General features: G+C 33.3%; 6 protein-coding genes across 10 annotated transcripts; 1 reads left to right on the forward strand and 5 right to left on the reverse strand.

Annotated features, from left to right (window-relative positions):
• Window positions 1–5,279: 5,279 nt before the first annotated feature.
• Window positions 5,280–12,283, reverse strand: LOC140445990 (uncharacterized). Its single transcript, XM_072538467.1, has 3 exons — window positions 12,140–12,283; window positions 7,720–8,015; window positions 5,280–5,791 (listed from the first exon to the last, which is right to left on the reverse strand). Exons 1-3 carry the CDS (start codon window positions 12,152–12,154, stop codon window positions 5,335–5,337), a joined length of 768 nt encoding a protein of 255 aa, XP_072394568.1. The 5' UTR covers window positions 12,155–12,283; the 3' UTR covers window positions 5,280–5,334.
• A 13,040-nt stretch (window positions 12,284–25,323) lies between these two features.
• LOC140445992 (uncharacterized) lies at window positions 25,324–36,630 on the reverse strand. Its single transcript, XM_072538468.1, has 3 exons — window positions 36,506–36,630; window positions 34,625–34,917; window positions 25,324–29,776 (listed from the first exon to the last, which is right to left on the reverse strand). The coding sequence occupies exons 1-3, from the start codon at window positions 36,518–36,520 to the stop codon at window positions 25,453–25,455; spliced, it is 4,632 nt and encodes a 1,543-aa protein (XP_072394569.1). The 5' UTR covers window positions 36,521–36,630; the 3' UTR covers window positions 25,324–25,452.
• Window positions 36,631–50,716: 14,086 nt separating this feature from the next.
• Window positions 50,717–71,136, reverse strand: LOC140445993 (uncharacterized). Of its 5 annotated transcripts, none has more exons than XM_072538470.1 (4): window positions 70,997–71,136; window positions 59,313–59,605; window positions 53,876–56,052; window positions 50,717–53,809 (listed from the first exon to the last, which is right to left on the reverse strand). In XM_072538470.1, exons 1-4 carry the CDS (start codon window positions 71,012–71,014, stop codon window positions 50,850–50,852), a joined length of 5,448 nt encoding a protein of 1,815 aa, XP_072394571.1. In that variant the 5' UTR covers window positions 71,015–71,136; the 3' UTR covers window positions 50,717–50,849. The 5 variants fall into 5 exon arrangements, with proteins under 5 accessions (XP_072394571.1, XP_072394575.1, XP_072394573.1 ...); XM_072538474.1 differs by having other exon boundaries at window positions 50,717–53,428; window positions 53,516–56,052; XM_072538472.1 differs by having other exon boundaries at window positions 50,717–53,251; window positions 53,318–56,052.
• Window positions 71,137–81,963: 10,827 nt separating this feature from the next.
• On the reverse strand, window positions 81,964–96,557 carry LOC140445995 (uncharacterized). Its single transcript, XM_072538475.1, has 4 exons — window positions 96,405–96,557; window positions 94,096–94,391; window positions 82,358–82,746; window positions 81,964–82,175 (listed from the first exon to the last, which is right to left on the reverse strand). The coding sequence occupies exons 1-4, from the start codon at window positions 96,420–96,422 to the stop codon at window positions 82,057–82,059; spliced, it is 822 nt and encodes a 273-aa protein (XP_072394576.1). The 5' UTR covers window positions 96,423–96,557; the 3' UTR covers window positions 81,964–82,056.
• Window positions 96,558–102,357: 5,800 nt separating this feature from the next.
• On the forward strand, window positions 102,358–102,834 carry LOC140446658 (uncharacterized). The gene has a single exon (XM_072539248.1). The coding sequence runs from the start codon at window positions 102,358–102,360 to the stop codon at window positions 102,832–102,834; it is 477 nt and encodes a 158-aa protein (XP_072395349.1).
• An 815-nt stretch (window positions 102,835–103,649) lies between these two features.
• Window positions 103,650–115,345, reverse strand: LOC140445996 (uncharacterized). Its single transcript, XM_072538476.1, has 4 exons — window positions 115,209–115,345; window positions 111,192–111,487; window positions 104,649–105,079; window positions 103,650–103,794 (listed from the first exon to the last, which is right to left on the reverse strand). Exons 1-4 carry the CDS (start codon window positions 115,224–115,226, stop codon window positions 103,787–103,789), a joined length of 753 nt encoding a protein of 250 aa, XP_072394577.1. The 5' UTR covers window positions 115,227–115,345; the 3' UTR covers window positions 103,650–103,786.
• Between the last annotated feature and the right edge of the window lie 2,456 nt (window positions 115,346–117,801).

The following is a 117,801-nucleotide window of genomic DNA, read 5'->3' on the forward strand; positions in this document are numbered from 1 at the left end:
GATTTGGCGATACCCAACACCAATAATGTACGTGTTAAGTACAACGAAAAGATCGCCAAGTATAGAGATCTAGAAATACAAATCAGGAGACAATAGAAAATGGAAAGTACTCAGACAGTACCTATTATTCTGTCTACTACTGGTGTTATTCCCAAAAACCTCCTAGCGAACATAAAACAGCTGGGTCTAAATGAACATCTTTATAAGGCCATGCAGAAAGCTCTACTCCTGGCGACGTACAGATGTGTACGAACATTTTTGGGAGATACTCCAGCAAACCAAGTCACCTAGAGCTCGATAACACGGAAAGAGTCCCATTACAGCTCAATCCTTTTGATACCGTAGGTATCTGGGATAAGTGAATTTTTCCCTTAGAGGTAGTGTGAACTGTATGGCTAAATCTGTCATAAATTCGTTATAAACGTTGTCAACTCCTGCAACTATCTGAGATTTAATTAATTTTAGACCATCTGCATCTTCTTTAGGCTGAAAGAGGTATTGTTGTGTAGTTTTGGATTCTTTTAACTGATATCGAACTTCTCTTTTATGATTTTTTCTATGACTGGTTGAGATTGTATCAAGGATATTAAAATTTATAAAAAATTTGAACGAATACTGTACCGTAACAACAGTACTTATTATAAATTCCAATTCGTCATAGGTGAAAATGTTATAAATATAGTAAACATTCAAACAACGAGAGTTCAGTTGTTCAGCCAGTCATAATGATAGTATTTCATTTGTAGTCGGTATTGATAATTTAAGATGTAAACACGTAATTAGTTAATCATTTAAATAAGTAATGTCATCTAGAAGTTATCCGTGTGTAAATAATAATCAATAAATACGGTAAATCACAATTTAATATATTTACCAATTTTCTTCCAAGATAAAGTTGCGTAAGAAATACCGCCAATCCATTTACATATTATCACACATTACATATTATTATTATTATAATTATTATTAGAAATATCCCTACCTTTTCATAATTTAAAGGAGCTGACTATACGTTTCGGAATATCTTCAGGTTTTGTTGCTGTAGAGTTTACTGTGGGGTTATTTGAACCAGAATTTAGTTTAATAAGAAGGTTCCATTCGGTACGGCTACTGTGTGTGAACATGAAATTTTCTCTGCTCCTTGGGGTTCTCGTGAAATTTACGGTTTCTAAGAGTTGTTTACCAAGGTAAACATTTCCGGATCTCTCATACTGATTACCTACTTCACATTCGACATTCCAGCATGTATTGTAGCATTTGGTAACTCTACGTGTAGTGTGCTTTTTCGCGCAGCTAATCACTAGTGATGTAAATGTTTAATAATGTTGTACCTTTAATATAATATCGCACCCTCAGTGCAAGACTGCAGTAACTCAAAATTTTATGAAAATGAAGTAATCATGGAATTCGATTGTAAACATGCATATCTATCCCCTGTAAAACTTTAGTAACTTTCAAATGCTTAACCGGCTAAATATTACAACAACAACAGTTTAACTATTTTGCGTTTTTGTACATAAGTTCCGTGCAAAACTGTTGTAACTCTAATGTAACAGAGTTATAACAGTTTTGCACGGAACATTGCAATGGTTTCAATAACAAGCAATGAAAAGCACGAAAAAAGTGAGATATTTGTCATATTTGTTATTTTAATATGTATATCTGTGGTGTTTAATATTAATATACAGTATGTCTACGTAATCCATTAACGGTCGAGACAATAAACAAAGATTAACGAGACCAATCTATTCATGTAAGTTTTATGTCCTTTGTGTGTCATTATATTTTCCATAAAATGTTTGCGATGTCGTTTGACCATTTATTTATTAGATTGGATTAAAAACACATAAATTAAGACTAATTATTTACAGCCAAAAAGTATTTTTTTTATGAAAGGAAAAACAAATATCTTAAAACTTGTGTATTAACAATACTGACAGGTTAAAAATATCTATTCTCAGAAAACTTGTTCTATAAAAACTAAATCCCAAACTATATTAAATCTTCACGTAACCTTCCGGGGCGATTGTCATCATATTATTGTCCCCACGTAATTCCCAACTTTTACTAAGGTAGTGAATTCCAATCCTTTTGTTAATCACTTTACTCAAGGTAGCCTGATTTGCATATTTTTATTATAGTCCTTTTGTTTTGAATTTTAATAAAAATATTCAAAGTTTTACAAATAATGTTTCTACCTTGTTATGGCATTGTCATTACAAAACGAAAGATTTGTGGCTATCAGAACCATGTGCAGAAATAAAAATATTAAATTGCCGCTAACAATAAGCCGTTTTTTTAGGTATAATACCTATTTATTCTAGGTAGCTATCTGATTTCTTGGACTCTATTAAATGTAAAGTTTATTACCATACTAAACCACGATTGCTGTTGGGGATTATTTTTTCTTTACTTACCCGATGATTTATTGGAATTTATTAAACGTATATACTAAACCCCGGGAATTACTTTCCCTTTATCTACCAGGTGATTTCTGTGAATACTTTAAATGTAATGTTTAGTACTATTCCTATCGTTGTTGGAGATTACTTTCTCTTTACCTACCCTATTAACTCATTAGAAACGAGATCTCAGGGAAGAAGTACTAGTAGGTACATTTTAGTAGTGTAGTTTTTAATATAATCTGTTATTAGCCCTTGTAAGTGATAGATGCAGAATTAACGATTTCGAAAATGTCAAAATTTAATAGTTCCAGAACATTAAGGATTTTATCCCTGTGTGCGCAGACAAGTGAGGCTAGCAACGACATGCAGAGTAAGTTGCATTTAAATTAATCGTTGTATTATAATCTATTTATCTACTCTTGTTTTCAAATTCAATGGTGAGAATTTCTACGACTAGTGTAAACTGAACGAAATAGGGGCGTTCAAAAAAATACTTCTGATTTAAGCGAAATGATTAAAAGTACATAGACACAATGTATTAGAGAAACAATAATACTAAAGTTTATTTATCAAAATAATTTTATATTCGAAACCGCACGATAACAATATTACTACTTATTTACAGAGATTGTTTCAACTTCTTCTTTTTCTTCTTCTTTCGGTGTAGCCATGTCTACCTGTTTTTTCAATGCGTGGTCATTATATTCTATTCTTCTGTTTCTTACTCAATTATTGTTTGTTTTAACTTTAAAATCATTATTATTTTTCACAGGTATGATATAAAGGACCCATAATAAAAATTCTGCAATGTAGAAAAGATAGTCCGCACATAATTTTCTTTAAGTACAACTATGATGACGAACTATGGAATTCTTTTAATCTAAAAAAATCATCGCGGACTACACATAATATACAAGAAGTGCTACTTAAACCTGCATACAAAGAACAGCCAAAAATTCAAATGGCCAAAAAGAAAGATTTGGTATACTTATGCCATTCGAGTATGATACCAGAAGCTTACCATAGTTTTTATGAAAATATTCTGGCCCAAGATGATCAAGAAGAGGACAACAACTAACAGAAAGTGTGTCTACACTTTTTACAATTTTTTCCGTGCAAAAGTGTTGTAACTTTAAAATTCCAATACTAAATGTGTAGTGATTAACAATTTTCTCCGTGCAAAAGTGTTGTAACTTTGAAATTCCCAATTTTTTTAACATTAATATTATTTTATTTAAATTTTTATTTTTCGATAATGTAATATAGGCTAAAAAGCATGCAAAATAATAATTAAATGTTAATTTTTCTTCAAACTTGTGTCTTATTTCACCGATATTAGCACGAAAATAAACAAAATCGTCTTTATCTCGAAACTTACTTATTCTGACTTACTGCAGTCTTGCACTGAGGGTGCGATATGTCTAATTTCATTTTCTAATTGAGATTCCTTCTAAAATTTCCATCTTGGCAGCGGGATTAAGTTTATAATGGGAATAGTGGTGTTTGTAGTTGTAATTATTAGTCTATGTTGAAATTTAGGAAAGTTATCAAGATCTTTCCGCTCGAGAACGATGAAGTGCGACAGCTCAAAAAGAGAGGAAGGTAAGGATGTATACAAGGAAACAAAGAGGAAAGGACAGCCCGCTGTAGCTACTACTAAGAAAAAATCATGTGCACAGCTAAATGAAAAATTGGAAACACTTGAGTGGGTATAGAAAATGTTATATAGCATTGCTGAAGAAAGAGAAAAGTTATAAAAGGACTTGACCCACGTGGGGGACAGAAATGAGAGAAGAAGATCGAGAACTTCACTTGTTGCGTTCTTAAACCTGTTCGTAAAGCTGTTCTTAAAGCCCGTTTTTTCGGTAGATTTAAATAAGGTAAGAATTTCGGTAAGATAGGGATTGTATCCTCTTTGCTATTTTGCAGAGTAAAAGGTGTGTTTTTGCTTTACATCATGCAAAAACCTAAGATGGTGAAACTCAGTCCATTCGGCAATTTGTTCTCCTTGTTGGTTGATTATATCTCCATGCATAATGGTGGCTTTTAAAGTCTCAGAGTATATTGTCAGGTGACAAAATATAGGGAGCACGTTTTGTGGCCATCCAGAATTATTTTGTATATATTAACAATACTTATTTTGTCTACTTTCACTGCCAAAATAAAAACCATTTCTGTCGAGTAAGACTGACATGTGCTGAAACATTTGATATCTGCTCTACAAGAAATCACGATACCGCACTGAGCATGGTTTATTCAAGCTATTATTTAATATCCAGGTATTTGGCTACGGCTTTTTAAATGGAGATTATCTTGAGTATGTATTAATTGAACTCTCACAATGTCAATTTTTTTTTGCCAGGAGCTTGCTAAGATATTCACTCTTGCTTTGGCTGATGCTTTCAACATCTGTTTGGGAAGTATCAACTATGAGCAAGTATCAAGATTATTACTAAAATGAGAGAACATATCTGCACATTATTTCTATTTTGCTCTTAGTATATCTTCTTTTTCATCCTTTAACATTCATCACAAAGAGTTAATTCGTCTAATTGGTAGCGTCTTATCGATAATCTAATTATGAATAAAGTTTCACCACGTACAATTCCATCTTGGTGTTTAGTATTATCGGAAATTTGCAACTGTTTCTATGCATTTTTCTATGCACTATGGAAATTTATTTTCCATATGTATAAATCCTTAATCAAATGCAAAAAGTTGCATACCGATTCATCCTGATGCGGAAAATTGGTAAGTTTACTGCTTTTTAGTGCTTCATTTCCTCGCCTAATAGTAATACCTACAATTTTATTAATATTTACTTCTCTAAATGTCTAGATTTTTAAATGAAAGCGGGGAATAGTAAACAACAACTATTTTAACAAAACATTTTATTATAATTTTCCTTACTTCTAACACATTAAAGTAATTACTGTAGACGTATTGTTCTGTACTCAGGCTGTACTCTCTCAAGACGAATTGGATCAACCTGTAAGGTTGGTGGCCTTACCACTGTGTAACGAATGGGATCGACTTGTACATCTGGGGTTTCTATTCTAACAATTCTGTATCCAGTTTCGACGGTTGGGTCAACAATGCGAATATAGCCAGGTGGTAAATTTGGCTCCTCGATGCGGACGTAAGTAGGACGGAGAGTACCATCTGGGTAACGGATCTGAACGATCTTGTAACCAGGACGGTCAACATTAACGTTTACATTAGGATATCTTACATCAACGGTGGTGTCTGGATAACGGCCGTTGATGTCCAGTGGTTGGTTAGTACCGTCAATGACCAGTTTGCCTGAGATCAAATATTTTCTTACCAAGAGGGACTTAGTACCGACATATTGGCGGACCAAGACGTATTGGAGACCATTTTCGTCACTAGAAATAAAATCAATTTATTTTTGCAACAACATTCTTTAGAAAATAATAAATATAATATAATTCTACAGGTATGACTAGCACATATCATGTATTACACCATTATATATTAGAAAGGTTTAAGGTTTTTTATTATGTAAATATATATATATATATATATATATATATATATATATATATATATATATATGTATAAAAATGTGCACTCGTAAGTGAATGGGATGTTATCGGTCTGGAGATAAAAAAGACAAGAGTTGTGCTACTCTATCTATTTATTGAAGACGTTTCGCCTATTGTTCAATAAGCATCATCAGTTCATCTAAAAGAGTGTTATTAGCGATACATCTAATATGAAAAAACAATTAAGTAAATGATCTTACCTTTAAAAGATCTGTAGCATTACAATGTTGTTATTGCAAAGAAACATCAAAAAATTTAATATAATAAATATAACAGCAAAAAATATAGAAACACAGAACGCTGGAAGATTCGAGCTTTCAAATACTTCATTTTCATGATATATGATCATAACAGTCAAGAACCCTAGCCGTGCCGTTGTTTATATAACAATTCCAAATTGACAATTATATTTTTTGATAGATTTAATCAATCAATGTTTTCAAAAGTGAAATTTAAAACAAATTAGTTAAATTGGGAATCTTCCAGCGTTCTGTGTTTCTATATTTTTGCTGTTATATTTATTATATTAAATTTTTTGATGTTTCTTTGCAATAACAACATTGTAATGCTACAGATCTTTTAAAGGTAAGATCATTTACTTAATTGTTTTTTCATATTAGATGTATCGCTAATAACACTCTTTTAGATGAACTGATGATGCTTATTGACAATAGGCGAAACGTCTTCAATAAATAGATAGAGTAGCACAACTCTTGTCTTTTTATCTCCAGACCGATAACATCCCATTCACTTACGAGTGCACATTTTTTTATATTAAATTAAACGGTCATATACCTTAAAGATATATATACATATATATATATATATATATATATATATATATATATATATATATATATATATATATATATATATATATATATATATAGGTATATATAAACAGTGTAGTAATGTCTGGGGGCTCGGGAGAGTGAGACCTAGGAAGTTCTGAAAAAGACATCAAAGATGATGTCGAAAACTCAGCGAAATGATAATCAACAACCTTTCTACCATATAATGGTGCAATGCTTAATTTACTTCTTGACAAATGTTTTTCGTTCTTTGCGGTTTCGTGTTAACTTCTTTGCGTCTGTTCATGTCACTTCTCTTCTCTTTGTTACTCCTCTTCTCTTTAATATCTTTCCGATACTTTATCCCATGTCTTAGTCTTCTTTTTTAATTTTTTTTATTTTACTTCCCACACTCCTCTCCCTCTGGTATGGTATCTTTTATCATATTTGAATGACCCCACCAACTTGGTTGTCTTTGTTCTACAAACTTCAATATAGATTGTATTTTCAGTTCGTTTCTTATATCTGTGTTCCTTATTCTATCCATTTTGGTAGCACTTATCTTAAATCTTCATTCCTATAGTAACCATGAAATTTAATTTCTGCATATAAATTTTTTATTCATTGCATGATACAGTTGTATCGTTTTCTTTACTCTGCTATTGATTTCTGCTTCTAGAGATTCTGTTTCTTCTATTAACTTGTTCTACCTTTGTTTCTTTAAATACTCTATAAGCCTCTTTTCTAGTTTTTACTGTCTGCATAACTTTTCGTATTTCCAAATTATTCTGTTGTTCTTCATTAGCAAATACTTTTTTTTAATAATAATTAAAAAATAGAAATAGGTATGTTAGTTTGTGTGAAGTGGAGTGTATGTCCAACCTAGTGCACCTCAATATTAAGAACTAAAAATACAAACACAAATAGATATATTTAAATACAGATGCAATATCTTACGTGTATACTTGATGATTTTTGGCATCTACTTTGTCGCCGTCGTATATGTCTCCATGCACATTGACTTTTTGTCCCAACACATTACCATCAACTTTGGCGTGGTATCCAACGACATCTCCCCCAATACCGCCAGCAAGATCAACTCCGATTTCGTTGTTGCCCAGCTTGGCCCGTGCATCTCCGTCGACACTGATGATATTGCCTAGACCAAGTTCTTTAGCTACCTTGTGAATTACCAGTGAGTCGAGAAGAAGGGTCGGTTTGGCTGCGCATAGCGTGGCCAAAGCTGCTAGTATCTTAGAAAAAGATAAACGTATTAGGTAGGAATTAAGTATTTTTGCTCTGGAAAAAGTAATTCAAGAATCACAGATTAACATAAATCGCACTATCTTTAACAAATCTGTACAAGTTACTGGATATATGGACGACATCGACATCATAGCTGGGTCCAAAGAATCTCTGATTTAGGCATTCCGTTCGTTAAGAGCATCTGCACAGAAAATGGGACTAAATAAATGATCAAAAGACCAAATATGTGTTATACTAGGTCAAGCAACCATACACCTAGAAGAATATTAACTGACAATTTAGAAGTGGAAGATGTGGACATCATATACCTAGGTTCGCTGTTGGCTAAAGATAATGTCAACAGAAAATTAAAAGAAGAATAGTGCTTGCCAATAATAGTTACTATAATTTAAAAAAACAGGTAACCTCTAAATTACCCACAAAAATTAAGGCCAGATTCTTCCAAACAATTTTCAAAAAATCGATTTTTTTTTTAAATTGCTAGAAAATACGCTTAGGAATAGTATAGAATTAGTCAACAAACAAAATTATTCACTGTTTTTAAATACAAAAGTTGGATGAGTTTGGGCAGCCATTTTTAGAGCCTATATTTTGAAAAAAAGAAAAAAAAATATACTTTTTGTGAGTAATTTAATGATTGTACTTTCACCTGTAAAAGTTTTGATTTTCAAATATCTTTTGTACTCTAAATAAAATTTATTAAAAAAAAAACGGTTTTTGGAGGAACCTAACCTTAAAGTGAACTTCTATAACACATAATAAGACCCGTGTTAATACATGGAGCAAAAACGTGGTCACTTACACAAAAGGACCAAGAACTGCTTAAACGTTTTGAGCAAAAATTCCTAAGAGGAATATATGGAGGAATAAAGGAGCAAGGTTTTTGGCACAGGCATCAGCTTTGACTTGAATATATATACGTTTTGAAGAGCATGACCTTGTAAAATCCATTAGGATAGCACGCGTTAAATGGACAGGGCATCAGGAAAGAGGAAGATGCAAAAGCCAGAAAAGTTTTTGACCGAAGAGGGCCGATGGGACAATGAGTCAGCGGAAGACCGAGACTTAGGTTTCAAGGCAACTTAGAGGATGATTTAAAATATATGGGAGTTCGAGCATAGAAAAGAGTGGCCAGAGACAGTAGTAAATAGAAGATTATTGAAGGATAATGCATTGGCTCCTAAAAAGCTTGTAATACTATTGATGATGATTATGACGTATAAAAATCAAACAGACTGAGGCGTGAACCAATATAATTAAATTAGTGTTGTTATGTCGCAAATTTTACGACTCTACGAATTCAAGTGCTCCTTTATCTGTTGATTTTGTATTACACCATAGAAGCAATGAACCGATTGATCAAATATCAGCAATGTAAGATCGAAGGGAAAATGTGCTAAATCGAAGTAGATATGGATAAATTAAATACACAAGGAAGACATACGAATGTTTCTAAAGCTACAAGGTGGGCAAAAAGACAGAGAGAGAGAGGGGGGAAAATCAAAAGTTAATATAATCTATACAAAAAAAAATTAGAAAAAATAAATGGTAAAACACAGAGATTCAGGAAAAACCGAGCAACAAGATTTGCATAAATATACCAACACTATTCAAGATATTCAAGAACACATTCAAGAACAGTTCATAAAATTCTGAAGTATATACTGTGAAACAGAAAATAAAGCAAAAAAGTTTGGAAAGAATTAGGGAATAAAATAGATAATTAGTAAGAGACAATTCTGGTGTGATACAAGATATGTAAATGAAGCTAGGATAGAAATATAGAACTGAAAAAAATAACAAAAATATATGTTATCTTTAATACGCACTTTAATTGAACAGATGAAATTTTGAAAAATAAATAATATAAGGGAATAACAATATACTCGACAAGAGGATGAAAACATACATATATTTAACAGTATTTTAAAAAGAGATTAAAAAAAGGAAGAAAAGAGGAAAACGTTTTTATTTACCATGGGATTACTAACCAAATAATTTTATTTTTATAATTGGGCGTGGTTGTCTTTTTAACCACAAATCACATGCTATAATTTTTTTTTTTTAAGTATTTTTTTAACGTTCCCAAGTTAAAGTTAATTTTGTGTAATTTAATAAACTATCTTCGAATAAAGTCGTTGGAAGTATCAACTTAAAAAATATTGACAATATCATTTTAAGAAGATGGATAAGCCTCAATGACAAGCGTGCTTAGACATAACAAGAGCGATGTCGACTACCTCGACCGCCTTTATGGTGACAAGTTGATGTCCCTCCGTTACATATATAAATAGAGAAGAAGAATAAGACGTCAGCAAACAGAACGAAAGGATACCGGTATCAAATCTGGAGAGATAATAAAAAATCAACCTAAAAAAGCCGTCGTCTTTATAGGAAAAGATGACTGGAAGTTGAATGAAACGAATCCCATAATGGCAGATCAATGCCGGTATACAGACAGCTCTAAATCCGACGAAAAAGTTGAAGCTGGAGTATACGGAGAGAAACCAAGGCTAAGCATTGACAAAAGTCTCGGCAATCACTTCACTATCTTTCAAATAAAAACTTTATGCTATACATATATGCCGGCAGGAACTAATAAAGGGGTACCATAGAAACAGATATATAAAAACTATATCTGATAGGATGAACAGGAGGCATTAAAGGCATTGGAGTCGAATTGAATTGACTCCAAGTTAGTTTAGAAGAGTCTACAAAATCTGATTAGAATTGAAAAAAGTAACAAAGTAAGATCATTGTGGGTGCCTGGATATAAGAGAATGAAAAATAGAGTTTACTTATTGGTCAAGGGAGAACAAAAAAAAACATTTATAGGGTAGAACATTTCATTGGCATAACAATAGGTAGAGCCAAAAGAACGATATAGGACTAAAATGAAAAAGGATGAAACGTAACCCCTTGTACCAAGAAATAGGTATCAACCATTTAAAGGATTTGATCCATGAACCTTCAAAGAAAAAAGATCCAACGATCTAGTAGATATACATAGAAATGATCTGCGTATTATACTAGGTCTGTTAACAGGACACTGTTGACTTCAGAAGCACATTAACACAATGAAAGGACAACTTTAACCTAGGGATGAGTCATAATTGATCTCTTAGGCTGAGTGGAATAGTGGTTAAGCGGATATTTAAATTGAACGTAACCTAATCATAAAATGAATAATATTTATCTGAACTGTCAATAAAAATGAGGCAGATTAAATTATATTTTTTAAAGAATTTTTTGTACTTATATCTAATTAACAACAAAATATTTTGTTTAAAAGTTGTGGTTCACTCACATTAAGGACGAAAGCAAATTCAATAAAAATGCCAAAAAGACTTGTAAGAAGAACAGCTTTATTTAAATTTAAAAGGATTTGAAAATATAGAACAAAAAATATAACTACTTGGAAGAAAAAGTGCTAAGAGATTAATATAATCCAAAACTATGTGTCAACTGTAAATGCTCATAGTTGATATTGCACAAGGAAAGATAACTAAGAAGATTAAGACAAGTACATCAGAATCAAAAAATATTCATCGGTTAATCAGCAATTAATATATTTTCTTGAAAAACTTGAAACCATAAAGAAAGAACCACAAAAAGGTTGCAAACATTTAAAAGTAGATCACTAACAAAATTCATAAAAATGTAAAGCCCTGAAACATATTGAATTTAAAACTGTGGGAAAAAGGGGCAGAAAAAGAGGAAGAACGGTTAGTAGATATTATAAAAATCATAACAAGAGAACGCGAAATCATGTACTGGATTCCAAGTAAGTCTAGCGAAGAACGAAAAATAAACAAACTGATACAGAAGATTTTAATGATGACCTTCCATTATTGGGTAATGATTTGTCCAAATATTTTGTTTAAATATTTTAATAACCTGGTTGACAGGTCGTCCACCTTTGTGACTCTTTAAAACAGATAAAATTATCATTGCCAGAATAATTGCAAAGGCACCAGATAAAGAAAAATGCCTATATTATAATCAGCAAGATTAATAATCCGTCAAAATAACAAAAAAAATATGTAAAATACCTAATAATTTATCAACAAATACACCACGATTCTCTAAACCAGCAATTATCTTTACTTACCACGAAAACCTTCATATTGCGACAATTTAATTAAACAACGTGTACTAAGAAAACAAATATATATGTGGCTATCTTACAAAAATATCAGTTGTTATTTTAGACATAATTAATTTTTTTTAATTCCGGTTTTAAAATTGATAAGAAATTGGTTTATTTTGCTGATTTGATACAGAGTTAAAGTTTGCGATATTATGTAATAGATTATTAAGGTTTTTATCTTGCATTGGGAATAGTTTAGCGTAAACAAATATTCCTATGGAACTGTTATTGCTCTTCTTCTTCTTCTTTTTAGTTCAGACAAGACATTTTAATCTCTGGTACTTGGTCATAGGACCTTTATACCATATCTTGTTGTAGTGTGATGAGTGTATAAACTCAAATCAGTCCTGTGGTCTCAACAAAGACCAGCAACTTCCTCATTGATAGTTTAAGGATCCCTTTTGGTTCAATCCTCGGTTGACCAGTTCATTCCTATCTCGTATTGCTTAGCACATTGCAATGGCATATGATGTGTAAGGCAGTATCTTCTTCCAGTTCGCTCATTACCTATTTTATATGGGTATTTTCTTAAGCGACAATCTCCAGTCACCATTTTGTTAACCGTTTTAAGCTATCGTTTATTAAGTTTGATCAAATTTTCCGAGAGTTAATTATCATTATTCTTGATTATTTTTTTAGTCTGGATTTGCTCGTTAGTGATTTTCACTTGTTCTGGGCCTACCAGAATTTTTCTGAGCCTATTAGAATTTTTCTGAGCCTACCAGAATTGTTTTGGGCCAAACAAGATTTATTACTATTGCTGTTTTTTGTGACGGAGTTCTTTACGGCCAGATTAAGTCACTTGACTATCAGTATAACTATTGATTCTCTTTGCCTTAAGTCTCTATTGATGATTTTAATATTGCAGGCTACCAAAGCAAAAACTGCCGTCCGAAACACATTTGTAAACTAAACTAGATAGGGAAATGAGAACGGCCATAAAAGCAATCAAAAATAAGAAAGCACCGGGACCTAGAGGCATCTCACCTGAGCTTATAAAATACGGATCAAAAAAATTACACCGGATGATACAATGGATATTTCAGCAAGCCATAAATGGAGAACAGCTCACAAGGGAATGGACGAAGGCATATATGACATCTATATTTAAGAAAGGAGATAAAAAACGATGCGAAAACTAGAGAGGATCATCGGGGAGGACCAGGCAGGAAGATCATGCGTAGTCCGCAAATACACAATGGAATAACTGTTGGAAAAGAAAAAAGCAAAAAATAGAGATATAAATTTGACATTTGTGGACCTGAGAAAGGCGTATGACTCTGTACCAAGGTCAGAACTATGAGAGGTAATCTACAAATTAGAAATACAGACGGAACTCATAGAAGCTACAAAAGCTCTGTATAAGGAAAATAAATAAAGTCTCCATTAAAATGGGAAATATTCAAAATATACTTAGAAAAAGCCTTGACTACATGGAAAAGAAAATGCGAAGGCATGGGGGTACCGGTACGGAACGAATACCTATATACGTTAAGCTTTGCAGACGATCAAGTAGTGATTGCACAAGACCAAGACGACCTCAGCTACATGATGAAGAAACTACAAGAAGAATATACCAAGGCTGGCCTAGATATTAACCTCGCGAAAACAGAGTACCTATCTACAAGTGAAGAAGACATAGAAGATCTACAGATTGATGACAACGTAACAATCAAAGCAAAGTATAAATTTAAATACTTGGGGTTTATAATCACGAAAAAGGTAACAACAAAGGAAGTCATTATACAAAGATTAGGAGAAATAAGAACAGCAATCCGACAACCTAACTTAGTATGGTGGGATAGACACCTAAATATAAAGACAAAAACACAGATTTATAAAACATTAGTGCAAAGTATTATGACATATGGGGCTGAAAATTGGATCATAAACAAGAAAAACAGCATTAAGATAGTAGCAACAGAGATGGAATGCCTGCGAAGACACTGCAGAGTAACAAGAATGGATAGGAGAAGTAATGATGAAATAAAGCAAAGAACATCAATAGAAACAGACATACTAACATATATAGAACAAAAAAGATCAAAGTAGTATGAACATGTAAGAAGAACTAGCGACAGCAGATGGATAAAGAGAATAATTGAATGGAGCCCCATAGGAAGGAGGAAAAGAGGACGACTTCGAAAATCCTGGAGGAACGAAGTAGATGGCGCCATGACTAAGAGATGCCTAAACGATGGAGAATGGCACAATAGAGAGAAATACAAACGGTTGAGCGAGGGAAGGCAGTGAATACTGTAGAATCCCTGAATATATGTATATATATATATATATATATATATATATATACGAAGTAACAAGAAGTCCAGAGACCTCTCTGATAGTAAATTAGGTGAACCGCAAATTCAAAGCCTCTTACTAGAGACTTTTAACGACGCTAGAAGTATATTTTTACTTCAACATGCATCTACGATTCACCTTTAAAAATTACTATCTGTTTCGCTCTTTACGTAGAGAAAGACGTTTAAATGAAAGTAAAAGATTGCATTTCATTTCAATCGGAACTCCACCATTGCTCTACACGTGTTTCGAGTTATTCAACTCATCATCAGGAGCACTTGTGGAAGTTCAACTGAAATGAAATGCAGTCTAGTATTTGGTTATTATAACCAAAATAACAGCAAGGTACGCTAGCAGCGACATCTATACGAAGTAACAAGAAGTCCAGAGACCTCTCTGATAGTAAATTAGGTGAACCGCAAATTCAAAGCCTCTTACTAGAGACTTTTAACGACGCTAGAAGTATATTTTTACTTCAACATGCATCTACGATTCACCTTTAAAAATTACTATCTGTTTCGCTCTTTACGTAGAGAAAGACGTTTAAATGAAAGTAAAAGATTGCATTTCATTTCAATCGGAACTCCACCATTGCTCTACACGTGTTTCGAGTTATTCAACTCATCATCAGGAGCACTTGTGGAAGTTCAACTGAAATGAAATGCAGTCTAGTATTTGGTTATTATAACCAAAATAACAGCAAGGTACGCTAGCAGCGACATCTATACGAAGTAACAAGAAGTCCAGAGACCTCTCTGATAGTAAATTAGGTGAACCGCAAATTCAAAGCCTCTTACTAGAGACTTTTAACGACGCTAGAAGTATATTTTTACTTCAACATGCATCTACGATTCACCTTTAAAAATTACTATCTGTTTCGCTCTTTACGTAGAGAAAGACGTTTAAATGAAAGTAAAAGATTGCATTTCATTTCAATCGGAACTCCACCATTGCTCTACACGTGTTTCGAGTTATTCAACTCATCATCAGGAGCACTTGTGGAAGTTCAACTGAAATGAAATGCAGTCTAGTATTTGGTTATTATAACCAAAATAACAGCAAGGTACGCTAGCAGCGACATCTATACGAAGTAACAAGAAGTCCAGAGACCTCTCTGATAGTAAATTAGGTGAACCGCAAATTCAAAGCCTCTTACTAGAGACTTTTAACGACGCTAGAAGTATATTTTTACTTCAACATGCATCTACGATTCACCTTTAAAAATTACTATCTGTTTCGCTCTTTACGTAGAGAAAGACGTTTAAATGAAAGTAAAAGATTGCATTTCATTTCAATCGGAACTCCACCATTGCTCTACACGTGTTTCGAGTTATTCAACTCATCATCAGGAGCACTTGTGGAAGTTCAACTGAAATGAAATGCAGTCTAGTATTTGGTTATTATAACCAAAATAACAGCAAGGTACGCTAGCAGCGACATCTATACGAAGTAACAAGAAGTCCAGAGACCTCTCTGATAGTAAATTAGGTGAACCGCAAATTCAAAGCCTCTTACTAGAGACTTTTTTCAGTTGAACTTCCACAAGTGCTCCTGATGATGAGTTGAATAACTCGAAACACGTGTAGAGCAATGGTGGAGTTCCGATTGAAATGAAATGCAATCTTTTACTTTCATTTAAACGTCTTTCTCTACGTAAAGAGCGAAACAGATAGTAATTTTTAAAGGTGAATCGTAGATGCATGTTGAAGTAAAAATATACTTCTAGCGTCGTTAAAAGTCTCTAGTAAGAGGCTTTGAATTTGCGGTTCACCTAATTTACTATCAGAGAGGCCTCTGGACTTCTTGTTACTTCGTATAGATGTCGCTGCTAGCGTACCTTGCTGTTATTTTGGTTATAATAACCAAATACTAGACTGCATTTCATTTCAGTTGAACTTCCACAAGTGCTCCTGATGATGAGTTGAATAACTCGAAACACGTGTAGAGCAATGGTGGAGTTCCGATTGAAATGAAATGCAATCTTTTACTTTCATTTAAACGTCTTTCTCTACGTAAAGAGCGAAACAGATAGTAATTTTTAAAGGTGAATCGTAGATGCATGTTGAAGTAAAAATATACTTCTAGCGTCGTTAAAAGTCTCTAGTAAGAGGCTTTGAATTTGCGGTTCACCTAATTTACTATCAGAGAGGTCTCTGGACTTCTTGTTACTTCGTATAGATGTCGCTGCTAGCGTACCTTGCTGTTATTTTGGTTATAATAACCAAATACTAGACTGCATTTCATTTCAGTTGAACTTCCACAAGTGCTCCTGATGATGAGTTGAATAACTCGAAACACGTGTAGAGCAATGGTGGAGTTCCGATTGAAATGAAATGCAATCTTTTACTTTCATTTAAACGTCTTTCTCTACGTAAAGAGCGAAACAGATAGTAATTTTTAAAGGTGAATCGTAGATGCATGTTGAAGTAAAAATATACTTCTAGCGTCGTTAAAAGTCTCTAGTAAGAGGCTTTGAATTTGCGGTTCACCTAATTTACTATCAGAGAGGTCTCTGGACTTCTTGTTACTTCGTATAGATGTCGCTGCTAGCGTACCTTGCTGTTATTTTGGTTATAATAACCAAATACTAGACTGCATTTCATTTCAGTTGAACTTCCACAAGTGCTCCTGATGATGAGTTGAATAACTCGAAACACGTGTAGAGCAATGGTGGAGTTCCGATTGAAATGAAATGCAATCTTTTACTTTCATTTAAACGTCTTTCTCTACGTAAAGAGCGAAACAGATAGTAATTTTTAAAGGTGAATCGTAGATGCATGTTGAAGTAAAAATATACTTCTAGCGTCGTTAAAAGTCTCTAGTAAGAGGCTTTGAATTTGCGGTTCACCTAATTTACTATCAGAGAGGTCTCTGGACTTCTTGTTACTTCGTATAGATGTCGCTGCTAGCGTACCTTGCTGTTATTTTGGTTATAATAACCAAATACTAGACTGCATTTCATTTCAGTTGAACTTCCACAAGTGCTCCTGATGATGAGTTGAATAACTCGAAACACGTGTAGAGCAATGGTGGAGTTCCGATTGAAATGAAATGCAATCTTTTACTTTCATATATATATATATATATATATATATATATATATATATATATATATATATATATATATATATACATCCCACTATCGTTTTAAGCTCTTTTCACGTTGCAGTCATTTAGCATCACCAAGAAATGCTATCATTTTCTATTTATAAGTCGTGTATGTTCGTTTAGTGCACCTTTGTAGGCTTGGCACCGTTGTCGGTTTTTCAATAATCCGATTTTTTTATAAATTAAATTTTTTACATCAAACCATCATTTTAACATTGGGAGGTAAAATTACTGTATTTGGTATCATTTTAAAGCCAATAGATGTTGCCAGTGTTAATACTTAAATAATATTTGAAAACATAAAAATATCGATCGGTTTTGGGTCAAGTTCAAATGCAGACATTGAAACTACCTGCCGACCGGCTGGGGTCAACCAACTAGTTTTTTTATATCAATGTTCAGTTGTTATATTTATTCAATTTAGATATTTTTTCCCGGAGAGTTGTGTAGAGGAATATTTTACATATTTCCAAGCTGTTTAATCGAAGCTATCAGTGAATAGTTTAAGATAAATATTAGATTTTTATGGGATTAGGTCAAAAATATTGGTTGTGATTGGGATGAGAATCACATTTTTAATTATTTAATGTTTAACATTTTGATTTGAATTCAGGAAATCGTTCTCAAAAAACGTTTTTTGTACAAAATGTGTATACACATTTTTACATAATTTGTACAATAAACAAGGTTAAATATTGGAAATCGTATCGTTAAATATTAGTTAATTAAAAATGTAATTTTGAAAAAGACGTACAGTTGATTTTGCTTTGTTTTCTTAAACAATCTTAAAAGGCAAAATAAAAAATTTTGCTTATAAAACGTGTTGTATACATTCTAAAGAAAAATAATTTAAATAAAAGTTGTAGACCATAAAAAGTTTTCTATGTAAAGAAATACCAAATTTAAATACATAAATAATTGAGATAATTCCAAAAAACCATAAACTCTAAGATATTATATGTTTGTAGTAATTTATAAATGTTAATAACTTTGTTTTGTGACTAACGACAGATAATATAGCTACTTGAAATCATGGCAATTGATGAGTTATTAAAGTGTGCTAAATATCAAGCAGATCAAAAAATATTTTACAATTTATTCAATTTGTTTATCACAGAAAGCAATTATTTAAACAACTGTACTTGTCCAAACTCGTATGACTATAAGTATTTTGTAACTTGCAATCGATTATTTGCGCTTTCAGTTTTAGGGTATATTAAAAAAACTTTTAACATATTATTAAATTTTTTATTAAAAACCAGTTTGAATAGGGGACTTTTTAGTTTTTAGACCACTTAACCTTTTTTTAGTTTCTTTGACAAGTGAGGATTAGGTTATTTCTTCATATGGGCTATGAACAATTGTCTAGTCAAGTCAACACTATTATAGTTACCTATACTTTTCCAGTAGTCATGCAGACGGTTCATTTTAATTGTCCCCATATGGAACTTAAGCTCGAGAAAAGTCTTAAATTCTGTTTGTGTTGTCTCTTTCCAAAACGCAATCCTCGATTTTTCTGAACGACTTTGTGCAAGTATTTTGTCAGTCACTTCCACCATTCATTTAATCCACATCGTCCTCGCCCGATGCTTCTAACAATGATTGTAATTCAGCAGTGGTCAATCTACGTTTATGTTCACATCTACCTTTTTTAGATGTCGAAGGCATATTATTTACATCCATTTCTTTATAAATACTATAACTCACTTTTACGGAGGTAATTAACAATAAAAACGTTCTACTGGAAACTATCAACTTACGACTTCCAATACTATAAGGCCACTTGAGCCACAATACGTTTTTACTCAATAATAGTTCCTGTATAAGTAAAATTGTTTTTTAATGTGCTTCATTGAAGCACACTAGATATATTTCAGTTTTGCCATCACATTCTTCAGAGTATGTTTTAACTTTTTTAACTTTTCTATCGGCCTTTCTACTAGTCATGCTTCTTCTTAAAACTTTGTAACATCTTGTACACTTTCTTCTCTTTGTATTATCTACATCGCTTTGCCTTAGATGGTATTTTTGGGTGTAACTGGTCATGAGGGTTACAACATTTCTTTATTTGTAAACGCCTTCGCGAACTCCAGTCTGAACTCAAGGATAGGTTGTCGCTTTTTTTACGTTTTCTATTATTTAGCAACTAAGCATTGACTACTGCGGTATTAAATATTAATTCCATTGCCACTTTCCGGTACCACTTCAGAATTTTGCGTATTGGGCTTTGGTAAGAAGCCACTTGATCACTAAAATCAACACTCTTTTTCACCAAGTTATAATCGAGAATAATTTGTGGTTTTAGTACTTGTGTATAATTTTTCTTTTTATTTGATTAAACCAAGATACAACTATTATGTTTAAATGTTGCAAGGATTAAAACTGGTCTTTTGTCGACCCATTTTATCACTCGTAAAATCAATAATGGGGTTAAATTTCATCGAGAGTAACTGGTTGCAACTTTTTTAATCGAGATTTTATTTTTACATGTTTTTAGAGTAAAACATCTGTACATGAATAATTCGTTTCTTGAACAATAATTTCAATTCATCGACCAATATTCTAAAATAAGGTGTTATTACGTCGTCCAGAATATTATAAACTGGTTCTCTTTCATAAAGCATTGGAAATATGGTTTACACTCTATATTTAGAAAAATCTTTTACTGCAACTCTTGTTCGACCTAAACTAAATTAATACACAAAACAAATTAATCTATTTTTTTTTATAGAAATGCAGATTCCTGTCGGATTTTTATCAGTGCGGCATGAGTCACTGGTGTCTCGTATATCCGGACCTCTTATCGCATTACAAACATAATTCGTAATTAGCAGTGCGGTACAAGATACATTTATGTCGTATAATCTGAAAGCCGTAATAAGACCATAAGACCGTATGTTATAAATTAATATATTCCTAAAAGAATTATCTTGAAACATGAAATAAATACACTAAAAAAGTGCAATATTAAGTGTTATTTAAAAAATGGTATGTCATTCACGATGGGCGTACAGTTAAAAACAAAAGTTTTCAGTGTTCTATTGCTTGATTATTATCATCTGGTATTCTGAAAATGTTGACATTTTTTCCTGGTCTGATCTTCCTCAACTAACGTCATCTTTCTTAATTTGTGGGTTGTGTTGTTCAGGTCTCTTTAAGTGTTTTTGTTGGTATCCATACTGAATGATCTTCTTTAGACAATGTACTAATGTAGTGTTCAAATGTGGCATTGCGTGCGTCATGTAGCGCTGATCTTAATTGTCTGATTAGTCGATTATATTTGTGTTCGTCATTAAGATTTCGGCTTCTTGGTCATCTAACTCTTGCTCTTCATTTTTCGACTATTAGTTGTATAATATAATTCGGAGTGTTACTTGTGTTTTCTTGATTTGGAATTGTTAATCGTGTAGCTCCATATGAAATAGTAAAAGATGAAAACGGCAGCATATTCATGCATAAAAAAAGGTAACGCGATAAAGATATCTGAAACAACTGTTTTATGTTATAAGAGATGAAATAGTCCGAAATTGCCAGGTGAACAGGGTACTATAAAGAGGAAGTAGAATTAGCTATAAAACAGCTTAAATGGGAAAAAGAAGTAAGCTTAGACCAAATACCAGCAGGAATTATTCAACTGGGGAAAAAATTAAACGGATAACAATATTCACTCCATTTACAGAAAAGGGGGTGACCCGCAAAAATTTTAAAAACTTCTTTAATAGCCTCCAGTCAACAGTTTCCTAATCATGTTTAAAAAACGTACGGAATGCACTGTATATACTAACCCAAACCGTCAACATACTTGTTGTTGCAGTTATGTATTACGATCAACTTAAAGGTTATGCACGACTCCCCTTGCATAGGTACACAGGCATGCACCCGTGCGGGAGAAAAAAGATTTGTCATAACGTTACATTATGTCACATTTTAACGTTGAATATTTTACGGTCCCCTTTGGATTATAAAACGAATGATCGACTTTTTCTCGCACAGATCCCGCCTATGTAACTTTACAAAGCGAGTCGTTTGCTGGGTATTAAAGAAACGTCTATGGCCATCATATAATTTGACGCTATTTCACGTTCTACGACGCATTCCACGTTTGACACACTGTCTTGTTTAGTTTTCTGTCATTTTATTTGTTAAATCCTATCTCATTTTCGTCACAGCGTCAAGGAGCAGTAAATGTGTGCAGTGAACGGGAGGAATATGTTTAACAGTGAACGTTGGAGATTTTTCGAGTCTTTCATATTTTCTTCTTTGAGTGCCTCTCCTATCGGAGATTGGATATCATTAGGGCGATTTTAATTTTATTTACTGCTGTTTTGAATAATTCACTCATCACTAACTCATCAGGTGGCCAAAGTGTTTAAGTTTTCTCTTTTTTATATTCAGTATAACTTCTGGATCGTTATGTATTCTACGTATTACCCCTTCATTTGTAATTTTATCCACTCAACTTATTTTTAGTATACGGCAGTAGCACCACATCTCAAAGCTTTCAAGATTTGTAACATTCTTCTGTTTAAGAGTCCATGCCTCAACACCGTAAAGCTAAGTACTGAATACATACTAAGTAGTTAACTAAAAGTGGACGTATGCAAAGAGATGTATGACGTAATCGTACGGTATTTGATAAATTCTGTCACGTAATATGCCACATACCTCTGTGCGTAAATTCGTTTTATTGCTGCCAGTTTAAGGTGTTATTAGATGCAGCCATGTTGAATTTCTCTCCACTATCGTATTATCTTCGTTAAATCCTATCATTTTAGGCTCCATATATCCTGATTAGACCTATAGGACCTGAGATACGCAACTAAGGCTCTTTTGACATAACATATATAGGAGCAAAGATATATACCTAAGGTCCTTTTGACGTGTTGATGTATTTGATTTCTACGTCGTAGTATTCTATTGGTTAAATGTTACCATTTGAGGTACTGTACGTCACGATTGGACTAATAGGACCGCAGATACATAACTAAGGCCCTTTTGATAAACTGATGTATTTTATTTTTCTATCTTATTGTATTCGATTGGTTAAATCCTATCATTTGAGGTACTGTACGTCACGATTGGGCTAATAAAAACGAAGATACGTAACTAAGGCCCTTTTAATATTTTGCTGTATTTGATTTCTATCTCATTGTATTCTATTAGTTAAATTCTATCATTTGAGGTATCGTACGTCACGATTGGACTAATAGGACCGAAGATACATAACTAAGGCCATTTTGACATGCTACTTTATTTAATTTTTATACCTCATTGTATTTTATTTGTTAAATCCTTTCATTTGAGGTACTGTACGTCATGATTGGACTAATAGAACTAAAGATACACAACTAAGGCACTTTTGACATTGTTCTGTATTTGATTTTTGTATCCCATTGTATTCTCTATGTTAAATCCTATCATTAGAGGTACTATACGTCACGATTGGACTAATAGGACCGAAGATACGTGACTACGGCCCTTTTGACATGTTGCTGTATTTAATTTTTTTATTTCATTGTTTTCAATTCGTTAAATCCTGTCATTTGAGATACTGTACGTCACGATTGGACTTATAGAAACGAAGATATATAATTAAGGCCTTTTTGACATGCTGCTATATTTGATTTTTCTGTCTTATTGTATTTTATTGGTTAAATCCTATCATTTGAGGGGCTGTACGTCGCGACTGGACCAATTGGAGCGAAGATACCATAGGTAGTTGCAATATATCATATCCCGTTACTTTTAACCAACCATGATGCCAGAATGATTTGTGGATGAAAAGAATATATATATATATATATATTCTTAAATTTACTATTTCATTGTGGGTAATATTATATTCAACAGCGATGCCAAATTTCTGATGCTAAAATGATTGATAATGAAAGTGGGATATACATTTTCATGTATATAATGGCAGCGAGTAAACGGTAAAACCCTGAACTAAATATATATAATATTTTCACTGTACCATCATTTTAGACTCAAACATTTTCTGGAATAAACTTGTATAACTCAGTAAGGGATAAAAAGAGAAAGCGGATATTTTAAAATATCAACACGGTATCAACACTCTAATCAATGAGATGGTTAAAATTCTTGTAACAAGTACAGGAAAAAAGTTATTAAGGTCTTGTAAAGTAGCGTCGATATACAGATGCTACTTTGCAAGACGATGCTAAATTGATGGTAAAAGCATAATGTATCGATGCGAAAATGATAGTATGATGTATATATATATATATATATATATATATATATATATATGTATATATATATATATATATATATATATAAATATATATATATATATAAATATATATATATATATATATATATATATATATAAGACCATCAACTTTACCTCATGTTATACCATGAAATGACACAAAAGCATTCTTGCAAACCTGAATATCTTCCACACTGGCTTTCCGTTTTATTTTCACATGATAACAGACATTGCAGTCTCGAAAACCAGCCTCATTCTCAGGTTTTCCACCCCTTCTTCGTTGTACAGGAACCAAAGTAACGAAAGCCGCTAAATATAAGTTAATTTCGTCATTATATTTAAAAAGTTCATATTTTTTATAATAGATTGTCTTTCATGTCCAGAGATTAAATCAAAACATTTCTTAGCACATTAACAAGGTTCGCCAGTTACATGAGACTGTAACTTTAGTTTCTTTGAAACATCTTACATCCTTTCAAAGCTTTTCCTTTTTTTAGAGTTTTTCCCACAAGCAAAAGGTAATTGATCACTCGAACACTCACCCGTATCTGCCATGATTATTTTGATTATCAGATAAAAGTATCAAATGTTGTAGATAATCACTTTCACTTTAAAATAAAACAAACTAAGCACTAACATAACCTAAAACATAGAAACTGTAGGAATCAGGTTACCCAATGTCGCATGCCCTTGTTGCCAACTACTAGGATTATCTGGACTTATCCACGTTTTCCCCTGTTTGGAATGGACATGTCAAGTTCTTTTCCTGTACAGGGTTTTTTTTAAACACTTATATCTTTTGACTTATCGAGTTATTACTCTGTATTGTGTTATTCTTAGAAACTATGTAATTAAAGCTACAAAGTGGTATTAAAAACGAGAAATGTCAAAAAATGGACTTATCAAGTTCTTTCGGTGGTCTTTTGTTATACCTAATTGATTTTAAAATAGTAAAGTAATATTTGCATTTATAATACCTCACGACAAACTAGCCGTGTGTCAAAACATTCCTTTATACCGTATATTTCAGTTCTGTTTTGTCTTCCTTATGCTTTGATCGTATTCTAAAAGGATCGATCTACTATCGTTTTTACAACCTTAAGTTAAGTGTTTCTACATCTTCTTAGAATGCTGGTCTCGTATCTCTTATTGCCTTTTTGACAATTTAACTTTTATTGTTAAATAGTCGTTGGTCTTTTAGATCCTTAATTGGCACGTATCTTCTCCCTAGAATTTTTTTATTACTGAATTTGCTTTTACTCGGATTTTTCACTATCTGGTTCGCTTTTTTATCATTACTTTTATAGTTCCAGACGATTCGTTTGCTGATTTGTATATATTACTACCTTTTTTTATGGTTCATCTAGTTAGCCCTCTTTTTTAACCGCTAGTGAGATTCATTCGTTCATTATTATTTTATTTTAATAATCTTGTATTGTTTATATTTAGGCTTAATTTATTTTAATTTTAAGAGAAATAATTAATAAAATAATGAAAAGTAAAAAAGTTTTGATAATTTTATTAAAACATACAAATAGATAGAAGTGTACAAGTATTAGGAAAAACAACTGGATCAACTAGTCATTTACAGACTGTCTGTGACTAAACCATACAAAAGATGTTATCTAATTTCCTACTGTTGTGTTTGCTTTTCTTCTTTCCATGTGTAGGAATGTGAAGAGCTGCTTGTGATTACAGGTTTTACAGTCTGTCTTTCAATCTTCCACTTGTAAGAAATAGCTGGAATTTTTCCCTCGACTGTCAATCTATACAAAAATTTGGAGTCAGCTTGTTGTTCTTGGATTACCCATGCTTCCAAATATGCAACATCCACCTTTAGCGCTTCGTGCCATTGGTTGATATATTTTTCTAAAAGACTTACATTAATACCGTTATATTCTTGTTGTTCAGTTATCCATTTTTGCCAAACTTCAGGGGCAACTTTCTCGACGCTTTTATCATTGATCCAAACGCGGAAAGTGCCGGCATCTTGTTGTTCTTGTGAAACCACAGTTTCAACCTTCCATTGGTATGAAAAACTGGGAACTTCTTTTTTGACCACCCAGTTATACAAGAAGTTAGTATTGGCTTTTTGTTGTTGGATGATCCATCCTTCCAAGAATCCAACTTCCAACTTCAATTGTTGATGTTGTTGATTTATCCAGTTTTCTACTACGCTAATATCGATGTTGTATTTTTCTTTTTGTTCAATTATCCATTTCTGCCAAACACCTGGTGCTACGCTTTCGACAATTTGTCCGTTTATCCATAAATGGGAAACTTCATGTTCTTCAACTTGTGAACCTTTATGTTGGACAATCCATTGGGATGAAATTTCAGGAACTTGTTTTCGGATAATCCAGTTATATAATAAGCTGGGATTTGAGCTTTGTTGGTTAATTATCCATCCTTTTAATAATCCGACATCTATGTTTAATACTTGATGTTGCACATTAATCCAGTTTTCAATTACAGTTATATCAATATTGTACTTTTGCTTTTGGTATATTAACCATTGTTGCCAAACATCTGGGGTTACTTTTTCGTCTTTTACATTCCAAGTTGGTTCTACTAGTGGTTCTTTTCCATTCCAAATGTCTGAAATATTGGGAACTTGTTTCTTAATTATCCAGTTATATAAGAAGCTGGGATTTAGGCTTTGTTGGTTAATAATCCATGCCTCTAATATTCCAACATCTAGCTTTAAAATTTGATGTTGCTTATTAATCCAGTTTACAATTACAGTTATATCAATATTGTTCTTTTGCTTTTGGTATATTAGCCATTGTTGCCAAACTTCTGGGGTTACTTTTTCGTCTTTTACATTCCAAGTTGGTTCTACTAGTGATTCTTTTCCATTCCAAATGTCTGAAATATTGGGAACTTGTTTCTTAATTATCCAGTTATATAAGAAGCTGGGATTTGAGCTTTGTTGGTTAATAATCCATGCCTCTAATATTCCAAAATCTAGCTTTAAAATTTGATGTTGCTTATTAATCCAGTTTTCAATTACAGTAATATCAATATTGTTCTTTTGCTTTTGGTATATTAGCCATTGTTGCCAAACTTCTGGGGTTACTTTTTCGTCTTTTACATTCCAAGTTGGTTCTTTTTCATTCCAAATATCTGAAATATTGGGAACTTGTTTCCTAATTATCCAGTTATATAAGAAGCTGGGATTTAGGCTTTGTTGGTTAATAATCCATGCCTCTAATATTCCAACATCTAGCTTTAAAATTTGATGTTGCTTATTAATCCAGTTTTCAATTACAGTAATATCAATATTGTTCTTTTGCTTTTGGTATATTAACCATTGTTGCCAAACTTCTGGGGCTACTTTTTCGTCTTTTACATTCCAAGTTGGTTCTACTAGTGGTTCTTTTCCATTCCAAATGTCTGAAACATTGGGAACTTGTTTCCTAATTATCCAGTTATATAGGAAACTGGGATTTAAGCTTTGTTGGTTAATAATCCATGCCTCTAATGTTCCAAAATCTAGCTTTAAAATTTGATGTTGCTTATTAATCCAGTTTTCAATTACAGTAATATCAATATTGTTCTTTTGCTTTTGGTATATTAACCATTGTTGCCAAACTTCTGGGGCTACTTTTTCGTCTTTTACATTCCAAGTTGGTTCTACTAGTGGTTCTTTTCCATTCCAAATGTCTGAAATATTGGGAACTTGTTTCCTAATTATCCAGTTATATAGGAAACTGGGATTTAAGCTTTGTTGGTTAATAATCCATGCCTCTAATGTTCCAAAATCTAGCTTTAAAATTTGATGTTGCTTATTAATCCAGTTTTCAATTACAGTAATATCAATATTGTTCTTTTGCTTTTGGTATATTAACCATTGTTGCCAAACTTCTGGGGCTACTTTTTCGTCTTTTACATTCCAAGTTGGTTCTACTAGTGGTTCTTTTCCATTCCAAATGTCTGAAACATTGGGAACTTGTTTCCTAATTATCCAGTTATATAGGAAACTGGGATTTAAGCTTTGTTGGTTAATAATCCATGCCTCTAATATTCCAAAATCTAGCTTTAAAATTTGATGTTGCTTATTAATCCAGTTTTCAATTACAGTAATATCAATATTGTTCTTTTGCTTTTGGTATATTAACCATTGTTGCCAAACTTCTGGGGCTACTTTTTCGTCTTTTACATTCCAAGTTGGTTCTACTAGTGGTTCTTTTCCATTCCAAATGTCTGAAATATTGGGAACTTGTTTCTTAATTATCCAGTTATATAAGAAGCTGGGATTTAACCTCTGTTGCTGTATTATCCATCCCTCCAAATAACCAACATCCAGATTCAACGTTTTATGTTGCTGGTAGATCCAGTTTTCGATAACAGTTAAATCAAGGTTGTTCTTTAGCGTTTGCTGGATTACCCATTGTTGCCAAACTTCTGGGGTGACTTTTTCGACATTTAGATTCCAAGTTGGGTCTACTATTGGTTCCTTTCCGTTTGAAATATTGGGTACTTGTTTCTTAATTATCCAGTTGTATAAAAAGTTAGGATTCAACCTCTGTTGCTGTATTATCCATCCCTCCAAATAACCAACATCTAAATTTATTATTTTATGTTGCTGGTAGATCCAGTTTTCGATAACAGTTAAATCAAGGTTGTTCTTTAGCGTTTGCTGGATAACCCATTGTTGCCAAACTTCTGGGGTTACTTTTTCGACATTAACATTCCAAGTTGGGTCTACTATTGGTATCTTTCCGTTAAGAATATGGGGTACTTGTTTCTTAATTATCCAGTTGTATAAAAAGTTAGGATTTAACCTTTGTTGCTGTATTATCCATCCCTCCAAATAACCAACATCTAGATTCAATGTTTTATGTTGCTGGTAGATCCAGTTTTCAATAACAGTTAAATCAAGGTTGTTTTTTAGCGTTTGCTGGATTACCCATTGTTGCCAAACTTGTGGGGTTACAACATTCCATGTTGGTTCTACTATTGGTCCCTTTCCGTTTGAAATATTGGGTACTTGTTTCTTAATTATCCAGTTATACAAAAAGCTAGGGTTTAAGTCTTGTTGCTGAATGATCCATCCCTCTATAATTCCAATATCTAGGTTTAATATTTGATGTTGCTGATTAATCCAGTTTTCAATAATCGTTAGATCAATGTATTTATTCTTTTGCTTTTGTTCAAGCAGCCATTCTTGCCAATTTAGCGGTGATACTCTTTTAATATTTAATAGATTTCCCCATTGCACTACATTTGTGTTTGGTAAACCTGAGCCTCCGTTAACAATAAGTCCTCCTTGTTGGCCTTGATTTCTGCCTATTATTATTATACCATTGGAGCCACTGTTTCCGTTAAGAACAATTCCATTATTTGGATAATGTAGCTGTCCTCCTGGTAAATCAAATTCTCCATTCAAGGACCAACCTGGGTTGATTATTGGCTGCGTTACACTGCCTAAAATATTAGGAACCTGTTTCTTAATTATCCAGTTATATAAAAAGCTAGGATTTAAGTTTTGTTGCTGAATGATCCATCCCTCTATAATTCCAATATCTACCTTCAATAATTGATGTTGCTGATTGATCCAGTTTTCAATAATTGTTATATCAATGTTTTTATTCTTTTGTTTTTGTTCAACTAGCCATTCTTGCCAATTTAGCGGCGATACTTTCTTAATATTTAATAAATTTCTCCATGGACCAGCGAAACCGGGATCTAGTTCTATATTAGTGGTTGGCAAACCTGATCCTCCGTTAACAAGAAATCCACCTTGTTGGCCTTGATTTCCACCGATAATCAATACACCATTGGAGCCACTGTTTCCGTTAAGAACAATGTTACCGTTTTGAGAATGTTGCAATATGTTATTCTGATCTGCACCATCGACGTAAATTTGTCCATTGTCCAAGTATTTTCTGACCAAAACGGAGTTGGAACCGATGTACTGACGTTGCAGGATATATTGACGGCCACGGTTATCTCTGCAAAAAAAAAGTATGTGCATAAACTAGCTAACACTTAAAAAAATGTAAGTATTGTTACGGTTAGATCAGGACATAGTAATATCATAAAAGAAATAAATGATACCGTAAGATAGCGATCCTTGACCATATTGCTATACATATACAGATTTAATGTATTTTTTAAATTTTTTTTTCTTGCTAGAGGGATTGGTGCAAAGTTAATACCCACTACGGCTGTATGGTTACAAATAGATCACAAAAGGGTCTAAAACTATAGAAGAATTGGTTGCAGTTATTAGTGATAATAAAAACGTAAACATTTTTGTTTAATTAGAAGAATATACCTCTGTATTTTAAGTAGATAGTTATGCATGTATGTAAAGTATAGTTGCATTTTGCAAGATAAATCAACATGAGGGTTTTTCAATATACTTTGAACAAGTATGATCACAGGGTGTCCCAAATTGGTATGTTTGTATGTTTTGCAGGGTATGCCGAAAACTAAAAAAGAATGGGCACAACATCGTAATTGTCGGAGTGTATGCCCCAAATGAAGATGCTGATCCAGAAAGTAAAGACGATTTCTACAACAAGATGAATGAAAGTCTCTCTAAAGTTAAAGAAAAGTGTGAAATATTTATACTAGGAGATTTAAACGGTAAAGTAGGGAGAGAAGAAAATAATAGAGTCGTAGGAAGATATGGGGAACAAATAACCAATGACAACGAAATGTGTCTTGGAGATTTTTGTGAAACAATGTCTCAAAATTATGAATGGCTTTTTTCAACATAGAGATATCCACGAATTTACATGGATACAACCTACTAGGAATCTGCGCTCGACAATCGACTATGTAATCCAACGTCAAACTTCCCAGCTGAAAAAAACTGACGTAAGGGTATACCATGGATCAGAATGTGGATCCGACCATCGTTTACTAATGGCCAATGTGATAGTTAATTATCGCAAAAACAATAACACTCAGGTACAGAATATAGAAAAAGGACAAGAAGTAACATCCCCTAAATATAACCTAGAAAGCTTAAAAGAAGATTCAACGAAATTTCTTTACAAATTACGACTGGCCACAAAATTAAAAAATGTGGATCCAGAAAATATATCAGCGGAAGAATTATACCAGCAACTTAAAAAATGCATTCATGAGGCTGAAAGTGAAGCTTTGGGGTATAAAGATAAACATGAAACAAAAAATCAAGAATGGTGGTCGGAGAATATGCAAACTTTAGTAAACAAGAAAAAACTGCTTATCAGAAATGGATGTCAACGAGAAAGGAGGAAGATCACAACATATATAAAAAATTAAATCGAGATGTAAAAAGAGAAGTAGTGAAAAGTAAAAATGAGATGTGGGATCGAAGATGTGCAGAGGTGGATAGGTATATGGGTGGAACAAGAGTTGGGCAAGCGTGCAAGGTAATAAAGTCTCTCCGGAGGGAAGGAAAGGAAATCTAACTTACAGTTAATAGATCTGAAACAGTGAAAACACCATTATAAGGTCTTACTGACAGAGGATAGATGTAAATTTCAAGAGATCGAAATGGAAGAAATATCCGAACATACACACATAATTGAGATAACAACCGAAGAGTTAAGCGATGCCCTCAAAAGATCGAATTGGTAAAGTATGGACCAAAAATATTAAATGAGATGTTGGTTCAACTATTTAACAAATGCTTAAAAGGATAAAATATCTCTGATCATTGGAATGTTGGATACATCAGCTCAATATTCAATAGGGGGATAAACGCAAATGCTCTAATTATAGGGGAATAACTGTCATCAGCTCAGTGGGGAGGTTGTAAGGTCGAATAATAAAAGAAAGAATAAAATAAGAATATGAAGACATAGAAGAACAAAATGGATTTCATGCAGGAAGATCGTGCACTGATGGTATGTTCGTTCAGCAGTTAATCGAAAAACGGAAGGCAAAGAGCCTATCTACTCACCTATTGTTTGTAGATTTAGAGAAGGCATACGATACGGTACCTTTGAAAAAACTGTTTCAAACATTGACGAAAGTAGGTCTCAGTAAAGAGTGTTTGGATGCTATCGCAAATATGTACAAAAATGCAAGAAGTGTCTTTAAAGAAGGAAACTTTATATCTGAATCATTTCCAATAACAAAAGGGCTTAAATAAGGATGTTGTCTATCTCCGACCTTATTTAAAATCTATATTTAATCATCGCTAGAGCAGTGGAGGAAACAAGTATCCAGAATGGGAATAGACATAGACGATGGCAAATGTCTAACAACTTTATTTTTCGTAGATGATCAGGTAATCGTAGCGAATGATGAGGAAGACATGGACTACATGGTTAGAAAACCAAAGAAAGAATATGAAAAATGAAGCCTCAATATAAATATGTCAAAGACAGAGTATCTTAAAATAGGATATGATGAAGAAGATTCAGAGTTAAAAATTGGAAACTCAAAAACATGTAGTGAATATAAATATCTCGAATCTATAATATCTAAAGAAGGCACTACCAAAAGAGACTTTCGAAAACAGAACGCAGCGGGAAAAAAAATGGTAAACATTCTAAATTCTCTACTATAGTCTAAAGCTATTAGATAAGAAACGAAATTGACAATCTATCGAACCTTGGTAGAGCCTATTATGACTTATAGGGCAGAAGTTTGGCAGATCACGAAAAAAAATATAAAAAGAATAGAAGTAGTAGAAATGGATTTTCTAAGGAGAGCGTGTGGTGTATCAAAAAAAGATCATATCAGGAATGAAGATACTAGAAGAAGGACAAATACTGTATATTCCAGTGTAGACAGAATTGAAACGAGACAACTAGTGTGGTATGGTCACGTGAAGCGAATGAATGACGATAGATGGCCAAAGAAAGCTTTAAATTACATACCACAACAAAGAAAAAGAAGGGGAAAGCCTTGAGTCGCCTGGGAAGATACGGCACATAATGGAAGATAGAGCCATCAAAGAAGATGAATGGATGGACAGAAAACGATTGCGGTCAAAATATATATATATATATATATATATATATATATATATATATATATATATATATATATATATATATATATATCATGATAAACTAATTGCTGTCGGATATATAGGTAGCTTAAAAACGAATTCAAATAACATTTTTAATGAGAAAAATTTGGCGGAGGGGAATACATTTTTGCTTCACCAAGATAGAGCTCCTGCCCTTAATGCCTAATTCGATGCCCAAACAGTATTTATAAAACTGACTTTAATACTAAGGAAGAATTATTACAAAACATTTATTCTAATTTTTAAATTTATGTAAAGTAAATTATAGTTGTTTCGTTGTTTATTATTTTTGTTTTTATTTTTATTATAATGTTAATATTTTTGTAAAATTAATGCTGGTTGTTAAGAAGTTTTTGTTCCGGATCAATTTGTTATTTCCATTTTATAAGTTGATTGAGCTTATTCCTGGTAAATAAAATGGTGAAGGATTATCCGCATAATTAAATGTATAACGTGATGTCAAATAAACAATTTATTTGAAGAGTAGCTCCAACGACTGAAAATAGATATGTATGTGTGAAGAGGTTTGACTTTGAATTATGTTCATTAGCCACAGATCTTATGAATGAAATATTACTGACTTAAAACTAAATGTATTATAATATACCTATTTTTAAATAGTATGTACTTGTTCGTATCAATGGTAGTTTAGTGACTATTTAAAATTTTTTAAAGATATTTATGCTAAATATTTATTTTTGTTTTCCTGTGAAAATGAATTACGAGATCATACTCTGATTTGTTGAATGAGACAATTAAACATGATATATTAACTTGACCCCAAGGTATGTAGAATTTGGATAATAACTCTTCGGATGATCTCATGTACTTGGTACATTTGAAAAATTTGTGGTTTAAGTCTCCCACTGAAGTGTTGCTACATTCGCTTTGAAATACTCCTATTTTAAATAGATGGACTGGAAAGCAACCATGATGAATTTTAATTCTGGTAATAGTGGAAGCATATAATTTGGAAGGAAAAAAGGTTAGGTGAGGAATGCTATTGGGCAGAGTTGGATGAATTAAATAAAAGTGACTGTTATGACCATCAGGATTACATTTATATAAAGTTTCCTATTTATTCCTGCCATCTTTCTTTATTAGTGGCAAGGCATCATTATTTCTTTCAATTGTTGCTTCTATTCGAGTGTCAAAAATACTTTTGACTGCCATATCTACTTCTTTATTGCCAGTAATAACTGCATGTCTCGTTTTTAGTATTATATCGTTGTTAAAGTGTTCAATTGGAGATCCAATGAGTGATTAGATATATAATGATATATATGATCCAATATAATATATCATATCAGGTAAAAGGTAATTAAAAATGTAAACAAATATTCCAAAATATATAGGGTGTCTCTTATAAAAAACATAAGTTGGTATTACATTTATTCAGTGGGACCCCTCAAAAAAATTTCTCGTACGCCACTGAACTCTTTTATATTAAATCTATCAAAAGTTCCTATAAAGTTTTTAAAAATTTTTCTTAATAAAGAAGATGTTTAACCCTGTCGTTTTCGACATTTTTCAATAATCGCCTGTATCTTACTAATGTGGGTAGCTATTGATGATTTTATTGAGCAATCGTTCTTTTAATGAAAAAAAAGTCACTTGTAAAAAAAATACACTTGTAGAAACATGTACTTTCTAAAAAAGGTGTACTAAAATCGTTACTAATTTTAAAAACCTGGATAATCACTAAAATTGGATGGATGATCACTGAAAGCCTAAATATCATCCCAATAGGTACTAATGAAAAAACAAACAACGAAAATTGTACTTGTATAACAGTCTTTAAAATAAACATTTACTTTACCTGAAAACTTGGTGGTTTTGTTGGTCAATAGCATGTCCTTCAAGCACGTCACCATGAACATTAAGTTTCTGTCCCAAAACATTAGCATCTCCTGCGAGATGGGCCCCGATTCCATTGCCACCAATACCAACTGCACCATCAACTCCTACTTTGTTTCCTAAAAGATTAGCTTCAGCGTCAGCGTTAACGTTAATGATATTTCCGAGGCCAATTTTGTTAGCAGTTGACGAAAGGATTCCATTTTTCCCTAGGAGAGCCCCATGGGAAACTCCTACGACGAGGAAGAACGATATCTAAAATAGAAGTTATTGAAAATTTAGAACATTCATTGATAACAGAATATTCCTATGTATTATATAGTACTAAGTACTATTTTAAGTATGAACTTTAACTCAAGAAGCACATGTTGAAAATATCAATGGTAGAAAGAAAAAAGAAGAAGAAAACCAATAAATATAGCCAAAAAAACAATATTGGACTGAATTTAAATGATCAAATGTAACCACTTGTATGAAAAGATCAATATCAAACATTTGAAGGCATACATGAACTCTCAACTTTTATACATGATTTCAAAGAAGAGATTCACCGATCTACTGTGTATGTATGAATTGGAAATTATTTGCGTATTATTGTCGGTGCCCTAATAAGACACTGTCGCCTCTAGAAGCACATGATTAAAATAGGACTGACAGAAAGTGCAAATTGTACATTCTGTCAACCTGAAGACGAGACGGAAGAAGAGCACGTTCTGTACAACTGCCCAGCGTTGGATGAGATAAGACTTAATACATTTGCATAGACAGTTTTGCAATAGACTTTTTTAAAAAGGCTCGGCTGAAGAAACAAATTTAACTTAGGATGAGCCATAATAGACCTCTTAGGTCGAGTGACGTGATGATTGAGGGCTTACTTAAATTGAACCTAACCTAACCATAAAATGTATAATATTTGTCTGAATTGTTAATAAGAATGAGGCTGATAAAATAAAATTTTTTTGTATTACCAATTTATAATCTTCAGTAAATTAAATAAAAATTCCAAAAGAATAAAAGGCTTTGAAACCGTCGGAAGAACAGCTAGATGTAAATTTTAAAGCTCTTGGAAAGTTTAAAGTAAACATTTTTCTATTTGACTGTAAAAATAAAAGAAAAACGACACGAAGAACACAAAATAGAGATCAAGACACAAAAGAAACAAGCGCGTAAAGCACTAAGAAGGGTAATATAGTCCAAAAATATGTGTCAATAAGAGCGAAATAAGAATTGATAGCATAGTATTGCCAACAGTAATAAATAAATGTCAAAGCTTGGAAATTGGAAAGTTGATACTGCACAGGAAAATAGAAGTGCGATAAATTAAGAAGAGTACATTAGAATCAACAAAAATCATGAAATTCATTAGTTTATCAGCAATTAAAACATTTTTTTTTCAAAAACTTGGAAACATAAGAAAAAAAACCACAAAAAGATTGCAAACATTTAGAAATAGATCACTGGAAAAAATCGTAGACATGTACTGCCCCGAAAAAATATTGAATCTAAAACTATGGAAAAACAGAAGGACAAGAAGAAGAAAAAGACCTGGTAACAACTACTGAAAAAAAATAAAAGGGGAACACAAAATCATACTGAGTTGAAGAGAAGTCTAGCGAATAGCGGGAAATAAAGAGACTTTTAGAGAAAATTTTACCAAAATGTCCTCCCATAATTGGTTAATGATTTGTTTAAATATTTTCTCTAAATATGTTAACAGCCTGCTTGACAGCTCCTCCACCTTGTGACTCTTTAAAGCTACAAAAATGACAAATAAATCGTCCCAATGACAAAAAAATATGTAAAATACCTAAAAATTTATAAACTAACAATTATCTACACTTACCACGTAAACTTTCATATTGCAACAATTTAATTAAACAACCGGTACTAAGAAATATATATGTGGCTATCTTAACAAAATATCAGTTGTTATTTTAGACATAATCAATTTTTTAAATTCCGGTCTAAGACTCGATAAGAAATTGCTTTATTTAGATTTGTAAGGTTTTTATCTTGGCTTGGGGATATTTTAGGGTGAAGAATTATGCCTATGGAACTGTTACTGTTCTTCTTCTTTTTAGTTTAGGCGAGATATTTTATTCTCTGGCACTTGGTCTTAAAATCTTTGTACCGTATCTTGTTTTTTTATTAAACTTCAATCAGTTCTATGGCCTTAACGAAGACCAAAGCTTACTCGTTGGTATTTGTAAGGTTTCTTCTGGTTTAATCCTCAGTTGACCAGTGAATTCCTGCCGTATATTACTAAGCACAGTGCAATGTTATTGGATGTGTATGGCAGTATTTTCTTCCATTTTGCATTTTTGCATTAGGGTTCATTTACCTAACCTATTGTTTTAGATGTTTTTTTAACTTTTGTCAAGAAGCATTATTTTACAACGTTAAGAGGCGCATATAAAGAGTACCTAATACATATTTTCTTTAAAATTCCATAATCTAAATCGAAATATTTGTTAGTTTTGTCCCGTAACCGGTGAGGTGCAATAGGGATGTTCACTAATTTTTAAATATTGTTAAATTCAATAGGTTATAACATATATAAAAACATAGCAAACATAAAATTGTTTAAAAATATATATTTCTTAAGATAAATCAATTCTTAATTTCAATTCTGATGGAGGCTAGAAAAACAGCTCCTCGCAGCAAGGCTACGGTGTGTGACGTCAGCAGTCGTATCAACAACTTGTTTTGTATACGTATTTACGAAGTGTGACCAGTTCTTTAAGTATTTAATCACTGATAATGAAGCCAATTAAGTGGTGTTTTGTTTCTGGGTGTCTAAATACATCTAAAAACAATTCTGAGAAGATTTTTATTACAGTTCCAAACAATTTAACACCATAATCACATAAAATTGTCAAACCACAGGTTTTTATATCTGTACCTCGGAGGGATACTCTACAACACATGTCCATTTTTTCAATTTTGACAATTTTACAGACTAATAATTAACTTTTATAACTTTATTTAAAGGAATAGAGCACTAGGTCCTAAACCATTTGCTAATAAAGAAAGTGACCTTTAAAAGAACACCAAGTCCATTTTTACTTAGAGGGATAAAACACCATGTGGACTTAATGTTTTGTCCCTCTACGCATGTGAATTACCGGCGCGCATATCTCTATGATGAGAGGTAGACTGTTAGTGATCTAATAATAATACTTTTGCTATTTATGGTGTGTTTACAGTGGTTTGTTACTAATAATAAGAACAATGAACCATAATTCTCGTAGGAGAAAGATTTTTGAAGTACCTACTAAGCTACCTTTTTGCTCAATATTTTTAAATTATTAAAAAACATAACTCAAAAGGATAATGTAGTGATTTGATACCAACCTTAGACTAGCAATATTATCAAATCTTTTACAACCAATATTAAACGCCTTGTTTAATTTCAGAATCAAATAATACACCAAGCAATGGTGTTTTAAATGAAGAGCATATTATTAGAGATGCCTTGAGTTGTAATAACGAAGATCAGTCTGATATAGAGAAAAGTTCTAAAAAACTATTCGTAGTGGAAATGAAATAAGATCTGCATTACTAAAATGGGAAGATACCGTCATTCCTGACAGTAACATAGAAGAAATCATACTACGATCTTACAAATGTTACGGCCAGAATAAAAATGTTAGCATTAATACTTGTTTAAAAAAGTAAAAATTATCATCCAGAAGTTTCTACTAAAGAGTAATACCCACATGGAGGCGGACACTGTCCATGCGCTGATAGAGCGAAAGAGAAAAAACTTAACATTTCTATTTACACGCCCTGGGACTGGCAGCAGTTAGTCAGGCAAACCTCAATGAAATATACCGTACATACTATGGAACTAAAAGAATTTTAAAATTTAAGGTCTTTGTATGATGTCAAAGCATCTTAAAATCCGCCCTTGATTAATAGAAAAGAGACATTAACAAACAACAAGTTCTTCTGTCAAACTGTGTTTAACTGCAAGTTAAACAAAACAGCATTGGAACTATGTTTTAAAAAGTAATTTTAATGACGAAAACCAGGAGATTGAGGTTGAACTTGTTAGGTTTCGAAGGCGACACTTACATTGCCAAAAGATTTGCAACTGGTATCACAAAGTCCAATACTTATATCTCAACAAAAGTATAACGATCTATTGACATTACTGTCAAATGTTCCTACATTTTGCTATGATTTTTATCAAAACTTAAAGCATACCTACTAGTAATACTAATAGTGACTAGCCAGAAGGAGACTTACTTGAGAATGACTGAGTGGTTTGTACCTAAAATGCCATTTTTACATACATATTTGTATTTGTAAAAGTAAATTGTATGGTTAAATAAATTTTGTCAGTAAAAGTCAAATAGGATTGTAGTTGTTATTGAATACCCCATACTAATTCTTACAGTACAATAACTTTATTAGATGGATACAACACCATGTCCATTAAAAGGGTTAAAAAACACAGGAACAAATTTGTTTTTAATTATAACAAATGTAATATGTAAATAACAATAAACAGAATGTTCTAGTAAAATATTGTTTCTATATTTTAATAAAGAGCTGCAGCAATAATACTTTTTTGTGAAAAAAAGTTTAAAACTGCTCTCCTGTAAAGTTTTAAAAATGAACATAGTGTTGATTCCTTCAGAGGTACAGATATTTACATTTATTTTTTTTTTAACTTGCATAATAACTGCCTTTTCTAGTTTTTCCCTCTCTTTGTAGCAAACACCACTTATTTGGCTTTATTGTCACTGTATAAATACTTAAAGAACTGGTTACACTTCGTAAATACGTATACACAACAAGTTGTCGATACGACTGCTGACGTCACACACCGTAGCCTCGCTGCGAGGAGCCGTTTTTCTAGCCTCTATCAAAATTAAAATTAAGAATTTATTTATCTTAAAAAATATATATTTTTAAACAATTTCGTGTTTACTATATTTTTGTATATTTTATAATCTATTGAATTTAATTGAATTTAACTATATTTAAAAATTTGCGAACATCCCTATTTCAGTTACATTGAGCATGATGTGGAAACCCACGGACTCCTTTTTAAAAAATAAAAAAAAAAGATTTAGATATTTAAAAAACATATTCAATATATTCAAAAACTGAAAAATAACAAAGCCCACGGTTTGGACAATCTTCTTGCCGAACTCTTTAAAAATGGTGGTGATATTCTTTTTAAACACATTCATCAATTAGAAACCGAAATCTGGCAACGGAAGGAAACGTCCGCTGACTGGAAATTAGGTGTAATGTACCCCTCTTTACAAAAAGGGAGATATGATGATGTGTGATAATTATAGAGGCATCACCCTACTTAACGTGGCATATAAAATATTGTCCAACGTATTGTATAGAAGATTGATCCACTACGCTGAACAAATAGTTGGGAACTACCAGTGCGGTTTCCGACCCAATAAATCAACAACGGATCAAATCTTCACAGTCAGACAGATTTTTGAGAAAACGCTTGAGTTCGGAGTCGACACCCACCACATATTCGTGGATTTCAAAGCTGCATACGACTCAATCAACAGACAAAAACTTCTACAGGCTGTGGTGGAATTTCAAATGCCGCTTCATCTTGTTCAACTAACGGAACTTACACTTACAGGCGTAGAGAGTGTAGTCAGAATCCCAAACGACTTTTCAAGACTCTTCTATTGTAAAAATGGACTGAGACACGGAGATGGACTGTCGTGTCTTTTGTTTAACCTTGCACTAGAAAAAGTAATTTAAGAGTGCCATATTAATACGAATAATATTTTCTTAAAAATTCCATAATCTAAATCGAAATATTTGTTAGTTTTGACCCGTAACCGGTGAGGTGCAATTTCCGTTTCATTGAGCATGATGTGGAATCTCAAGGACTCAAGGGATTAAAAAGGATTAAAAAATAAAAAAAAAGATTTAGTTATTTGAAAAAATTTCACTGAAATAAGTTACAACTGGATGAACTTTATTCGCTCATAAGTATATAAGTATTATATAAAAAAAGTTATTAAAATTCCTTTTTTTTTACAATAGTACTGAAAATTCTTCGTATTATAATGACCCTACATAATTTAATTTATTAAAAAAGTGTATTTTTGAGGAGTTTCGAATATAAATAAAGTTTGAGGAAATCTTAATCATTAATTTTTATGTAAAAAATAAACAACATTTATTTTCGTTACGATTACTTTAAAGCACATTTTGTGCATATTTTCTTATTACATGATAATCATATAGGCTTTTTACAATCATTACATAAATAAAATGTTTTCTATATAAAGTTTAGATGGGCATAAATAACAATATTTCTGAATCTCTAATTTTTCTTCGGGTGAAAATTTTACTGCTTTTTCGAGTATTCTTCTTATCGAGTTTTTTTATATTTATGCTAATTCTAGGATTTTCAAATCGTTAGAGCCAGAAGATTAAAAAGAAGAAAGGGAAGAATTAGACTTAGACACACTTCTCCCGAAGAAATCAATGGTTTAATAAAGAAAACACCAGGACCGGATAAAATTACGAACAGAGCACTTAAAAACCTACCGTTGAAAGCAATAGTATTTATTACCAACATCATAAACAGTATACTAAAGTTAAGATACTTCCCGGACAGATGGAAGAAAGCTCACGCGATTATGATACAAAACCGGGAAAAACGGCACTTTTCCACAAAACCACCGACCTATTAGCTTACTATCATCAGTAAGCAAAATAGCAGAAAGAGTCATACTAACTAGACTTAATGAAGAATCAGAAGCTCTGGGATCTATTCCAGAGACTAAGTTCGGATTCAGGACCAAACACCCCTGCGAACTGCAGGTTTTAAGGCTGACAGAATTTATTACCAAAGGCTTTAACGAAAAGATGTACACAGCAACAGCGTTCCTCGACATAAGTAAAGCTTTTGATAGAGTATGGCATCAAGGTCTGCTCTATAAAATGAGCAACCTAGGCTACAGTGAGGCGATGACATGTCTCCTTGCGTCATACCTAGCTAACAAAAGGTTCAGACTTCAGATAGGACCAACCCTATCCAAGCTCGAAGCCCTGGAGGCTGGTGTTCCTCAGGGAGTGGTGCTATCGCCGTACTTATATACAATCTACACAGCTGACACTCCAACAAATCCCAGAAAACTGGTTAGTCTGTACTCGGATGACACAGCCATAGCAGCTAGCAGTAGAGATCCTAACCTAGCAGCCAGCCACATGCAAAGCGCTCTGAATAGGTTCCAAAGATGGTGACTAAAGTAGAAAATTGCCCTGAACTCCAAAAAAAATCAGGCCGTTATGTACAAACACCGAAGAAATAGACCAGACAGGGAGATCACCCCTGTAGAATGGACAAACTAGGCAAAATACCTCGGAGTTACACTAGACCAGACATTCTCTGAGCACGTAAAGCAAGCAGTCTACAAAGCAAAAGCACTAAGAAGTCAACTTTCTTCGCTAATAGGCAGAAAGAACAAACTGCGTTTCAAAACAAAAATGAGAGTAGCTAACAGCATAATATGTACTACAGAAAAACAGAAAAAAGATCCAAATAGCGCAAAACTGGATGATCAGTGAAGCCCTAAATATACCAAAATATGTCCCATTACAATACATATTTAGAGTCTTTGGTCAGAAAATAATATTAAGGATAATGGACAAAAGAGCCCATGACATTTTTAAAGGACTTAGGAACCACCCCAACAGAATACTAAGAGAGTTGACTGACTACTATGTAAACACAAGAACAGTGCACAGACGACTAAAACAACCACTAACTGGATATAGGAAAGAAGAATGAAATGAAAAAATGAGATAGCCACAGAGTAGCTAACAGAGCGAGTTTAGACAGTGAGCACAAAAAAAATTAGGCAGAGTTGCTGCAACCAGCCAAGAGATGGTTGGTTGGATGAGTTTGGATGGTTGTAGCAGTTCAGTCACAATCTGGCGAGACTAAAACGATAGTGTATAAGAACAATATACATTGGGGTGTGTAAAGGCAATATACACCTAAGAATGCACACCCCAACACACGCACACATGGTAGTTGTTTGGATTTAGATAAAAAACAAAAAAAAACATATACACGGAATGTGTGAGAGCAGTATACACTTGGTAATGCGCACCTCATAGTTAAGTTAGATTTAGTAGTAATTATAAGTAAATGAAAAAAAAAAAAACAAAAAAATCCGCTCACTATCTAAATAAAACCGAAGCCGTATAGAACCATGAACATCGAGCGAATACTGTTTCCCATAACAAACCTAGCATAATGCATTAATATAAAAGGCCCGTCAGACCTTTTGTAACCGCGTGCCGCATATTTCACTATTTTCTATAGTAGTTTAGTATAGTAGTCTTGGATGGCTTACAGTATCGAATGCTGTTGCCAGGTCTAGAAACACATAGCAGTAGGTTAATTATTACTGGCTATTTCATTGGTGAGTTCTATTAGTGCAAAACCTTCATGGAATCCAAACTGCGAAGACGATAATATGTTGTGTTTATCAAAGAAAGATGTTAATCTAAAAGACATTTTTCAAAGATTTTTGTTAAAGTGGTAATTAGTGAGATTTATCTGTATTTTGACAAACTTAGTTTATCTTCCTTCTTTTATATCAGAATTACAAGTGTTTCCTTAAATTTGTCTGGACATTGACCAGTTTTAAATATTAAATTTATTAATTCCACCAACGATTTGATTATTTGTTTATCTATGATTCTTATTATTTCTGCTCAAATGTTGTCAATACCGCGTGTTATTTTTTCTTCCTAAGTGTTTTAATAATTCCCTTAATTTCACTTTCAGAGACCGGTCCTAAATGCATAGAATGCATCACGCTGTTATATTGTGGTTATCTGGATAACATTGTCAGGATCTTTTTTTTTAATTTATTTATTTACGCTGTAACCACAAGGGTTATTAGCGACCTAAAAAATATAATACAGGTAAAGTTAGAAAAAATTACAATAATTGATACAGTCCTGAGTATTTTAGACTGATTGTATTTTTAATCTTCATGTTTTTTCCTAAGGCTTCCTTTATATAGGCGAGCGGTTTACCCCTCAAAAGACGCTTAGAAACAGAATATACCGACTAAAATTCTTTTTGCATTTCTAATGCACCAAACCTTTTTTATTCGATTCTATATATTTTTCCAAGATGAAATGTATTTTTTTTTTAATTTTTACAAGTGGGCCGGCAATTGTTATTAACAAATAACTTATACAAAAAAGCAATTTCACCGAATTGCTTCGGAATCAATTTTTTTAGGTGTATCTCATCAAAATAAACACTTTTTCTCTTTTAATAATTTTTCAAAAAATGCTTCCTTTTCGAGTTATTTGCATTTTTTTGTTGAAAAAATGCCTTAATTAGTGATTTTTGGGTTTTTTTTTTCTAAAGAACTACTAAATGAATTGCAATTCTACAAATAGCTTTATAATCTTTAAACCGTCGAGTACAAGTTAGAATATTTTGACAAGGATATTTTTTTTCTATCTTGCTAAAAACGTGGACCCAAATAGTGTGTACAGCGGTTGCGGCGATACAGGCGTGCGGCGCGTAGAAATATTTGGTTAAATTTAAAAAATTAATTCAATACAAATATTACGTACAATTTATTAAAAAAAAAGATATTTCTAATTATTTTTATATAGACATATTATAATTAAAACAATTAAAATTAATTTTTTACAATGCTATAATAATGTAATTTTTTTAGGCATATTCGAAATATTTGGGTCCACGTTTTTAGCGAGATAGAAACCATTTATCCATGTCAAAATATTCTATCTTGTACTCGACGGTTTAAAGATTATAAAGCTATTTGTAAAATTGCAATTCATTTAGTAGTTTTTTAGAAAAAAAATCCCAAAAATCACTAATTAAGGCATTTTTTCAACAAAAAAATGCAAATAACTCGAAAAGAAACCATTTTTCTAAAAATTATTAAGAGAGAAAAAGTGTTTATTTTGATGAGATACACCTAAAAAAATTGATTCCGAAGCAATTTGGTGAAATTGCTTTTTTGTATAAGTTATTTGTTAATAACAATTGCCGGCCCACGGCCTATAGAATCGAATAAAAAAGGTTTGGTACATTAGAAATGCAAAAAGAATTTTAGTAGGTTGATGCTCTGCTTATAGGGGTAAACCGCTCGCCTAATATTATTTATGATAGTGTGCTTCTTTTTTGCTGCTTCATATGTTTTGCACTGAGTTGGTATATGGTTCATGGAGAATGTTATTTGACAATTTTCACACATTGGCGGCACAGTTCGCATATAGAGGTGTTTATGTGTAAAGTTACTGTGTCCTAGTCGAAAACGTGTTATTCTCACTTGGTCGTGTCTATTCTTGAGTTTATTTTGTGATGCACTTCACTTATTTTGCCACGCACTTAACACTTTATATTTTATTTCTGACTTGAAGTCATTTAAAAAAACCTTATTAATAAGCATGGAGTCCTGGCTGAAGAATGCTAAGCGGGCTAGTTCATCTGCTTCTTCATTTCCTTGTATACCTGAATGTGATGAATCAAACATAAAGTTAACAGTGATCTTTTTATTATTTAGAATTTCTATTTCTGATTGGATATATAAGGCAATTGGATTATTGGTATATAAACGTTTGATAGTGTGAAGTCCATCACGTCTACAAAAACCTATCCAGGCACTGATATAGAATCGGATCACAATCCGGTGGTGACTGCAATAAATATAAGATTCAAGAAACTACAGAAAAGTGCAGTTAAACAAAAGATAGATGTTAAGCAACTGAAACAGAGAACAGGTAAACAACAATATTAGAAACATCGATGCAAAAAATAGGAACACAGGCAATGTAGAGAATAAATGAATGAAGATAGAAAAGGCGCTTATGACAGCTGGTGAAGGCTCCTTAGCTCCAAGCAAAATTAAGAAAAAGGAATGGATGACAAACGAAATTTTGCATATCATGGAGGAAAGGCGAAGAAATAAAACCAACAAGACAAAATACAAAGAAGTGAGTTGTGAAATTAAGAGAAAAATTAGAGAAGCCAAAGAGAACTGGGTTCTGGACAACTGCAAGGAAATAGAAGAATATGATAGAAAGTACGATAGCTTTAGCATGCATAAAAAGATCAAGAAAATAACAGGTAAAAAAGTGAAAGAAGCATCCATAGTAAAGGACAAAAAAGGTAAAATAATTACAGATTTAAATGAAAAACTGGCAAGATGGACAGAATACATTGAAGAACTTTTTGCAGACGAAAGACCAGAAATAGCAGTGGCAGAACCTACAGACGACACAACAGGGCCTGAAATCCTAAAAAGCGAGGTAGAATATGCTATAAGAAACACAAAAGGGGGTAAAGCTGCAGGACCAGATGAAATTCCTGTAGAATTGTTGAAACTAGTAGACGACGACGCACTTGAAATAATGGTGAACCTCTTTAACACAATTTATAGAACAGGCATCATACCAAAGAAATGGCTCTCCTCTACTTTTGTCACAATCCCAAAGACGAATAACGCCAGAGAGTGTTCAGACCACAGAACTATAGCATTGATGAGCCACATACTAAAAGTATTTTTAAAAATAATTCACAAAAGAATATTTAATAAATTAGAAGAGGACATAAGCGCCACATAGTTTGGATTCAGAGGTGGACTGGGAATACGGAAAGCTCTGTTTGGTCTGAGTGTGTTAATGCAAAGATGTTTGGATGTAAACCAAGACCTCTACGTAGGTTTCATAGATTTTGAGAAGGCCTTCGATAAAGTCAGACACCAAAAGCTGTATGCAGAGCTGTATGCTGTCACCAGCTGTCATAAGCGCCTTTTCTATCTTCATCCATTTACTCCCTACATTGGCTGTATTCCTATTTTTTGCAGCAATGTTTCTAAAATTGTGCATTTCTATGTCATATGTCATGATCGGTCGTATGCAAGTCTTGTAGATTCTAATTTTACTATCTGTGCGCATATACGGATTTGACCAGACTATCTTCCGCAGACATCTCGACAATGCGGATGCTTTGTTGATCTGACTCTTCGGGTACTTTACTGGGTTGCGTGTGCTTAATATATCTATGCCAAGATATCTGAATTGCATCACCTGTTCTATGGGGTTGTTCTCAACCACTCACTTACATCTGAGCGGTTTTTTTGTTACTGTCATCCATTAAGTTTTGTTTGTAGAAATGGTCATATTTAGTTGGCGGCTTAAGAACTGAAAGAGCTGTCTCTGCAGATCATCTTCTGATTCGGCAATAATTGCTCCATCATAACACACGTAACACACCATACCAATTCTTATGTTGCCCATTCTGTATCCGAGAATGAGAGATGTTACTTTGTTTATAATTTTGTCCATGAGTAGATTAAACAAGAAGGGACTTAAACTGTCACCTTTTCTAACTCCTCCCGTTGTTGGAATATTTTCAGAGAATTTTTCTCCTGCTCTAACTTTGGTTACATTGTTGTTATTTGGGTTATGGACTATCTTTGTTATGTTGGTCGGTATTTTATTTTCTATTATTAATATATTTAGAATGTCTCCCAGGTAAACGCTGTCAAATGCCTTCGTCAGATCAATGAAGCAAGTATACTCTGGTATGCCAAACTCTAAAGCTTTTTCTTTTATTTGTTTTATTATGAATACCGCATCTGTTATAGACCGCCCTCTTGTAAAACCTTGTTGTTCTTCAGCACTAGTGATTTGCCTTTCCAATTTGTCCTTGACATTACTCGTGAAAAGTTTATCGTTGTATTTAAGAGGGTTATTCCTCTGTAGTTTTGTGGGCAAGTTTTTTTCCTTTTTTAAATATGAGGATTGTGATGCTATTATGCCATTCCTCTGGTGTTTCTGAGTCTGAGATTTTGTTAAATAGTTGAGACAGTTTACTTGCAAGTTTAGGGCCTCCATATTTTTAGAGTTTATTGGGTATACCGTCTGTTCCAGGTGATTTTCTGTTTCTAAGCTTCTTGATTTTGCTTCTACCTCTTGGTCATTGATTATAGCACTTATATCTTCTCCGTATTCGTTTATATTCAGCGTTTCTTTAGCACTATATAGCTCCTTAAAATGCTGTTGCCATGTCTCTATGAGTACTCCCTTGGTCTGCACGAACTCGTTAACTGGTTTTTTCCTGTTCCGAAACATTTTTTATACTTTCTTTTGGGCACCATGTAGGCCGTAGTCTATGTGGCTGGTACATTTAGCCCAATGTTTTCCTTTTTACTTTGTTTCTTTCTTGGACATATCCTACGAAAGCTTCTTCCGATTGTGTGCTATTATATCTCAGGTAGCATTTGCGTTTTAATTCAGAGAGTTCTTTTACCTCTTGACAAAACTACGGTTTGGTGTAGTTTATCGCCCTCGTGTTAATTTTCCGCTTTCCAATTGCTTCTTCTGCTGCTTGGTTGATGCATTTCCTGATTTTTTGCCAAGTATCTTCTACTCCCCATTCTGGTTATAGCTCGATCTCTTTTAGTTTGCTGGTAATCCTGTTCTTTTAAAGGAGTTTTGTACTCTCTGTTGCTAGCGACTTTATATTGCGTTTTTCGATGAGCATTGGGGGTTTTCTATTTCGTTGCAGACGTTCTAGTAGCATATTGCATAAAACAAGGTTGTGATCGGTGCCCAGGTTAGCAGATGTTAGGGTTCTGACATCAAGTACTTGTGACAGTGTTATCACTCCATTTGTGATTATAAAATCTATTATTGATCGCTGGCCTCGATTATTGTTAAAAGTGTATTTATGTTGGTCTTTATGAGGAAAGTATGTGTTGTTGATTCTCATTTCGTTTCTAGCGCAAAAGTCTATTAGTTATCTACGGTGTTTTGTAGTTGCTGAGTGAAATTTTTATTTTCTGCTGTGGGCTTAGATATGTCTGGGGCATATGTGCTTATCCGGTGTGTTGTGCTGTTACGCATTTTTATAGAGATTCTTAATAACCTGTCGTTGATGTATTCGATATCTTCGATGCTTTGTGTGTATTTATCTTGGAGCAAAATTCCGACTTCTTAATGTGCTTTTTCTTGTTTAGCTTTTCCGCTTTTCCTTGGCCTCTTTTCTTTGTTTCAGAGATTGCGCAGATGTCAATATTGTGTTTCTTCATTTCTGTTATGACCTTCATTTCTGTTGTTCCACGAAGTTATGTTCCAGTACGCGATTCTTGTGATAGGGTGTTTAGGTTTTCGTTTACCAATTCGTTTTTCCATTGTCATAGAGCGTGTCGTCATCTGATAGTTCTTCCGGTACCCGAGGCTGTATCTTCAGTTCTATGAGCCAGTATGGATTTTTTACCGCAGGTAGGTGGCTAACCTCACCTTAGGGACCCTTCTCCTTTATCCGGGCTTGGGATTATGTCATAATGCGCGATGAGAATCAGTCAATTTTTGATGTTCATCATTATCATCAACAAGCCTCTAACGTCCACTGCTGAACATAGGCCTCTCGCATGCTTTTCCACTTAGTTCGATTTTGCGCCATCTGAATCCAATTTGTAGTCACTCTTTTTATGTCATCTGTCCATCTCGTTGGGGGTCGACCTCTATTTCTGTTAGCTTATATTCGGGGTCTCCACCATTCCAAAATTCTTTTTGTCCACCGGTCATCAACTGATCTTGCTACATGACCTACCCAGTTCCACTTTAGTGTTGTTATCCTTTCAATAACGTCTGGTACTCCTGATCTTTTGCGTATAGTAGCATTGGGTATTCTATCACGTAGAGAAATCCCTAACATTCTCCCCATTGCCCTTTCCGCAACTTGTAATTTACTCACTGTTGTTCTTGTGAGTGTTAGGGTTTCTGCGCCGTAGGTCATCACTGGCAAAATACACTGAATAAATACTTTTCTTTTCAGACACATTGGAATCTTGGACCTAAAAATATCCTTCATCTTTCCAAATGTAGCCCAAGCGAGGTTTATTCTTCTTTTCAGCTCGATTGTTTGGTTGTCTCGACTTATTCTGATCTCATGGCCCAAGTATTTATAGGAGTCAACTGGCTCAATATCTTTGTCTTTTACTGAGATGTTTTTGTTGGGGACTAAATTGGTAATAAATTGTGTTTTTGAAAAATTATTTTAAGACCAACTCTTTTTGTGGCAGTATGGAGTTCTTGGAGCATTATATGTGCCTGGTCAAAGCTGTCTGCAATAAGAATTTTTGATATTATTCCTCTATATTTAAGTGTATACTTTAAGGGTAACTAGCGTTAAACAGTTCTTGCTCTAGAGTTGTGTCAGTTGGTTCTATCCCATTTCTTATAAATTAGTAGAATACGAATATTTTCCCAATCTTTTAATGTTTTACTTTGCTTCAGTGCTTCGTTACATATTATCCAGAATCAGTCTATGGCTTATTTGCCCACTTATTTCTTTATTTCTGGTTCAACTTCATCTTTTCACTTACTTTTCCCATTTTTACTCCCGTTACTTTTCCCATTTTTCCCTTTTTGTTGTTTAAATGCCTTGATTTTTTATCTATTCTTCATGTCTAGTTCTCTTTTCTTGAGTTTGTTGAGTCATTTGAGTGCAGACTTGTGTCTTCTAATTCAAATTGACAGATGTAATACTCTTTCCATACTTTTACTATTGCATGTGGTTTATGTTACATCTTGTTATTTCTTACTTTTATGCGGTACATTTTATTTTCTTTTGCCCCTATTAATATTTTGATCTTCCTGTAGTTGCACTTATCTTCTTAATGCATTGTCTTTATTAGTAATATCACTTTTACTCGGTTTATCGTTATTTTCATAATTCCACAGGATTATTTTTCCGATTCGTATATTAGATTATTAGATCCTTTATTATTTTTTATGCTATATCTAATCAGTCTTCTTTCATTACCTCTAGTGCGATTCATTTATTTTATATTGGTGGATGTCACTTATATTATATATATATATATATATATATATATATATATATATATATATATATATATATATATATATATATATATATATATATATATTTAATATTTGGTTTCCTTATGTTTACAAGATAGTTCTTTTTGTTAATTTTAGGAAAATTATTGGTTTAACTAAAAGAAAAGTCGAAAAGTTTTTATAATTTTATTTAAATATACAAATAGATAGTGTATAATAAAGGATTAGGAAAAAGAACAGGATCGACTATTTATTTTTTAATTGTCCGTGACTAGAGCACACACAAGATGTTATTTAATTTCCTACTATTGTGTGTGCTTTTCTACTTTCCATGTGTAGGAATGTGAAGAGCTGCTTGTGATTACAGGTTGTACTGTCTGTCTTTCAATCTTCCACTTGTAAGAAATAGCGGGAATTTTTCTTTCGACTGTCCATCTATACAAAAATTTGGAGTCAGCTTGTTGTTCTTGGATGACCCATGCTTCCAAATATGCAACATCTACCTTCAGCGATTCGTGCCATTTATTGATGTATTTCTCTACAAGACTTACATCAATGCCGTTTCTTTCTTGTTGTTCAGTTATCCATTTTTGCCAAACCTCAGGGGCAACTTTCTCGACGCTTTTATCATTGATCCAAACGTGAAGAGTGCCGGAACTTTGTGGTTGTTGTGAAACCACACGTTCAACCTTCCATTGATATGAAACACTTGGAACTTGCTTCTTGACTACCCAGTTGTACAAGAAGTTGGCATTGTTTTTTTGTTGTTGGATAATCCACCCTTCCAAGAATCCAACTTCCAACTTCAATTGTTGGTGTTGTTGATTTATCCATTTTTCTACAACGCTTATATCGATGTTGTATTTCTCTTTTTGTTCAATTATCCATTTCTGCCAAACACCTGGTGCTACGCTTTCAACAATTTGTCCGTTTATCCATAGACGGGAAACTTCAGGTTCTTCAGTTTGTGAACCTTTACGTTGGACAAACCATTGGGATGAAATTTCAGGAACCTCTTTCTTGATTATCCAGTTGTACAAAAAGCTAGGATTCAATCTTTGTTGCTGGATGATCCATCCCTCCAAGTCTCCTACGTCTTGATTTAATACCTGGTGTTGCTGGTAGATCCAGTTTTCGATAACACTTAAATCAACGTTGTTCTGTTGTTTTTGCTGGATTACCCATTTTTGCCAATCTTCTGGGGTTACTTTTTCGACTTTTACATTCCATGTAGGTTCTACAATTGGTCCTTTTCCATTCCAAGATGGTTCTACTATTGGTCCTTTTCCATTTAAAATATTGGGAACTTGTTTCCTAATTATCCAGTTATACAAAAAGCTTGGATTTGAGTTCTGTTGCTGAATGATCCATCCTTCTATCCGACCTTGGTCTAGTTTCAGTACTTCATGTTGTTCATTTATCCAGTTTTCAATGACAGTTATATCAATATTGTTCTTTTGTTTCTGTTGAATCAACCATTTTTGCCAATCTTCTGGTTGTACTTTTTTAATGTTCAATATATTTCTCCATGGACCAGCAAAGCCAGGATCTATTTCTATATTGCCGGTTGGTAGGTCTAATTTATTGCCGTTACCGTTAAGAAGAACTGAAGAATCTTTATTCTTTGATATAGGAAGTTCAATTACTACAGAAGAATCGCTGTCAGCACTACTTTTAACGTTGTTTAAAACGTTTTTACCAATACCTAGAATCACAGAAGCATCTCTATCTCTGGATGTTGGGCGATCAAGAACAACTGAAGAATCTCTGTCCCTGGATATTGGGAGGTCAAACGTTGGACGATCAACAATAACTTTGTCATCACCTCCAAGAATAACAGTTGCGTCTCTGTCTCTGGATGTTGGACGGTCTAAAACAAGGTTGCCATTACCTCCAAGAACAACAGTTGCATCTCTGTCTCTGGATGTTGGTAGGTCAAAAGTTGGACGGTCAACAACAGGTCTGTCATTACCTCCAAGAACAACAGTTGCGTCTCTGTCTCTAGATGTTGGACGATCTAAAACAAGGTTACCATTACCTCCAAGAACAACAGTTGCATCTCTGTCTCTGGATGTTGGTAGGTCAAAAGTTGGACGGTCAACAACAGGTCTGTCATTACCTCCAAGAACAACAGTTGCGTCTCTGTCTCTAGATGTTGGACGATCTAAAACAAGGTTGCCATTACCTCCAAGAACAACAGTTGCATCTCTGTCTCTGGATGTTGGTAGGTCAAAAGTTGGACGGTCAACAACAGGTCTGTCATTACCTCCAAGAACAACAGTTGCATCTCTGTCTCTGGATGTTGGACGATCTAAAACAAGGTTACCATTACCTCCAAGAACAACAGTTGCATCTCTGTCTCTGGATGTTGGTAGGTCAAAAGTTGGACGGTCAACAACAGGTCTGTCATTACCTCCAAGAACAACAGTTGCATCTCTGTCTCTGGATGTTGGACGATCTAAAACAAGGTTGCCATTACCTCCAAGAACAACAGTTGCATCTCTGTCTCTTGATGTTGGTAGGTCAAAAGTTGGACGGTCAACAACAGGCCTGTCATTACCTCCAAGAACAACAGTTGCATCTCTGTCTCGGGATGTTGGACGGTCCAGAACAAGATTTCCATTACCTCCAAGAACAACAGTGGCGTCTCTATCTCTGGAAGTTGGAAGGTCAAATGTTGGGCGGTCAACAACAGGTCTGTCATTACCTCCAAGAACAACAGTTGCGTCTCTGTCTCTGGATGTTGGACGATCTAAAACAAAATTGCCATTACCTCCAAGAACAACAGTTGCATCTCTGTCTCTGGATGTTGGGCGATCAAGAACAGGTCTATCATTACCTCCAAGAACAACAGTTGCGTCTCTGTCTCTGGATGTTGGACGATCTAAAACAAAATTGCCATTACCTCCAAGAACAACAGTTGCATCTCTGTCTCTGGATGTTGGGCGATCAAGAACAGGTCTATCATTACCTCCAAGAATGACAGTTGCGTCTCTGTCTCTGGATGTTGGACGATCGAAAACAAGGTTGGAATTACCTCCAAGAACAACAGTTGCATCTCTGTCCCTAGATGTTGGGCGGTCAACAACAGGTCTGTCATTACCTCCAAGAACAACAGTTGCATCTCTGTCTCTGGATGTTGGAAGGTCAAATGTTGGACGATCAACAACAGGTCTGTCATTGCCTCCAAGAACAACAGTTGCATCTCTGTCTCTGGATGTGGGAAGGTCAAATGTTGGGCGGTCAAAAACAGGTCTGTCATTACCTCCAAGAACAACAGTTGCATCTCTGTCTCTGGATGTTGGACGGTCTAGAACAAGGTTGCCATTACCTCCAAGAACAACAGTTGCGTCTCTGTCTCTGGATGTTGGGCGATCAAGCACAGGTCTCTCATTACCTCCAAGAACAACAGTTGCGTCTCTGTCTCTGGATGTTGGACGGTCCAGAACAAGGTTTCCATTACCTCCAAGAACAACAGTAGCGTCTCTGTCTCTGGATGTTGGACGGTCTAAAATAGGGTTTCCATTACCTCCAAGAACAACAGTTGCGTCTCTATCTCTGGATGTTGGAAGGTCAAATGTTGGGCGGTCAACAACAGGTCTGTCATTACCTCCAAGAACAACAGTTGCGTCTCTGTCTCTTGATGTTGGACGGTCCAGAACAAGATTTCCATTACCTCCAAGAACAACAGTTGCGTCTCTATCTCTGGATGTTGGAAGGTCAAATGTTGGGCGGTCAACAACAGGTCTGTCATTACCTCCAAGAACAACAGTTGCGTCTCTGTCTCTTGATGTTGGACGGTCTAAAATAAGGTTGCTATTACCTCCAAGAACAACAGTTGCATCTCTGTCCCTAGATGTTGGACGGTCAACAAGAGGTCTGTCATTATCTCCAAGAACAACAGTTGCATCTCTGTCTCTGGATGTTGGACGGTCCAAAACAAGATTTCCATTACCTCCAAGAACAACAGTTGCGTCTCTATCTCTGGATGTTGGAAGGTCAAATGTTGGGCGGTCAACAACAGGTCTGTTATTACCTCCAAGAACAACAGTTGCGTCTCTATCTCTGGATGTTGGAAGGTCAAATGTTGGGCGGTCAACAACAGGTCTGTTATTACCTCCAAGAACAACAGTTGCGTCTCTGTCTCTTGATGTTGGTCGGTCTAAAACAGGGTTTCTATTACCTCCAAGAACAACAGTTGCATCTCTGTCTCTGGATGTTGGACGATCTAAAACAAGGTTGCCATTACCTCCAAGAACAACAGTTGCATCCCTGTCTCTGGATGTTGGAAGGTCAAAAGTTGGGCGGTCAACAATAAATCTGTCATTACCTCCAAGAACAACAGTTGCATCTCTGTCTCTGGATGTTGGGCGTCTTAAAACATCGTCAATAACTTGAACTGTCTTATCAGCACCATTCTTAACTTGATCTAGAATATTTTTACCAAAATCTAGGACTACAGAAGAGTCCCTATCTCTGGATGTTGGGCGATCAAATAAAAGTCTGCTTGAAAGATCAGGAATTTGTTTTTTGACTATCCAGTTGTATAAAAAGCTAGGATTTGACTGTTGTTGCTGCATAATCCATCCCTCCAAAAAGTCAACATTCAGGTTCAATGTTTTATGCTGCTGGTAGATCCAGTTTTCGATAACAGTTAAATCAACGTTGTTCTTCTGCTTTTGCTGGATTAACCATTGTTGCCAAACTTCTGGCGTTACTTTCTGCTCTGGTGGTGGTCTTAGTTTTCCATCCCAAGATCTCATGTCAGGAATATAAATTTGCTGTCCTACTTTTCCATTGGGTAACGTAAGCTTTCCATTTAAAGACCAACTTTGCCCAATAGTTGTCTGCCTTATGTTATTTAGTATATTAGGTACCTGTTTATTAATTATCCAGTTATACAAAAAGTTGGGATTAGAGTTTTGTTGCTGAATGATCCATCCCTCTATAATTCCAATATCTACCTTTAATACTTGATGTTGCTGATTAATCCAGTTTTCAATAATTGTTAAATCAATGTTTTTATTTTTTTGTTTTTGTTCAAGGAGCCATTCTTGCCAATGTAGCGGTGATACACTCTTAATATTCAATAGATTTCTCCATGGACCAGCGAAACCTGGATCTAGTTCTATATTATTTCTCCTAGAACCATCAAAACCGGGATCTATTTCTATAGTTGTGGATAGATCAGGTAAATGGCGACCGGTAATATCAAAACCTATTGGTATACGAACTGTTGCGTCTCTATCTCTAGATGTAGCAATCAAACCAGAACCTCCATTAACAAGGGGTCCTCCTTGTTGAACTTGATTTCCACCGATGATCAATACACCATTGGAGCCACTGTTTCCGTTAAGAACAAATCCACCGTTTTGAGAATGTTGCAATACATTATCATTTTCTGCACCATCGACGTAAATTTGTCCATTGTCCAAGTATTTTCTGACCAAAACTGAATTGGAACCAATGTACTGACGTTGAAGGGTGTATTGACGACCACGGTTGTCTCTGTAAAAGAAAAAAGTATATGAATAATAATATGAATAAAATAGGTAATATCTATAACAATCTAAGTACCGTTATGCTTTTATCAGGACATAGCAATATCATAGATATCAAGAAATGAAGTTTTTTTTTAAGTACGTTTTTAGATACACTTCTGCCTACAAGAGGAATTAGGACAAACGGAATACTCTACGACTGCACCGTTACATCTGGTATACAAATGGGTCTAAAACTATCGAAGGATCGTGGCGATTTATAATGTATTAAAAATGTAAACATTTTTATTTAATTAGGAAAATATAACTCTGTATTTCAAGTAGACATGTATACAATGCATTTTCCTAGATAAATAAATATAAGGGGGTTTGATCATACTTTGTACCCATTCGCTAGAACTGTACACAGTATAGTAAGATGTTTTAGAAATCTGGAATGTGTATTATGTAATAAAAGGTGGAAGATGTATAATGAGCCAATTTTTGCAGGACGTTCGGTTTATCGTTTTATAATAGATGGTTTAAAAAAAAACTACACTTAAAAAATTACTTAACAAAAATCATTATTTTTGTACAAATCTGGATAAGAATAAATCATATAAAGAATATAAAAGAATAAGAACTGAAACTCATTAAATGGCAAGAAACACAAAAACAGATTACTGGGAAAGATTCACAAAAGGACTAAAGATGGATTTCTATGGACAACAGAAACAAGTATGGCGCTTCATAAGACAACAAAGAAGCGAAATGAAACAACTAGTTGAAATAGAACACATAAAAGAGGATACATGGGTGGCCTTCCTGACAGAAATGTTTAAAAAACAAAACGAAGATCCTTTACCAGAAACAATATAATAACTGAGGAAAAGACCGAAATCTTCCAAAACCATGTGAAAGAAGGAATAAACAAATTAGAAAACAGAAAGTCACTAGGAGAAGATCAAATACCAAATGAACTCTTAAAATATGGAGGTGATCACCTTGTACAACAACTGCAACTTCTTAATAATAAAATAATCACCACGAACAGAATACCAGATGAACGGAGGAGAGCGATCATGGTGATGTTCTTCAAAAAAGGAGATAAGCAAGACCCCAATAGTTATCGAGCAATAAATCTATTAAATACAACACTCAAATTGACAACAAGAATAATAGCGACAAAAATAAACAAACGAATATCTCTACAAGAGAAACAGCAAGGATTTCGGACAGGAAGATCATGCACGGATGCAATTTTTGTAATAAGACAAATGAAAGAAAAGTCGCTGGAATACAACAAACCAGCATATATGTGTCTGATAGATTTGAAGAAAGCGTTTGATAGAGTGAGAATTCGCACTATCGCAAAACTATCGCAACAACGCCATAATAACAGCCGAAAATGAAGATGACCTACAAAGATTAATTAAAGAATTCAAAGATACGGCGCTCATATACAACATGAAGATCTCAACGGAAAAAACTAAAGCGATAGTGATATCAGCGGAACCGAGACGATGTAAACTAGTCGTTAAGTTACGGAAAAGTGGCAGAAGAAGTACAAAAACAAGTGAACATGGCAAATAGAGTAGCAGAATGTGTCAACAACACAATTTGGAGAAACAAATAGCTCACAACGGAAACGAAAACCAAAATATATAAATCAACAATAAGTCTTACGAAAAATAACAAACCAAACTCTAAGAGACAAAATAAGAAGTGAGGAAATACGAGCGAGATGTGGTATAGAGGAAATAAACGCTTGGACCAAAAGAAAAACAGTGAAATGGTATCAACACATCAAAAGAATGATAGAAAATAGAATAGTACGAATAACAAGAGACAAATCGCCAAACGGAAGAAGATCATTGGGACGACCGAGGAAAAGATGGCCAGACAACGTCAATTGAGATTAAAAACCGAAGTAAAACAGGCATTAGAATTTAATATCGACACGTTCCATCTCTTTGTGGACTTTAAGTCAGCGTATGATAGCGTCCTAAGAGGTAAATTATACGAAGCCATGAATGAACTTAACATTCCCCATAAATTAATAAGGCTCGTAAAAACAACTATGAGTAAAGTGATCTGCAGAATGCAAATACAAGGCGATATGTCACAAGCGTTTGAAACATATGCAGGGTTACGGCAGGGAGACGCGCTGGCATGCCTTCTCTTTAATATAGCGTTAGAAAAGACTATAAGAGATGCCGAGTTACACAATAGGGGAACAATCTTTAATAAATCAACGCAGATTATGGCTTACGCTGACGATCTGGATTTGATCGCACGTACTACACGAGGACTTAAAGAGATGACTTCCACCTTCTTGACAGCCGCACAAAATATGGGCCTTAAAATAAACGAGGAAAAAACCAAAATGTTAGCATCTATTCCAAATAACAGAGATAGAGCTAAAAACGTCGAAGAAAACTTCAGTATAGACCAATATAATTTTGAGGTAGTAAATAAGTTTACATATTTGGGTTCTCTCATAACAAACGATAATGACACATCTGAAGAAGTAAAATGGAGGGTACTGCTAGCACACAAATGTTATTTTGGACTAAGCAAGCAGCTGAAAAACAGAAATTAAAGCCAGAAAACCAAACTAATAATATATAGAACACTCATCCTACCAGTGTTGACATATGGGTCAGAAACATGGACCATCTCCAAAACAGACGCAAATCTTCTGCTCGTCTTCGAAAGGAAGATACTAAGAAGAATAATGGGCGCATTCTGTGAGAATGGTATTTGGAGAAGGCGATATAATTTCGAATTGTACGAGAAGTATAAAAAAATAGTAAAAAAAAAAATAGTAAATGGTAGAGATGTAATATCCTTCATAAAAATAGGTAGGCTTAGATGGGCTGGACATGTGTCAAGAGCAAATGAAAATTACCCACCCAGACGAACTCTATTATCGGTCCCAGTGGGAAATAGGAGTAGAGGCAGACCACGACTGAGATGGATGGACGGTGTGGACGAGGACGCAAGGAAAATCGGCGCGGCAAATTGGCAACGGTTGGCGATGAACAGAAACGACTGGCGAAATAGACTGGGGAAGGTCAAGGCTCAACTAGAGCTGTAGCACCACTGATGATGATGATTAAAACAGGCATTAAGCCTATTTATAAAGTAGAAAGAAGAAGAAAACATCTGGATAAACCGATTAACATATATATATATATATATATATTATATAAGTAAAAACTTGGATCAAATAAAACGAAAAAGAAAATGAAATATTGATATTTGTAAAATAAACGTTTGTCTTACCTAAATACTTCATGGTTGTGTTGGTCAATAGCATGTCCTTCAAGTACATCACCATGGACATTAAGTTTCTGTCCCAAAACATCAGCATCTCCTGCGAGGTGGGCCCCGATTCCATCGCCACCAATACCAACTGCACCATCAACTCCAACTTTGTTTCCTAAAAGGTTAGCTTCGGCGTCAGCACTGACGTTTATAATATTGCCTAGGCCAATTTTTTTGGCAGTTGATGCCAGGATTCCATTTTTTCCTAGGAGAGCCCCATGGGAGACTCCTACGACGAGGACGAACGATATCTGAAATAAAAGTAATTGAAAAATTAGAACATTCATTTATAATAGAATATTGCTATGTTTTATATTATAGTCCTATAATTTTAAGTTTAATTTAGTTTTCCAAAAACAAGCTGTCGACATTAGAGCTAATAATAAGAGATTACGTTTACATGTTAACAACTTTATTCCAGTGGCCGATAGTACTGTTGCTCTTGCTACAAATAAATACACTATGTACCCACAGCAGACAACAATGATGAGGAAATTGCAAAATTAACGAACAAATAAGCAACCTTATACATCATATGTAGACAATATATTGCTCTTTCTGGATTGGGAGAGAGAAATCAACAAAGGGAATCAATGGGTATCTCACCAATTACCATCAACTGTCACATAGACGCCTGTATACATGACAATCACCTAGAGACAACTGAGGTAATCACATTAATACACGATACTAAAATACTTAGTAACAAAGATAACAAAGTTTTAACTTTTTATTAAAACCTACCCAGGTCAATAGTATAAAAGCAGGTTAAAGAAAATACAACAACTAATATGTAAAGAAGTAAACACAATAGTCAGCACAACATTAAATAAAACATTTAAAAAAATCGATAGTACAACGAAAGATACATAACAGAAGATTGAATTACTTAAGAAAGCGATAAAAAATATCAAAGATGATTTTATAAATAAAAAATAAAGTAAAAAAATACATGAATGACAACACAGATTTTGCAGTTGAAAAAAGAATAAAGGAAAAACAAGAACTATAATTCTATGTATAAAACATTACAATGACAAAAACAGAGAAAAGCCAGAGAAGCCACACAGAATGAACTACAAAAAAAAATGTCAAGAAATCAAAATTCTATAAAGTAAATATGATGATTTCAACGTACATAAGAGGTTAAGAGAAATAACAGGCAAATGTTAACAGAGTAAGCCAACTTGTTATTAAAAATGGAGAGGTAATCGTTGGCAAACGAAGTATTGATAAGACCTGGAAAAATTATGTACGAAATTTATTATTTACTGAGAGAAAGACCTAGTCCCCAATTACTAAGGAATCCGTATCAGCTATACTAGTAGCAGAAATAGGAGCCGCCATAATATCCCTAAAGAAGGGAAAGCTCCAAGACCAGACGGAGTTCAGTCTGAATTTCTTAAACTTCTTGATGAACAATCACTATTAATACTACGTAATATTTTTATAATATCTATGACACAGGCAATATTCCAAAATTTTGGCTATTTTCAGAATTTATTACACAATCAACGAAACAGGGTGCAAAAAACTGCGAAAAATATAGGCTAATATGTGTAATGGTCACAAGTTCCGTCACTACCGACGAAACCTAACCTAACATAACCGAAGAAAGTGATTTAGATATAGTCAAGGATGTACAATTTTGCCTCTATTATGTAAAATATATTTAGAGGAAATATTTAGTGAAGCCTTGCAAAATTGTAGACATAAAATACTTTTATGTGAAAGATTTGCCCCAGAAATAAACATATCAAAAACTAAACTCTAAAGTGCTAATCAAATGTACACGAGTGTATCAAGTAAAACAACTTATCTTTCTTGTAACAACAGTAAACGAACAATGGGATCATTTAGAGGAGATAAGAGATAATATAGAAAAGACTAGGAGTTTATTTAAGAGCATGGCCAAACTCTTTAAAAGTCACAATAAGGCTCTTACGATGTTATATTTTCGTAATACTATGCTATAGAATTTAATTCTGGACACTCACTATAGCGATGGAGAGTAGTAGTACACGTTATGGATACTCATAAAAATGGGAAGTGGCAGAACTACTATCAGATGAATCTGAAGAATTGATGTTGGGTTTGATATTAGTTGGGATTGTGTAGCCTTTCCAACCAGGTTAAGTCAGTCAGGCCATGGAGTTGGGATGTTTACATTGTAAAAATAATGGGCAATTTATCCTCCATGCTATGGTATGCTGGAAAAGCCATACAGTCTGTAGTCAACATGCCGAAATAAGAGAAGAAACACAAAGTGTATCAATACTTATACGCTTATGAAACGCACCGGGTATATAATAAGAGCCTTCACATTTTACTCTTTATCAGATGTCTTGAGTGAAATGTCTTTAGTCTTTCCCATCAGTTTCTCTTGGCTAACTCTTGTTTCTTCCTACCTCGAATGGCTATTATGTTTCCAAGGACAGACAGGTTAATATATTTTCTTCTACTACACACTCTAGGAAGGCAACAAGAAATCACTTAGAGCTTAACTTTTCCAAGAAACAATCATGGAAAATGGCTAATAAATAGAATGGCGCAAAGTACGGGGCTGCTTAGATGGAGCAGGGTTGCTAAGAATCCCCCGCTCAGCTAGAAGCATGAATAAATTTTCTGATACAAGAAAAATAGGTACATGGAATAAAAAAAACATGTACGAACCAGGAATAAGACAAATCCATTATAATTTCTATAAACAAAAAGTGAAATAAAATTGAATTCGCAAACTATAGAGGAATATCCTTGTTGTAGGTAATATACAAAGTACTCGCCATACTAATTAAAAAACGATTAGAAATATATGTAAAGAAGAATTTAGGAGGATACCAGGGAGGATTTCGCAAGAAAAGATCATTAAGTGATCAATTTTTTGTGCTAAAACAAATTCTGATCAATTGCAATAAATACAACATTTCAGTACAAGTACTTTTCGTTGATAACAAAGCTGCCTACGATACAATAGACAGAAACAAATAAATAGATATGCTAAAAAAAATTAAGTACCATAGAAAATAGTAAGATTGGTGAAATTGACAATAAGACAAACCATTTGTGCTGTGTAATGCAACGGTACAGTCTCAGAAGGATTCAAAGTGAACAAAAGTTGTACGCCAAGGAGACCCGTTATCTTCCTTGCTATTTAATATAGCTCTAGAAAAAACTGTAAGCGTTAGTGAGACAAATTAAACAGCGAATAATAAAAGCAAAAGCAGCATTCGTTAGAATGAGAACCATTTTCAACAGTCGAGACATATCATTAAAAACAAAATGCCGTCTATTGAACTGCTACATATTCACAGTTCTGCTCTACGGAATGGAAGCATGGACACTGACGGTTTCATCTATGAATCGGCTAGAAGCTTTCGAAATGTGGTGTTATAGGCGCATCTTACGTATATCCTGGGTTGACAGAGTTACTAATGTGGAGGTCTTGCGTAGAATGGGGAAAGAATGTGAAATTTTCATGACCGTCAAAACTAAAAAGTTGGAATATCTAGGACATGTAATGAGAAATCAAGAACGTTATGGCCTTCTCCAGCTGATTCTTCAAGGGAAAGTAAATGGTAAGAGAGGACCGGGAAGAAGACGCATTTCCTGGCTTCAAAATTTACGAAAGTGGTATAACACGACTACCACTGAACTGTTCCGCGCTGCAATAAATAAAGTAAAGATAGCCGTGATGATCGCCAACATCCGGAACGGATAGGCACTTTAAGAAGAAGAAGAAGTGAGACAAATAGGTCCGGCACTATTTTGTACAAAGAGCACCAATACGTAGAGTACGCAGATGATGTGGCGAAATAAAAAATAACTGACAAGTATAGCAAAAAGACACTAAAAGTTAGCACTAAAAGTTAATAATAATAAATCCAAATACATAGAAATCTTGAGCAAAAAGGGAAAAATACACCAAGGGCTCCCTTAAATTAGCAGTAGAGGATGGATCAGTTGTAGAATTCGCAAAAGTGGATAACTATATGTACTTAGGTATTTTTATTTATGAGACATGCAAAGAAGAGACTGAAATCAACCGGAAGCTGACCAAAAGCAACAGATATGCTTTTGGTCAGGATCGTAAACAAAATAATTGAAGACAAAGATATATCTCGTGATCTAAACCAAAAATAAGAGTGTAAAAACTAGTAGAGGGCGAATAAAAAAGAGGAACTAATGTAGAAGTGTACCAATTGTATGCTTACCCTACAATAACAAAAGTATGAGAAACGTAGACGAGAATAGCTCGAACATCTAAAACGAATCTAAGGTATTAGACAAGTCAAGAAGATGTCAGAGATATGAGAATTAGAGATTGGAAGCTAACAGCTAGGAACAGAAATTGATGGAAATTACTTATCCAGCGATGGACCCAAAAGACCTGTTAACGCTATATATACATACATACTTTAGTTCTGGCTAATTGCCGAGAAGACCTTCAAAATCAAAAAAACAAAATAAAACCAGTCTCTGATCAGCATGGATTAATACTCAACGTTAAAAAAGATAAATACATTATAGTTATCAAACAAAATTATATACATGATATCAATTGAAAATGGTCGAGTTTGCCTCCTCTTGTTAAAAAAATATATTACGTAAACGGGTTAAATAGAATAAAAAGTACAGAGAACATCTTTTTAGAAGAAGTAATTTTTCAAAATCCTGTAAATTTACAAAATACATTAAAAAATGTTCATTTTCACCTAAAACAATAACAAAACTATGGTGAAAACTTTAAGCAATTACACTCCTCCAAGAAATTAACGCACCACTTTGAAATATTAAAATATTTTATTAGCGTTAATAAAAATTTTCATTGGAATGTTATATTTTGCAAGCCCCTTGTTATGATATTCGTACACTCTATATTTATTGACTGTGTTTTATCGCTATAGTTTTTTTTGCAACAAAACAAAAAGAAGCGAAAAATGTACTAATTTTATAAATATACTAATTTCCAAGTGTTCACGAATTTTATTCGGCTACTGCTTAATTGTTGATTATTGTTAATTGTGTTTATTATGGAGCGTCAATCACGTAATTTAACCCGAGATGAATGTGCCCAAGCAGTGATACTGTTAGAAAGATTCCTCGAAACAGGGGATCATACTCGCAGACCAGGGCAAGGACGAAACCGGGTAACTATACCTATTCAAGATTAATTTTTAAGAATTTCTGCTCTTCGACAACGTTGTGTAACACATCGAAGTCTACAAATTCAGCTTCTAGACGTGCATTCTATACAAATTAGTACTGAAACTGTTTGACAGCGACTTAGGGAATACAACTTAACACCTAGGATTGCCACCCGAGGTCTTCTATTAACTGCAGAGCATCGAAGGCGGAGACTACATTTTGCCAGAGAACACGTTAATTGGTTAGAGGCTGACTAGGAACGAGCGCTATTTACTGATGAATCCCGATTTTGTTTGTACAATAACGACAGACGTGTTCGTGTGTTGCGACGACCCAATGAACGATATGCTTACTGTAACATCTCACACACCACATTTTTTGGTGGAGGATTCGTTATGGTGTGGGGTGGTATTTCTTTGACCGCACGTACAGACCTAGTGGTCATAAAAAATGGAACTGTCACAGCTGACAGGTACATATTGGAGATCCTGAAGCAACATCCTGTAGTACCATTCGCTCCTTATATCGGTGAAAATTTCTTACTAATACAAGATAATGCCAGACCTCACGCTGCACAGATCATCAGAAATTATTTAGAAGAGGTAGAAGTTAACACTATAGAATGGCCAGCACATAGTCCGAATTTAAATCCGATTGAAAATTTGTGGAATATCCTTGGTAGGCGATTAAGAGCGACACCGATCCAACCAAATAACTTACAGGAAGTGGGAGAGAGGCTGATCCAGATTTGGAGAGAACTAGACCAAAATGAAATACAGCAGCAATTAATTTTAAGTATGGGCCAACGATGTGAGGCTGTTATACGTAGTAGAGGTGGAAACACTCGTTATTAAGACTTTTTTCATATTTTAGTTTACTTTTCTTATCATTATTTTTTTAGAATTTTCCGTTTTATTTTTTTTTCTCTTGTACTTAAACATTTTCTGATGATTAGATAAATTGTTATAATTACTAATAAAATGTAGAATAAATCTGGTGAAGTTTTATTTTTTATTCTTTGCCTGTTTACAAATAAAATTGATTTATTGAAGTGGTGCGTTAATTTCTTGGAGAAGTGTATATACGTATGTGTTCATTCATATCATCTTATTGTAAGAGCAAAAATAAAAACTAAACTCACTCTAATTCATGTAGAAAATGAGAAAGAAATGCACCCGTACAAACTGAAATTAAGTAAAATGGTAAATGGTGATAATAAAGAAAAAGATATTGAAACAACCTGACAAAATAAAAACAGCAGCAATAAAAGATGTTTCTAAGAAAGTAAGTTTTTAAGTTTCTCAGAAATTAAAAAAAAGAAGCTTGTATATCTAATAGATTAGACTGAAATTTTAAAGAGATGAAAGTAGATTATTTATGAAGTACTAAATAGTAATATAATAACAGAAGATGACAACGATGACAGAAAAGAAATAGAATTGGTAAAAGTCATAAATGTATCAGTGACATAAAAGATCGAGATGGACAGAACGAAGGTGAACAAGCAAAAAAAAACATTATTGTTGTGAAGAATTATATCTAACAGTAGAAACAGGCAAAAGAAAAATGTTAGCTGCAGCGGCAATTTTATTAGAAGAGTAGAAATAGAACATACACTTTATATAAATGTTGCCCGAAAACATCAAAAAGGAAAGCCTTTTATAAACAAAACCAAATCCATAAGTACAATAGAGATGAGAAAAGTAGAAACACAAACCCATAATTTATTAGGTGTTAGTATGAATTTGTGCTTGCTGATAATGTACACAATACAGGACACAACAAGCACAGCAAGCCTACAGTCCTTACAAAGGAATCTGAAATGTAACAAATACTTTGGTCAGAAAAATAAAACAGGAACCTTCGAAAACCTTCTCAACACATATGAAACACAACTTTTACGAAACATAAGAAGAAATATGAAGAATGAAAGAAAAGGTGAACGAAATAATAAAAACAAGATACATTCAGATGAAAAAGTGTGCAGTTTACTTTTATCCCTACTTGCAAATTGTTATGATTGAATAAGTAGATTTCTAATAAAATAATACTATAGAATATGCATTATGCAATAGAATAAGTAGGTTTATAATAGAATAAAACTAAAAATAACACAATGGTATTCTGGAATAAAGATCAAGCATTCTAATGCCTCATCTCAAAAACGGGAATAAATCGGACCCGGGGAAATACAGATGGATCGACCTATTAACCACAATAACAAATATAACAGGCAAAGTTATAACAAATAAACTGGATGTAATTATATCACCAGAGGAAGAACAATCAGATTGTAGATCAGGAAGATCATGCACCGACGCTATATTAATAATGCGGCAAGTGCAAGAGAAATCACTAAAATACAACAAACTGGTATGTTTAGGTTTCGTAGACCTGAAGAAGGCATTTGATACGGTTAAATTCAAGGACGTTATCTACTTATTGTATACTTATTGTGTATATTAAAAAAACACAATAAAACTAAAATTAGAAGAATAACTAACCGACCTCAATGGGATCAGACGGGAGATTCTCTGAGCCTTTTATTGTTAAAGCTGATGATGGATACAATAATAAAAAAGTAGGAACGAAAGCAGAATCACAAATAGAAGAAAACCAACTTAAAATAGTTTACCATGCAGACGATGCAATACAAATCTCTCAATGTAAAGATGATTTACAAGGTATGTTATATAAGTATACAGAGGAGTTAGTTATGGCAGTGATCATTACCCAATAAAGACCAAGACGAAATTTGAGAAAAATTAAAAGAATATAAAATAGAGAAATTACCAGGAAAGAGATACAACCTATAGAGCCTAGAACTAAAAAGCGTGAGAGAATTATAAAGAAATAGACAGGACCAAAAGTTGGAAATTAAACAATGGAATAATAGCAAAGGGCACTACCACTATACAAAAATATGCCTAGAGGGGGTAGCAATAAGAGCCTTTGGACGCCAAATTCAGAACCAGAGAAGACTCATGTATTGGTGAAATGAGGGATTAACATGAGAAAAAAAAAATATTTATAATTTTTAAAAATACTGGACGACGCTGAAAAACTGGTACACAATGAGACATAAGTCAAAGTGAGCAGAATAATATGTTATAAGAAAAATAAAGCCTGGCAGCAAAAGTGTAACATGAGAAATTCCCATCTGAGAGGACGTAAAAGCACAGAAAGTTGGAGAGTATTAAAATCACTACGACACGAATAGCAAAGATATATTTAATATCACCAATTACACTTGATAAATGGAACTTCATAAGACTTTTAAATCAGAACAAATCCGACTTCAGAGATAACAACTAAATCCATAATATCCTAGCCTCACCTATACGACTGACATCAAAAAAAGTAAAGAAAAAATGTTAAGAAAAGAAAAAAGCTTACCTAAAATGCATGTCAATCAAAACGGAAGAGACATGCCATAATAAAAAGATAATCAAATCGAAACACATGCACTTGTAAAAAGAATAAAAAATGATCACTGGGAACCTTTTTTGAAAGAAATAAAACATGATTTTTATGGCCTGTAAAAGAAAATATACCGCTTTATAAGAGGTCAAAGAAAGGAGGTGAAGAAACTAATAGAAACAAAACGCATAGAGAAGGATACATGGATTGAGTACCTAAAAAGCTCTATGCATAAAAAGAGCAAATGACGCTAGATCCGGAAACACCACAAATTACCATAGATGAAGAACTTAATATAAATTCGTTCTCAAAATACAAAAGTATTTTGAGAACGATTTCCGAAGTGGAAATTGAAACGTCAATAAACGTACTTTAACCTTTAATTGTGGCTTTTTCCCATTTAAATAGTAATTACTTTAACATGCCACAAAAAATAGCTTCAGAACAATATAAATAAAAAAAAAGTTCGTAGAATACTTGTAGAAAGGCTGAAGAACAAAAAAGCAGCAGGTGAAGACGGAATACCAAACGAATTACTGAAATATTGTGGAGCAGCAATGACAGAACAATTAACAACATTAATTAACAAAAGTATAAAAAAAAATAAACGAGAACCAGCGAACTTATTCTACTATTCAAAAAAGAAGATAAAAACAGCCGGAACACTAAAGAAGTATAAATTTGTTAAATTCTACCCTAAAACTTACAACTTCAATTTTACAAGAAATAATGAATCAGAGGATAAGTTTTGCAGATGAACAACAGGATTTTTGTACTGAAAGATCGTGTACAGATGCAATATTTGTCATAAAGCAAATTACTGACAAATCACTAGAGTATAATATACCAGTATTTGTGAGTCTAATTGACTTGAAGAAAGCGTTTGACAGAGTAAGACTCAAAAATATCATTCATCTTCTGTATAATAGAGCAGTTCCCCTAAATATCATAAAAACTATTGAAAGCATTTACCAAACAACAAAATGGAAGTCAAAAAGTAGGCAGCAAAATAAGACAGGACTCATTAAGCCATTTTCTCTTTAATTTAATCATTGATGATATCACTAAAAGTGTCAATAACGGAAGAGGATACAGAATAAGAAACAAAGAAGTAAAAATACTCTGTTACTCAGCCAACGCAATATTAATCTCATCTTAGAAAACTAAAACAATAGTATTCAGCAAAGAACCGATCAGATGTAAAATAGAAATTGGAGGCATCAGTATTGAACAAGTAATGGAGGAAAGAAAATACCTAGACTGGACAAAGTAAAGAGAAATGAAGTACAAAAAGCAAATAGACTGGCGGGATGCCTTACTAACACTATATGGCGAAACAGACACATTACCACTGAGATGAAGTCAAGAATTTATAAAGCCAGTGTAAGACCAATAATGATATATGCCTAAGAAACAAGATCCGATACAGCTACAACACAAAGGCTACTGAAAACGATAGAGTTGAAAGTAAGTAATAAGGAAAATTGCAGAAAATACGCCGAAAGATCGAAAGAGACATAAAGACAAAATAAAATGTAACCTGCAGTGTACAAACGAATGGATACTAAATAGAAAAAAAGAATGGAATAACCACATACTTAGAATAGGGGAGACCCGTGTGCTCAAAATAGCAAGAGATAAATCACCAATCAGCAAAAAAAGTATTGGACGACCGTGCAAAGAGTGACAACCTTCCATAGAGGTATTGATCTACAAATTAATAAGCAGAATTGCTAAGAAAGAAGCAGAAGATAAAATAATATACTTTTGGACCAATCAATAACAAATAGCAACAAACGTAGGATATATAACACAATTAATAAAAGTATAATCACCTATAATAGGAGTGAAGAATTGGCGATAAAGGAATGATAAAAGCAAAAAATTGAAGCAACCAAAATGGATTTCTGGAGGTGTTTGGCAGGAACATCCAGATTGGAGAGAATTTAAAACAGAAGAATAAGAAAAATTATGAAGGACATGTTTAAAAATTTCTGAAGATCTAATTCCAAAACAAATCCTTATACGACCAATATATGGTAGAAGGAAAAGAAGAACTCACCGTCGTTGGAGAGAAGGCATAAATCAGGAAATAACAGATTGAGAAACAAAGAAACATTTTTGGATACATCGAGAATAATGGCGATTGGGTGGCATAGGAAAACATTTTAAACGTATATACCACAAAACAATAGAATGGATCGGACAGAAAACCTAGGTCACTGATGTAATTTACAAAATCAAATACCTAAAATGGCAGTGGGAGGGACATTTAGCAAGAGGAACTGAAAAAAGATGGAATTACTATATGTTACTCGTATGCAAGAGGCATCAAGAGACCAAGACGACGTCCAAACTTAGGATAGGACTATCACATAAGGAAACAACCACACTCACAAGCACAAGAGGTATTCTCTATCAATAGAGAGTGGCATAGGAAAACGTTTTAAACCTATATGTATATATACAACATATGCTTCACAAATTTAATATACCCGCTAGAAAATTTAAGATGACACGTCATCAAATAAGAAGAAATTAAAAAATTATTTACAAAATAATCATTAGGCCAATAATGACATACACGGCAGAAGCACAACTCGAAATAGAGAAAACAAGAAGATTGCTATAAACAGCAAAAATGGAAACTCCTATAAAATTTATGGCAAGCCACTATAAACAGAGCTAAAAGTACAGATATCGGTTTCCCTATCGGAAGACGATAAGTTCAGTGGAAAGACAATGAAAACGATGGAACGACAACTTATTAGAGTCATGTCAACATAAAAAGAAGAATATATATATATATATATATATATACATATATATATATATATATATATATATATATATATATATATATAGAATCCTATGTACAGTAAATACATACATTGAAGAATATTCAATGAAGATAATAATGAGGTTAGTATTCCAAAAATTCTCAAAATATTTTTAAAATATGCTCGCTACATATACGCATATAAACAAAAATAACAAGATCAATAAAAAAAAGACAATGACAAATATTCTTAAATGCTTTTAACGAAGATTTTGCAAATGCAAAAAGAGCTACTTACAAGTATTTTCATTTTCATCTTGCACTTTGAGACTATGAGAACAAATTGGGCAAAATTTACTTATATAATATCGGCAAGTTATCGACGGGGAGATTAGAAACTTTACCAGGTTATTTTTGAAATCAACATCGATATTATAATTTTATCTTTGATAAAACCTGCTAATTAAAATTTGTTTTTGAATGGACGGAAGTCTAGATCCTGAATATTTTTTAAAAGATCTGATAGTCTATGGTCAGTAAAAAAATTATTTAAAAATATAATATAATAAAAAATATGAAATAAACTGAATAAGAACCAAAGAAATGATTATTGGTTATAATGAGTTGGAAAGTATAAAAACAGGAAAAATAATAGAAAAATGGAAAAAAGAGAGCTGATATAGGAGCTTAAAAAGAGAAAATGCACAAACGAGATAATACTAGCGACCTGGAACATTAGAGGGTCCTTTTATGAGGAAGCGTTTAAAGAGCTAACCAATAAGATGAATAAATACAAAATAGGTGTTGTGTTATGGCTTTACAAGAAATTAAACAAATGGGAAATAAAATAACGAAAGTTAGGGGCATAGCGCTATGATGAAACAAAAGATCTATTCTACGAGCAACTGACGGATCAATATGAGCATCTACCAAAACATGATACAAAAATAGTTATCGGTGATTGCAATGCAAAAGTGGGGACAGAAGCTATGTATAACCTGGGAACCTGGATGTCTTCTGACGGATGGACGGTAAACCAGATTGATCACGTATTGGTGACAAGAGACCACAGGAAATTTATAAGAAATATAAGAAGTGTGAGAGGAGCTGAAATGGATTTCTGAACACTGCAAAAAGATAAAGAAATGAGAAAAATAAATTTAAAGAGGAAAAATCGATATAATATAGAAAAGCTAAGACAGGTGGAGATAAAAAGACAGTGTAGCAATGAAATAAATAAAGGGCTATTGAAATGTCAGTTGTATCTTATTAACAGAGAATTTCGAGATCTTTATTTGGTTTTATCTGTATTCATTTTTAGCCCCATCTTTTTGCTTTCTTTGTTAATGATTTCTACAATAAATTGTAAATCGTCTATATTTTCTGCCATGATTGCGGTATCGTCTGCAAATCTTAATGTTTTTAATGATGCTCCCTCGAATCCTTACACCTTCAGTTCTTTCTTACAGTGGCGTTTAAAATAATAGTTGGGAGTATACATTAAATAATTGTGGCGACCGAACACATCCTTGTGTGACTCTTTTTTGAATTTTTAATTGGTTTGTCTGACTATCTTTTACTTGCACGACCGCTGTTTGATTGTAATATAGATTTGTTATTGAATTAATATTCTTGGGATCGCTAATTTATTGGTATTCATCGCAAGATTTAGGATTATTTTTCTTGGGTAAGGATAAAAAGATGCATTTTAACCATTCATCAGAAATTTGATCGTCTTGGTATATTTTATTAAATAATTTAGTTAGACATTCTATATTTTCGTCATTCAGGCTTTTTAATGTTTCTACTGAAATAAAAACATAAAAACATAAAAACACAAAAAAAACAAATTGGAATATCTCGGACATATTACACGTGGAGAGAAATACACCTTGCTCCAACTGATCATGCAGGGAAAGATCCAAGGAAAGAGAAGCATAGGGAGGCGTAGAATGTCATGGCTGCGCAACCTGAGAGAGTGGTACGGATGTACATCAAATGAACTTTTCAGAGCAGCGGTCTCAAAAGTCCGAATAGCTATGATGATTGCCGACCTCCGCCGCGGAGATGGCACTTGAAGAAGAAGACTGAAATTTCACCAGGACCTGGCGCTTTAACATTTTTTGAGTTTTTAATTACCTGTGTCACTTGATATTAGAATTTGTATATTTTCATTAGTTGATAATGTTTCAGTTATTTCTTCATTATTATCTGTAAATACGATCTCAAAGCATTGCTCTTAAGTTTGTTGTTTTTCTTGTTCTGATAATTGGTAATCTCCATTTGAGTTCCTTATTACTTGTGGTAGGTATTCTCTTCCGTGTATTACCCATAGTTTCTTTCAGTTTCTTATGTAGGTTATGTGTGTCGTGTTTCATATTAATTTCCATCTGTCATTCCGCGTTCTTTAGCTTCTTTGATCTGCATTTATATTAGTTTCTTCATTTAATTGTATTTTTCTTTATTTATATTTTTGTATTTTCGTTTTTGTTATATATGGTTTATAATATCTGTTGTCATCCAGTCTTTTTTGGCATTTGCTTCTTTTTTAATATACCTAACGCACAAATCTTTTACCAACGTTAAGTACTACCGCCTTTATTTCGTTCCAGGCACTGTTAATAACTTTGTTGAAGCTACTGTGAATGCTGGTGCAATTGCTTTATTTCTTTGTTGTTGACATTTGTCATCCACAAGCTTTGACAAAGTTAGCCTCTTAATTTTACTTTTTTTCTGTTGTTTCTTTAATGTTAATGTTTCTGTTTTTTTTGTTATTGTTGACAAGAAGTAGTTTGTGCATGTGATATCTATGGTCATTTGCACAAATTACAGTTTAAAATTTATATGTTAATATAATATAAATTACAAATAATACAGTTAACATTTAACATAAAAAACATTTAACTTCTATATTTTCTCAAGCAGTTGATTTTTGTCGACGAATTTAATCACCTTGTTAATTTAGTCTGTGCTGTTTAGGACGTCTTTGAACATAAGACTAATACCGAGCTGTTCGCGTGATTTATCATAAAAAGGACATTCGATAAGTATATGTCTGATTCGGAATGTCGTATTACAGTTAGTTGTGAAGATGAAGTCATCAAATAGCCTTTTGTAAGACGGGTATACTAAATTTTTTGATCTCATACCGCAAGAAAAATCGTTATAAAAAAATTCGATTGTTTTTTATAACTATATTGTACAATTTAAACTCATACAGTGTGGATATTAAGTCTTACCCCCCCCCCCTAGTGAACTCCGTTATTTAAGACAAAGATGAAAAACGCTCGGACCCGTCAATTTTTATTTTAATAGAGGTATTCTATAACATAAAAAAAATTGTCACCCCTTTCATCCCCTTCACTTGATAGCTACCCCCTCAGATTTTTTAAATAGCAATGGGGGTCGTGCGATAGTTTGTTGGAAAGGGTTTGAAAAGAAGAATTCAAAAATGTATAAGTTTGAAATTTTGTATGGCATAATGGTTTTATTTAACATAAAATATACAAAAAATAATGTAATCAATTACATCTTTAAAATTAAAGGAACTGGCAAATTACCCTAAAGAAAACTTAAATTACTGCAGGAGATGCTCGAAATGTTCTCCATTTACTTCCTGGCAGAAGTAGATTCTTTGTTTCGTTGCCTCCCTAACCTTTTGTAGGGTCTGCATATCAATCCTATCACATTATTCGATTATTCTTTGACGGAGTTCATTAACTGTCATTAACTGGCATACAGTTTGGATTTAAGGTAACACCATAGGTAAAAATCTAGAGGAGTAAGATCTGGTGATCTTGGTGCCCATTCAATGAATCCACGACGTCCAATCCATCTTCGCGGATACAAATTATTTAAAAAATTTCGAACGCCAGCATCGTAATGAGGCGGAGCTCCATCTTGCTGGAAAATAATATCTTGGGTGAATTCGCCTGGATTGTTTCTAAGCACATCATGAATTGCAGGAATTATTTGTGTTTCAAATAGATTAAGATAGCTTTCCCCCGTTAAATTGCCTTCGATAAAAAAAGGGCCTATAATGTGATCCCCTAGTATACCTGCCCAAACACTTAATTTAGTGGGACATTAAGTATGACACTTTCAAAACAATCGAGGGTTTTCGTCAGACCAATATCTTACATTTTGTCGATGTACATGACCATTTAAATAGAATGTAGCTTCATCGGAAAAACAAATATGTTTTAAATAACTTGGATCTTGTGAAATATTATTATCCACAGTTTCACAATATTGCAGTCGTCGATCTGGATCATCCTCTATCAATTCGTGCACCATTTTTATCTTATAGGGATGAAATTTTTGCTTTTTTAAAATGTTTAAGACAGTCCTGTGACTTACTTCGCATTCGCGAGCAACATTTCTAGTTGAACTGGATGGATTTACTACAAATTGAGACAAAATATCTACTTGCTTTTCCTCAGAAATCTTTTTTCTAAGATCCCGTTTCTTGTTTTCGACAGAACCAGTTTCACAAAATTTGGTGACAAGTAGTCTATCGTAATGTAGATCAATTGGACGATTCGGAAAACGTTCATTAAATATTCTCACAGCTTCATGGTAGTTACGGCCTGCTTCGCTAAATATTAAAATTGCTTCACATTTGTCTACTAATCTATAAGGTGGTGGCATTTTGATTGTTTTGAATTTTTAATACTAAAAATTTACAGTTTACCACTAAAGCTCACCAAATCTCAAGTTCTTGTCAATATTCTTTACAATCAACAGTGCTAATTGCTTGGTTTTTATGACAGTTGTCAAAAACTATACACGCCAACTAGATTATTTAAAAAATTGTTCTAACCATGATATGTTTTAACGACACAAAAGTATTTATTCTGCAAAAAAATAATTCGGTATAAACGTTCAAGAATAAAAATTAAATAAATTTTGTTATACCGAATGTCACATATTAAAGCAAAACATGTTATTAAAGTGTACCTACTTTTGTATTGTTGTATCGCAAAGTGTATCTCCAAACAATAAATCGTTATTAACAAACAGATCCTTAAAGTTAAAGTAAAGTGTGATAGATTTTAGAATTCTTCTTTTCAAACCCTTTCCAACGAACTATCGCACGACCCCCATTGCCATTTAAAAAATCTGAGGGGGAGCTGTCAAGTGAAGGGGATGAAAGAGGTGACAATTTTTTTATGTTATAAAATACCTCTATTAAAATAAAAATTGACGGGTCCGAGCGTTTTTCATCTTTGGGGGGGTAAGACTTTCTATCCACACTGTATAACTCGGTCAAAAATTGATAAAATTTAATTTTTTAAATTCGTTTCAAAGTCTGTCCTCGTAGCTTTAAAATGAGTGCTTTAAATCTATTTTCGTTGAGCAAAGGCAAAGTTATAAACAAAAATGTTTGATATAGTCGATCATTTGTTATTTTTTATTAATAAATTTGTAATATCCCTTCTTTTAAATGACAAATTTTAATTTTTTAAAGTTTGTTTAGTTTGTTTTTTTAAAAGAAACAAAAAAGTAAATTGAAAAAATGTATATCTTCACTAGTTTATTAGTTATAAGCATTAAAACAATTTAATTGTTAATAACAATTTCATGTCCAAAAACTCGACAATACATAACACTGAGTTGTAAAATTTTATGGACCTCAATCGTTTACGAAATCCTCTTTTGTCCCTAAAGTAGGTATAAATGGAAGGTATTTATTGAAATCGTAGGCTTCCACGGCCAGAGTCAGAATTATAGTTTATTCGTCTTCCGGGTTTGGACCGTGTCATTTGTGAGTGACCCAAAAGTGGGTTCATCTCGACGTTTCGCTACAATTGTATGTAGCTTCTTCAGGAGAACAAAAAAGAGAAAAAAAGAAAAACAAAAGACAGAAAGATGGGTAGTTAGCAACGGTAACTCAGTTACTCAACGCAACCAGAGGCGAATACTAACTACCAAGATGGGCATATGGTCACAGTAACTCAACTACTTAACGCAGCCAGAGGTGAAAACCAAATGCCAGGACAGGGATTCACGTCCAACAGCTCAGAACACTAACGCGTCGAGAGGCGGGGAGTGAATCCGACGATTACTCCGCTACCGCTCTATTTATAGTCGGTATAGCGGTAGCGGAGTAATCGTCGGATTCACTCCCCGCCTCTCGACGCGTTAGTGTTCTGAGCTGTTGGACGTGAATCCCTGTCCTGGCATTTGGTTTTCACCTTTGTCTGCGTTAAGTAGTTGACTTACTGTGACCATATGCCCATCTTGGTAGTTAGTATTCGCCTCTGGTTGCGTTGAGTAACTGAGTTACCGTTGCTAACTACCCATCTTCCTGTCTTTTGTTTTTCTATTTTTCTCTTTTTTGTTCTCCTGAAGAAGCTACATACAATTGTAGCGAAACGTCGAGATGAACCCACTTTTGGGTCACTCACAAATGACACGGTCCAAACCCGGAAGACGAATAAACTATAAAGGTATTTATTGTTTTTATTTTGTAAAAATTTTCACTCAAGTGTTCAAAATTTGTTAACGGCCAGTCGCTGTTGTCTTTCAGTGACTATGACAGAAAGCGGAGAGTAGCGAACACCATTACCTAGTTAAAATGCATAGGAAATGATCCTGACTCGACCTATCGTTGGACTAACACAAGCGGAGCTGTAACAGTGGAGCGGTTATAATACTGCGATCCAGAAGCGCAGGGGAATTAACTGCGTTATTAATAAGAAAGGTAATAGGGATGTTCACTAATTTTTAAATATAGTTAAATTCAATTAAGTTCAATAGATTATAAAATATATAAAAATATAGTAAAGATGAAATTGTTAAAAAATATATATTTTTTAAGATAAATCAATTCTTAATTTTAATTTTGATGGAGGCTAGAAAAACGGCTCCTCGCAGCGAGGCTACGGTGTGTGACGTCAGCAGTCGTATCGACAACTTATTGTGTATACGTATTTACGAAGTGTAACCAGTTCTTTAAGTATTTATACAGTGATAATGAAGCCAAATAAGTGGTGTTTGCTACAAAGAGAGGGAAAAACTAGAAAAGGCAGTTATTATGCAAGTTAGAAAAAAATAAATGCCAATATCTGTACCTCGGAAGGAATCAACACTATGTTCATTTTTAAAACTTTACAGGAGAGCAGTTTAAAATTTTTTTTCACCAGAAAGTATTATTGCTGCAGCTATTTATTGAGATATCGAAACAATATTTTAATAGAACCTTCTGTTTATTGTTATTTATATAATACATTTGTTATAATTAAAAACAAATGTGTTCCTGTGTTTTTTAACCCTTTTAACGGACATGGTGTTGTACCCATCTAATGAAGTTATTGTACTGTAAGAATTAGTATGGGGTATTCAATAAAAACTACAATCCTATTTGACTTTTACTGATAAAATTTATTTAACCATACAATTTACCTTTACAAATACAAATAATACATCTATGTATTTAACCAAAATGGCATTTTAGGTACAAACCACTCAGTCATCCTCAAGTAAGTCTCCTTCTGGATAGTCACTATTAGTATTACTAGTAGGTATGCTTTAAGTTTTGATAAAAATCATGGCAAAATGTAGGAACATATGGCAGTAATGCCAATAGATCGTTATACTTTTGTTGTGATATAAGTATTGGACTTTGTGATACCAGTTGCAAATCTTTTGGCAATGTAAGGTGTCGCTTTCGAAACCTAACGAGGTCAATCTCCTGGTTTTCGTCATGAAAATTACTTTTTAAAAACAGAGTTCCAATGCTGTTTTATTTAACTTGCAGTTAAACACAGTTTGACAGAAGAACTTGTTGTTTGTTAATGTCTCTTTTCTATTAATCAAAGGCGGATTTTAAGATGTTTTGACATCATACAAAGACCTTAAATTTTTAAAATCTTCTAGTTCCATATTATGTACGGTATATTTCATTGAGGTTTGTCTGACTAACTGCTGCCAGTCCCAGGGTGTGTAAATAGAAATGTTAAGTTTTTTCTCTTTCGCTCTATCAGCGCATGGACAGTGTTCGCCTCCATGTGGGTATTACTCTTTATTAGAAACTTCTGGATGATAATTTTTACATTTTAAACAAGTATTAATGCTAACATTTTTATTCTGGCCATAACATTTGTAAGACCATAGTATGATTTCTTCTATGTTACTGTCAGGAGTGACGGTATCTGCCCATTTTAGTAATGCAGATCTTATTTCATTTCCACTACGAATAGTTTATCAGGACTTTTGTCTATATCAGACTGATCTTCGTTATCAAAACTCAAGGCATCTCTAATAATATGCCCTTCATTTAAAACATCATTGCTTGGTGTATTATTTGATTCTAAAATTAAACAAGGCGTATAATATTGGTTGTAAAAGATTTAATAATATTGCTAGTCTAAGGTTGGTATCAAATCACTACATTACCCTTTTGAGGTTATGCTTTTTAATAATTTAAAAATAATGAACAAAAAGGTAGCTTACCTGTAAATGCAGTAGAAGAATTCGCAGAACTTTTTAGTAGGTACTTCAAGAATCTTTCTCCTACGAGAATTATGGTTCATTGTTCTTATTATTAGTAACAAACCACTGTAAACACACCATAAATGGCAAAAGTATTATTAGATCACTAACAGTCTACCTCTCATCATAGAGATATGCGCGGCGGTTATTCACATGCTTAGAGGGACAAAACATTAAGTCCACATGGTGTTTTATCCCTCTGAGTAAAAATGGGCTTCGTGTTATTTTAAAGGTCACTTTCTTTACCAGCAAATGGTTTAGGACCTAGTGCTCTATTCCTTTAAATAAAGTTATAAAAGTTAATTATTAGTCTGTAAAAGTGTCAAAATTGAAAAAATGGACATAGTGTTGTATTCCTCCTAGGTACAGATATAAAAACCTGTGGTTTGACAATTTTAAGTGATTATGGTGTTAAATTGTTTGGAACTGTAATAAAAATCTTCTCAGAATTGATTTTAGATGTATTTAGATACCCAGGAACAAAACACCACTTATTTGGCCTCATTATCGGTGATTAAATACTTAAAGAACTGGTCACACTTCATAAATACGTATACAAAACAAGTTGTCCATACGACTGCTGACGTCACACACCGTAGCCTCGCTGCGAGGAGTCGTTTTTCTAGCCTCCATCAGAATTGAAATTAAGAATTGATTTATCCGGAGGGACGACTGGAGAAAAATTCTTGGGGAGGCTAGGACCCACACAGGGTTGTAAAGCCAAAATGAATGAATTGATTTATCTTAAGAAATATATATTTTTAAACAATTTTATGTTTGCTATGTTTTTATATATGTTATAACCTATTGAATTTAACAATATTTAAAAATTAGTGAACATCCCTATTGTGATGTCATCTAAGAGTCAGCCTCGGATGTTGTCACGCAGTCTTGAGTGACGACCGGCGCTACTTTGATTCAGGGTCGAGAAGTAAAAAATCACCTACTGGCGACGCGACTCTTAATGACCAGGCATCGTGTAGAAATTTAGCGCTACTGGTCTACAAAAGTTACAACTTAGATACACAGTGAATGTCGGTACATGGAACGTGCAAGGTCTATAAACACACATTTGGAGAGGTTAAGGTTGCACCGGTTAAAGCGGTTAAGTATCTCGGAGTCTGGCTGCCGGAAGGACTGAGGTTCAGAGTACACATCCAAAAGACGGTGGACAAGGCGAAATTAAGTCTGGAGGCGTTGGTAATATTGGGGCCCATGTAGCACCAGAAGAAGCGTGCTAAATGAAGTTTTCCAGTCGCTGGTGATCTATGTTGCTCCCGTATGGTGTAGTGCACTGAACACTGCAAAATATGCCAAGCTGATGAAGACTTCGCAAAGATAAATGCTTCTTAGGGTATTTAGCGCCTACAGGAAGACGGCCTCAAATGAGGCTCTGTATGTCATTGTTGTGGTGATACCGATCGTCTTGCTGTGCAAAAAGCGAGCGAGGTTGTACGCAAGGAAGATGTGTGGAATATAGATGAGGAAATAAAAGAAAGAACGATAAAGGAGTGGTAGAGAGAATAAGCGAATGATAGCCAAAAGGCAAGGTGAATGAAGAGGCTTATTCCCCATCTGAGGAGGTGGTGGAAATGTAAGTTCAGGAAACTAGACTACTAACTGACGCAGTTTCTGACCGGACATGGTAGTTTTTGCACGTTCAAAAATAGGTAAGGGAAATCTGCCTCAGCGGCCTGTAGTATTTGTGGGGTGCCGGACGCTCGCGCCCACATTTTTAACTGCCAGAGATAGGCAGATGAGAGGGGAGACTTCAAGATGAGAATGGGTTTCAGGCTGAAGGAAAGAAACATGGTACTTAAATATAATGATAAAAGCAGAAAATGAATGGAATGGAGTACACTGTCTGATCTCTAAGATGATGAAGAAAAACAAGCAAGACGACAGAGGAGGAAAAACCAGGGATCTAAAACCTTGTTTGTTTTTTCTCGAGAGCCAAGAACCGGCTAATACCAAAATTAGTTTATGGCCTCACGAAAATATTTTCGTCCTTCATACGATAGGTATGGTTATTTGTAAGTTTTTCCTTAATATAATATAGTTATTCTTTTTTTAAGGTGACGGTTAATATATGGATCTGTTGTTTATTGAGTGGTCAGACCACTACTCTGGAACGATGTTTAAGGTTTTAGCCGGAATACAGTCAATCCAGCACTACCCTGGAGTCTTTTGATCTATATTTCTACTCGGCCGAAATATATCACGGTATCTTTCTATGTGACGTTAGATGTCTAAAAACGGTTTCTCCTACCGCTGCCTGCCAGAGTTCAATGGATACCTTCTTAGGCTCTTACTGGAACCTTACAGCTTTAAAGAAAAAAGATAGATATGTGTAGTAAAAAAAAAGGTAAAAATAAGAATAAGTATGTAAGAGGAAGTCTAGGGGTGACACTCGTTGATGCCAAAATAAAAGAGCATAGGTTAAGATGGTTCTGAAATGTCCAAAGTCGATACTTTAATCATACAATACGAAAAAATAGGAGGAGAAGAAGAGAAAAATTAAAGAATTCGTAAATAGTGTGGCGCAAGATGGAAATTCGAGGAGCAATGTAATAAGGAAAATCGACCCCACATAAGGATGAAGGCAAATAAAATGATGATACTTTAATAATAAATAAGTTGTGGTTTTCACATCATAGCTGTGACATTGTATGTCGTCGGATTAAAATTTTTCAAAATATTTTGTTACGTTTCACTTTTGTGAACATTTCAGTCTCTACAACCAATAACGTAATTAAAAAAATGAAGTACTCAATTTTAAAAATAATTTATTTAGACAAAATTTATTTAGACAAAGAAAAAATGATCATATTTAGATTACAAAAACTTGACTAGATTTTTTTATTATTTTGCAACACGTTGGATGGTCCACTGCTGCTGTTGCTGCTGCTGTTGTAGTTGATTCAATAGTTGCTGTTGTTGCTGTTGTCTCAGCTGCCAATCTTGGTAGTCCTGTAGGTCTCCTGTTAAAACGTCAGTTGTATATTACATTTGATAAATTAAGAGATTTCTAGTAATAACTGGATAAAATAAGTACTTTAGACAAAAATTCTGTACGTATTATATTTTCAAGGTATTTAAGTGTTAAAGATGTTGGTCAAAAAAGTAATATAACATATAAAAAATTAATTTAAATTACCCTTACCATCATGGCTTATGAGAATATTGCCGGGATTTCCGTTAGAAAGTTGTCTGATCACAAGATTACCATTGCTGTCTCTTTCGTAAACAATATTATTACTTAAACTACCAGGGTTTCTAATTACGAGATTTCCGTTACTGTCTCTCTCGTAGATAACATTGACGTTGTTGTTGTTGCTTTGTGTGATTTTGGAGGGATCGTAGAAAACAATTTGTCCTGTTCTGTCATCCCAGTAGTTACCGCTATTTGGTTGTTCTTGCCTGTGTTGGATCTCGTTGTCGTCGTTTTTGCCTTCGACATAAATTTGTCCATTGTCTAAGTATTTTCTGACCAAGACGGAGTTGGAACCGACGTACTGACGTTGTAGGGTGTATTGACGGCCTCTGCTGTCTCTGTAACAATAAAAAAATGATTAGTAAAAAACTATGAATGAAGACTTCTTTTAATATACATTTAATAGCATTCAAAACATTTGACTAGGATAATTTGATAACTACATAGCTTTAATACTGTGCAATGGCGCGATAAATAACCGTCAAGTAACAAATTCAGCTGTTATTTTCTACCTTTAGAGAAATGAAAATTATTTTAAATTCTCTTTTATTAAATTTTACAATAATTAAATAATTTGTTGATCAAGATGTGTTACAATTTATTTCAAATTTTACGAAAAACTACAATAAAAAATACTTTTAATATTTTCGTAGAATATTTTGGTCAGATCATACATTTCCTACAGATTAATTCTTAGATTGGAAGAGTAAAGGCTAGGAGCGCCTTTAAATATTTGGAACACTTCGACTAAAGGTACATTCCTACAGAGTGCTAAGGTATGTCCGAATACCTTAAGATATAATAATACCCCAACACCGAAATTATAGCTGAAGATTGGTAACCTGCACTGGGAAATATTTTTTATTTATTTAAAATTTACAAGATTTGTCAGCCGAAACTCATGAAAAAAGACGAAGGCTAGTTAAATGGTCTAAATGGTGTGCAAGAGGCCTGAAATCTTCAATAGACTAAGTCATTGTAAATAAAAAAAACTAAGCTCACTAGTGCAAACCAAGAGATTTTACAAAGAGAACTACATTAAAGAAAAAGGGAAAAAGCGAACAAAAAATATGACGAACCCAACAAAGAGTTATTTAAGGTATATTTTTTAAGGTATAAAGGATTTATATTAACAGGGACTGCAACAACATCTTCAAAACCATATAACTGAAAATAATATAAATTTAGATTGGTCAGACATAAAAAAATGTAATAAAAAAAAGCAATTGAAGCAAAAAAAAACAACAAATTGATAGGAAAAAAATATCTTGAGAATCTGGAATTCAGAAATAGAAACTGCAATTAAATAAAAACAACACACAAGAAACAAGACTAAAATATGTAGAAAAACAAACAAAGCCAAAACTATCGTAATTAAAGCAAATCAAGAATCGTGGAATAAGGTAACAATAAATATTGAAAATGATATAAGGTAACTGTACTATTTACCGACCATCATCTATTACCGACCGCAGTGAATTTTTTCAGTATTAGACGCATTATGAAAAGTCCATATAACTATTGAAACTTTTAACAGTTTCTTTTTATAAAACATAGATATGGCAACATTACAAATATAATCCAGCCGCTGACTAATGTCGAATTTGACAAATTTTAACGGATTTCGCAGTGGTGTTGCAAGACTCCATAAGGCAGGTTATAAGAATCATTGTGCATGTGTGTTGGCATAATTAAGCATTTGTTAATATATCAAGGTTATACCTAATTCGTTTTACAAATTCCCATCTGTCAACAAACTCACGTAAAAGCCAAACAGGGTCGTACGGAGGTATATTATATACTACTACTACTATTTACAGCGTTCTCCGACGCCTTCCGACTCCTAACCGCCATTCTTCTCTATTCAGCCATAGGCCTGGAGGGATTTCTCTTTCCTCTAGTTCTTTTTCAATTCCCTCTCTCCAGCTTTTTCTCGGCCTTCCTCTTTTCCTTCTCCCTTGTGGTATCCACGTCAAAATCTGTTTTGGAGTCGTGTCATCTGGCATTCTCTGTACATGGCCGTACCATATTAACTGTTTTGTTTTTGTGTCATCAACTATTGTATGCTTGACTCCCATCATTTCACGTATTCTCTCATTTGGTATCCGATCTCTTCTTGATTTTCCTGCTGCTCTTCTCCAGAAGTCCATTTCTGTTGCTAGTAACAGTTTCTTTGTTCTTTGTTTCATTTGCCAAACTTCGCTGCCATATGTGATTACACTTTTAAGTATGGTGTTGTATATGAGTTGTTTGTTCGCTTTAGATATTGTTTGGTCCCACAGAATTCCGTTCATCATGGATATGGCTTTTCTACCCTGTAGGGTAGGTATATTATATGATTTTTAAAAATATTTACTTTTGAAACTATTAGTGTAAGAATTTCTTGAAAGTTAATCACTGTGAGCAGAATTTAATGTTCCATTGAAAGAAAATGTGCTAAAATAAAATATTCATTAACTGAGAGATACATACATATTTAATAACCTCTTGACGAATGAGAGGGCGAATATCAACACGTGCTTATGTTTACAGATGGGAATTTGCTAAATGAATAAACTTTAGTATTGAATTTTTATAACAAGAAATAGCACAGAACCACGTTATTTTAAAGATTTAATGTGTTCATTGGATAATTATTTTCTCCAATTAAAATTTATTTACAATTAAAGAACGGTCGGTAAAAGATGCTTTAAAACTCAAAATCATTCCTTTACCGACCGGGCGGTCGGAAATGAAGGGAATGTAGTCATTGAAAATTGTGAAATTTTAAAAATAATTCAGCATACAATTATTCATAATATATTTTTTTTCTTAAAGGTAATAAACCAACGATTCACTTGAGCATTTACCGACCGACTAGATTGTAATTTTCAATTAAAAGAAGTAATATGAAAGTTGAATAAAATTGTATTTTATTGGAAGAATTACTTCAAACAGAATAATATATTAAGTGCCATATTTCCAAAAGTCTGTTGTTGAATGGGAAACGATAGTCATATTCATGGTACTTAATTGTTTTAAAAGTGAATGAAATATATGAATTTTAAAATATTCAAAAGTAGTCTCCTAAAATAATATTTTTTTCACGGTCGGTGATAGAGTACAAAAAATATATATTGTGACCTTTTACCGACCGAGATTATTATGAACGTTTTCTTTCCAGATTCAAGAAAAACTTGAAAGAAAAAACTTGAGCTATGTCTGAAAAAAGATTAAACTATACCAATGAAATTCTTCAGCAAGCATTGGATTCAATTCGAGATGGAATGTCGTTTGTAAAAGCATCCAGAGAATTCAAAATTCGAAAAAGCACCCTATGTGTTGGGGTGTGTTGCAGAGAACTAGTTCGCCGTTTAGAATTAGCAAATAAATTTAAAGACGGAATTCCAGGTCGTCATTGGTACGAAAATTTTTTCGCCAACTCTCTCATCGAGTATGTCACAATCTGACCAAACTTTGGGCAAATATAACAGAAAAAGTGTAGGAGGTTGGTTTCATAGAGTTTCAGACTATTTAAAAACAAATAATTTAAAGGAAGTTCTATCAGATCCAAAAAGAATTTTTAATTGCGACGAATCAGCTTTTTTTTTTTCACCAAAAAAAAAATGTGTAATCGTAAGAAAATGTTCGAAAAATTTTTATACCAAAATCACTAATGACTAAGGTACTTTTGACAGTTTCGGCAGAAGGACAAGTTGTGAAACCTATTGTTCTTTTTCCCTATAAAAGAGTACCAGCCAGTATTCATTTGAAAATGACTCTGGGCTGGGGTATTGGCCATTCAGACTTCGGGTGAATGACTGGAGAATATTTTTATTAATTTATTACGAATGTATTCTATAAAAAATGGATTGCTGAAAAAATCGTTCCTTTACCTGTTGTGCTTTTTCTAGATGGCCATTATTCACATTTAACGCTTCATCTAACTGAGTTCTGCAAAAGCAAAGGTATTATACTAATTGCTCTTCTACCTAACTCCACACATCTATTGCAACCACTAGATGTTGCTATTTTTAGGCCTCTTAAACTTTCCTGGAAAAACAGGATCCATAATTGTCGTATTAAGAATAATAGCAAAAAACTAAAACGGAGGATTTTGCAGAGGAAGAATATGCTGTTTATTTATGAAGGAGATTACTTTCCTGGAGTAAGTCTTGGCTTTGACGGTGCGGGACTAGAAGTGAACACTATGATATGAAGTGGTTCACATTGGAAATGGCCTGAGAAAGAGGCTATTTTATCATATTCAGAAAATGAAATATTTAAAAAAATTAATCCTCTCAAAACCGTGAATACAAGGAGCAGCAATGCAATTCCGGAGATGGATGGAAAAAATATAATAATAAAAAAATTTAATGATTTCATATATATACAGGGTGAGTCATGAGGAACTTTACATACTTCTACCATATGTAGAGTCCCTCAGGGAGCATATCATGTTGCCACTAAAAAATGTCAACTCCTCTTCTTTATTAATTAACAGGGTGATTTGTGTAATTGACCATTTATTTCATTTTACTGTAGTGTTTATAAGGTTCATTTGATTTTTTTAATTTTTGCATGATACAGTACACTACTATCAAGCATTCGACTGGTATTAGCTAAACTAAAAAATTCCAGGACAGGCTTTGGAAAAATTAATTTAGGGATTCGTATTAAATATTACACCCTGTATATATATTTTTTTTTAAAATGCAATAAGTGATTTTCAAACTACATAAATAGCCAATGAAAACGACATATGCGACAATGTTGTCGCACTTTTATTAAATTTTTAGTGAACGATCAAATCTTACCAAAAATAAAACAACCATAATGAAGTATCAAATTATAAGGTAATTAATTTAAACAAATGTTATAAATTTCAAACATTTTAATTGAAATGATAAACTGAGTCACTGCACAACAAAAAACAGTAACTACTAACAATAACGAAGAACAATTTAAAAAAAAAACTAAAAATATGTACATAGTTATGATAAACCCATAAATTAGAACTGGAAAAGATACAATAATGGTAACAAAATAAAAATAATTCAAAATAGATTTTTGAAATCGAACCCTGCAGCCTGTACACATTGTTGTTGCCCAATTGTTAATTGATGTATTGAATTACGGATACTCTGGGGATCGTTTCTAATAGTATTACAACAATGTATAATTCTATCAATTAATTGTTGTCGGTTATTAATATTCACTGCGTAAACTAGTTGCTTCAATCGTCCCCAAATATGGTAATCAACGGGATTGAAATCAGGGGATCTTGAAGGCCACGAAATATTACCTGCACGTCCTATCCACCTGTTGCCATAAACATTATTGAGATGTTGTCTCACTGCCAGTAAAAAGTGTGGGGGTGCCCCATCATGCTGAAAATACATCCCTCGGATAGCAACGTTCGCGTTGGCAAGCAAATTCGGCAAAATATTTTGTAGTTCAAATAGACCTGCCCTGTTAAAGGACCATCAAAAAAGTGAGGACCTACTAATTGGTTATTTATGACACCAATCCACACGTTAACCGAAAACCTTAACTGAGAACGACGTTCTCGAATAGCATGGGGATTTTCTTCTGCCCACACATGTGAATTTCGTGAAATATTTATCCCGTCTCTGGTAAATTGGGCTTCATCTATAAATAGTGTCCTGTATAGCGTTGGTCGATTATTGTTAATCCATCTACAAAATTCCAACCTATCGATCTCATCTCCAGCATGTAGTCGCTGAACCATTTGAATGTGATATGGGTATAGATTATTTTTTTGTAAGACTCTACTTACTTTTGATTGAGTAACATTGAGTTCTCGACTTACTTGTCTAGTGCTTATTGTAGGGTTCATAGTAACGGCGTCCATAATGTCATCTTCCTGCGCTTCATCTACATGTCGCTCTGTTGTTCCACTAGGAAAAATGCCATTTTCTCACAAATAATTAAAAACTGACCCAAATGCTGGATGACTGGGAGTTCGACGATTAGGAAATCTCCTGCGATATTCTCTACTAGCAGCCCTACGATTCCCATTACAGAATCCATAAACAAATATTATGTCTGCATATTCTGTGGTCGAAAACTGATGTGGCATTTTGAACGAAAGTAACAAAAGCTCTACCAAAACTAACACAATGTACTTAACGTAGATATGACAGAAGAAATATGTATTCTTGTACACATAAATAACAATTGATAATGACAATAATGACAATGGGTATAAAATATCAAGAAACGTCAAACGGTCAACGCCAACCTTCATTTTAAACTTTTTTAGATTTATTTTTATTTAGTACAGTTGATGCAATGTATTATTATTTGACATAAAATTTTAATCATTTACAATCAACAAAAACTAACACATACAAGAGGTTTGACTTTTTAATCAATTTAATTTATTATTTATCGAAAATAATGCCCCAATACGATCTATGAGTAAAAATTTAAAATTGAAAAACAATTGATTCTATCGTAGAGATAATACAAAGTGACAGTAAAGATGTTAATTTTCTACGTATTAGATTATGTTGTAGGAACTCATCTTAATTAAGTAGTTTGAAAATCACTTATTGCATTTTAAAAAAAAAATATACAGGGTGTAATATTTAATACGAATCCCTAAATTAATTTTTCCAAAGCCAGTCCTGGAATTTTTTGGTTTAGCTAATACCAGTCGAATGCTTGATAGTAGTGTACTGTATCATGCAAAAATTAAAAAAATCAAATGAGCCGTATAAACACTACAGTAAAATGAAATAAATGGTCAATTACACAAATCACCCTGTTAATTAATAAAGAAGAGGAGTTGACATTTTTTAGTGGCCACATGATATGCTCCCTGAGGGACTCTACATATGGTACAAGTATGTAAAGTTCCTCATGACTCACCCTGTATATACCCGGTATTTAGGCGTTCGACGCCCTTCCGGTAGGGATCTATGGAGGAGTATCACCTAGATATGATTTCATACCAAAGTTAAATCTATTATACGTGGCCAATATATTATGTAACTTTTTATTTGTTGTGTTATGAATTTATATTTTTTTAAATATTAAAAGCTTCATCTGCGTTTGTTTTTTCAATTTAGCCATTAGATATGATTATTTTTAGATAAATAAGTTAATATAATGTTCCAAGAAGGTGGCTGATAGGACTGAAATGTCCGGCAATTAGGTGCTTGTGGTCGGTAATAGCAAAAAAATTGGTTGGTGATAAGTGAGTTTTTTTCAAGCCGGTCGGTATAGGGAGCATTTTAATAAAATTGTACATAATTATTAAAACAAACATTTAAAAAAAATTTAACTGTGATCATATTATTTTTTTTATATTACTAGCTGAATCGACTAGATTAAAACTTATCTTTAAAAATTATGCAAAGAAAAATAAAAACGTATTCTTCTAATTATTGAATCTGCTTTTAAGGAAAACCTTAAGTGGTCGGTAAAAGGTACAGTTACCTTACATGGGAGAAAAGATGTAGCTTATAAACTAACTAATGCGAAAATTACAAACAAGAAAGAGATTCTGCACGCATACACATAATAGAAGTAGACACCGTAAAAAAATTCGAAGATGAACCAAGTTTAAATACTACAATAGACTCAAATTTCAGTGAGAGTCCTTAGACCTGATAACTTTAGTAGAAGAACCACAAGACGCTCTCAAACAAATGAAAAACCGAAGGGTAGCTGGCCAAGATTTAATAAATTTATAATATAGGGATGCTCAATACTTGATTTTAGAATCTTATACTTATTAAACAAGTGTTGTAAACAGAAAAATGTATGACATGAATAGAAAAAACTACTCTGGATCTTTGTTCGACTAGTCAATGTTTGGAAATATATATTTTCTTTTTTTGATTATACCTAAATATTTTACACTTATAGATTGCGAAATTTCATTATTCTGAAAATAAATTTTGGATATGGCATTTGAAGAGAGTAAACTTTACTTGGACTGTCTCGTTTCCATTGATTTTTATTCTGCATTTATGGAACCATGTCTCAAGATTTTCTGTGTTACTGTTTAGAATGTTTAAGGCGATTGTTGGATCACCATTCAAAGCTACTAAGGCGGTATCATTGGTAAAAGTTGCCGAATATCAGAATATATACGGACATTGGCGATGTCTATTATTGACCCTTATTCTGAATTGTTTATCAGTAATGTCAGATCAATAGTTTCAGATTATTTTAGAGTTTATTATAATTAGAGAGGGGTTAGAAGTGCCCGACACGAGAGAGGCTTTGCTAATTCTAAACATACTCACACAGCGATAATTAAGTGTTTTACGAATAATAGAAAGACTACATATAAAGAAAAACCAAAGAAAACTCAGGCACGTTTTTAAACATGAAAGGATCACAACTCACTATCCACTCTAACTAATTGAAGCTACAAATGATTTTGCATATCTTATTAATTATCTGACATAGAAAAGGTTAAGAAAAACATTAGACACTACGGTTGGGGCTACAAAAGATAAAATAACTTGAAATATTCTATGAAATGAAAAAACACCAGAAAAGAAATAAGGAAACAAGGGAGTCGATAATACTCTCAAAAAATTAACATATATAGAAAAAGATTGGGAAAGGAGAACGTGGCAAATGGGTTGGAAAATATGGTCTCGGCCAAAGAAATGAAAGAGGCAATCGGCTGTTGCAATTTTGTCAGGAAAATAATTTTATAATTAAAAACACATTTTATCAACTACCAAGAAGACGAGTATACACATGGAAATCTCCTGAAGACACTAATAACCGTACTATACGAAATCAGATAGATTATATAACCATAAACAACAGATATAAAAACACAATCGAATCTGTGAAAACGTATCCAGGAGCAGATATAGGGTCAGACACAATCCAGTAGTGGCACAATTCCAAATAAAACTTAAAAGAGTACAAACACCTAAGCCCAAACAAGTAATAGATATCAATCGTTTAAATGATGAAACAATTAAACATCAGGTAGAAACAAGCATTCAGGCAAATCTTGAAAAACTTGAAAAGACAGAAAAGATACCACAACTAAACATTAATAAACACTGGGCCATTATTAAAAAGAAGGTGCTGGAGCCCGCTAAAACTATTCTGAAGAGAGAAAAACCAAACAAACAGAAAGAATGGATAAGTGACGAAATTTTGTTATTGACGAATTCTTGAAGACTATCGAAAGGCAAAAATAAAAAACAGTATATGCAAATTAACACAGAGATCAAAAGAAAAATCCGCGACGCTAAAAAACAATGATTACTAGACAAATGTAAGGAGATTGAAAACTTGGAAGCCAAATATGATTCACAAGAAAGTTAAAGAAATGATCAACAATAGAAACAGGAAGCAGACAGTACTTATAGACCAACAAAGGAACATGATAATGGTAACAGAGGAGAAACTAAAACATTGGCAGACATACATAGAAGAACTGTTTGACGATCCAAGGCAGCCTTCTTGTGATAATTTTCCAGAGGAGACAGGTCTAGAAATAAGCAAAGAAGAAGTAATGCAAGCGGTGAAGTCATCAAAGAATAGCAAAGCTCGAGAACCAGACGAGCTACCAGCGGATATACTAAAGTTGATAGACGAAGATCGAATCCATTTGTCAGTAGACTTATTTAACAAGATTTATGAAAACAGTATAATTCCTGAAGAATGGCTAAGATCAATCTTTGTCCCTTTTCCCAAGAAGGCACATGCTAAGCAGTGATCATCGCAGGATCAGTCTGATGAGCCATACCTTAAAAATATTCCTCAAAATAATTCACAATAGAATTTACAGAAAATTGGAAGAAGATATCGGAGAAACTCAGTTTGGATTCCGGGAGGGATATGGAACTCGCGAAGCATTATTTGTCTTTAACATTCTGATACAGAGGTGTTTGGATGTGAACTAAGATGTATTTGCTTGTTTCATTGATTACAACAAGGCGTCTGATAACGTCAAGCATGACCAACTTTTAGAGATCTTGGAAGCTAAACAGTTAGACACTCGCGATATAAGAATAATATCTACTCTGTATTATAATCAGAAAGCAGTCGCACGCATCGAAAATAGCACAACAAATGAAATTCTAATTAAAAAAGGAGTTAGACAAGGATGTGTGCTGTCACCAATGCTATTTAATCTCTATTCGGAAGAAATTATGAAGAAAGCATTTGAGGAAGAAGAGATTGGTATAAAAGTTAACGTCCAACCAAATAATAATATTAGATGCGCAGATGATACGGTTTTAATGGCGGAGACAGCAGAAGAACTGCAAGCCATTTTAAACAAGGTAGTCACAGCTAGTGAAGAGAAAGGGTTAACAATCAACGTCAAGAAGACGAAATTTATGATTATTTCAAAAAAACAAAGATTGAATGCAAACCTGTACATTCACAATAACGAAATCGAACGGGTGCACAAATATAAATATTTGGGAACAAGCGTTAATAACAACAATGACATCACGGAAGAAATAAAAACTAGAATTGGAAAGGCTCGAACTGCTTTTGTTAATATGAAGGACATTCTGGGAAGTCATGACAATAACTTAAACCTGAAAATGAGATTGGTTAGATGCTACATCTTCTTGATACTGCTGTACGAAGTAGAGACTTGGACTTTAAACAAGAGCAATACCAATAAACTAGAGGCCTTCGAAATGTAGATATACAGAAGAATTTTGAAAATACCTTGGACAGACAAAATAACAAATAGTGTAGTTCTTCGAAGAACTAACAAAGAACGGGAGCTGTTGATCACCATCAAGAGAAGAAAGTTGGAATATCTTGGTCATGTGATGAGAGAAAAAAAGTACCTATTGCTCCAGTTAATTATCCAAGGAAAGATTCAGGGCAAACGAAGCGTGGGGAGACGAAGTATATCTTGGCTGCGCAATTTAAGAGACTGGTTCCAGTGTACATCTAACCAATTATTTAGAGCAACAGCTTCAGAGATACGAATAGCAATGATGATTGCCAAACTCCGTAGCGGAGAGGGCACTTGAAGAAGAAGAAGATAGAAAAAGAAATAATAAAATCGACCAGATAAATAAGAAGAGCCAGCTGATGGTTTAGTTTTAGGTTTGTTTCTTTGCTTGGTTTTACACAGTTCATTCTAGAATTTTTATTATAAGCTGTATCTATACCGGATTTATTTTAAAGTATTTGAAAAGTTTTTAGTACTTAAAAACAGAGGAAAAAAGATTAAAATATTTTACCCTAATTACATGTATTTGACAAAAAAGAAATGATGCACATAAATAATATAAAAAGTTTTGAAAAAATGACTGGCAAACTTTTAAACAATGAGTTTTAAAGAAAACTAGTGAAAGTAGCTGGGATAATAATAACAATCAATAAAATAAACATAAGTAGTTGCAAAAAATGACATTTCTGCAGAAGAATGTGCATGTTATAATGGTGCAAAAACTACGAAAGACGACTCACGATTCTTAGATAATTTTCTTTAAGGTCTCATAAGACAAACTATGATATTTATACTTATTAAAACTATACACAGACCTATTAAGGTAAAAAAGTAAAACATTTGTCAATCATTGAAAATTTTCTAAATTAAATTACCGAATTAGATTAGATTCGCAGAATAAAAAACAAATTCTATAACAACTCTTTGCGATATTTAAGATTTCTTTCCCCAAATTTTCGCATAATTACAAAAATGGATTCTACTCTCTAAATTTTACCTGTAAACTTCGTGTTGGTGTTGGTCGATAGCGTGTCCATCAAGAAGATCACCATGAACATTTAGTTTTTGTCCTAAAACGTCAGCATCTCCTGAAAGGTGAGCACCTACACCTTCTGAACCGACACCTATAGCTCCATCAAGACCAACTTTGTTACCTAGAAGGTTAGCTTCAGCATCAGCATTAACGCTTACAAGATTGTCAATGCCGAGGGCGTTGCCGACTGTGCTTATGATACTGCCTTTTCCGAAGAGAAGGCCTCCATAGGCAGAACCTACGGTAACTAGGAGGAGTGTCTGAAATAGAAAAGTTATGCTGTAATATCAGTAAAGCAATAGAATTTTGTTATTGACACAATAATCTTCTGAGTAATTGTATATGTAAGCGGACAGCAAAATTAAAATTTTTAAAACCAGTACCAGACCCATAATTACCTATTCAATATAATCACGGTAAGACACCAATAAATCCGAAAGCATACTACTTACAACTTAAATAAAGATACTAAGAGTCATATCAGTAAAAACAAAAGGAGACAGAATAAGAAACATTGTCAGGGAACAATGCGGCGAACAAGATGTGTGTAAATACCTAGGCATCACATTATTTAGCTACGGAAAGCTCAAAATAGCTGCGAAGAGAGCCGCAGGTTGCCTGAATGAAACAATATGGAGAAATATAAATATCGAAAAGGAATGAAAGACAGAATTTATAAAATAGTCATCAGACCAATAATGACATACGCGACAGAAACACGATCTAACACAGATAGGACAAAAAGGATGTTAGAAACAGCAGAGGTAAAAACACTTAGAAAAATTGATGGCAAAACACTATGGGTAGAGCTAGAAGTTTAGATATACAACATAGATGTTGTAGAGTTCTCCTCCATCAAGCACAGAGCAAGAAATAAAAGAGTAGAATGGAACAATAATATAAACGGAATGACAACAAATAGGGTATTAAAGATAGCAAGAGACGGTTTTCCAATAGAAAGACGATGAGTAGGAAGACCACCAAAAAGCTGGAACGACAAACTATTAATGGCAAATTGAAAAACAGACAGAGTCATGTCTACATTAAAAGAAGAAGAAAAAAAGAAGCAGAAACAGAAGAATAAATTTAAATCTGCGCTGAGACTGAGGTTTGTTGAATTTTAAATATTTGTTGTGCTGTACGGTGTAGAAACATAGGCCTTAAAAGCGCAAATAGCTAAGAAGATCAAAACCTTTAAACTTTGGATATACCAGGGAATTCTAACAATTTCATGGACAACCAGGGTCACCAACAAGTAAGTGCTGAGAAGGATGGGTCTAGATAAAAACTAGTTAAGAAAAATAAAAGCATGTAAGATCATATATATTGTACACATACTGCGAAATGAAATATAAAGTATCTATATTGAAGGCGATCATTCAAGGTAAAGTAGGAGGGAAAAAGGGAATGAGTGGAAAAAAAGTGATGGCTGCCAAATATTTGGGGCATTACACACATGTATATAGAAGAATTATTTCGCGTTGCTAAGGACAGAAAAACCTTTAGACCGTGGTCGTCAATGTCCGTTAAGAAAAGTAAAGATGAAAGCAAATAGGAGATAAAGAGAAGCAACAGAACAAGTAACAGCAAAAACATTATTTTGACCAGGACATTAAGAGAGAGATTGCATAAAAAGTTAACAAAAAACGCAGAAAAAAAATAAATGCATACAAAGCAGAATTTAGGAGTATATAAGAATATTTAGACCAGGCTGAAAGAACATATAATACACTAGACTTTGTAACTAGAAATGATGTTGGAGATGATATTTTGGAATTGGCAACTGCTTTACATTTGACGATTGTTAACTTATTTTTTTTTAAAGAACGAAAGTAAACTTATCACACAAACGTAGACAAAATCAGTCTTAAATAGACTATTTCATGACAAGAAAGAAAGATATACGTGAATGTATTGACTTCAAGGTAATAATTGGTTAGACTGTGAGCTCATCTACATATTTCTTGGTATTATCCTAAAAAACAAATTTGAAAATAAGGAGACTTGACGATGGAGAAATAGAGGGCAAGAAAACCATTAAAGGAATTTAATGAAAGAGTGGCACAAAAATAACTCTGACACAGATAGATACAACGATATAATTGTCTATAATAAAACAAAAAAATTATAGTTTGTGGTTAAATTGTGTTACCAATGTAATACAAATTCAAGTTACACAATTTTTAAAGTGCAAAATAAAATAAAAATATATTCGTATACATGAAAATATCAAAGAATACTGTAACCAATATGTACCAACAAATGTCACTTACCAACAGTTTAATATTCATAATGGAAATGTACTCTAGTACTGGGCAAAATGAAATATTTTAGCCTTATATAGATCAAGTCCTGGTTATCGATTAAGGTCATGAGTGGGCATCTTTGAAATCAATGTTTTTGATATTGTCCACCCTATCATTTTACGATCAGAGATATTAGTTTTAAGAAACTTATCGATTTACCGGTATCGATGAAGTTGTAGGTGTATTTTTGGCAAGACAAATACATTTCATGATAAGTTTTAGCGGTTACTTTGTAGGAAAGTTTTCTCTCGATAAAACTAAAAATAGTGATAAACAAAATCTATATGAATAAATTAGGTACCACTTAAGAATATATATATATATATATATATATATATATATATATATATATATATATATATATATATATATATATATATGTTTATATATATATATGTAAAGAAAAACTATTGTTTTGTTTTCCTTTAATAATATTTCTATTTATATTCTCATTTTGTTACGCCACTGTCAAAACATTAAGTTCTTCTTTTTGTTTTTATGTTAGACATACTTGTGAGGTGTTTTGACAGTGACAATTCATTAATCTACAATTGTCAATTGTCTGGCCATTATTACTTTTGCCTGTAATTTGTAAAATTAGAATATAAGCTTTAAATGTTGTTTCTTTTTTACAGGTAATGTATTTGTTAATAATTAATATTGTACAGAAAATAATAAAGTTTACTTTTTTACAGAGAAACGCAGTTGAGTTTATATTAAAGTTTGCTGATAAAAAACCTTACAAAACAACATTTTTGCTAACAGAAAAAGGTATAATAATTTTTAATTATCAAAATGGCAAAACTGAGATTTGAATTTACTGTTAAATCATTGCAAACAGATACTAAAACAAATTATTAGCATAACCACAATTGAGAATGAAGAAAATGAAATTTTTGCAATGCCCCATGATATGCAAAATATTTCCTATCATGAAAAAATCCAGACGACAGCAGCTTTTCAGAAAGTAAAAAGGGCTCTAACAAAACGGGGTACTACAAGAAAAGTTTGGATTGCAGATGAAAATATTTTAAAAGTTTATATGGATAAAGATGGGAATATACAATTTAATGATTTTCTTTTAGAACAACAAGATATTCAAAGGAAAGAATCTCTAACATCCACAACTGGTATTCCACTAGATGCATTAGAACAGATCTTGGAGAGAGTTACAAAATCAAATGAAAAACAATGTATTGAATCCTTTAATAAAAACAAAGTATCCGAAAAATTTGTGATAGAAAAATTTACAGGTAAAAATGTGAACGTTTTACAATGGATGGAAACATTTGAAAATGAGTGCACAAGATTACAAATAGAACAAAATACAGAAAAAATTGAACTTCTAAGATTATTTTTAGAAGGATCATGTGTGGATTGGTATAGGTCAATGCTTATAAAATATTCAATAAATTCTAATTGGGATGAATGGAAAAACAAATTTTGTGACACATATGCAGACAAAGGGTGGACTCCAGTGAGGTATGCTTTTCAGTTCAAATACAAAAATGGTTCCTTATTAGAATATGCTCTTAAAAAGGAAAGACTCATACTACAAATAAACAAATCATTAGATAAAAAAAGTATGATTGATTTAATAGCTATTGGACTTCCAATTGATAGAATTGATCGAGACACTTTGAAAGAAACGGAAGATCTCTTTAATGAAATTAGAGGTTTAGAACACTTAATTAAAATTAAGACTTCAAAAACAAACGAAAAATGTTACTTTGAGAAAAAACAAGCCTGCAAAATTTGTGAAAAAGAAGGAAAAGGTTTACGCTACCACCTGGAATCAAGTTGCTGGTTCAGAAGCAAAAGTGATATTTCGAAAAATCAGCAGGTAAGAACTGTCAACAACCATAAATTAGAAATAGAATTAAATGAAACAAATCCAAAAAACTGTTAATACCACCACTAATTCGAATCAAGTTACTATTGAATGACACTTTAGAGATTTATGGAGTATATGATTCAGGAGCAAATGTGTCATTGATTAATGCAAAATTATTACAGATAAAAGCACATAATAGAGGTGACCTTCAAATAGTAAACTTGAGGACAATTAATGGTGTTAAAAAAACAAATGGTATAGTAACACTTAAGATAAAAATCTATGATATTGAAAAAGAAATGGATGTATTTATTGTAGATAATGAAAATTTCAATTATGATTTTTTAGTTGGGTTAGATTGTATTAAGAATTTCAGATTAATTCAAAATGAAGATCTAAGAATCACACAATACAACAACACTAAAGAATTTGAAAATTTGTCAATTATTGATAATATGAGTATTCCTGAGTTTCCAGGTAACATATATTTAAATGCATCTAAAAAAAATATTAGTGATATATACAAATATGAAATAAATTTTAATGAGAGTATAAATACTGACAATTTTGAAATAGCAATTAACCATTTAGATTTAAATCAGCAATCAGAAATTAAACAACTGATTAATAAATATAAATCAGCATTTGCTAAAGACAAATATGATGTAGGTACTATAAGAGAGTATGAAGCTCATATTGACTTAATTGTAGATAAATACTGCTCCAAACGTCCATATAGATGTACCATTGAAGATAGAAAGGAGATAGAAAGTCAGATAGCAGAACTTTTAAAGAATAATTTAATTGAAGAGTCATATAGTCCATTTGCGGCTCCAGTGACACTAGCATACAAAAAAGGAGAGGACAAAAAGACAAGACTGTGCATAGATTTCAGGGAACTAAATAAAATCGATTTACATAGGAAGGAAATTGATTTAAACATTGGGGATTTAGTATATGTGGAGAACGGTAACCGCCTAAATAGAAAGAAGTTAGATGAATTAAGGATTGGACCATACAAAATATTAAAGAAGATTTCCAATTCAATCTATGAAATTGATACTGGGCATAGGAAAACAGAATCAAACTTCTTTCATATCACTAAGCTTACTCCAGTATTGAAAACAAATATTTAGTGAACGTTCAATATTTGTTTTAAAATATCTTCTCCAAGGGGGGGAGATGTAAAGAAAACCTATTGTTTTGTTTTCCTTTAATAATATTTCTATTTATATTCTCATTTTGTTACGCCACTGTCAAAACATTAAGTTCTTCTTTTTGTTTTTATGTTAGACATACTTGTGAGGTGTTTTGACAGTGACAATTCATTAATCTACAATTGTCAATTGTCTGGCCATTATTACTTTTGCCTGTAATTTGTAAAATTAGAATATAAGCTTTAAATGTTGTTTCTTTTTTACAGGTAATGTATTTGTTAATAATTAATATTGTACAGAAAATAATAAAGTTTACTTTTTTACAGAGAAACGCAGTTGAGTTTATTTTAAAGTTTGCTGATAAAAAACCTTACATATATATATATATATATATATATATATATATATATATATATATATATATATATATATATATATATAAATATATATAGTTATATATATTATATCACAAAAAATTCGATCTCCTCCTATTTTATATAGAAGAAGACACATTTTCGGAGATGCCTCTTATAGATTATGCATAATAAGAGGGAATAATAAAGTAAATAAGAAACACAAATGCGAATTATTTATTTAATTAAATCATATGGCATTATTTGAAAATTAAAAAAAACAAATAGAAACTTACATTGTTGATAAAAAAGATAACCTCCTTGTCAGAGCCTAAATTCATCTTCACATTGTGGCACTCATATTTTGAACATGAAGTTGATCCAATTCGTATCATATTGTCTGAAGAGCTGAACTAAGCTCAGGCAAGTTGTTTGGGTGGAGTAGCCAAAGTTAAATTCATCTCCTTGTTTGTCCCATAGATGTTCGATTGGATTGGGGTTAAAAGCTGGCCAATTTATATAGAAATCCCGACGTTTTCTAAGCAATCTTTGGCGATTACAAAACGCGTGTTATGGTCTATAAAAATAAAATTAGGTCCTATGAATGGCACAGAGGCAAATTCTCATCTAAAATGGTTGTTATATACCTTGATCGTATTAGAAAATCAAATTCATACACATTAATCAAGTCAGAACAGGCATCGGATCTTATACCAACACAAACCATAACTAAGCCTCCTGGATAAATTATTCTGTCGGCAATATTGTATTGAGTAAATGTTCTGACTGCCATTCAAGCCATCCTGCAAGGAAAATAAAAATAAAACGGAAAATCCTAAAAAAATAATGATAAGAAAAGTAAGCTCAAATATGAAAAAAGTCTTAATAACGAGTATTTCTACCTCTACTACGTATAACAGCCTTACATCGTTGGCCCATACTTAAAATTTATTGCCGTATTTCATTTTGGTCTAGTTTTTTCCAAATCTGGATCAGCCTCTCTCCCACTTCCTGTAAGTTGTTTGGTTGGATCAATGTCGCTCTTACTCGCCTACCAAGGATATCCCAGAGATTTTCAATCGGATTTAAATCTGGACTATGTGCTGACCATTCCATAATGTTAATTTCTACCTCTTCTAGATAATTTCTGACGATCTGTGCAGCGTGAGGTCTGGCACTATTTTGCATTTGTAAGAAATTTTCACCGATATAAGGAGCGAATGGTACTACATGTTGCTCCAGGATCTTCAATATGTACCTTTTAGCTGTAACAGTTCCACTTTGTATGACCACTAGGTCCGTACGTAAGGTCAAAGAAATACCACCCCACACCATAACGGATCTTTCACCAAAAAATGTGGTGTGTGAGAAGTTACACTAAGCATATCGTTCGTTGCGTCGTCGCAACATACGAACACGTCTGTCGTTATTGTACAAACAAAATTGAGATTCATCAGTAAATAGCACTCGTTCCCAGTCAGCCTCTAACCAATTAACGTGTTCTCTGACAAAATGTAGTCTCTCCCTTTGATGCTCTGCAGTTAATAGAGAATCCTAGGTGTTAAGTTGTATTCTCTAAGTCGCTAAGGAAACAGACACCTACTTTTATACAAAACCAGATAGATCAAATGGTCAACACCACCTTCAGAGCTACCAGAGGTTCAGTTAGACGCAGAGTGGACAATTTTGAAATTCAGGTGAGAGTTCGCCTTCTAACATTTCTTTACACTCTGTACATCATGATATGAAAACCGTCACTCAACAAATTCAATCTCTCACTGCCCAACTCAGGAATTCTCTTCTTACTCATATCATCCACAATTTCGACCTTAAACTTGACAGACAAATTCAATTTATCTTCAATAAATCTCTTAAAACACTCCAAAAAAAGATTGCCAACCTTGGCATCACCCCTTTTTCCAAAATCAAATATCAACAGAAATGGTTAAGAAACCTTAGTGAAATTGATCCTTCACCCAACGTTCCTAAATTATTAGCTCTTGGTGCTAAATTTGGATTATCTCCAACCGTGAACGAGTATTTAATTTGTAACCTATTATCTGATGTTGAAAACATTTCTTACAGTTTCTGAATCTACAGATCTCACTTAATTGAGATCATCAGCCAATAACATTTACTTAATTTTACTAATGCTCCAAAAAAATCATAATCTGAAATTGATCGAGCCTATAATGAAACTAGAACTTTTCTTAAAGACCATACTGAACTATTGGTACTTTTAAGTGATAACGGTAATACCACTATATTTATGTATAAACAGCAATACATGGATATCGGAATCGTTACCCAGAAATCCCACCAGTACGTTTACTTCCAGAATCAATAACCACATTTCCAAGTTAAGAAGATCCAATTTTATCACGGATGTTGTAGCCAAATCTCTTAATAATTACAATGGCATCTCCAAGCAATTCCGAGATTTTACTGTTTGCCTAAAATCCATAAACCTCAATTGTGCATGCATCCCATTGTATCATCCATTAATTCTCCTAATTGCAACAATGTACGTTTTTTTGGCTAATATACTTTCAACAGCATAAAATCATGATAACGAAATGAATATCTCAGACTCCTTAAAGTTTAGTGATTTTATCAACAACTTCCAACTACCTTTAGGATTCCAAGTAGTAAGTTTCGATGTAGTGTCTCTCTTTACCAACTTACCTTTACCTGTTGTCCTTACCTCTTTACACAATCACTGGAATCAAATTCAACCCCATTGTCCCTTTGGATGGAAATCTTTCGTGGAACTCGTCAAGTTGGTGTTTGACACCAACTATTTGGTGTTCAATGGTAGATTTTACCTACAGATTTTTGGAACCCCTATGGAATCTTCTATTTCTTCACTTTTGGTTGGTTTTGTCTTAGATGACCTTATTGTAGATAGACTCAGTCACTTAGATTACAACATTCGTTTTGTCAAGAGGAATGTTGACGACTTGATCCTGGCCGTACCCACTAATCAAATTACTCACACCCTTTCTTCAATGAATACAATCCCCACTTGCAGTTCCCGTGCGATATGGAGGTGAAATTTTTCCGAGCAAGTGGATTGGTAAACGTGGGTGGACCTATTGGATGACCAGCGAGGTCACAAGATTTCAATCCTTTGGATTATTTTATGTGGGGACATCTGAAGAATGTTGTGTATCAAACGAAACCAGCAGATATTCAAGAATTACAACAGAGAATTCGGACAGCAATAAACAATATTTTTTAAGACACAATAAACAAGGTTCAACAAGAATTTGTACAACGTTTGGGTTACTGTCAAATACAGCAAGGGCTGCAGTTCAAACATTTATAAAGTCACGTATTTCATTATATTCTGTCCGCTAGACAATAAGTATTTTTGATAATATTGTTAATTTAACTAACGCGTTACTTTATGAACACACACAAAACTATTGTATCTTTGTCCACCCTGTACCAATTTGAATCAACATGTGATACATTTTTGAAATCAGCTCAGCTAGAGTAATCCGAAAATTAAGACAAAATGGGGGTATTCTATTTAAAAAAAAATGACGGTGACGTCATTACTCGAAAGTAATTCACCCTGTATATTAGAATATTATTTTAAAATACGGTAAATTAAAATCAAAAATCGACGTGTTTCAGGATTATTTCTTAAAATGCTCTGTTTAGCTAAAAAAGAATTTGTTCCATACTTTACGGACACAGTGTATGAAAAACAAAACATATTAATTGACGAAGTTTTGTTAACACTAGTTGGAAGAGGCCAGGTATTCACTCGTTGTCTTCTTAAATAGCAATATCAGACTATAATTGACATTACCGAAGGTCTTAATTACTTTAAAAATGTACAAAAAGAAACAAAACAAAATTAAAATTGTTTAAAATGTTTATTATTTTAAAATACTATAAATCTAATAATTGTATCAAATAGATTCTTGGCTCTTTGATTAGATTTAGCTTCAGAGTATTGGAGGTCCTCAAGTTCTTTGAGTATCATACATATTTTTATCCACCTGAAAGAAACATATTTGTTTTAAAAGATTTGTTTTTACTTTATTAACATACAGCATTACAACAATTATAATTCTATGTAATTATAAAAAACAATAAAAACCCATTTCTTTTGTTCATTATAGCATTAAGCCATTTGTTAGCTATTCCATAATCAAATAAATCAAATATTTTCTCTATATATATATATATATATATATATATATATATATATATATATATATATATATATATATCGAGAAAAGGAGTACGACCGTCAATCCAAAATAAACTAAGGTACACTCGAAGAGTGGTGGGTTTTTCGGTCAAAGTGGAGAAATAAAAGACAAAGACGGTGGCTACTTCATCTATTTATTGAAGACGTTTCGCTTTCTGCTCAGAAAGCATCATCAGTTCATCTAAAAAGAACAATATGAAACCAAACATCCATAGAGAAGTTACAACAAAAGTGTGTTACCTTACAAAGACATGTAGCAGTCAATGATGTTAAAAATATGAAAAAACTTACGAAACTGGACATTCAGAGTTAACGTTGTATAAATTATTTTATAACTCGATCGTTCCTCAGTATATTTGCGGAAAAATTAAATTTATACTCTTGCGTTCTTTACTATCTGTTCTACTAGATCTAATTGTAAAACATAAACATAAAAAACACAAAATAGAAACAAGTAAAAAAAAACAGTTACTCAGAATCCAAAATAATTTAATAACTGGGGTTTCAGGGTTTACCATATCATATCTTTAATATGATAGAGAAATATTTTGGATTATCAGAAAGTTAGTTAGAAAGCTAATTATTGTTAGTACAAACTAAAATTGGCAACATTAGCATCACCTAAAAACAAATACTTACGGATAAGTTTGTGAGCCCTGTCTCTGATGCGGGAAAGAAGACCACCCTGTTTAACTACAACATTTTGTTCAGGCTGAGTTTCATAATTTACTTGTCTGTTAGGTTGGTATACAATCCTGGAGTCTCCAGAGTTAGGATACACGACTTCTTGTCCGTTGATGATGATTCTATCGTCTCCTTGTTGAGAGGGGTAGTAGATAGACGGATTATATTCTCCGTTGTTTGACTGCAGATAACTGGGATCGAGGATAATGTATTGGCCGCTGCTTTCGTCCCAGATGTAACGGTCGTTACTTTGTCCGTTTTGAATTTCGTTGTCGTCGTTTTTGCCTTCAACGTAGATCTGTCCGTCGTCCAAATATTGGCGGACCATTACTAACTTGGATCCGATGTATTCGCGCTTAAGGGTGTACTGGCGACCGTAATTGTCACTGTAAATAAACAATAACTGTAATAGTATAAAAAAGAAAGGTAACCTAAGTCTGAAGTCAAAAATATAGGTGAATTGGTATATTATCTTGATTATTCAATTTTACTACAAATAAAATTTTCTTAGGTTGTAACCCAGTAATATTTTTCAATTCTAAAGAATCGACCGACTTATACAATTTTGTCAAGAAGAAAACATGAGAGTTACCAACACATGGTTCTAACTCCACCCCCGTCGCCTTTATACTTGGAAATCTCCAGCCGATAGAGCTCAGAACATAATAAGAAATCAAAAAGACTTCATTCTTATCAACGGTAGATTCAGCACAACTGTCAAAAGAGCTTGCACATACCCTGAAGCAGATGTCCCTTCTGACCAGGTACTATTAGTGGCCGTCATAAAGATCGCTCTTTCATGCAAGAACAAGCCTGAAACTCAACAACAGATAGCACTGGACAAACTAAAAGACCCAATGATACAAGCAGAAATAAGCAATGAAATAAACGCACAAATTCAAATATTGACGACAAATATTGCCGAAGATCTAACACCAACATGGAATACGATTACAAGTGCTGTAACAGACATCATGAAAAACAACTTAGGGTACAAACGAAATAACAAGAGGTAAAAATGGATGACAGAAGAAATACTATTACTAATGGAAGAACGACGAAGACACAAGAATAACCAAGATGGCAGCAATATGTATGAAAACATTAACAGGCAAATAAAAGCAAAAATAAGAATAGCAAAAAATGAATGGCTTAAGCAACAATGTATCGATCTAGAACATTTACAACGACAGCACGACGACCGTAATTTACATAAAAAGCTTAAGGAGACTGCTGGAATATACAGAAAACGAAGACCAACTACCATAGTTAATCAGGATAACCAGATAGTGCTGGGTGAAAAGGAGAAAATTGATATATGGGAAAATTATATCCAGGAGCTCTTCCATGACGAAAGACCCATAAGTGAAGTTTATACAGACGAACAGCTGCCTGGCCCTTCAATCACCAAAGAGGAGATAAAAAAGGCAATATTAAATTCAAAAAACAATAAGGCACCTGGACCAGATGAAATCCCGTCAGAAATACTTAAATTACTGGATGAAAGGGGAATTTGAGCACTACACAAAATATTTAACTTAATTTATGAAACTGGCTGCTATCCTCAACAGTGGTTACGCTTTACCTTTATTCCCCTGCCCAAGAAAGTCAATGCAAAAAGATGTGAGGACTCATTAGCCTGATGAGTCACACTTTAAAGATATTCTTAAAAATACTACATCAAAGATTATACAAAAAATGTGAATGGGACATCAGTGACTCCCAGTTCCGGTTTAGGCAAGGTTTAGGAACACGAGAAGCAATAGTAGCAACACAGGTGCTGGTCCAAAATTGTTACGATCAGAAGAAGGATGTGTTCCTATGCTTTTTAGATTACTAAAAAGCGTTTGATATTGTCCAACACCACAAGTTAATGCAGATCCTCAAGAAAGTTGATATAGACCAAAAAGACATAAGATGCATTGAAAACTTGTAGTGGCATCAAACGGCACAAATAAAAATAGACAATTCTATATCCAAACCCATACATATAAGAAGGGGCGTTCGACAGGGATGTGTGCTTTCCCCTCTTTTATTTAACATTTATTCGGAAGCCATATTTCAAGAGTCTTTGGAGGATGCAAAGATGGGAATCAAAGTGAATAGAGTATTGATCAACAACATACGATATGCTGATGATGGTGTCTTAATTTGTGACAACATAGTCGATCTTCAACAACTTGTCACTATAATTGGAGAATACAGTAAGCGAATAGGATTAGAGATTGATACCAAAAAAACCAAATTTATGATCATCTCCAGAAACTTAGATGCACTTGAAAACTCCACCATAACACTGAATACTAAGTCCATTGAAAGAGTGAGTAAATTTAAATACCTGGGATCGTGGCTTTTTGAAGACTGGGTATCGGACAGGGAAGTAAAATGTCGCATTGAGCAAGCTCGACAAGCTTTCGTAAAATTTAAGAAGGTACTGACTTGTTCAGAGTTCGATTTTTAACTGAGACTAAGGTGCTACGTGTGGTCAGTGCTGCTATATGGCGTAGAGGGCTGGACACTCAAAACGAGGGATATAAACAGATTAGAAGCTTTCGAAATGTGGCTCTATCGCCGTATCCTAAAAATACCATGGACAGCGAAAATCACAAATATAGATGTCCTTAAAAGAATAAACCAAGAACGCCAACTTTTCGAAACCATCAAGAAAAGAAAAACGGCTTATCTAGGTCATATCATGCGAAACGAAAAATACCAGTTCCTCCAACTTATAATCGAGGGTAAAATTGATAGCAAGAGAGGAATGGGACGCAAGAAAATGTCCTGGCTCCGAAACATAAGGCAATGGACAGGGATTAACGACATACAATCTCTGATACATATTGCAAGAAATAGAGAATTAATGGAAAATGTGATCGCTAACATCCATTAGTGGATTTGTATCTGAAGAAGAAGAAGAAAGAATCGAGTTCCTCTGATACTTCTACTCTACAATCATAACAGCTATTACAGATAGACGAGGAATTATTTCTGGTCGAACACAATATAACATAGAGAAAGTATTCTGGTAGAAACCTTAAACAATTTGTCTTTGATAAAACTCACGGAATCCAGAGTTATTGTGGATTTAACAACAAAAACTGAACTCGAGATGTTTAAATTATTTGCCAACGATGATCTCATCGACCTCACGATTCATGAAACTAATCGCTATGCTGAGCAAGTTATTATAAAAAAGATTACAGATAAATCATTAACTAAGCAGTCCCGTCTGAATGACTGGAAAGATAAACTGTTAAAATGTATGTGTTTTTGGGTATACTTTTATGAATGGGTGAAGAAGGTATTACTGTATTCAAGCGAAAGGAAAAACGAGATGTGCTGATGCTTAGTAGAGTACACACAGATAATATGGTAGAGATATGTCAGCGACAGAAACCACTAGCGGTAGTAGATTATAATATTGATAATCGATTAATTATCGACCACGGTTCAAATGATTAAATTACTAATGTGATAAAAGGGTAACAAGAGGTATATTGTTTATTGTCACATTAAAAAAAAATAAATAAAACGTTTTGTCCAAAAAGAAAAAAAATGTTTGGAATGGATCACTCTTATTACTCTATCTCCAATTTTATATAACATTTTTGTTTCAGACCTACCCACAGATCCAAGAACTTCAACAGCTCTTTATGCAGACGATACAGCAGTGAATGCATCCGGAAAAGACGAAGAAAGAATCATCAGGAATATGAAAAATCACTTGGACAAAATCACGAGGTACACCGAGAAATGGAAGATAAAAATCAACACCCAAAAGACGCAGTTCATAGTCTTCAGCCAGAGTTCGAGACCACCACGAAACCAAATCAGAATAGGAGGCAACAGGATTCAGGAAGAAGACTCAGTCAAGTACCTAGGAGTCCACCTCGACAGAAGACTCAACTTCCGGATGCATATACAAAAAACTAAGGTAAAAGTTAATGCAGCTAAAAGACTAATTCTCCCTTTCATTTTTAGGACCAGCCCGCTGTCCAAGGCCAAGAAAATTCAGTTGTATCAAGCCTATGTTAGATCGGTGATGCTGTACGCAGTCCCAGTGTGGAGTTCCATCGCAGAGACACACTGGAGAAGATTAGAAGCCACTGAAACATCATGCTACCGGATCATCGACGGAGCATCATGCGAAGACAGAATTACGAATGCAACCATCAGAGAAAGGCTCCAGTATACACCACTGAGGAAGGTGGCCGAGAAAAGAACCAGGTATTAATTCCACCAGGCTACAAGAAGACTCCGTAAGACCAGGGGCCTCCTCGAGAATAACAGGAACCAGAAGAGGCATAGAACTACCCATAAACTGATCGACCACCTGATCAGGGTCTAGCCGGATGGTTGCCGGAAAACAGCCAAGCAGGGAAGTAGGTACGGTGCCGTAAATTAGTACCTACAGAAGAAGACGAGGATAAAACCACACAAAGAGGTCTAGGATGCCGAGAGGACAAATAACCAAGAAGCTGGCGGTGCAAGTGCGGGACGCTGAAAAAAGAAGACTAATATGAATGAAATACTCAATGCAATGTTAATTTTTATTTGGTAATAAACGTTTTTATTTATTTTAATTTTTATATCTTATTACTTAGGGTATGAAAACTGTATTACAACATATTGTAAGACCTACCAAATACACATATAACATTTTATAAAAATCGGTCAAGTCGTTTGGAGGAGTATGGCAACTAACTAACTAACTAAATAGTATGGCTATTAAAATATAGAGGTTCGTGATAGAAGAGTGAAAATTAAGGGTTATGTGTATTGTCTACATCACAAAAAAAATAAAATTTTTTTTAAAAACTAAAAAAAAATTTTTTTTGGGGTACCACACTCTTACGAAATGGGGGTACAAAAAATATATTACTACCGAATATACATATCAAATTGCACAAAAATAAGTTAAGGTGTTTCGGGGGACTAACTATGTAACACTAATATGGCTATTAAAAAATAGGGGCTGTATGTACTTTTTAATGCCATATTATAAAAAAAATAAAAATAAAAAATTTTGCAACCCTTACCATTTAGGGGTATGAATAGTTATTTAACCAACAAGTGTATTAATAAGGGCGATTAACAATTGAGATATTTTAACGCGTGAGCGAAGCGAGCGCGTTAATGTTCGAGATTGTTAATCGCCATTTTAATTCACGAGTTCGTTACAAAACTTTTCAGTCGACCGTACTTTTCAGACATAAAGATATCTTAGTTTAAATATTTATTTACTTAACGATAAACAACAATTTTTTCAGCTTTTATTGACTTTATTCAAAGTATCCTTAGTGGTAGTTTTATTATAGTAAACATTAATATTCGAAATGGTACAATTACTGAAATTAAAGGAAGATATTGATAAATGATTATCTGCTGTATAGCATTTTGACAAATTTATATTTTTTAAGTCTTCTTGGACCTCTGTAAATTCTGTGATAGAAGAAGTTAAATTCTGGTGAAGTTAAATTAAACTCTTCGTCAATATCAATCCTTTGATTTTTCAAATACACAGAATTTTAAACAATAAAGTAAATAATGACATACAATGACAGATAGTACTAACAGCGGCTACTTCATTTTAAATTAATTTTTTAGTGGGAATATAAATAGGTATATGTTTGGTTAACTACACTACAGGTCACTGCCAATCACAGAGCGTTTAATTAATCTATGCAAGCAATGTATGTTGTGTTGCCTATAATAAAATCGTTCATTAATAGAAAATCATTCATTAATAGGGGTCATTAATCAATGATTTTGAGGGTGTTAAAATTGATCATAAATGGACGGTCGACGGAAAAAATAGATTAATACCCATTCTCAGATTATTTATCAAATACATAAATCAAGTTTCATAAAAGTTGGTCCAGCCGTTTCGGAGACGTATGGCGAATTTATAAACAAAGCCCCTGTAAATTAAAAAAGGCTAACTCGGGTTTTAAGGGTCGTAGTATATGATGCTTTTTTTAATTCTTGTAAAAGTAAACAATATGCGAATAGCACAAATTGATGAAATTCTTACATGACATTGCGTCTGAGTTATTTTAATAGGTTATATTCATAAATTCACAGTACTTTTGCAAACCTATTTTACAAATATGTTTAACATAAAATCACAAATGAAAAAATATTAAGACACAATAGAAAGATACTGAAGACATTTACAATAAGAAAAACATCATACCTGGATCACATACTTCGATTTGATTATTTGTCTCTCTTAGACTCAACCATGCAAGGAAAAATAGATAAAAGGAAAGGCATGGGAAGAAAAAGAAAATCATCACTGAGTGATATCAGAGACTGGTTTAACCGCAGTGTTAAACATATATTTCACGTCCCAAAAGACAAGGAAACGTTTAAGGAATTGATCATTAAATTTTGTTAGAAGACCACGTTTAAAAAAAGAAATTTTTGTTTAGATAAAAAGTTAAAATAAAATTGAAGATTTAATTATTGCTGAAACTTAAAAAACTCGTTTCTTACCTGTATACTTCATGATTTTGTTGGTCAATCTCATGTCCGTTAAGAATATCAGCGTGGACATTGGCTTTCTGTCCAAGAACGTCGCCATTAACTTCTCCATGAGCGCCGATTCCTTGTTTGCCAATACCTGCAGAAAGGTCAGCGCCTATTTCGTTGTTGAGGATTTTGGCACGAGCATTAGCATCCAAACTGGCAATGTTCTCGATACCGAAGAAATCTGCTGCTTTGGAGATGAGACCGTTGTCTCCGGTGATGAGTGCTGCGTGGCAACAGCCAAACAAGAGTACAAAAGACGTCTGGAAAAATTGTTTACTTAAATAAAAACCACTCAATCAAAATATAATTAAAAAATTAAAATTAAAAAAAAACTATATTGCCAGAAAAAATTAATTCACTAAAGTAGCACCAAGCGTAGGGTGTCATCAGGCGAGATATGTGAAATAAGTAATGATAGAGAGATGATCATGTGAAAGTGGTCCACTAGAATACAGAAAAAAAAACTGATCAACAGATGAAGACAAGTAGTCTCAGACTGAAAGAATTAAACAGCAAAAATATAAAGAAAAAATTGTGATAAAAAACTTCGCTTTGGCTCCAGATTTATAGTCGGGGCGATACATTTCTACTTCATTTTTAATCAAAAATTTTTATCTGCAAAAGAAACCAAAGAGTCTTAGAACATTAAAGACGAAAAGATAATATAAACTCTGGAACATAAAAAGTGTAAAAGTGTAAAAGAAGTGTAAAAGTAATCGGAACAAATCTTTAGGACATTGAAAAACTTCTCCTATAGTTTAGCTAAAATTTTACATCTTGACAAATGATTATAAAAAAATGTTGAAGTTCCTCCAGGGTTCATATTGCTCTTTTTAAGCTGTCTATTATTTTGGGTTGCGCGTATCACATTATTAGTCCATCAGATTAGTGATTACCGTCGACATCTTTTTAGCTATGGCTTTCTTGAAATGTCTGTATATATCCAAAGAAAGTTAATATTTTTGAAATTATAATAATGGTGAATTGTAAATGTCTGCAAAAAGAGATATATTTGTTCCTTTGGCTATCCAAAATATTCGAAAGCATTATTTTCTAGTGTGTTTTTTTAAAGTGCGTGGACCATCCTTGTTCGGGTAGTCAACGTTTCAGAGACATAGCTAAAGATTGGAAAAACCAGTGTTCTTACAAACTTGCTCATAGTGTTTTGTTTTATTGTATGTGTGTCTTTAAAAAAACATTGGTTTTCAGCCGACAAGCCCTTTACAGTCTAAATATTCGTGTCAATGGAATAAATATGCTTTTATTTCTTTGATTCATGATTGATGTTGGCTACCATATTCGCTATCATGAATATCATCTCTGTTTATTGAAGATGTTTCGTAGATTTCTTTATACACATCAGTTTATCTACCCATATATATTTAAATAAGCAAATATCCATAGAGATAAACATTTGCACAGCACAAAAGATATGCAGCATAGGAACGTGGAAGTGAAGGAAATAGTTTAATAATTGAAAAACGATAAACAATAAAATATAAAATGTTCAGTTTTAAGTTAGAAAGAACAGATCTAAGTCAGTTTTCTAAAAGATATAGAATGTTACACCAACAGTAATAGGTATATAATATAAAAAAACTTTGGCGTAAATTTCAGAACAAAAACTATCTCAAATGGATAACAAACAGAATTCCAAAATAGCACTGATAATATTTAATAGTAGTACTATGGTTTATATTGGACTTAAGGTATTATTATTTGTTAAGCTTGTTGAAAAATAGTAAATATTAAAGTAATATTCAAAAAACAATAAAGTAAAGCAACCAGGCATCACGCCAACATTTCAAAGACAATAGATCCAACAGGTATTTCGTTTGAAAGTATGTTAAACGACTTGCGAGTAAGTAGACTCGTATGAGTACAAGTATACCAGAAAAGCTACAAATGACATTTGATACAGCTCCAACTACTAGAGCGGTAATTTCCAATACGGTAACATACTAGCTTATTGCCAAAGTTAGCGTAAGTTGAAATACATTAAGTACACAAGGTTTCGTAAATACCTACATATATCATTAATGTGGATCTCAACTTTGCGTTAACATAATATGAGGGCAGAAGTAGTACTTCTGTCTTCATACAGCGCTAATGATTCAAATGAATAATAAATCTTAGTGGATAATATGATTTATTTAATTTTAATTTGATATATTCAAGATTTCGGAAAAGAGACTTATTAAAAACCGACAGACCAATGAGAGGATAATGTTGATGAGGACGCAAGAAATATCTTGGGCAGTCGAAGATAGAAAAGAATGGTTACAGACCATAACGAATGGAAAGGTTTGCTGACGGAGGTCTGGGCATGAATTACGCTGTAGAGTCATTGAATCGATGAATGGGTTTAAAAATATTATCCAAGCCATTATACAAAGAACACGATTTTCAAAAAAGCAGGCGTAAATTTTGACAAAACAGACAAAATTTGTGTCGTTAAAAAGATATTTAGTAGGTAGAATGGCATAGGAAAAAAATAGTAATTAACAATATATGGCGAATAAAGAATAAGATGAAATATGACGATATTGGAAAGAAAGAACGCGTGTTAAGTACCTCTTACCTATACAGGGTGTTTCAAAAAGATATGTCATATATTAAATCAAGCATTCCGGGGACAAAAATAAATTGATTAAATCCAACTTACCTTAGTACAAAAGTGTTGACAAAACAAGTTAAAGCCCTTTGAAGTTACAAAATAAAAATTGTTGTTTTGCATTATTTCCTAAACTACTTGGCATTTTGTAATAAAAATGGACACGTTACTTTCTTGTTCTGAAAGCATTTTTCATACAAAAGAAACAACAAAATCGAATCGCACAGAAAAATTTTAAGGGGGGTGTGCAGCCCTAAATCCCCCAAACGTTCAAATCAAATGAATTTTGTGGCATTATTAGTTTAACACATTATTTTTAAAACTATTTTGCCTCTTATCACTTTTTCGAAAAACCAATGCGTTTTTCTGTGCGCTTAGATTTTGTTGTTTTTTTTTATGAAAAATGCTTTCAGAACAAGAAAATAAGGTGTCCATTTTTATTACAAAAAGGCAAAGTGGTTTAGGAGATAATGCAAAAAAAAATTTCATTTTGCAACTTCAAAGGGTTGTAACATTTTTTATGTACACTTTTGTACTAAGAGAAATTGGATTCAATCAATTTATTTTTGTCCCCGGAATGCGTGATTTAATTTATGACATACCTTTTTGAAACACCCTGTATAATCTCTAGAATCTCTACCTAATCCGTAAAATATAAAATATCAACAGGCTGAAATACTAAGATATTTAGGGAAAATTACAATGAAAAGCAACAGAGATGGAATGGATAGGAGAAGTAATGACGAAATAAAGCAAAGAACATCAATAGAAACAGACATACTAACATATATAGAACAAAAAAGATTAAAGTGGTATGGACATGTAAGAAGAACTAGCGACAGCAGATGGATAAAGATAATAACCGAATGGAGTCCCATAGGAAGGAGGAAAAGAGGACGACCCCGAAAATCCTGAAGTAGACGACGCCATGAGTAAAAGAGGCCTAAACGATGGAGAATGGAACAACAGAGAGAGATGGAAACGGTTGAGCGAGGGAAGGCAGTGAATACTGTAGAATCCCTATATATATATATATATATATATATATATATATATATATATATATATATATATATATATATATATACAATGAAAAGTAAATGTTCTAAAAAAAAAGTAAACTAGAACTTTGACAGAAGGAGAACATTGAAAAGACTGAACTAGTTTTTGACTTACTTTTTAATGTATATTTTTTTACAAAGGTGATCGTTTTTTATTTAACCCAAAGGACATCTTTTTTATTATTAGAACATTATCGCATGGATCTGTTTGATTTAATTGATTTTCATACAAATCTAATCAAAATACAAAAATCGAAAAGGGAAAGAAAAAAATATTAACAAAAATATACAAAATTTTCAACTCACCAAAAGCTTACAGTTCATGTTGGTGCTTCAACAAGTCAACTGATAAAGTTTTTTAGAATATCGTTTTTAAATATTAAGATTAAGTATTATGAATATTATTTGATATTTCAGTATCAAGTTTTAATCTACTATTCTACTAATCTACTAATTAGGGTATTTTTAGGCAAGGAAATTTGAGTGATATAAAACAGTTTATCTTACTTCGGGTTTTATTTATCGCCAGATTTAATTTCCTACTTGTTTATTAAGCAGTGTGAAAAGTAGACGCTGAATATTTACTGATAGAGACTCATTCACGATCTTCACAATTTCAATAAAATTTTTTACAAAGTTGTTCCCAGGCTCCAATTTTCCACAAACCACACTTCAGCATCACCATCTCACTCATCTTATACTAGCACACCTCTTCCATCCCCTTCAACAGGTGCAGATGTATCCATAGACACTGAATCATTTTTTCATAACTTTTTAACATAATGCATAAAGGCATTCCAGTGTTGTTTTTTATTGTAAATAAATTTATTTATAGTTAAGAGTAAAAAAAATTCCCACCTTAAGAACAGAGCTGTTTTTTTTTGTTTCTATTAGTTTCCAGGCACTACAACCTTCAAAATAAATTGTCTCTTCTACTATATTGTTAACTTTATTAAACTAATATCTATTTAATCTGAAATACTTAGTGAACTTTGCCTCCAACAATTCAGATGCCAAATTAAATTCACCATGACTTATTCTTTTTTTCATGTAATTACTTTTCCAATATGATTTATTTCTTTTCAAGAGGTCGTAAAGCAAAACATCTGTTTCCCAATCTGTCCGAATCTGACTCGGAACTTAAATCTAGTAATACATTTTATATAATATATAATAACGGATTTATTACGGCTGTCGCCGCTTCTCCTCCCCCAATTTCCATCTTTTTCTGTCATATGCAGTTGCCTCTTCTAAGTCTCTTGCCGCCATTGCTTTATCAATATCGTTGCGCCAACTTCTCCGTGGTCGTCCTCTCTTTCTTCTTTCAAAAGGGATCCATTCCAGTACTCTCCTAGGCCATCTGTACTCTGGCATTCTTTTAACATGTCCGAACCAGATTAATTGTTTTCTTTCTATGTCATCATTGATATTTCTCTCCATTTTCATTTCGTTTCTTATTTGTTCGTTTCTAAGTCTCTCCAGTTTCGATCTACCGCAGCTTCGTCTCAGATAATCCATTTCTGTCGTCATAAGTTTGTTTCTATTAGCTTTGGTGACGTCCCATACTTCCGAACCGTAAAGTGTAATACTTTGGACTATACTACTGTAAATGTGTTTTTTGGTTTCTCGTCGAATTGTTTTTTGCCAGAGAAGAGAGTTTAAGGCACGGGTCGCTGCTCTGCCCTTGTTTATTCTTTTCCTGATTTCATCTGCGCTATTTCCCTTCTTGTTAAAAATGACTTCCCAAATATTTGCAGGATTGCACGCCTTTGATTTTGTCATCTTCCAAGACTAGGTCACATATTTCATCTGTTCCCACTGAGAGATATTCACATTTTGTCATATTCATGTTTAGACCTGCCACCTCATATTCTTCTTGTAGTTTTCTTACCATATAGCTAAGATCGTAGCTGTCTTCGGCAATTACTACCTGGTCATCCGCAAAGAAAAGTGTATATAGCTTGTTTTCTTCCACCGTTATTCCCATGTTTCTACATTTTTTTACCCATTTCACTAAGGATCTGTCCAAATAGATTTTAAATAAGGTGGGTGACAGACAGCAGCCTTGTCTTAGTCCTTTTGTTGTTTAAAAAGGAGAGGTTATTTCTTGTCCCATTTTAATTCTTGCAAAGTTTTGTTCGTAATATTTTTGAGTGGCGTTAATAAGAATTGGGTTTATTTTCAAGTTACCCATTTCTATCCATAGTTGGGAGATCGGTACACTGTCATATGCTTTTTCCAAATCTATTAAATCTATATGAGTGCAATTTTTAATGTGAAGGTATTATCCATAGTGGAGCGTCCGGCCCTAAATCCCGCTTGTGTTTCGGGTTGTTTGTCTTTAATATCATTTTCTATCAGGTTTCGTAGTACTTTTGAGTATAGTCGGCCTATAGTAGCAATCACTGCGATCCCTCTATAGTTTTTAGGATCCATCTTTGTGCCTTTCTTGTGTATTGGAGAGATATACGATTGTCTCCATTCTTCTGGAATTTTTCTCCGTTTAAGCATCTTTCGAATAATTTTCGGATCATCTCAAACAGTTTTGATGATCCATACCTAATCAACTCTGGATGTATTCCGCCTGGGCCTGGAGATTTTTTTAATTTCATTCCCTTAACTGCTTCATTCACTTGTTCTATTGATATTTCGATTCTTCCTTCTACTTCCACTTGTTCATTTGTCTGTTTAAACCTTTCTCTTCTCTCTGTTAATAAGTTCTCAAAATGCTCTACTCATGTGTTCTCTGGTATTCTATTTATTATGACTTGGTTTTTTGTCGTTGTTCTCATCGTTTTTATAGTTCTCCAGGCTTCAGAGCTCTTTGACCCTCCTATATGGTTTTCTAGGTAATGGCATTTTTGTTCCCATGTACTATTTTTCTTTTTAACCACTTCTC

The sequence above is a fragment of the Diabrotica undecimpunctata genome, chromosome 7 (assembly GCF_040954645.1).
Source record: "Diabrotica undecimpunctata isolate CICGRU chromosome 7, icDiaUnde3, whole genome shotgun sequence".
NCBI classification, from domain to species: Eukaryota; Metazoa; Arthropoda; class Insecta; order Coleoptera; family Chrysomelidae; genus Diabrotica; species Diabrotica undecimpunctata.

Excerpts from the sequence above, each read along its gene's own strand:
- LOC140445995 (XM_072538475.1), bottom strand. Across the intron at positions 82,747-94,095 it reads CACCAACACGAAGTTTACAG|AGACAGCAGAGGCCGTCAAT; the intron begins GTAAAATTTAGA and ends TTATTGTTACAG. Across the intron at positions 82,176-82,357 it reads TATTCTCATAAGCCATGATG|GAGACCTACAGGACTACCAA; the intron begins GTAAGGGTAATT and ends ACGTTTTAACAG.
- LOC140445996 (XM_072538476.1), bottom strand. Across the intron at positions 105,080-111,191 it reads CAAAATCATGAAGTATACAG|TGACAATTACGGTCGCCAGT; the intron begins GTAAGAAACGAG and ends GTTTATTTACAG.
- LOC140445992 (XM_072538468.1), bottom strand. Across the intron at positions 29,777-34,624 it reads CAAAACCACCAAGTTTTCAG|AGATAACCGTGGCCGTCAAT; the intron begins GTAAAGTAAATG and ends TTTTTTTTGCAG.
- LOC140445993 (XM_072538469.1), bottom strand. Across the intron at positions 56,053-59,312 it reads CACAACCATGAAGTATTTAG|AGACAACCGTGGTCGTCAAT; the intron begins GTAAGACAAACG and ends TTTCTTTTACAG.
- LOC140445990 (XM_072538467.1), bottom strand. Across the intron at positions 5,792-7,719 it reads AAAAATCATCAAGTATACAC|TGACGAAAATGGTCTCCAAT; the intron begins GTAAGATATTGC and ends TTTTATTTCTAG.
- LOC140446658 (XM_072539248.1), top strand. The coding sequence starts at position 102,358 with ATGAATATCTCAGACTCCTTAAAGTTTAGTGATTTTATCAACAACTTC.